The following is a 144,179-nucleotide window of genomic DNA, read 5'->3' as shown; positions in this document are numbered from 1 at the left end:
CCTGCTGGCCTGATTGCCTCCAACAGCCCTCCCCTGCCAACTTGATCGCCCCCAGCTGTCCTCCCCTGCTGGCCTGGTCGCCCCTAACTGCCATCCCCTGTTGGCCTGGTCGCATCCAACTAACCTCCCCTGCTTGTCTAATCTCACCCCCAACTGCCCTTCCCTGCAGGCCTGGTACACTGGATTCCCTTTTAAAGTCCCTACTAATGAGGAGTCTCTCCTAAAGAATTACAAAGCAATGAGGAAATAATCCACAATAAGTGAGAGTCAGCAGACATAAATAATAGGATAATTAGAGTTTGTTGATGTTAACAGAACTATAAGAGAAATATATCTAAAATGGTTAAAGAAATAAAGGAACAGAAACCATAATTAAATATTAGAATACAGTGAAATTAACTAAAAGATTTTGAACAAAATCTAATAAAACTTATTTTGTTGGAGGTACTGAACTTAAAAATTTAATGGCTGCATTAAGAGCAGATTAGCCACCTGTAAAGAAAGCATTAATAAATTAGGAGCCAGATTTGGGGAGATTAGAAAATAGCACAGACAGCTTAACAAAGAAATATAGAAATATGAAGTTAAGTTTAAGAAGCATGCAGGATAGAAAGCAAAAGTCCAGCGTACATAACAGTTCTAGTAATATGGAATAGAAAAAATGGGGTCATGGAACTAAATTATTATAAGCCCTGAATAATTTTAATAGAACATTTGTTAGATTTATAGTTCAAAATAGAGGGCACACGTTTCAGTAGCAGTTAATGAAGAACATCAGGAGACTGAGAAGACAGCTCCCATAAAACTTTCAAGAACGCAGAGTCCCAGGTTAGCCATTAGTCTTCATTTAGATAAATAAGATTATAAAACTAATTATCCTCACTCAGTTTCTAAGAAATGCAAAGAACTTTCCTGTGTTAAAGTTTCTTTTAGTATCTCCAAGGACTGATGATCTGTAACCTTGAAACACTGAATGTTTGTTTTAGGGAACTACATGTGTTGGATTGTTTATAGTAGGGAATTCTTTGTTTACTTTAAATTGCATCCTATGTCATAGGAGGTTCTGACTATAGCTTCAGCAGTTTTGATGTTTCCCATTTTCATGTTAAGTTAGGAGAAACACTCACGTTACCATTACTAGTTAACAGTTTGAATAACCTCTGAAAAAACAGAAATATCTACAAAGGTAGGAGAAAAAAAATCACCCAAAGATACAACAACCCTAAGACTAAAAACAAAGCATATGCACAGATAACCATACAGTCTCAAAATATATAAGACAAAAGAGACAGAACTGCAAGATGAAATTAATAAATGCACACTTCCAGTATGTGGGTTGTGTTTTTTATCCTCACCTGAGGATATCTTTCCCATTGATTTCTAGAGAGAGTGGAAGGGAGGAAGGAGATGGAGAGAAAGAGAGAGAGAGAGAGAGAGAGAGAGAGAGAGAGAGAGAGAGAGAGAGAGAGAGAGAGAGAGAGAGAGAGAAACACTGATGTGACAGAGACACATCGATTGGTTGCCTCCTATATGGGGATGGGGAACCTGCAACTAGGTACATGCTGAAATCAAACCCCCAACCATTCAATCAGCAGGCCGATGCTATAACCACTGAGCAACTGGCCAGGGCTCCAGTATGTGAATTTTAGCATACTTCTCTTAGAATCTGATAGACAAAGAAAGTAAAAAATTAGGAAGATATAGGATAGACCCATGGTTGGCAAACTGCGGCTTGTGAGCCACATGTGGCTCTTTGGCCCCTTGAGTGTGGTTCTTTCACAAAATACCATGGCCTGGATGAGTCTATTTTGAAGAAGTGGTGTTAGAAAAAATTTAAGTTAAAAAATTTGGCTCTCAAAAGAAATTTCAATCACTGTTCTGTTGATATTTGGCTCTGTTGACTAATGAGTTTGCTGACCACTGGGATAGACAAACAATTAGCAAGCTTGATCTAATGAGCATGTAGAGAGCCCTGTAACCACCAATACTCAGCATTCCTTTCAAGTACACCTTTTTTACGAAAATTGACCAAACACTAAGCCACAAAGCAAGTGTCCAAAATACCAAATGATCATGATCAGTGCCATCCAATAGAAAGAGAGCGTGAACCATGTAGGCAATTTGTGTTTCTAGCAGTCACATTTGAAAGTGTGAAAGAAGCAGTTGAAATTAATTTTAATGGTAGATCTTATTTTATCTAATGATCCAAATACTATTTCTTTTTCAAAGTAAGTCTTAGAAACACAGCACTTCTCAATTTGAACCAACCCTGTTTCAAGAGCTCATGAGCCTCACGCTACTAATGACAGAGGTAGTGGACAGAACAGCCCCATGTCCCAGACACCACTGTCAGACCTCTATGTAATACAGTGGGAAATCAAAGGGTGGCTTAAATGATAACAAATCCTGGTGTTTGGAAGTTTCAATAACAAATGTAAATGAACTGCAAATTCAGATGTTTGAAAAATTTCAGAAACACTAAATAACTCACAGCCAAAATCAAACAAAAATTATGAAATATTGAGAATGGAACAAAAATGAAAATATAAAATTTGGGGGATAAAATGGATAGCTTTCACTCTTCAGAGACAGGCATGTCACTTCCATGGGAACATGATGTCTGACACAAATGGCTTTTCACATTCGTGGGGAAGAACAGGCTGTTCGTTCAATGGCATTGAACAATTGGCTTTTTACCCGGGGAACACATACATAACTGGGATCTATTTCACACCCAACACAGAAAATTAATTTTTGTAAGACAGTCAGAAAAATCTTTCCACTTGGAAATGGGACAATCTCAACAAATGGCTTAAATTATGGATGAAAAATATTAAAGCAGGACAAAAGAAACTATCTCTAGCCAAAAAATACCTTCAATGACTACATCCTTATTTCTCCCATTATTATGTGTGATTAAGCAGGTAGATGAAAAGGGCTGTACGCTATAAGCTAGAAGGGATCTAGGACTTGTGAACAGTAACAGAGAGGGAAGGACTCAGTCCTGGGGTCACCTGGAACTGAGTGTGTGGTCTCAGGCAAGAAACAGCCAGTCACTTAGTCTAGGTTTCCTGGACAAGTGATAATAAGAATGCCTACTCTTCAAGGTGCTAGTAGAGATTTAAGTGGACCATGTACATTAAGGGACTAAAAAATGTTGATTCATTTTTCTATACAGCGCGAGATCCGGAGTGCACTGAGGGCACCTGTCCCAGTGCCCTGCATGACCTTGCAATACTGGGAGGCCTGAGGAGTCTCACAGGGGCACCGAGTACCCCAGGGCACTCTGTGACGGACTCAAGGTCAACACACTTTTTGCATCTTTTAGCTGATAGACCTTAGGGTAGTTAACATCTCTAATCTCAGTATCAATATCTGTAAGCAGGGTTAATGACAGGACCCATGTCTCAATAAGGTTCTGAGTTCCAGCAACAGACACCAACTCTGGCCAATGTGAGCAGAAAGGGATTGTGTTATAGGTGTTGAGGCATCATAGATGCCCCAGGCTGCAGAGCCAGGAGCCATATCCCAAGTCATGCGTGAAATTGGTCCAAGGAGATGCCACTGCTCACCCCAGAGCTCGCCAGCTGCTCGCACTAGAACAGCTTCTGCTGCTGCAACCTGGCTGTGGCTCTCCTGACAGGACACGGCCCATGCCTCCTGTCCCGAGTTCTCTGGTCCAGCTCCAGGACAGGTACCTGCGATGGATGGAGCCTGCACCACCTGTCCGCATCCTAGCTGCACAGGAGGCTGAGAAAGTACATTTTCAACATCTGTAGAGGGAGGAAACGGATCTCCGACACCACTCAGACCTCAGGCTGGGAAACGCTCCAAGCGAAAGGGAGTTCAGAGGTTTCTCGGTGAGGATAAAATGAGCTCACAAATATGAAGCAGCAGCCCAGTGCAGGGCTGGGCTGGGAGGCTTACTGACAGCAAACGGGGCATGAGAGCATTTTTGGAAGCACAAGAAAGCAGTTTCTGACCAGGAAATGGGGGAGATGTGTTAGAAAAGTTCTTGTGCTCCTACCGCCAAGTGAACCAATGTTCCCAGAGACTCTGAATAAAACATGAAGGACCTTGAATAATGCTGTATGGGGTAAGGTTAGGGAAGAAGTCACAGAAAGTCCTGTGCTTGGCTTTTCTTTGGGAGGGGACTCATCTGGGATGAGCCGTCAGAGAGAAATCCTGTTTCTACTGGCCCCAGACGGCCAGGCAGATAGGATGACATGGCCGTTCTGAGCACAAGAAGTTTTCTCTTTATTCCTGTGAGTGTTCTTTTCAAAACAGAACTTACAAGATTTTTATGGAGATCCTTTTAGCAGAAACATGGAAGCTTCTGTAATTGAGCTTTTTGTTTCCTTTTTGGTGAAAGAATTGAATCCACAAAAAATGATACTTCTGCCCTAACTGGTTTGGCTCAGTGGATAGAGCGTGGGCCTATGAACTGAAAGGTTCCAGGTTCGATTCTGGTCCAGGGCATGTATCTCGGTTGTGGGCACATCCCCAGTAGGAGGTGTGCAGGAGGCAGCTGATCGATGTTTCTCTCTCATCGATATTTCTAACTCTCTCTCCCCCTCCCTTCCTCTCTGTAAAAAAAAAAAAAAAAAAAAAAAAAAATCAATAAAATATATATATATTTTAAAATGATACTTCTTTCCAGATGCTGTTCTTTCTACAAATAAACTTAAAGTTACATTCACTAGTGACTTTTCACTGTCAGTTCTTCAAACACTCTCCTACATCACGAGGTAACAAAGATAGGGGCCCTGCAGGGTCACAGTGAAGGGTCATGTGGGTGTCTGTAATTTTTATTAAAATCCTTTCTGCCGATACATATTTCTTCAACTCTGGTCTGATTTTCTGCAAATTCTGGGATTGAGCTTACTATTAGTCCATAGTAGGTTTAAGGGAGTTCTACTTTTCTGTTAGTTTCCTCAAAATCTGATGTGGAATTGCACAACCCAAAGAAGAGTCCAGCAAATATTATGTGCTTGGGCCGTCTGTGTGCTGTGTCTGGGGTCACAGATTGCACTCTGCATCCTGGGGCCGGGCCCATATACTCGTGCTGTGAGAGTGATCATCATTAAACAATATTTATTAAGCAGCGCTATGCTGGGGGCACTGGGCTATGTAAGTAAGTGGAGCAGTCACAGTGCACAGCCTTTGGGAGCTTACAGTCAAACCGGAAATGTTTCACAGCCGGCGCACGCACTGGTGAGGCATAACCCTAAAAGCATCCATTCACACCGCAGGGCCCGGCTTTTTTCCCAGTCAGTGGTTCACTCGTCTGCTTCCCAGGCTCTAGGCTGCCATTTAGAGGCAGCTAAACCCAAGCTCACTTAAAAGAACCATTCTGGGGGGAAATTCATTAAAAATTCCTGTGCTAAGTCAGCCCTTACCCCAGAATCTCCACAAGCCCAGTCATTTCCCTTCCACAAGATCCAGTGAGCCCCACGCAGGTTACCAAAGGGATGTCACATTGCCTCTCTGGTCCGGAAGCTCACAGAGGCACGCCCAGGTTCCCTGGGTTGGAATAGAGGCCAATAGGGATAACACTGCAACACACGTCTTGGTACGTAACACAGGACATGTAAATGAGCACCTGGAAGACAACACCTCATTCTGGCTTGTGGGGTCCAAAGAAGGCCTCAAGGGGAAGCGGGCATCTGAATGAGGTCTAGAAGTTGAATCGGGTCTCTGATGGGCAAGGACCAGGGCAGGGAGGCACTGTACATTTTGGTGTGGGGGCTGGAATAGTTGAGGGGAATGATGGCTCCATGGGTCAGGATGTGGAGCGACTCTCTCCCACAGGGCCTATTTCATCCACTTTAAAAGCCTCAGCTCTGTGTGTTGGAGGCAGAATTGGGGTGTATTCCTTGCAGGGCCAGGAGTCAGCCCTGCTCGCCTTCATCCCGCTGCTCCTGCCTCTCCTTCTGTTTCATTTGGGAGACATTCCATCCCAGGAGCTCAGGAATGACAACTAGCATGGCCACAACCCAGCCTGCAGCAGAGCCAGACGAACAAAGACTTTGGGGATTGTTTAGAAATTCAAAACCATCCAGCCATCCCTGCCGCTCTCAGTCAGATGACCCAAAACAAGGTATGGCCGCACGCTATGAAACACGTGTGGTCATTTTCTCCCGTCCTGGGAGTCGACCGAGAGGCCTCTGGGGTTTGGCAGTGGCACTGACAGGAAGAGAAGCCTGTGTCAGCCTCAGGACGTTTGGAGGGACCTCAAGGGGAGAGACAGCCCAGCCCCTGCCTTTAGTTGGAGAGCACGCAGTCCCACATCAGAGACAGCTGCTTCACAGAGATTCTCGGAGAGATCCGGTTCACACACCGACATGTCTAGCCTGCTCCTGGAAGCTTCTCTCTAAGCTGCCCCCACCACAGGTTATGCCCCCTGTACTCTGCCCATTGATTTGGGGTCACACCTCCAGGAGGCACCTGACTGCCCTCCACTCCACACTGCCATCATATCAAGGAAAAGGATGACCTTAAGCAAGGGTCATCGTGGAGGGGAGGAACTATCCGCTCTGCACCAAATTCCTACTTAGTTATATCCTACAATTTCCTCTGCCCATGGTGATCTCAGAAGAAAGCACACGATCCTAGATACGTTTCCACCAAAAGGAAGCTATTATTATTTCCCTCTTTTTCTTAAGAACAAGGCAAAAGATGCCTTCGTCCAAAGGCTTTCACAACCTCACATACGAAATCAGCCAAGTTTGAAAGAAAACATTTCAGCTACATAAAGTGAGGCCTCTGCCACGTGAGCAGCCAAGTTCAGGAAGGACTCATTCTTGGGCGAGTTACTCGAGATTCTCCCTGATCTTGCCGTCAGTCTGCAGTCTGCAGCATAACTCACAGTTCCTTTTTTAATGTGGGCACTTATGCCAACCAAACATGCTCGGCTTCTATCATGTGGTAATAGCACGTTTGGATTACAGTTACGCATGTTATTTAGAAAAAACTGGGTAGTGCTATTATAAATGAAATTCCTCTGGAAGCCTGGTAAGTTGTATAGTGTGATTTCATCTGTCCGCCTAGGAAACTGAAACAGTTCTACAGCTTTTGTGACATTCAATGAGCTGAACCGAAACTGCTTGGAATTTAAAAAATATATATATATATTTTATTGATTTTTTTACAGGGAGTAAGGGAGAGAGATAGAGAGCTAGAAACATCGATGAGAGAGAAACATCGACCAGCTGCCTCTTGCACACCCCTTACCGGGGATGTGCCCGCAACCAATGTACATGTCCCTGACCGGAATCGAACCTGGGACCTTTCAGTCCACAGACCGACGCTCTACCCCTGAGCCAAACTGGTTTCGGCTGCTTGGAAATTATCTGGTTAAAAACAAGTAACAGTTGGGGATTTGTTGTTATCATTGTTATGATTTAAAAAAAATAATTATTCTGACTGGACTTGTTTCTTCAATCTCTAGATACATTAAAACCCACACAGGAAGTTCTCCACCAGTGAATGTGCAATTCAGATATGCTACCCAAGATTTTAACCATCAATAAGATTTTTCTTCCTTTGAGAAGTAAATGCATATGGATCATTTCATCTGGGACAGCAGGAACAGAAGTGGGTCTCTCATCATGTTTATAATATTAACTTTATACCCTTTAAGTAGTTAACTAAGTAAAAGTCTATGGCAGGTGAGTAGACAAAAATCAATCATTTAAAAAAAAATAAATAAATCATTTAATTACTTTAACAGTCAAGTGCCCAGCCACATTGGATGAGTGAAAGAAAAGATTAAATTAAGTTTTTCCTTCACTGTGAATATTGCATATTTACTATAGGAAATTACTATTTTAAAAAAAAATCCATAATTCACACTCCCAAAGAGCAAAAAGTTACAAGGTTAGTAAATTTGTGTCTGCTGTTCTCTACTCATGGTTATTGGGTTGTGGATGTTTGCAACCTGTATTCAAATTTTCACGTTATGACTTAACATTACATGACAAATTTCCAGGCCTTTATTAATTCTTTTATTTTAAAATACAAAATATTGCAAATAATTTACTTAAAGGCATTAGATTGTTTTCCTATTTTTTAAAAAATGGCATTGGACATGTTTGTGCATAAAGCTTCCTCCATCTTTAGGATTTTTATTGAATACATTTTTCAGAATTGAGAATACAATACTGATGTGTTTTTCATCTTATTATAAAACTGTTTAAAGTCCCTAATTATTTTATTTAAGTAGAATCACTCTCCCTGCTATAGAGAGCACTCCCTCCTGTGCCGTAAGAGAAAAAATGATGTCAAGGTTACAATGTATAGCTTCATGTATAATTTCAGAGGCTTCTCTCTCCAAACTATCCCTACTTTCACATACTAATATGACTGCACTGTTCTTTTTCAAGTTCAGGATTCCAATATTCTGTTTCAGAATTAGCTAGGTTTCAATTCAGTGTCTCGTGTAAAGAAGAGAATTCATAAAAGACTTGAGGGGAGGAGGGAAGAGAGAGACAACTTCTCTTGGTGGTATTAGAGTATTATTTATGTGGTGGGCGCTGAGTGATTTTATTTTGATTTTGCACCATTGGGCTGCACAGTTCCCTGAGAGGGTGTGACAGGGGTATGGGAATGTCTGCGTGCACACATCTCACATCCGCGGGGCCATGTGAACAGAGCGGCGCCAGGGCCCTGGGTGTCAGCTGGCTGCAGAAATCATGCTGCTGAGATTTACTTCCTGAGCGACTGTAACAGAGACTCCAGAGGGACAAATTCAAGAATGACTAGAAATTGTAGACCAGATCACACAACTGTCATAAAACTATCATCAGTTAATAAAACCAGGTTTAAAAAAAAGTTCACTTTTTTCCCCCCTTCAAAAAAAATATTGATGTTGGAGGTCTTTGGAACTTTATCTGATCCTCCTTCTGTCTGCTGACTTTTTCATTTCCTGTTTCTTTCCTTTCTTTTTTTCTTTTTTTTTTTTTTTTTTTTTTTTGCAGCTAGTGTAGATATTTAAAACAGGCTCCCAATGTGTTAAAAACAAATAGTCATTCCCTAAAAATAGTTGAGCGTCACTGTCCTCACTCCCAGGGCCTTGCTTCTGCGAACAAAAATGCAGTCGCCCTCCCCCTTCCCTCCTCCCCTCTGCTCCCACAGAAACCAGGCAGGAGAACATTTGTAGGAAGATGGCCAAGAATTAACATGAGACTATTCTGAATGGAAAGCAAATCTGTAGTAAGGATGAACACAACAGTGTCTGCAAAATGCTTCCTCCGTGAGCTTGGTTTAAAAGCAAATCCTTACTTATGGCTCCGTGGAGAAAAATGAGTACACAGATAAGCCAGGATAGAAAATCTGTCTCTCTCTTTCACCCTCCCCTCCCACACACAATCACTCCAGCCTGTCTGTGCACCCCATTACCTAACAGCAAGATGATACTCAGGGGCCTCTCTGAGGCACCGAGAAAGGGGTATCAGATAGTAGGCTTCACACCATCAGCACCATGAGCACCAGCAGCACCAGCAGCACCAGCAGCACCAGCAGCAGTGCCACCAGCACCATCGGCACCATCGGAACTCTTAAGGAACTCACAGACGTTGAACAAGCCTACAATGTAGTGCTTTCTGCATGACAGGTGAGGAAGGAGAGGTACAGGTGCTACTGTGAGATCCCAGAAGAGGATCACACCTTGTGGGGCCCCCAATGGAAGCCTATTTTAATCTAGACCTGAAACTTGCTAGCAGTGAGCTAGCTGGGGAGAGGGTAGGGAAAGAGCATTCCAGCCCCAAGACCAGTGCCTTTAAAGATCCCAGGCCTGGTTGTCTGCAAACTGTTCAGAATGTCTGAGACAGAAGGGAGAGAGTATGAGATGAGCTGTAGAGGTCAGCAGAGATGACATCATGCAAAGGTCCCCAAAATCATAAGAGACCTTTGAACTTGATCCCAAGGGCAACAGGAAGCAATCAAGTAGATACGGGATGCAAGCAGGTTTGCACTTGGGGCCCCAGAGTACTTTGAAATAGAGGTTAATTTCTTTTTCGTCCTCGCATTTTCTTTGTTACCTTTTTCCTTCCCAAACAGGTATCTGACTGTGCTTGTAATTATTTTAGGAGAGTTGTTTACTTGCAGGGCAGAAAGAAGATACACCCTGCAAGAATTCTGGCTTTTATTTACAAAGGTTTAAGCACTTAGGAGAATGTGAGATTTGCAAAGGAAGTAGAAAGGGGTTGTAGGGAGAAAGAAGATAGAAAATACATTGGTAGAAAAATATAGATACCTTTGGAAATGGGGAAGAGAAGAGAGTGTCAGTAGTGCATAGAATGGTGGGTACCTGGGGATAAAGTTGCAGCAGCAGCAGCAGCAGCAGCAGCAGCGAGACCTTAGAGAGCTCCTGGAAGAGAAACAGAGATGTGGGCAAGGGTCATCCCAGAGAAGCCCTGTTGGATTCCTCTACAACCTTGACCACACAAGACCCTGGAAGCTTGGCAATTCCAGTATGTTTTATCTGCCCAGAAAAAAAGACCTTCAAAAAGCAAGAGAAAGGTGCTCCATGAGAAGTAAAGTGCTACTGTATTCCTCACACTGCTGATGTTGTGGACCATGATGCACCAGGGGGACATATGGGAAGGCTTAGCCTGGCTCCTGTGTGGAAATGGACTGGAAAAAGGCAGATGAAAGATGACAGGGGTGGCCTGTATCAGACTGGTAGAAGTGAGAATGAAAAGAAGTAGATGGATCTGCAAAATATTTAGAAAATAGAAGAGCAACTACTTGGTGATGGGTTAGACGTGGCGGTGAGTAAGATGGAGGATTCAAGGATGACTCCCAGGTTTCAGGCCTGAGCCACTGGGTGGGTGGTGGTGTAACATATGAGTCCGTTTCCTATAGTGACTGATGGAACACTTGGAGATTTTTGCCACGAGGTTGTGCAGCAGTCATACAGGGGGTGGAATATTTTACCAATCGCGTATGAATAAAAAAGAAGTAAATGTTCCCAAAGGCAGAAACTGAAGCTATTAGTTAAGGAAAGAGAGTCTCAGATGTCAACACGTTGCTAGAGATACCACCAATCAAAGTCCTTTCCCTCCACTATCTCAGACACAGAAAATGAAATATCAGTGTTGAAAGAGGCCTCAGGAGTCCCATGGCTGGAAGGGTTCCCTCAAGCAGGAATCTTCTCTCAGCCTCTGCTTTTGCACTCCCAGCACCTCAGCATTTGAGATCTTTAAAATGATGCTACATATGGGATTCATTCCAAATTATAAGAAAGTTCACCTTCTCTTACCTGGAAAACTGCTCCATGCACTTGCTGCTCCCAGTTTTGCCCTCTGGAAAGGAGCTGCACAGAAGGCCAATTCCTCTGTCACATTACACTTGAATGTTGCTGCCATGTTTTCTCCGTCTTCCTTACTCCACGCTAAAACTATTCATCTCTTTCATCTATTCTTTTCACCGGTCAAGTAGTAACAGAAGTAGAAACGAAGATGAGCTGCATGTTGTGAGTGCTGTAAGAAGTAGGAGTGTCTTCCCTGCTGCAAGAGGGTGTCTTTGCCCTCTGTCTGCTGAATGAAGACGATTCTGAAGGAATTAAAAGGAGGCAAAAAGGACGCTTGGAGCCCACCCCCTGTACAGGGATAGCCACCCCACCGTGACTGTGATGTGAATAAGAAATACCTTTCTTGTGTGTTTAGTCATTCAGGATTTGAAGTTTATTTGTCTTAACTCTTACAGAAATTGGTAGGGAAAGTCACATGTGGCCAAAACAAAAACCTAAAATATATGCCAATGGCTTAGCAGCCAGTTCTAGGAGTTTGAGAAGTGGTAGGAAGGGTCAAAATAATGGTACTTGTTGGCTACTCACTGGCTTTAGTGAGGTATTACAAGAAAGAGATCATCGCTTTGGAAGAACTGGCCAATTTTCAAGCAAGGTTGGAAGGACTAGAGAAAGTCAAGGGATCAAGGAAAGAAATGTCAATTATTTTCAAACCCCAAAGTATAAGAGATGAAATTAAATGCTTTGGTGATAAAGGCCCCAATATGACTTCCCAGTTGAACAAAGAGACTCAGTCCTAGTGCAAAAACCAGATTAAAGGTATATTAACCAACATATTGTGGCCTGAACAAAACTGCCGAGAGAGAGAGAGAGAGAGAGAGAGAGAGAGAGAGAGAGAGAGAGAGAGAGAGAGAGAGAGAGAGAGAGAGAAGAAGAAGAAGAAGAAGAAGAAGAAGAAGAAGAAGAAGAAGAAGAAACAGATGACAAAGAAAAGAAATATGAAGTTTTGAGAATAATATCTAAGTAAAAATTCTGAGTGTGGATACTACCACAAGTACCTGACGAAAGCAAATAGATTGGACATCTCCTAAATTTCTAAGAACTTTCCATTGCTAATGAAATCTGAGTCTGGACCAAAAAACAAAACTCTTGATTATTTAACCTTTAAAACATCCTTCAGGTCCCTGAACTTACACTGTCAGGAAGCAAAACAGCCTGTAAGAGAGACTCCTCAAGGCCCAGTTTAGGTGAGCTCTTAGAGGTTAATGGACAAGGAACATTTTCTGAGGGTGGAGCCAGAGTGCTTAGGTGGAGAACAATGGACAAGGGTTTCTCATAGAAAGCGTGACCACGAGGAGCCCCGTCTAGACCTGGTAGAACGCATTATCCATCACCCAGAGATCCTGGGCTTTGAGCCAGATGCCATCACTGGATGGGACTCAAAGTTATCTCCTTGGGAAAGAGGTGAGTATAGAGGAAGAAGGAAGTGGCAGAGACTGCTGGGTGTTCACCAAAACTTGTTCCCTTTCTTCCTGGGTATATTTCCCAGAATCCCTTGCATTTAGGTATGGCCACAGGGTTGAGTTTTTGACAATGGCATGTGAGTGGAAATGATGTATGTCACTTCCCTACTAAAGAGGTTCAGAAGAAAGGAGTCTCTCTCCTTATCTACAGCCTATCTGTAGATAGAAGGCTGTTGGGTCCCTGAATAACTTCATGGAAGGCCATCTGATGGCAATATCTACCAGCAAGATACAAACTCTAATTGACTTGGATCTCTGAAAATCCAGAGTTTTTTCTGTTGGTAGGTCTTACCTTCAGTAGACTTACTTGAACAGCAAATAGGTTTTACTTTAACAAACACAATGCATCATCTCACTTACTATGCATCTAGTAGATAGAGAAATTCAAGAAACTAAATCACATGTTCAGGAAGACTCACTAAGTAAGGAGGGCATCTAGTGCTACAACTTATGTCTATCTGGCTTTTCATCACCTGCTATTCTGTTTCTCTTGGAGCAGGCTTCTCGGTGCTGCACCTCCTAGCTCTCCCTCCTCAGGATGTTCTTTGTTTGTCCACACTTTTTTTCAGAACCGAGCACAGTAATTTATGTCATAATTAGATTAGGGATGAGTTGACCTAAATTATGTCTCCCTTCTGGAACCATCATCTAGAAAGCAGTCCAGGAACTCTCCAGTTACCACAGTGGCCACGCCTCAGCCAGGAACACTGACTTGAGTCAACCAGCACTTCCAGCCCTTCTCACCTCTGCAAACCCCTTCCACCAACTGGCACTTGAAACATTATTTTTAACCTAAGGGCAAGTATTTTAACCAGCCCTGCTTAATTTCTTCTTGGTAATTTCAGCCCAGTGTTTTAGCCTGTCCACATTTTTCTTGAATCATCCAGATGATGGTCCAATCCGGGACCATCCCACACTTTTGAGAAAAGCAGTAACTTTGGATTCTTCCCATGACTTGTCACTGCGCTGAGGACTTTGTGTGCTCCCTTCAATTAAACCTTTCCTTGGGCCCACTTTGCAGATGCAGAATGGACGTTTTAGAGAGTGGAGCCCTTCCTCAGCCCTAATCACGAGTGGTCTGAATTGGTAGTTAGTTATATGGCCACCTTTTCCCCTTAAAGTGGGAGAGAACTAGTATTTACTAAGCACATACTTTTTGCAAGGTGCTTTAGTCACCCCATCTCACTTAACCTTCACATCTGTCTATTGGCAAAGTGAAACTTGGAGGGAATAATTTTAAGAGATTAGTATATTTCAGGAGGGTCTGAATGTAGTAAAAGAGTATTTCTAAATAAGTAGTGGAGGCAGGAAAAAGCTAGTGAGGTATCTTGAGCCCAAACTACCTAGGCTGGGAATCTATGAAACAAAGAGCTTTTCCCCTATGGACACTGAGTAAGTGCTCAATATTCTTTGTTAAATTGAGTAAATAGCCTTGGCCAGTGTGGGTCAGATGGTTGGGTGTCATCCGTGCATGGAAGGGTCGCTGGTTAATTCCCAGTCAGGGCACATGCCCGGGTGTCAGGCTCGATCCTCTGTCATACTACTCTTCATTAGTCTCTCTCCCGTCTAGAAGACAGTGGAATTTAGAGGCTCCAAGGAGCAGTTAAGTACCTCCTTGTCTTTGCTTTGGAGGCTGAGATTAAAGCTGGCAGGGAACAATTAGAATGCAATTTTAGGAGCAGCCATTCACAGCCTACATCATACTTCCTGCTCACAAATCTACCAGCTGAGCTATTCACATGCTGTCATTTCAGGCAAAATTGTTTATACATCACATAATGCTAGTCTATGTTGTGTCTGTCGGAGCCCTGGCGAGGACTCCGTCCTGGATTGGATGGTTGGACCCAGGCACATGGTCAACACAAAACACGAGAGATCCATATTTGGGCATGAGTATGCCTTCAACACTAATGGGGTTTGGCACTCCCGTGGCCCTGGAAATCCAGCCCACAGATCAAGTCACACATCAGGGAAAATCAAAACAGAATTAAGTTGGCAACTATTTCTTTGCATAGACACAGGAGGCATTCTGAGTTAAGTCTGTGAAACCCTGTTTTTCATGTTCACATCAGCATTTGGGCATGGCCAAATGTTATCAGCGCCCTATTTTATACAACTTTTTCCCATGCACAGATGGAGGCCCAGATACAGACCCAAAGCATGGGAGCACATGACCCAATGGTACATTTTTTTCCCTAAAGAACTTTGAGATCACTGGATAAACACCCATCTGCCTACGACAGTTTGCATATGTTCCCGCTCAGTGGAGGGGGAATAAACAGGGTGGGGCCCGTGATTCTCAGAAGTAGAAGAACAAAGCACCAACTCTCAGGCTAGAATGTGGATTATTGGCTCCTCGTTATCCTTGGCCTGGCCTTCCATGGACCCCGAAACTTGAACCTTCTCAGATGCAGCATCCATATTCCTTTTTGTGAACCCGAAATCTCAATCGTCATGATTAACTCTTCATTTGCCTGATTCTCTTTCCTTCTGGTCTTAGCTGGCGTGACCCTTTCTCTTTCATGCTCCATATTTTCAGACTCTAATCCCCCTCTGAGTTCCAGGTTACAGGTCACTTCCTAATGGAATCTCGTGCTCCTCTCTCTCTAACCTTGTAGTACGTCATGCCTCCATGAAGATGCGTGTCATTTTTACTCTGTGCCCAACTGTAACCTAAGAGGATTTCGGTGTCACTAGAGGGAGTGTTAGACAAAAGGAATGCAAAGTTCCAGGACCTGCTGGCGCCTCTGACTCCAGAGAGAAGAGTTTGTGCTTCTTGGTGCTCCAGCATCTACCCTGCACCACCTTTTTCTAAAACATACACTTTCCCCCTCTTAGGTTTTGGAAGGGGGTGTGGGGAGATACTGATCTGGACTGGAAAAGGAAAAATAAAATAGGAGCAGCTCTGGAATGAAGATGCAAGAGTTTTCTCCCTACCATCTGCTCGGTCTGAGGGCTTGCCCAGCGGCCAATTTAGAAAATGAAAGGATCAAGGCCACCCAGGGAGGAAGTGACTACAGATCTTAGATGAGACCAACACAGAGAGACTTTGGGCATTCCAGGCGAGCTAGAGAATCAGAGGCTGCTCAACTGCAGCTGCCTTAACTACATCAGAGGGCTTGAATGAGAACCCTAGATGGGAAGACCCCTTCCCTCCCCAGCGATGGGGAACAACGCCGATGGACACTTAAGTGGGAGATCCCTGGCTTCTCATATATTTCAAAGACTTGTTATCTACCTATACCCACACACATGTCCTGCCAGCTAAGCCCATTTCTTCATCCCATGCTAACAGTATACTTAGGAGGTGAGGGTCTGATGAAGGGAAGGACTGGTATTCAGGCAGGTCCAGGATAAAAGAAATTTGACTGGCCTTTGTCTCTCGTTCCTGTGAGGGAGCTTGATAGGAAGATCTGTTATTTGTGTGGGCTCCTCCACATACAAGTTTATGCCAATATGGTGGCTCAAGATGGGGCTGATGATACCAGAAAGACCAAGCGTAAGATTAAAGGGTTAGGGCTTTGAGCCATGTGATATCAGCCCCATCAGTGAGGATGGGGACCGGATGTTGAGCCAGGTGGATAATGGTTTGCTCAGTCATACGTAGTGAAATGCTGGTCAAAATTCTGGACATGGAAGCTGGGGCAAGCTTCCCAGGTGGTCACTCTTCCATGTACCCGAGTGTGATGCTCACTGAGAACACAAACACTCTGCCTTTGGGCACCTCCTGACTGACCTTATCCTGTCTGTCCTTTCTCTTGGCAGGTTCTGATTTTATCCCTATACTGTATAACACTGCAATCCTAAGAAAAGCACTTTGCCAAGTTCTGTGAGTCGTTCTAGAAAATTATCAAACCCGAGGAGGTAGTGGGAACCCTCTCATTTGTAGCCAGTTGATCAGAAGTGCAGGTGGCCAGGGGTCCCCTGAGTCTGCAGTATAGGGTAGTCTTGCGGAGGACTGTGCCCTGGACTGTGAAGTCTCACTTCAGGAAGAAATCATTGCTGTTAAGTCTCACTCCAGAGTAGATAGTCACAGGGCAAGATTGGGGACAGAATATTATTCCTAAATCTAGGGGCCTGAGTTTCTCATAAAAGAATCAGCACCCAAATAACAACTCCATGTTTCCATTTGTCAGAGGCCGGGCTGTGTCTGAAACACAGTGGGGTTCCCTGTTGTCACCAGTGCACAATCTTAGTCTGTGTTTGTTGAATGAAGTAAATAAGTCTATACTTTCTTTAATTTTAATGTAATCAAAGTTTTCTTAAAAGCCACATGGCTTCTATGCCTGTTAAAAATAGAGTGGCAATATATACATCAAAATATTAACAATAGTTATTTCTGAGTAGAAGAGTTGGAATTTTCCAAAATACATGTTATTTTTTTGCTTGTTGCTTTGTTTACATGGTGGTTTGCTTTAATAACCTATCAGATAAGGGGCCAGGTAGTGGCAAGTGTCTGGGAATAGAAGAATGTTTTCCAAAGGCTAACTAAGGCATTGGGCTCTTTCTAGCACTTCTTATGCATAACTTACGTAATGGCAATTTTCTCCTGTTGGTGTCATGCTGGCTCTGTGATCTTGGACAAGTCATTTCACCACATGTTAAATTGGGGCTTAAGCAAGATGACTGCTAATATTTCTTTCCACACTAAAATTCTAAGTGCATATCTAAAGACTTAAGCTTATGGGCTCAGATCTCCAAAACATCCACAGATGTTGGAGGTGAGGGAGAGGAGTTCTTGAATAGGTGAGCCCCTGTTGGGGACATTTGCATAAAGCTGATTTAGCAAGTGAAAAATGGGCTGTGACAGATTAATGCTGGGAGGCTTGATCTGCTCAGTATCTGGCCCACACAGCCTGGTCTGATCAGATCTTCAAAGTCATATGGTCCCTATTTGGTTTTACAATAAATAACTCAGACTTATGAGTTCGACATCAATTAATGAAATCATCTAGCTCAGAGGAGAGCAAGCCTTCGGGGCAGTCATCTTGGAAGCATAGACCATCCAGCAGTTTTGCTAACCCTGGGGCTTTTAGTCCTACCGGTGATAAAAATGGTAGGATTTCCCCCGATTCCGGATGACCTTTGCTCTGAAATATACCAAGAGCTGCCGTGGAGGTCAGGGGGGGATTGGCTCTCACAGACTTTACTGATGACAAAAGGCAATTCTAATTCTCCGCAGGGGTTGGACTCAGGAGTGGGAAGTATGGGGGGTCCGCAGGTAAAGGGCAAGAAACTGCTGATAAAACGAGGCTTATTTAATGTTTGTTTCCAGCCATCATGAGAGGCTAGAGGGAGGACTCCAGGTGGAATTGTTTTGGAAACAACTAAAGCAGCATCTTGAAGCATCATGTTTCTGGTTGAGAAAGAAAATATTGACGTGTTCAGATACATTGAGAACCAAACCCACCACGGGTCCTCAATAAATATCAAGCAATCAATCAATTCTCCAGCCACAGAGAAGCTTCCTGTTCCAAGCATGGAGTCATGGAAGGGAGCTTGGCCCGAGACCTAGCCCTTTTTTCCAAGTGATGTGGCTCCAAACTCCAGGAAAAGTTCTGGATGTTTTTTTTCCCTTCTTCTTCTTCTTTTTCCCACAATAACTGAAGGCACAATCCCTGGCAGCCCTGGCCACAGTGATTTCCGGATCAGGAAACTAAAGCCGTGACGTGCTACTGTGCCCTGGTCAAGCTTTTACAACCAATGCAAAGGGGATGGTTGATGACCACTAGGAGGCTGTTTGCAAGTAGCTGTACCTGTTTTCAGAAATGCTCTAAGTAAAAATGGATGTGATGTTGAAAATGAAAATCTATTGTACTGTACTCTCTAGCGATGGAAGCACTTGCTGGAAGACAGCCATAAGTTGCATTTATCTGAGTTAATTTCACATCGTTCAGTGTGCTTCAAAGACGCCGTCCTGCATTTTTTATTCAGTGTTACATAGATTATAACTTTCACTTCTAAGTGTTGGGAAAGAGACCATGAAAAATACACCGTAATGGTTGACAAGGTACTAACAATTTTTCAGCATGGGCTATTGCAAAGACGAATACCACTGGAGCTGGAACATTTGGAGTTACTCACTTTGCAACTTGTAATATTGAGGTTTCCCCAAATGTGAAATCACTTCTGAGGGTTCCCCTTTTTACGTGGCCCTTTAAAATGATGCATGTTTTAATGGTACCTTCTGCACATGATTTGAAAGACTGTTTCAGTTGTAACTTTATAGACCTTTGGATGGATCATTTGTCTTTGGCTTTGGAAAAGGGAACTAAAGTTATGTGATCGTGTATGGTTTGTATTTAATAGCCATGTATCAAATCTCTATATACTTCTTAGCATGGAGGGAGAGTGATGTGATATTAACTATGTGAGGGTTTTTTTCCTTTGCATTTTTTAGCCCTGTGATCCTGTGAGCATCTCCCATTAGGACCATTAGCCACATGGCCCTCACTGGAGGGCAATTTCAGAGGGGATGGTGAACAAAGGGGCAACTTATGAGTTTTTCAATTCAAAAGCTGCTTATGCTTGAGTGACAGAAGAATTGATTGTAATCAGACTGAACCAATCTCTCTGGGGCCCTATCCTTCACCTCCACCTAAAAAAGTGATCCCTAGAGTTGGAGGAAGAGAGAGAGAGAGAGAGAGAGAGAGAGAGAGAGAGAGAGAGAGAGAGAGAGAGAGAGAGAGAAGACTGAGAGGTTCAGAAGGTGGGATTGGATACTTTGCCAGGATGAAGGATGGATAACCAGGTATAGAGAATTGGGCTGGTTTTCCACTGGGGGTACCTAAAGGTGACTGACACCCCACAAAACTCCTTTCATCACCATGCCTCTGGAAAGCCAGCTAGATGGGATGCAGCCATTAGTGGGATTGAGAGAGGGAAGAGAAAGAAATTGTCTAGTGTCCTGAGACCAGGGCAAGCAGCCACTGCAGCAAGAGATATGTCCTGGGGTTTCCAGCCGAAGGTCTGATCATTCATTATAGCAGATGCCAACGTGAATGGTGCAGACAAGCTAACACCCAAAATACATAGCGCATCTTAGCAGAAGCCAGAAAATATAAATACAAAAAGGTTTAAGCGACTCCCACCTCCTCAATATTTCAACCCCTGAACCAGATACCATGTTGCTAGGAAAGACTCTCTCACACCAACTCACATGCTTTATTGCCTAAGGAACATTCACCCCAAACCTCCCCAGACACCTTGTTGCTAAGGTAGGCCCCTGGACTCGGAAGTCCTGTCAGGAGAAGGGGTTGTGGGAATCCTTCAATCTGTAGCCAGTTGGTCAGAAGTGCAGGTGGCCTGGGGCCCCGAGTTTGCAGCTGGTCTAACCTTAAAATCACGGATCAAGTATTAGGATGGACTAGATTGTGTTTTGGCTGTCAGATGAAGAGAGATATAAAATCTAAGAACACAAGTCCATAGCCTGATTAAATTCCTCCTCCACCAGTGCAGTGTGAAATAAATATTTTCCTTATTGTCTTGCACAAATATAAACAGGGCAGGAAACAGAGACATCGTAAAACTTGGCTTAGTTAAGGTCAAACACTAAAGGTTTGTCTGGGGAGCAGAAAATCTCAGAAGGCTGGCCTGCAGTCTCAGCCCCACTACGCACTAGCCATTAATTAGGTGAGTCGTCCTGGGCTTTTGAGACTCTATTTTCTCATCTGTAAAGTGGGACTAATGCTACTCTACTTCACAGTGACTTGCACAGGGTCATGGTGAAGGTCAAATAAGAAAAAGCATGTGAATGGTCCTCTTAGGTATTTGAACTTTTTTTTTTTTTTTCAACAGAAACATGGAGAGGTCAGTTCCAAGAGCCAACAAGAATACTGGGTGGCATGCACTTAAGTTATTCAAATGGTCTGTCCTCAAGATCTGGCATGCAAAAGCTCACTTGAGATTTCAAATAATTTCTTAACTGGCATACAAGGAGAACGGTTGGTAGTTTGACCATTTTCGGTGTAAGATCTAAACCAGTAAGTGCAGAAAGCATAATGTCTCCTTTCCCCAAAATACCAGGGAAAACCCCTTGAAATTGGTATTAGCCTACTTGTATTTCATTGGTGTTAACCTATTCGTGTTTGTTTTTATTTTACAAGGCTGATTTCTGAGTCCTTTTCTCCCTTTTCCTAACTAGTCCTACCTATCAGAAGAATGTATTAAAAAGATGATGTCTAACCTAAATAAAAGATGTCAATCCTCTTACATTTCATCTCATGGAAAGTAAGTTAGAGGCCAACAACCTACAAGATGCTGCAAAGAAACGGAACCATAAAAACGAGGACCTGGTGATGCATAAATACACTATGGGAGGGCATATGTGAATATGGAATTATTCAGGACTGGCCCCATGGCCTATGGGGCCCACACAGATGCATGCCTGGGAGAAACCAGTATTTTCCTACAATTAGAAATATTACAAAACTGCTTCTTGCATGTGTAATCTTTATAATACATTTCATTTCATTTTACTATATAATGAAACTTTGGTACATACTAGTACATATTACTGTACTAGTAATTATAATAATCGCATTACAAGGGGTTTTCAAGGATGATTGGACTACACACATTTCTTGTCTTAAATACTGACTTTGGAATCAGTATATCTCCATATAATATGGATCTCATTACATATTTTAATTGTCAATTCTTGCTAAGTTAAAGAAAAATTAAACATGAAAGAATCATGTGACCCTCTAAGGCAGCATCATCTTATCTATATTTATCTATCTTTGGCGAAGGCTATGATTCCAAATGCTTTTGGAAGTGAATATCCACACTAGGTTACAGACCTTTTGATGAGATTTGTACCTCCACTGCTAACCTGCTATTTCATGTTCGGCTAAGCCAGTTCCAGGGCTCACACTGTATTTTCAAAATCCACAGGCACTTGGCTTCCAGAGGTGCTGGCTCCATGCATGGAACAGAAGGTAAGGTGAGTAAGACATCAGACACACAAGTGAGGCCTGACATGGGCAGAAGTGTCTGATGTGAAAACCAATTCATTTTAATCACACCCCAAATTAGAAAGACCAACACGCCCTCCTTGGGAAAGGATGATGCTCACAGGAAGTCCAAAGATAATCGTAAACGGCCTCTTTGCTTTTGCTAACAGTCTCTGCAGACACACATGCATCTTTGGTGAGAACAGTTTTTGCAAGTGCAATGAAGAAATTATTATTGACATTTTCAACATGCAAAGTTGTGATAAAAATCCATTTTTCTGAGACCTTTCAGACTGTTTGCTCCTCCACGCCAATTCCGGAATTAGAGAGTGGCTGTGACAGGTCTTCCCAGCCCGGGGGACACTTGAAGGAATGGAACTCCCACGGGTTTCCTACGTTGGCTGCTGGTGCAGAGGAGCTTCCCTATTAGAAGGTGGCAAGTGGACAACGATGGCAGCTGGTGGTGTTAACTTGGTTCCTGAAGTCATCACTCATGGCAAAAGCCCAGAAGTTTCTTCTCCAGAAATGCAGAGGCTAGAATCCACCCGCGGTGTCCCCTTGGGAACAGGTGTGCGGAGGATACCTGGTCCTGTGCTTCCTCACTGATGACGTTTTACAAATAACTACTTAGAACGCAAGTTTCCACACACTCTTCTGTGGAGCCCTGAGGGGCACGAAGGAGGCCGGTGGGTCCCCTTTCCCCAAAACATTTCCACTGTCACCTGTTATGTATATTGTGATATTTAAAAATATGTATTTTTTAAATTGATTTCAGAGGGGAAGGGAGAGGGAGAGAGAGAGAAGTATCAATGATGAGAGAGAATCATTGCTTGGCTGCCTCCTTCACGACCCCCACCAGGGATTGAGCCCACAACCCAGCCATGGGCCCTGACTAGGAATCAAACAGTGGCCTCCTGGTTCACAGGTTGACGCTCAACCACTGGGCCATGTTGGCCAGGCTATATTGTGACTTTGTTTAAGATTTTCATGTTTCACAGGTTCCACTGTTTCAGGAAGTTTAAAATTTACTAATCTAAACTGCAGTCCTAACTATTAATTTTTTTCTTTTTCACTTGGACTTATATAATTACCCCTTCCCCTCCCCCCAGTTTCAGAGGTTGGTGATGCATAGACGTAGAGAAAGTCCTTGAATCCATTTTCAATGGAGCCTTTCCACTTAATACTGTCTGGGCCGTGAATTATGTGCGAACAAACCAGAAACACCTGTGTGACCAGGCATTCCTTAAATGTCTGTCATTTCTCCCCTGACACGTCTCACTCTCGCCAAATACTACAAACCAATGACATCCAATGGGTCTTCTGCATAGTTTTCATATCTCTGTCCTTGAGTTTCCTTCAAATAAGGTAAGTCTTGATAATGTGCAGTTAGCCTCCTTCGAATTTTCAATCCAAGAACTTCCTAGCCTTCCCTCCTGGCTGGTTAGAAACTTCCTTGTTAGCCCATTTTGGGTGGGAATTAGAGATATGAGAGCAATTGTCACAATTTTTCTAGGCTTGCATTTTTCTAGTCGTGGCTTTGCATTTTCCCTGCAGCAGGAATGATAAAGGTCTCTGCGCATATACTCATGGCTCTGAGGGTTGGAGAGGGGGCCCAGCCATTGCTGGCCAGTTTTACGCCACTTTTGTCCTTCCGCTTCTAACACATAGCTCTGGGCGCATGAGGAGTCCTGTTCAATGTTATTATTCTACCGAGGGACCCCCGGAGAGGCAGAAAACTCCCTATGTACTTACAGGGGTGGGGAATGTCCGGCCAGGCCTCAGGCTGTATTAGGATTGCAAAATCATTTGGTCTGGCCCTGCTGAAGCATTAGGGGTGAGGTAATTAAGTGTTTGACCAAAGAGAGAAAGCTAATTTTTTAAGGTGATAATTTCGTATGGCCCTCGAATGATGTTATAAATATCCAAATGGCCTCTGGCAGCAAAAAGGTTCCCCATCCCTGTGTGGGGAGCGCTTCCCCCAGAGGAGACCCGTTCTCATGAAGGAAACGCACTCTGGCTTTAGTGAGGGACATCGGGCACTGCCCCTGAGCTCAGTCACCTACAGGATCCCCCACCATTCCATTCCAAGAACATCCCATTCCAAACTGCAGAGCGGAGCCCCTAGGAACAGAGGCATGTTGATGTGACTGCCACAGCTCCTGAAGAGGAAAGTGTGGCCGGGCGGAGAAGGAGGGGTGCCGTCTTATCATCAAGGCTCCTTTGATGGAATCAAGCACACTTGACTGGCCGATGAACCTCCCAGGGCCACCCTCAGCACCAACAGGCACCCACTCCTGCTCTGTCTGAGAGCCTCCCAGAGCTGGAACTCACAGCACCCGGCATTGCTCAGGGCCCCCAGCTCAGCAAGGGCCCCCGAAGACAGGCCTCTACTCTAGCAAAGCCCGCAAGGCCCACGCTCCCGACCCTCACAGGGACGGAGCTGACCCAGCTGTTCCCACCCACCGCGCCAAGCCCAGGGAACGCGTTCGGCTGGACGAGGTATTGGGTGTTTCTGTCGGCTTCTCAGGTTGACCCACTGACCAAACACGCTTCCCCGCCCCTGCTTGGGATCTTGCAAGTTTATAATCCATACAGAAGAAACGTTGTTATATAAACCTTGCCAAGACTATAGGCCTTTTAAATTCTCCACTAAGAAGCCAGAGAAATTTATGGCAGTGTTGCTGGATGGGGAGGGAGGCCAAGTAAAAGCACGATGTTGATCTTAGGTCTGTTTAAACTTCTCGTGCCTCCTGGCACTTTAAGCAGTAGTGGAGAGAAATCATTTACTCATAGGTGCATTAAGCGTTTGGAAACGCAAGGGGACCGGGGAGCAACGTAATTGATGTGACATGTGTGGTCCGGGTCTGTGGAGGGCGGGATTTCCCGCCAGCCCTGCGGCCACGCCTGTCACGAGTGGCACAAAGGCCCAACAGCACCTTCGCGGGATAAATAGAGGGAATTACTCAAAGGCTCGGTTTTCCTACCAGTGAAGTCTTGGTGCTTAACCAGGCCTCCCCCGGAGCCCCCACAAAAGGTCACACGTTTGGAAATATAGGAGCGAATCATCCTGTAAGGAAGATCCGATTGGCCCCAATATATAAGCATGTGGATTGTTTTTAAAAATATATATTTTATTGATTTTTTTTTTTTTTACAGAGAGGAGGACAGAGGGATAGAGAGCTAGAAAAGTCCATGAGAGAGAAACATTGACCAGCTGCCTCTTGCACACTCACAACCAATGTACATGCCCTTGACCGGAATCGAACCTGGGACCTTTCAGTCTGCTCTACCACTGAGACAAACCGGTTTCGGCGAGCATGTGGCTTTTTAATGCAGGTTTTCTCTGCTCCTTTGTCATTAGTTCTGGGTCCCCTCCTGCTTTCTGAGTCGGCAGTGACTGTAGGATTAGCCGCAGGCGGTACCCAAGTTCAGATCCTTTTAGGACAGGAATGGGAAGAGAAGGATTTGAACCCTAAGGAGGAAAATCAGTCCTTAGCCCATGACTCGGCCTTCGTTTGCTCACTGCATGTCTTTGTGGGAGAATCTGAGAGTCAGTCCACACAGCACGCTTTCTGCCGGAGGCTGCACATCTCCGCGCTTCCCCAGGCGATGCTGCGGGGAGCTCCTCTCCTGCCCAGAGCTGGAGTGCAATGAAGGAGCCTGTTTTCACACGCCGAGTTACCTTGATTTAATACTCGACGAAGCACAATCTGATATGAGAACTGGTAACAGACGAACACACGACTCCAGTAAACAGTCATGTTAATGGAAGGTCCGGGCCGTGAGGCACAGCCTCCCTGGGAAGCCTGCTGACCGCGCCCCTGAGGCTCCCGGCTGCGGGACCTTTCTGGATGGGACGCCTATCCCTTCTCTCCCCTCCCCCTGCCGTCTCCGCTTCAGTGCTCACTTGTGTGTAATCCGAGTATTTTATAGAAGGAACACTTGCTGGAGCTGAAACTGGAGGAAAATATGCCTCCATAGAATTTATAATGTAAGCATCCCACATGTCAGACTAGGATTTATTGGAATAACATCTCCTAAGGGTCTTCCGTATCCTGACAACCACGATCAGTGACGGAGATCTTTACAAGAAAAGAAAAAGATGCCTTAGAAATGTTTCCAAGCTGAACTTATTTAAAGGCGATAGGATTATTTATAGATACGGGGGGGGGGGGGGGGGGGAAGGCACCTCGGCTTCTAATTCCCTGCAGCAGGAATTACTTTCTTCTGCTCCCCATCCCCTCAGTCCCCACCCTCCTCCCATTAAGTCTCTTGGGTTTGTGTATCTTTAGATGCAGACACTTTCTTCCCTCAGGAAGTTATTCTCCTCACGCCTTGTGAGGTCTTGGAACAAAAATTAGTTGGGAAAGAAACAACTGCTCTTTCTCTGTCCAGAAAAAAAACATCACATTGAATCATGTAGCTCAAAAAACATTTGTTTGGGGCAGGAAGGGGGTGGGGGGTCGGGCGGGGAGAGAGAGCACTGGCGGAGGGGGGCGGGGATGTAGGGGGGAGAGGGGGAGGGGGAGACTCTCATTTCCTACATGTGTAATTGTTCTCTGTGGGGCATGCATGAGCCCGCGGTCACTGCCCGCAGACGTGGTGTGCAGAGGAACACAAGCAGCTGACTGGACCCAGCCTCTAAGTCAGGACGGTGCTTATGCCGGGGAGGGGGGTGGAGTCCCACTTTTTTGTCTAATTTCTTCACGTTATCCCTCATTCTCACTCCCACAGCCCCCTCCCCACCACAAACGTTCAGGCTTTTCTCAACAGCAGCACACAAAATAATGGGTGAAAAGTCCCTTTTACGCTCAGAAAGTTCAGGGCTCGCCCGGTGGAAGGCGGGGAAGCAGGGCTGGGGAAGGCCCTGTTTATTGGTCCATAAATCATGGGGGCCACATCTGACCCAGCAGCCGCGGTGCCTGGGGTCAAGGGAGCCTTTCGGGGCTCAGAAGCTCTGAGGCTCCTCTCTTTGCCGGGCTCTTAATCAGCCCTCCGAAGGCAGAAACAACATCAAACAACCACGATTTCGGAGAAGGATTGGCGGCGTGAATGACAGCCTCTGCTTGAGAGAAAGAATGTCCTAGAGACTCCGTCCTGCAGTAAGCGATTTTCCTATTTGGAGGCAGATGGGGGTCTGACAAGGGAGAGAGAAGAGATCGTTCCAAATGATACAAATGATTGAAAAGCAAGAACAACGACGTAAATATCCACCCTCTGAGTGCTCTCCTCTTTGGTAATGGCTGTTTCTCGCCTCCCAGCCGCCTGCCCAGGTCAGATCCCAGATCTCTGTGCTTCAATATTTCTGATCTGTAAAATGATGGTAATTACAGAGAAAAGACATGCACTGTTTGGAATAGCCACGTATGTACTAAGTGCTCAGTACAAGTGAGCTATGATCATAACATCCGTCAAATGGTTAGTCTGAGATCTAGGCACTCGATGGAAACTGGCTTCCCTGCACACAGTTTTGAATTATCCAGGACAAACCAGTATAAATAATTACAAGAACATGACTTTTGATGTCAATCAGATTTTGGGTTCCTATTCTAGCTTCTCCACTCACTAGTGATTTTAGACAAATTATTTTCAATGTGCCATGGTTTTCTTATCTTTAAACTAGATAACAATGCCTGTATCACAAGGTGGCTACGAGGCAATACTCAGCAGCTCCACAGGGAAAGGTTTCATCCGATGGTGATGTCTGGGTTAGAAGCTGTCAGAAGCTAAAGCTACAGGCTCAGTGTTCCTTGGTCTGAGAAAACAAGCATGGACTGAACTCCCACTACTGGCAGGTGCTGGGTACTGAGCATTCAAAGGTGATTATTACACAGTCCTGCCTCAAGGAGCTTCATGTCTACGGAAGGAGGCATGTAAGAAACATCAGTGTAATTCTCTGTGGCTCAGTATTGTCAAAGCATGCTCAGAAGACCAGATAAGACTCAAAAACATCCTGTTTCCTGATTCACCTTTCTCCAAGTCTTCATTAAAGCTACGCCTGGACTTCACTTGGGCAAAGCAGGTTCCCTGAATGCCAAGCTATTACACACTATGAAGGCACCCCGTGTTTCTCAGTTTCTAGCATTCACCAATATTCAATGGCCTGCTCATTACACTCCCTCTGACCTCAGCCCACTATTATTTCAGGGATGTATTAATCCATTCACTTAGAAAATACAGTATAAATCTTTTATACAGAAATATTTTATGCCCCACTCCCCCAAGTTGCTCAAGGGTAAATGAAATGATTATGATGGTGACTTAAGTATTCTAGGACATCCTGGGGGCCAGTGTCTAGCCTCTGATGTGAAAAACTTCTGTTTTTCAGATCATCTCTATTGAGTAAAGAATTTGAAAGCCCCCATATAAACCCTCACATATAAGGTCAAGTGATTTTCAGTAAAGGAACCAAGATCATTGAATGGAAAAAGGGCAGTCTTTTCAACAAACAGTGCTGGGAAAACTGGATATCCGCATGCAAGAGAGTAAACTTGAACCCTTATAACCATATATAAACATTAGATCAAAGACCTAAACATAAGAACGAAAGCTATAAAACTCTTAGAAGAAAACATAAAGAAAGCTTCCTGACACTGGATTTGGCGATGATTTCTTAGACATGACACAGGCAACAAAAGGAAAGAAATAGATAAAGTGGACTTCATTAAAATTTTCAAATTTTGTGTGTCAAAGGACACTATCAATAGAGTGAAAGGCAACCCAGAGAATGGGAGAAAATATTTGCAAGTCATATATCTGATAAAGGGTTAATATATAGAATATATCAAACTCTTATATCTCAACAACAAGAAAACTAACCTGACTTAAATATGAGCACAGGGCCCTGGCTGGTGTTGATTATGGTTTTACAAAAATCCAACTCTGTCCTTAGTAACTTTTATAGTCATAAAAGTGACACATTCACTGTTAAAATTACACATAAGGTTGTCATGGCTAACTTTCAGCTAACAGGATACAATTATTCTTTATATTTCCATGTTGATATTTATAATAAATTTGCATTTTTCATCTTTGTTATATGTACCTTTTTATTTGTTAGGTGGCATGCAAGCACTTGTATGCCAGATACTGTTCCAAGTGAATACATTTAATCTTCAGACTGATCCCAGGAGGCAGGTACTATTACTTCTCTCTTTGTTTTATAACTGAGAAAACTGAGTTACAGAGAGATTAAGTGTCTAGCTCATGGTCACATAATTCTTAAGTGTTGGATTTGAAATTTGAGCCCAGGTAACCTGGCTTGAGTCCATGAATAATTTGACCCCTGCTGCATTTTATTTCAAAGTCTCTCTCTCTCTCTCTCTCTCTCTCTCTCTCTCTCTCTCTCTCTCTCTCTCTCTCTCCTCCCTCCCTCCCTCCCTCCCTCCCTCCCTCCCTCCCTCCCTTCCTCCCTCTCCCTCTCTCTCACTTTCTCTCTTTTTCACACATACACATACACACACACACACACTCCAATGTGGTACACTGAAGTACTAGAAAAAGTAATAATATATATTTTGTGTCCAGCCAGTGTACCTCAGTGTTGAGTATCAAACTATGAATCAGGAGGTCACAGTTTGATTCCTGGTCATGGCACATGTCCAGGTTGTGGGCTTGATCCCCACTAGGGGGTGTGCAGGAGGCAGCCAATCAATGGTTCTCTATCTTATCATTGCTGTTTCTCTCCCTCTCCCTCTCCCTTCCTCTTTGAAATCAATAAAAATATATTTTTAAAAAGTTGTTCTTCAAAATATAGTACCTTTAATATATATATATATATATGTATATGTGTGTATATGAATACATACACATATACATACATATTTTGGAATAATGTCATATATTTAAATGATCACCAGACTCAAGTGAAAATATAAAGTATGTATTATATGGGCTGGGGTGTGTAACAATGCAAGTATATGATGCCTGAAAATTATATTTTATAATATCATCTACCCATTTGTCCCTTATCTCTAGTTATGAAACACTAGGAGCCCAGTGTGCTATTTGAAATCGCCGGCTCCACCCACCCTCGAGTTGTCCATCTGGCCCTGCCTTGCTCCCCGGCCCCACAGCAGCTATGGCCCAGTCCAGCCCTGCCTCCCTCTCCAGCCCTTGAAGCAGCACAGCCACTGCTGATCAGACCCTCCCCCAGCGCAGGCGCACGGAGGTTCCTGCTACCCGCACCTCTACAACCTCCTGTCTGGTTGACCTGTTATAGAGTTCCAGTTAATTAGCATATTTATCTATTTTATATATAAATATATTATTATTATATTATTAAACTTTATCACGTAGGGTTAGAAAACAACTCAAAGCCTTTCCCTTATTTTTAAAGGAAGCATAATAAACAGCCTTCCTGGAAAACCAACGAAGCACTTGTTAATACTCTCCAGTAAGAAATGTCCAATCTCCTGCTAAGGGACGAGAGAGACAGAAAGTACAGAGGCCTCAGTTAACACATCACACTGCAGCCAATACACTTGTAAAGCCAGCTATGGATTTACTGGTTGACAGCATGCTTGGCAAGAGAGCAGAACAAGCTATGGGAGAAGCTCCCCCTTCCAGTGGCACCGTGGGTGTTACGTCATAACGACGACAAAGTGTGGAGGAACAAGGACTTTCACGTCAGCGGGTGAAGAGCATGGATTCCAGAGCCAGAACGCTTCAACCCACACCCCAGCTTTGCTACCTGCTAGCAGTGTGGCAGCAGGAATGGGACTGCCCCTCCCCATGCCTCAGTCTCCTCGTGTATAAAAGTAACAGTAGCGCCTCAGAGCTGCTAAGAGGGTTCAGTAAATCAATAATGCCAAGTACGTAGGCCAGTGCCTGGCAGAGGGCACCTGCCATATACATGCTTGTCAAATCAGTAACTAAAGCGTGTGCTATGGATAATTCACCCTGCAGTTGGCTAAAACTGCTGCTGTCCAAGGCAGTGCATACATGCCCACATATGAGGGAGAACTGTAGGATGCCTGTTGTTCTCATGAACACTGCAAGCGAATATCGTACAGAACAGACTTTTTTGGTTAATCATTACTTGGTGAGCTTTGACAGAAAAGGAAAGTTAGTTTGAGTATTAATTTAAGTCAATACTTAAACTACATGTGCACCAAAAATACAAGAGTAAAATTATCGTCCACTAGTAAATAAGTGTTGATCCATACCCAGCTTTATTCACCAAGAACAGCCTCCAAATCTTAATCACATGTTGAAGGAAATAATGAAATTGTAACTACAATCAACTCACAACCACTGAACGTCGTTTCGGTGCACTGTGTAAAAAAGCAGTGAAATACAGGCCTGCCGGTTCTCCACACAGAGCCATCTACAACACAGCTACCCCATGGAACAAAGAATCACAAAGTCTTCATGGCACACAACACACAATGCTGTTCATGTAGGGGGACCACTGGGGATTGGCTTGGCAGCACAGGGGAAGCTGGCGGGGCTCACACAGGGTCTGGGGGTTGGCTGGGTATCAGCTAAGTGTCTCTTCTCCTCCCAAGGCCCGTTCTCATGGCAATGAAAGAGGTACGAGAGAGCAAGCAGGAACACACAAGACCTCCCGAGGGCCGGGTTCGGAACTGGCACAGTCACTTCACACACTCCATTGACCAACAAGCTAAATGCCAGCTCCTAGCGGAGGTGTGGAGAAACACTCCGCTCGTGTGGTCCAAATGCAAGCTCCCAGGGCAAAGAGTGAAAACAAGAGAGGCAACGGAAAGGGCCATTTCATCACTTAAAAACACTCTCCTCTTCCCGCAATATTTATTCTCTGAGAAATGCAAAATGTACCTAAAATTGGTGGGCTGTATTTTTATGAAGGGCTCATAATGCATTCTGATTCTATGATACGTCCTACAGTATCGTGAATTTTAAGTTTAAAACCATCATTTCTCAGTAAGACAAAACTGGAACGCACATGTCTAACTGCCAAGAGCTTTTCTGACACTTGATCATTTTTGTCATTTTTTTGGAGAAAAAAAAATCAATGATGTAATATTGGATACATTTTAAAACCATAAACAAATGCTGCAGCAGAACAGGAAAAAATACCTTTCACAGCCACAGCACCCAGAGTGAGGGATTAGGAAACCAGCCTTCAACTCTCACATTAAAATTTCAAATTTCTAACTTTGAAACAGTGTAGGCCCATCAGTTATAATAGATTTCTGACATAATGCCCAATGAAACTTTCAGTGAAAAGATCCGTAATTCCTGGCTTTGTGTCTAACCTGAATGTCAAGGACTCTCTGACGAAGCCATCAGCTACCTGCTGCCCTTGCCAATATCTTAGAATTGGAAACTAAGCGTTTCTAAATTAAAACAAAGAAAGAGGAAAGGAACAGATGAGATGTGGAAACTGATCTATGACTCTAGCTATTCATCTTGGAGCCACATGACGAGATTACCTTTCAGGAAAATAATTTGGGGAAAGATTACAAATACCATCATCCCTATAGTTTATGTGGAAAAAAAATATGGTGACTTTTTAAATGTTTTATTTGTTGTTTAAAGCTTATAAGAACTCTTTTAAAATACTATACCTAAAATTGGCAGGATACACATATGCCCTTTGCCATTATGTTGTCTACACACAATAAAAGTTTAAGAAAGAGGTAATCACTAGCAAATGTCTGAAAAGCAGCTTGCCAACCCTGAGAGTCAGCAGAATACAGATTCTGTATAGATCCAAGCACTTAATTGACTCAAGAACAGTTATTAGGAAGGTAGTCATTTTGCACGTCAAAAGCCAAATGGAGAGCCTTGCTGACCAGTGAGAGTAAGAGCAAATGCAATGACCTCAGTGGAGAGAATTCTCCAAAGTACACTTCATTGCCAACTCACTGTTTGCAAAATGCTGGGTCATAGGCTTCATGGTGTGTCAGTTTCCTACAGCTGCCCCAACAAGTTACCACGAACTTGGTGGCTAAATGCAATAGAAATTTATTATCTCACAGATCTGGAGGCTCTAGCAGTTTGAAATCAAGGTGTCGGCAGGGCCAGGTTCCCTCCAAAGGCTCTAGAGGAGGATCTTTCTCTGCCTTTCTTCGTTTCTGGGGGCTCCGGGCATTCCTTGGCTTGTGGCTACAGCACTCCAGTCTCTGCCCCTGTCTTCACATGGCCACCTCCTCGTGAGTCTTTCTTCTGCGTCTTATAAGGATACATCACTGGATTCAGGAGCTAATTGGGCAACCCAGGATGACCTCGAGATCCTTAATTATATCCACACAGTCGCTTTTCCAAAATAAGGTCACACTCATGGGTTCTGGGTGAACACTCAACGCACCACCGAGGGGAAGGAGTACGGTAAAACCCAGATGAGAATATAAACAGAAGCTTGAATTTTTTAAATTAAGGATATCAGAGATAAAGTAGATTATTTCATACAAAATGTGCCTGTGCAGGTGTACGTGAGTGTGTGTGTGTGTGTGTGTACACTGACTACCTAAACTCAGGTAAAATTGAAGAAAAGATCTTGTAAGAACAGTTCCCTCTCTATACAATATGGTGAGTTTGTGACTAAAAGTTCTGTTTTACTTGCTCTGATAGGTATTAAATAATTTATGACTGGGATTCCAAATAATTAGTATTCCCTTACATTTGTATGCATGCAATGCATAAATTCTATTACACACAGATCTGGTTTTAATTTGGGGATGGAAAAAAAGAAACAATCTGGAATAACAGGTGGAAAAAAAAATCTCTGCCTGGTTGTGTCACCCTTTTCAATGATAATGGAATGACCTCTCTAACTTATTGATTTGGCCTGGCTTTCTGTCTAGGTCTCCATGACCTCAGACCCAGTCATAAACAGGAAAAGAAGCATCTATTCCTACCATGTCCCATTCATTTTTTATAGAAGCATCTCAGCACAAAGACTTTATGAAAAGTATTTGTTTAGTGAGTGTGTCAATGAGTGATGAACAATAAATATAAGATGTCTTGAGAACATTAAAGCTGTTTAGAACTGTCCCAACCACAAGGCTGAAAACCAGAACCACCCCCCCCGTCAGGCCCTGCCCTCCCCCCACCAAGTGGCACTGAACCGAATCTATATTCTGACCAGAGAACTGGAGACACAGGAGAATGGCCCCATGTGCACTCCCAGAGCACCCTTCCTTAAAGAGCCTCCAGAATGAGCCCGTGTCCCATGGCTGCAGAATCCTTCTCATTTCTAAAGGAGAGCCTCCCTTCTGATGTCATCGTTTTCTCGAGAAACGGTTGCATGTCATTCCTGGTCAATGGACTGCCAGGCGGTGCCACAGAGGAAGCAGGATCAAATTCAACTCTCTGTTTGCTCTGATAGGTATTAAATAATTTATGACCAGGATAAAACAGGTTGGCTGCTGACTCTGGCCATGCAGGGGAATACACATCCTTATCAGAGCACTGCCCATTGTGCATGATCATGTTCCTGTGTCTTCCCCTGGAATGACCTGATGCTTAAGGAAAGGAGGAGCAATCCAAAAGTGGAGTATAAATCCCCAGACCAAAAAAGTTTATCTTCCAGTTGCCCAAAAGCCTTGGAGTCATCTTTACTTCTCTCCTTATATAATATCCCACACCCAACTCGTCAGTAAGTCCTATCCATCTTCAAAATACACCCAGAATTTAAGCACTTCCTGAGACTGTCCCACCATCAGCCTTGCAGAAGACATTGCCCTCTCCCACCTGTATCAGAAGCCCTCCTAACACCTCCCATCTGCAGCCCACATTTCCCTGGTCTATTCTCAGCACAGCAGATGGAAGGATGGTTTTCAATCATTATCAGGCCCACCTCTGCTCAAAGCCAGTTCCCCCACCTCCCTCAGAGGAAACAGCCACGTTCTCATTGCAGCCTTCAAGGTTCTAATGGCCCAGCCACTCTACCACCTACAGTTTCCCCGGCTCTCAATCTATAGTTTCCCTGGCTCTGAGTTCTCCCTGCTGTTCCTTGAAGCTCAAACACGTTTTCTCAGAGTAGAGTAGAATGTTATGTTCTAACAGAACAAAAGGTAAACCAAACAGCTGACTCTGGCTTTCTCGTTGAGAGAATCATGGCTGTGGAATAGTCTTAGAGCAGGAGCTTTCTGCTCTTCTCTGGGTCTTATGAGGGCCAGAGGTCAAATGTCAAGTCCACCCTGCAGCAGAACTGTGGCTGGGCCTCTGCATGGAAGTTTCCTTCAGAACAGACCAGACTCAGCCAAGCAAACAAGCATGCAAGCACAGGAGCAAGGCAAAAAGCAATTTAAACATACCTGAAGAAACCATGGGGCTAAATTTCAACAGTCACTCTGATAGCTAGCGCTCTACGCATTCTATTTTCCAATGTATGCTTTCCCAGGAAGAGCTTGTTGACTTCCTATTACCTAACCTGCACGCTAGAATAAAACAGTTGGATACGCAACCAACGTGGGACTGGAGAGAGATACCATCGGCAGATTAAGTCAGCATAGGAATGTTTTATTAATCAAATATATTTACATGTCTTGGTCAATTATCTCTAAAAGTGTGCCTGTTTTTCATTTAAGCATAATGTAATCCCATAGATTCGATCATAAGAGTCCAGCTGCATGCATGATCTCATGGGTCCTTTGTAGTTCTTTTTTAAAAGATGTGTGTTTAATAAAGCTAAACAACATAAGCACATTGTTTCCCATTCTAACTGCAGGATAATCATTCTTGTCATACTGGTGACCCGTAGAGCCAGTGCCCTCCCACCCACCGTGAGCTTCTCCTCATTCTCTTGACTTATTGGAACTTTCCAAACCTCAGAAAACTAAAATAGAGCACTAACCATTTTATGCGGTGGGAAGATGAAGAGAGACATATTTCTATTCCAGTGGGGGACTACTTACAGCAGTTTAAATGAGTATATTAAGGTAATGGACACAATGCCTTGATAGCATCTAAATGTCACACTTCTATTAGCATACTATTCAGCTAGATTTGCCTTCCCCTAAATATAACAAAATAAATGGACTTGGGTACATCAGGTTTCCAAAATTACTTTGCTCTTCTGAGCCCAAGTTTTCCTTCGGGTGAGTCACCACCTTGGCCTCTGCATGTGTACCAGGAGGAACCCTCTTCCTCAGAGTATAACTTCCCAGGAAAAGAATATGCCTCCATTTCTGCTATTTCATCTCTCCACGTTGGAAGAAACCTGAGTATGTGTCCCAGCTTGTTCACTGAAAGTGAAGTCTAAGAGGGTTGTTTTTCTCGTTAGAGAGTGCTTGCAAGGGAACCAGCAGGGACTGTGAGTTGGTGGACATTTGGTCTGAAATGGCTGTTCTCATGGACATGTGGTGATCACCTGCTGTGACAGGATTTTTTCTTTTTTTTTAATTTCTATTTAGCTCCAAAGAGTTCTGCTGTAGAAATATATCTCCGGCTTGCTGAAGTTTATATCGAGATTGTTTTCAGTTGGAAGTGCTGTGCCAAGCATTGGGGGAGAAAGACAGCAGCAGGGATACTTCTCAAGGCAGGAAACAGGAAATACCAACCAGAGCCCATCCTGTTTGACTGACAGGAAAAACATGTTCATCCTTTTCACAAACAAATGTGCCCTTAGAATCCGAATTCGGACAAAAGTAGCATACCATGTGGTGTCCATGACATGGTGAAGAGCTTCCTTCTAGTAAAGTCAAGTCTTAAAGAAATTTTGTGAACTAACTTTTTGAATGCATCTTACAAATAGTCTCATCTAGACTGCGCCTAAGACCTGGAACGGGCTCCTGGAGTGCCTCATTCATGGAACTGCATGACCTGTGCCTTGGTCAAACCAAACCTGACCCCAGGCTTTCTATCTCACCGCTTTAAACCAGCAGGCAAATAGCATAAGCTCATGGTCTTAATGAACACAACTACATAATTACTCCATCGATGCCCAAAAAGGCCCTCAGTTAGCCTTCAGTCAGAACAAAGACAGACAACTGGATTCCACTTAGTCTTGTTCAGGATGCATCTTCACTTGTCAATAGTGTTCAAACCTCGTTCTTCATTTTTGGCCATTGCCCAGCCTCACCTGCCTTCTCACCTGGTGCCATTTGTCCTAATGTGTGATCACATACTCGAGAGGATTTGCTTTCTTTTAATGTGGAATTTTAGCTATATAGTTAGAAAAATAAAAACAATTCCTGCCAGCAATGGGGTGTTTGACACTCTGCTGTCCAGCCGCACAGATTTGGAGATTACAAAATTGGCATCTATAAGGATGTATTTTAGCGTTAAGGATAGCATGGTTTCCCCAAACACATTTTGTAAGTAAATTACACTTGTGTTTATTTTTAAAAGCTCTCGTTCTCAGAAAATAAACTTTGAATAAGGAAGTATTTTCCCTTTGAAAAGTTACTACCATGTGGTTTTGGAGGGGGGGGAAATAAAGAAGCAGCTAAGAGCAGATTAAGTATATATGTGAAAGGGGTAATGATAGTATCTTTGTCACAGTAATTGAGGGTTAAGTGAAATAATCCCTGTGAAGCACTTAGAACAGTGCCTGACAGTAATTGCACTGTATACGCTGCCACTGTTATCATCATCCCCCATCCACTCTGAGGGAATCCACTCAGACTTCATTTTTCCATTAAAACGTATCCAACAGATACTTTCACAATTCTACATACAGTGGTGGCTTCTCAATATATAGGGACGATGATTGGATAGTTTTATGTCTTTGCTCTGTTTTCTGATTGACATTTTTATCATTGTTCATATTGATCTGATGCAACATCTGACATTCATTAGTTAAAAGAGGAACCGAAATACATACTTTAAATGTTAATCACCACCATGGGTTACAGGCTAAACATCTGTAGCAAGGCTTCCACAGATAGAGCAATATTCTTTTCAGTTTGGCTCTCTGCTCAGTGATACCTCACAGCTGGTCTGGGCTCATAGAATTTAATCTTGAGAAGGCCTAAAATGTATGGCTCTTCCCGGGGCTCTGTTTGCTGTTTTGTGGTTCGGAGACGTGCCAGTGACGGGAGAGCCTCAGACCCTTGGGGAGATAACTACCCAAACATCAAGTCATTTCATCAAATGTCTCCAAACCTCTTCACTTTGAAAGGATCCTGACAAACAAATGACATTTCTGGGACTTGCTGTTACCACTTAGAGAAGCACAGCTCTCAGGATCTTTCAAGATTTGGTGTCAGAAATTCACAAAGGCTGTGGGAAATAAAATTAAATGCACAAGAAGAAAAGAAACAGAAGCTAACTTTTTAGAAAGTGTGCTTATTTCATTTATTTGTTGTTCCTGGCCTGGTCTATTGCAGGCACATGTAGCCTTAATATGAGAATGACCGGTTTGCTCCAAGCTACCCACCAACCCCAGGCTGTCCTGAAAATGCCCTCCTTTGTGCCCTGTTCCCCATTTTAAACAACTCAACAAATACTGCATTTCACTTTTTAAATTCATGCAAAACAAATATATAAGGTGTGCCCCCAAAATGCATACACTCTAATAGCTGATAGCTCTCTTAATTTTCACTCCTTTTGAAGTTTAACTGATCTGAAATAGTGGGTAAAGCCAGACTAAGCTTTGGACAAAGAAAATTTGTAATAAAGTGCCATAGACTCTTTTATGGGGATACATGAAAGATAAAGTTTAGGGTTCAAAACTGGCAGCAGTCCACATATTGAGGGCACACAAAATATTGAACAAAATGACTCGATGTTTTCGATTCCATTGCTTCACGTTACCAGTCAACAGTGCCTGGGCCAGAACGGTCATCAGTTTGAAAACAGGCCTTGACCAAAAAAAAAAAAAACAAACACGAAAACTGTACATCTTTTTACATTTTGAAGGTGAACTGTATGTTAATAAACACTGACTTTATAATAATTCAAAGTGTGCACACATTTTTGGGGGGGACACCTTGTAGTAATAGCACGACTAGCAATTAAATACTAGTTGTTTGTTTGTTTTTACAAGAACAACTCCTTGTAACCAATGACGAGGAATGAGCTTTGCAACGATGCACCAGAGACCTGGGGTCTCAGAAAGCCATGCTGCTGAAGAGGAAGATCCTCCAGTTTTAGCGCATAAAGAGCTTAAAAAGCCAAAACTTGACCAAACCTGCTATTTTTATTTTTTTAAACATATTTTATTGATGTTTTACAGAGAGGAAGAGAGAGGGATAGTTAGAAACATCGATGAGAATCATTGATCAGCTGCCTCTTGCATGCCCCTACTGGGGATCTGCCCGCAATCAAGGTACATGCCCTTGACCGGAATCAAACCTGGGACCTTTCAGTCCACAGGCAGACGCTCTATCCACTGAGCCAAACCTGCTGTTTTTAAATCAAGGGCGAATACTCACTCTATGCTCGCTGAAGCACCTGAGGGCAAGGTGGGCAACCCCACCTCTGGGAGCACCATGGGCACGCACTGGGGACAGGGCGCATTGCCCAGAGCAGGCCCGGGGGGGCTGCTCAGACCCAGGCATGTCTGCAGCTCCTTCCCAGCTGTCCCCATTTCTTACCTTATCGCTGGAATAGGGTCATAAAACCCCTACAACCCTGGCCTTTATCCTAGCATCCTGATATTGTTGCTAAGAACCCATAGCCCAGGAAGTCAACCCAAACCAATTAAATTGTGCATCTTAATTTGTTTTGAAATGTGCTCCCTTCTGATCTCGCAGGAATCCCTGTCACTTCACCGAGACAATGGTCCTAGGACTAAGATACCCGTGCTACCAGCCTACCACTGCTGGGGAGAATGTGATTTCCTCACCAATAGTCACTTGAGTAATGCTGCTTCATAGTAAGCACCTAGAGTGGGATCTTATACAAATCAAGAGTTCAGTCCATGTTACTTGAGTAAATTAATTAGACAATGAACCGACTGACTGATGGAAAAAACTGGAGGAGTGGGTACATGTTTGTAATTCTTTGCGAAGCTGGACTAGAATGAAGTTTTCCTAACATGCAATCCAATAAATTGTAAGCCCTGTGAAGACAGAAGTGGTATCATAATCTTTTTCTATTATGAAAAGAAACACACAGATTCCCCCTTAAGGCTAACCCTTGCCTGAACATTCAGTAACTATCTACTAATTGAATCAAACTATTTAAATTGCACAAGACTTAGTTCTATAGTTTTCATTACCCACACAGTAACTTTACAAATGCATAGATACTGGGGGAGGTGGGGGAGAGGGGGCGAAGAGAAAATGTCATTTTTAGCAATAAAAACAACCAAAATGAAATCACATGCATGTCCTGGGGGAGATCTTCAGCTTTGCTAAGATTATTGAGCTATTTTTAGAAATGTGATGTCTACAGCCCCACCCCTCATCCTCTACATCTCCACTTTTATGTGACATTACCCTCTGGTTTAGACTCAGAGCTAGACCAACGAGCATGTGCTATGATGGTAGGTCTTATTCTGGGGAGAAGAGGGAATCTGTCTCCATTGACCGAAAAGAGTGAAGAGTTTGCTTCAAACTCTGACTGTCTCAATTTCTCGTCTTGGCTATCCTCCCCTTTCCTCAGTGACTCAGAGCATTTGTTCTCTTTATGTCATGATTCATTAGAAAGTCGTTAAAAAGGGGGACTGGCAAACCTTTAGAAGTGCATTTTCTACCACCTTTTACAGTGTTCCAAGGGAATATCTGTCCATTTTACATAGAAAATGCTGAAGCAATTGTTGGGTGGTTTTAAGAAAAAAAACCCTCCTCACAACATGCTTCAACTAAAAGCATCTGGGACTCCATGATCTCAGTACCTGCCTCAAGGCCCCGAGTCAGTGTTCAGTGAAGGCCTGTCTCATAGACAGACGGCCTAGGCCAGTGGTCAGCAAACCACAGCTCGAGTTTTATTTGGCTCTGTTCACTAATGAGCTTGTCTAGGCCAGTGGTCGGCAAACTCATTAGTCAACAGAGACAAATATCAACAGTACAACGATTGAAATTTCTTTTGAGAGCCAAATTTTTAAACTTAAACTTCTCCTAACGCCACTTCTTCAAAATAGACTCACTTAGGCCGTAGTATTTTGTGGAAGAGCCACACTCAAGGGGCCAAAGAGCTGCACATGGCTTGTGAGCTGCAGTTTGCCGACCACCGGCCTAGACTGTCTGCTACCCCCTGGCAATGGCTCAGTAATGGGAAAGCTATGAATGTACCCTATTTTCTAAAATATTTTTATAACCAAATTTGGTAGATGATACATGCCAAAACTTTCTCTTAGTAATAAAGGAGAGAAACAAGCTAACTGGACCCAAAGGCTAGGAGAATCACTTGGCATAGAGGTTACTGCCACAGTAAGTGAAACTTGGGGATCGGATGGGAAAGCCGTTGGAGTGGAAGAGACAATTGCTATGAAATCCCTCCCCGGGCCAGATGTCAAGAGCAAAGTGAAGGCTTCCCGTGCCTGCAGCGGGAGGAGCTCAGTGGGGTGCATCGTGTTCAATTACGAAAGGGGGCGAATGACTGAACTAATTTTTCTCGCAGGAAAAACAATATTAGAAACACACAGGTGAACCCCTATTATTTAAAAAAGGTACAACCAAGTGTTTTAACCTTAATAAATGGAACAGCTTGCTCATCTGTGCAGGCAGCCCATCTGTCACTGTCTCTCAGGTGTGGGTTGATATGGCTACATACTCCTTCCACCGTTCCCTTTGCTACACATTGCTGGCAAATGCCTCCATCACTTCAGGCAAAAAGCAGCAAAGTCAGAACACACCCCTATTGAGCAGAGAGAAACCTTTCCATCAGCCACAGTCACAAGGCTTACTATTTGCATGATAAGAAGCCAAGGAGAACCGAGAGGAAGTTGTAGGTAAACGACTTGAGAATGGACATAGGAAGTCAGAATTCGTCAAGGTCCTTTTGGGGGCCTATCATCACATACATGTAAATGACAAACACAACTAGGGGAGCCCTGTTTTACGCCATTTTGAATTTGGCAGTGGTGCCAAGGGAAGCAAAATTAAAAGGGGAGGAGGATTTTCTGAGAGCCAAATATTGTACATGATGATCCATCAAACTGGACCAGGCAGTCTCCTTCCTTTCAGTGGTCATTTCAGTGACGTGTCTCACATTCTTGTTGAGAGAAGACAACGGGAGGCCTAAAAAGACAAGGAGATCCCCCAAAGGGCAATGTGTGTTATCAGGCGACCAAGAAATCTACACAGAGGTTGCTACTGTTAACGAAGCATTCTAGAGGGAGCAGTTTTATCTGCATTGGCCATCAAGGTAGACTCAGCCTCTGAGAAGCTACTGTGAACTAACAGACAGAGGACAGAAGCCGCTGTTTCTTCCAGAAGTTGAATCATTTCATGGAAGATGATCCAATTTACGGAACATCACTGTTGAATTACCAAAAGCCTACTTTCCTAGCACTTAATCCAGAAGTCGTGAAACTGTGTACCTCTTTCTCCCTTTCAGTGGCTCAGTGCTGAGAGAAGAGTATTACCCAGGGCCACAGGAGAATAAAAGGTTAATTTCCATTGATAAATCTAGCTTTTCCCCAGGCAGTCTGTTCGAACCACAGTCCTCTCTGTGGCTCCTTCTCCTCTCAGCGTTTCCTGGTCCAGGTTCCTTGTACCTGTTTCTGCAGGAAAGCTCCCTGCACACCAGGAGGGTCTGTGAGGAAGGAAGATGACACTGCCTAACAGGGCCCTGACAGTGGGGCCCGGCACTATTTTTCACGTATTTAACACTTCCACAGAAACAACGACAGCAACAAAAAAATTACATGAAGCCTAGTACCTTATTTTCAGCCTCATACCGAAGAACTTTTATTTTTTTGTGGGTTTTTTTTTAAGCTAAAATGTTATTGAAAACAAAATTTTCTCCACTAGCTGCTTCAGAACAATATACTGTATTATGAAGCTCCACACATCTTATAGGTTTTTGAAACAGGACAAAGGAAGTCCCTCATTTTTTTTTTTTTTTTCCTTGAACGTTGACGCTTAAACCGTATTTTCTTCCACTTCCAGGCTCTTCTGCATCAGGACAAGGGCTTTGGATGGAAGGAGCCACGTGACAAGTGCGCGAAGAGTGAGCGCGGAAAACACGGAATGGGATGCCTGTGGGGCTGAAGGTGGCACTGGCCGGGCGGATGCTCTTGCTTCTGCTTCCGCGGGCCCCACCGGGCCAGGCCAATCGGAAACAGCAGGAAGAAGGACTGTACAGTGGGTCCCCTTGGGTCATGCTACTAAAAAAAGGTGCAACGAGAAACAAGTCCCTGTGCATTCTTAGTCACAACTGTGGGCAGAAGAACCCATTCGATTCCTCCCTTTGGTATTAAATAACAGTTTAGAAAAGCTTTTTAGAAACAAAGCAAATACATGGCAGGACTGGGCACGCGGGCCATCCCAGGTTAGCTGACCACTGAAATGAGTCTCATCCCTAGTCATAAATAAATAATCTCTTCCCCCGGTCTGACTTCCACGCCGGATCGATATCTCTTAACATCTTACTTATTTTATTACTGCTTTTGGTTTTCTGGGACTGATTGAAAGTTGCTCCGAGGAAATCTTTGGTTTTGCTTAAGTGTCCGTGACATTTAATCATGACTTTCCTAGCAGTTTAATTCCAACCAGTCAATCAGTTAATCCACTTCGATTGATTCGGGGCTCTCGGTGATTGGCTTGCACTCGTTGGGCATCCGCTGGTGCCGGCTCAGCTGGGTGGCCTGCGTGAAGCTCCTCTCACACCTCTCGCACCTGGTGGAGGCAAGAGAGAAAATTGAGACCAGGGAGCGGGGCCCGCAGGGCGATGGGCGTCCTCTCATCCTGCCTAATCGGAACAGACACTCCAAAGTGGCTTCAGATTTCCCCGGCTCAAGAGGTTTAATTGGTGGCTCCTTCCAAGTCCCGGACGCCTGTGATGGGACAAAGCCCGTCTGATGCAGAGCAGAAGGGTCTGTCAATAGGCGGGGGAGGTGATTTCTCCAGAGGGCCCTGTCCTGCTGCAGCTCTGATCACTGTCAGTTCAGATAGATAAAGAACAAAAAGAGATTTTTTAGGAATGAGCCATCAAAGCAGCAGCTTGTCTCCAGTTTTCTGCTCCGTAACCCGAAAGAGAAATTGATGACAAATAAAATTTCACCTGCTGCTCATTTTAAAATTGGGAATTCGACTCCCCTCGAAACAGCAGCCAAGGGGCGAGCCTCTTGGCGTGTGGAAACCAGAGGAAGGAACCATTAGTCTGCGGTGGGAAGGCAGGTGGTGAGGCGGGTGGTTGCTTTTGTGCAGAAGTTTGTTCTAGTATCACAGGCCAACCGAACTCAGGATTAGCACAGTGTCTGTGGTTGGGTCGGGGCTCAAAAAGCCTGAAACGGACCTATGATTGTGTGGGTCAAGAAGTTCACCTCTCCCCAAAGTACAGTCACAGAATATCCTTGCGGGCCATAATGAAGGGGTGGTGTGTCTGATGAGAAACCTGGTTTCACACTTCAAGACTATTTCCTCTCCTTAACAACAACAACAAAAAAGATTATAATCAAGGATCTGTGGGCCTGACCTATCTCCCAGGCATCACACATTATTAACTTGATGGCTATTCAGTCACACACACACACACACACACACACAACCCTAATGGTGGCTTCTGGTTTTTCTGTGATGGTTGGTGTTGCTGGCTGGTTGTCTATGATTGTACACACACACACACACACACACACACACACACACACACACTATGGCAGCAAGCTGGACCCAGTGACTTCCTGTCACTCCCCTGCTTGCCTGGGCAGCTTGGAGCATTGGCTGGGCACTCTTTAGGGCATAATAGCTGCCTCAGCCATCCCCTTCATGCTCTCTCTTCAAACCTTTGAAGGAAAGATATTCAGGAGAGCTGCAGACAACTGTCCCTCTTTTCAACAACACTACCTTCGGCCCTAGGGTCCCTGCATAATTGGGAATGTGTCAGAAATCACCATGAGAAAAGTCTGCATCGCCCTATCCTGCACCCGAGTCTTGTTATCTGGCGAGCAGTCCCCTCTTTTTCCTTCCTTTTGAGTAAAGTATGCAAATTCCCCTGCCATTGGAATGATCACCTATAGAAATAGAACACGCCCATTCACCCTGGAGATTCTTGCACTTTTATGGGTGGTGGGAGGCTGGCACTCGACTCTCAGGTGTGGCTTTTTCAAGGCCCCCTCTGCCAGCTGTGTGTGAGTGGCAGGGTGAAGAAGTTGTGTTTCTTTCAGGGAATATTCTTAACAGCCTGTTCCACTGTTAAAAACTGCACTGTGATCTTGACAAATGTATAATGTCAGCTTTAATGTATCAGACCTATCAACTCAATGAAAATAACTCAGAAGTATTGACCAGCTAATGATTTTCGGTGTATTCATTAACGTCCACAGGCAGCTCATCCCCTCTCCGGAGCTCCTGAAGTGCTGATGACATGTTAGTGAATTGCTGATTGTTTATTAGAAAACTGATTAGTTCCTGGATTAGTGTGTCAAAATATACTACCTTTCACTGCTTGACAAACTTTCAAATTATTATACTCGCTTTTTTTTATTTTATTTCAAAGCTCCAGAATCAATTTCGATGAGAGCAGAACAATTGGAACAATTACGAGGCATGACAATTTACCTGGCTCATACTTTTGCACTTCTAACCTTGTGTATTAGAATATAAAGGAGGAAGTCTCATATTTTATAGAAGGCAAAAGTGTATGTGGATATGTAATATGTAAACATACAGGTTGGACAAAGACATTAAAAGGAGAATTAGGCATTTCTCACATGTTTGCCTAAATGTCTCACAGATCTTTACTCGCGGAACAGTTTGTGGAAACAGTCAGGAAATTTACAAAGTCAGATCTAGCCATCCCATGAGGCCATTACTGAAACTTCATCTTTAGTGCCATCTCCCCACAAAAATCACACTCAGAACCAGGCTACTAGCAATATCTAGATGGTTTGGGAATTAGAAAAATACAATTTGTATTACTGAGGAAGAGAGCTAGATATAAAAAATATTTTTAAATAATGGAAGGACTTCAGTTTTACGTAGATCATCTTTAATCTTAGAAAATTTTCCTTCACAGGTTATTTTCATAGCTTAATAAAACTCATCCGAAGGACAGATTCAATGCAAATCCCTAGGTTCTAGCAGGTCAGAGCTGGACGTCGGCTGGGCTGGCCCTTAACCCTGAACTACAATCCCAGACGCATGACGATGCATGGGTGCCTTAAAGCCTGGGCTTCATGCAGGGGAGCAGAATGAGGAGGAGAAAGAGAGATGCAGGCAATGAGCTGGGAGCAAAGAAATGTTCTTGCACACGGGGTCCTCTTCCTTGTGGTTACGTCATAGCCTTGAAGGGGAACATCGCAGGAACAGTGAAGTGGAAAGGCGTCCAAATAGTTCAGCAAAGAGAAAGTCCCCAGCTCTCTACCAGTATGGGTCTCTTAACTGGACTTGATTTCCTCTCATATTTGAGGTCATTCTTTACTTACTGTGATGGTTGACTGGATTATAGGTACAGGGAGTTTAACAATTACCATCTGAAATTGACAGAGATGTAAAATAATGTCAAGTTCTGTTCCTTTCTGTGCCTCTACAACCTGTCAAAAAATACTTTACGAGCCAAACCGAACTGCACAGGGTTTCCTACATAGGATGTGCTCAATTAATTTTTACTGATGTGCGTTTTCAATTTGCTTTGATCTTGCCTTTTTCTTATTAGAGTATTGGCTGCTCTCTGGAATATCCTTTGATTTTCTAAAACACTGAGCCAAACTGTCTTTCCTTAAGGCAAAATGTAGCGATGAGGATTGCCCCTGCTCCTAACAGATGAAGAGAAGAGCCTCTCCTAGGACACATCCCGGGCTCCCAGGCCCAGAGCCAGGCGGGAAGCAGCTCGTGGGGATCCTTCCAGGCAGAGCAACCTCCCTGGACATCCCCGACATCCTGCAGGAGAAAGGATCTGTCATTGCAAAGAACACGTTTTAAGACTGCCAGTGTCCTTCTTTATTTTCTTCCTTTTCTCAATAAAGTGCTTGGCAATTGCTGTTAAATGAAATGATGTCTTGCTTTTGTTCCTCGCTCTCCGTAAACTTCCAGTCTCACAATACAAACCGAGAGCCAAGACCCTTAATGTCATCCTTGATATGCATTTTCCCCTACATGCTCCTTTATCTTTAAAATTCTCAGTCCCTAGTAGGTCAGCTACCTGGCAGACCTTGTGGAGCGGAGGCTTTCAGCGGGAATTCAGCCAGTCAGACTGAGGCAAAGCCTAGCATGTGACCGGTCCCTTAGTGCCAAATGTTCTCCAGCCTTCTTTCTCTGGGTGGCAATCATCTTGATCTGCCTTCGAATACCAAGTCGCAGCAGCAGATGTTAGAGGTTGGGAAGATGTGGGAGGTTCCATCTGGCCCGGCCCCTGGGAGTTCTGGGAAGGCCTCCTGGGCCCTGGGCGGGTGGGACAAGCGGGAGACTGAGCCATTTGGGGCATCTATTTGGAAGCCACCCAACATGGAGAGTTTAGGGTTGTGTATCTTTTACAAGATTCTTTTCCTTCTTTGCAACATTGTTTAAGCCAATACCCATTAGGTGAAGTAGTAAAATTAACTGTTGTGGTGAAACCCATTTTATTGACTAATCTGCAAGGAAAGTTTTTTTGAATGTTTGTTTTATAAGCTTGTAAAAGGACATCTTCATAATATTTACAAATGTCCATGAGACGGAAATCCATGAGCTATGTTGGAAGATCCCCAAAACTCCCTTGGGATAGTTCAATCCTGACCAATCCGTTTGTATATACTTTAGGACTTGGCTCTCCACTTCCCAGAAGATGTTAAAACCTTGCACTTATAAAATAAGCGTACACTCAGTTCTCCCTCCAGGAATATATAGGATAAGTTTTTAAAAATGCCTGCAGCATGTAGCTAATCTTAATAAGAGTACTCATAGGAACAGAAGGAACTAAACGCACACATAGAATCTAATCCACCCAACTCTGGCTATCCGCCCCCTTCCCCACATGAAAGGAGGTTATGGTCACAAAAGCATACGTGTGGAAAGGAAGAAGACAAAATTGCTAAAGCCCTTCAAGAGAGTACCCTGATGGATTAAAAGTAAGTTAAAATGGCATCTCTATTGGAAACATGACAAAAACAGGATGTTAAAGAAAAAAAATTGAGTGGAGTCAACGAGGTTACACATAAGTAACACCTTAACATTAATAGAAAAAATCTATTTCCCATTTTGACCCTGAAACCCCTTCAATTAATTACTAAAATCTATTTACACAGCAACAAGATAAAAATCAATCCGATCCTGGCACTGTGTCCGTCTGGCTGCCCTCTGCACTACGAGGGCCAGAAAGACTGTCAGTCCCGCGTCTCTTCTGAGAAGCTCTCTGGCTCAAAGGCTCTCAGGGAGAGGAGCCACGGTCACCTTCACACCCAGAGCAGTGGGGAGGCCAGAGCCTGTGACCCCGAGGGTCAGGCCTGAGGGCCGTGCAGAGCCCACCTTGCAGGACACACAACAGGGAACTCTAGGGCTGTGCTAACCCATCTGGTCCTTAAAGAGACTTAAAAGACCTTTGGGCTAGCTCAGACCCAGGAGCCACTGTGTGGCTGGCGTTAGTGCCGGCTCGATTTGAAAACCCATTCAGTCCCCTTGATCAGATGTCTTTACGCAGTGATCAAGCAGCACCCACATGCAAAGATGAAAATTAAAACTATTTTATTATCCATGTCATAAATTAAACCACAGTGGAAAACAGTGAAGGATACTGAGTGAAGGTGACTGATGCGTGGGGTGGTGAGTGAAGATGACAGCGTTTTAGGAGCTCCTCCCTCGTTGGCAGAACAGAGGTGGCAGGATCCCGGCCAGCAGGGCTCTGCCACCCTAAGCCGAGCCCAGACACAGACTGAGCGCCGGGGCAACCACCACGCCTGGAGGTCCCGAGGAGAAAGCCTGGGTAATGAGAGCCTGGAGAGGCTCCTTGGCTGATACTGAGCCGGGGGATTAGTCCCACTGCCTGAATCATTTCCTTTCGTGCCTGGCCTTGTCCTACCGAAGGTAAATAGGCTATCCATCTATGCCCTTTTTGTCTTCCTTCTTCACCAGAGGAAGCCACTATGGTAAATAAGTAAAGAGAGGTGTGAGAGGGTTGAACAGAAAAGAGTCCATTACACAGAGTAGGAAAGGCTTTGAGAGACAGACCAGTCATCCACACTACTCCACGGTCCCAAGCCATCCACATGAAGGCTGGGCTACCAGAAACGTCTCTTTCCTTTGAATGCCTGGAAAACTCCTCCGTGTCCTTCAAAAACACTTCTTAGAAATAAAACAAAACAGAAGCAGACTCCAAGATGCACAGAACAAACTGATTGCTGCCGGGAGGAGGAGGTTTAGGGGGCTGGGTGTAAAGGTGAAGGGATTAAGAAGTACAAATAGGTGGTTTTGTAATAGTCACTGGGATGTGAAGTACAGCATCGGGAATGGAGTCAATAATATTGTCATAACTATGTATGGTGCCAGGTGAGCACTTGAAATATGAGAGGATGGGAAGAACTTTGTAGAGTACATGACTGCCTAACCACTCTGCTGCACATCTGAAACTAAAGCAAAATGACACTGAAAAGAAACTATAATAGAAAAATAAAATTTGGGGAAAAATACATTGATATCATCTCCCACAAACAAAATTGATTGCTCTACCTCTGCACTACCCTGAGACACTGTACATACACGTCTAATTGCATTTCACATTTGCATTTTTCACTCTATGTGGTAATACTTGTTCATCAATTGGGATTCCCCATAAACTATGAGGTTTTTAAAGGCTGGAGGGCTGAGCCTCATTCACCTTTGTATCTTTTGTGCCTTGAAGGGCGCCCAGTACAAAAGAAGGTACTCAGTAAGTATCTGCCAAATGAATGAGCATGGACATGAATGAATGAATGAATGAATGAGTGATGGGCCATCTTGCACGATTCAGATGTCCACTGCTTTCATGATTGTGCTATATCAAGAAACAAACTCTCTTTCTCTCAGCCAAAGCCCTTGGAATTTAGTCCCACTTCTTTCTACACTCCCTGAATCTTCAAGAACTCAGACATGCCCTATGTTTGGATTTTTATTTTTATTTTTTTACCCACATGGTAATGCTGATCCAAAAGGCACACTGAAAATTGCAAGTTGGCTGCCATAATAGAGTCAAACCAAGAGAAGGGAAATAGTTCACCAGAATTTTATTGGGTTCAAGGTCCTCAAGAGATGCCCTAAATTGAGGCCACCTTGCTGATGGACATGGGGCTTGTGGATGGCCATAGGGTGGCACTCTGAAACTGAGCTCTCAGCTCCACTTCCAGAAGCATAGATCCTCAGGAACTAGTAGAAAGAATCTTAACATGACTTACTCCTACTTCCTTATTTTACTGATTAGAAAACAGTCCCAGAAAGTTGGTCTTGTGTCTAAGGTTGAACAGCTTGAGTGAGGATCAATGTATAGGTTTCCTGACCTCATTTTGCAAACATCAGCCACTAAACAAGTAGTTCCTTTTACAGCCTGGACGTTGACCTTCCAAATAGCCTTTTCCACCCACTGGCTGAGCCGGGCAGCACCGATCCACCTTGTCTGCCGGCTCTCGGAAAAGGCTAGGAGAAAGATGGGGTGAAAGGTCAGCCACCACTTACTTGAAGGGCTTTTCTCCAGTGTGGGTCCGGATGTGGTTGTTGAGGGTGGTGGCACCGGCAAAGGCACGGCCACAGTAGCCGCACTTGAAAGGCCGGTCGCTGGAGTGAGTGACCACGTGGTTCCTCAGTTCTGAAGGCTGGGAGAAGGACTGGGAGCAGTGGCCGCACTGGTAAGGTCTGAAACAAGCAAACAACAAACAAACAGACTGCCTGGTCATTATTTTCCATGTGGGTCAGTGGACATCAGTAACGTGAAACAAAGGCCACCACTTTCTGGTGACATTTTCTGTTTTGCATAGAACTTTAGCCACAAGTTCCCATGGCTTGTTGCCACTGGAACAAAATTCACAGAACTGCTGAGACATTAATTCCCAAATGGGTTTTTTTTCTTGTTTTTTTTTTTTTTTTCTGGTGTTAACTTTACCATTTCAAGCACCCCAACTTTCTTGTTTCTCTATCCCTTCCCCCAGGCCAATGTTAATGTACTTTTGGGGAGCATAGAGACTACAGTCCTGATCAGCCAGCATCTTACAAAAGAAAATACATAATTGTCTCTGATAATTCCATGGCACTTTTAACTTTTCAAGGGGGTTTAAAACCACTTACTTAGTTTAATCTTCACAATAATCACCTGGAACAGGGAAAGCCTCCTTCTTATCTCTGTCAGTTCAGAAAACCGAGGATAAACTGTCCTCACAGGAAATAAGCTCTTGATGCCAAAGTCACTCTGGGGCAGTTGGACCTTATTCTAAGCACAGGAGCTTGTCTCCCCGCCCCACCCCCCCAAATAATATTTCTCCGTTTGAGCCTTGTTCCTGAACTCCACTTCCCCCGGTTCATGTGGGAGATGTAAGTCATCACAGTTCAGAAACCACGGGATGCCACTGTGACTACAATGCAAAAGCAAACGGACGGAAGTTCTGGCAAATACCTGATAATTACCGTATTTTTCGGACCATAAGACGCACTTTTTCCCCCCCAGAAGTGGGGGGGAAAAGTCCCTGCGTCTTATGGTCCAAATATAGCCTACACATATACTTTAAAAAAAAAGTTTTTTTACTTGCCCGGCTCTGTGTGGTCTCTGTGTGCTTGCCCGGCTCTAAAATGGTTCTAAATGCTGCTGTTTACTTTACAGGGTTGATTACATGTGTTTATGACTGTGATGTTGGGTTTTAATGCACATAAAATATTTTAGGACACTATTTGTTTCAGAATCTTTTTTTCTTCATTTCCCTTCTCTAAAAACTGGTGCGTCTTATGGTCCAGAGCGTCTTATGGTCCGAAAAATACGGTAGCAAGCCTGCCGGAGAACATGCTTTCCAGCTCCTGAGAATCAGATCAATTTTGGGTTTTCATAAAATAGATTAAAATTCTATCTTCTCTACAGAAGTTCTTCTGCTTACTTCAGCAAAAGCTGCCGAGTGATAGAAAACCTGGGCAGCTGTCACTGTCTGAGCTATATTTCGTGTCATTCTTCGACAGGACTCCCATTTGTTTATCCACGTTTTTGTTAGGAAGATGAAGAATCTGTCATGAGGGATATTAACAGCACTCATGAGCCCTGGTGTGTGGCCTGGACTTTCTGGCTACACGTAGAAAGCCCATGGTGCAAGTGGACTTAATTGTTCTACCTTTAACAAACACAAGCTCCCACGACCAGAAACCAAACTGTGAGACTGGGAGACAATGGTGACCGAGCATGTACAACAATTCAATTAAGTGCAAAATAAAGTGGACCCTCTCATTTGTCAAGCGAAGTGCTTAATTGTGGCTACTTGCCTCACTGAACACAAATACCATTATTTTACCAGACTTCAGCACGCTGAGCACTGATTGTAGAATTTTTTAGCTTGATTAATAGTCCAGGATTGATCAATAACTCAATACTATACAATTTTAATTACTTACACTTAGAAATCTATTTAACTGCTCTCAAACAGGTTTCTAAGAAATATGTAAGAGTCCTTGATAAGGAGTTTATCAATCTTGACAAACTGCGCACACATTTTATTATAATTATAAACTAATGCTTTGAAAGCCATTAAAGTTATATGTAGATGAAATGTCCTCCTGCCAAATCTCTTCTTTGTTATAACCATTAACTTTAAAGAGTTTTTTTTTTTTAAAGAAATCACTCTCTCAGGGGTGAATTTTTTAAATGTTATTGAAGATTATAAATAAAATAATACATTATTATATGCTATATCCACTGACAATTGATTTTTCTAATAGTAAAGGGACCATTAACATTTATTAGCCTCTGGTTATCTATTTTTAATAGCTATCACAATAAACAATAAGCCACTAAACAAAACCAATTAATCTTTTCTTTTTCTAACTCTGCTGTCAGAAGTTGGGGTAATTTATTTTCTATCGTCAGAAGTCAATCCATTCTTTTTATGTCAACAGTCCCAAAGATTTACAAAAATGACCACAGAGAGGCTTGGGTTGAATTCTTATATCAAGGTAATACATCCCAATGAAAGGCAAATGGGACCCCAACACATCACCTCTACCCAGCATCAGCCTGAGAGGAGTTTGTTACGCATCTAGTGACCAATGTAGGGCACAGCTTTTATTTACTTTTTTAATTTGTTATTGTTTAAAGTATTACATATAGTATTACATATATATCTCCTTTATTTTTCCCCATTGACCTTCCCCCAGCTCCCCCAGCCCCTATCACATGCCCTCATCCCTCCCCGCAGTGTCTTGTGTCCATTGGCCGTGCTTATATGCATGCATACAAGTCCTTTGGTTGACCTCTTTCCCCTTACTCCCCAACACTCCCTGGCCTTCCCGCTGTAATGTGACAGTCTGATCAGTGCTTTACTGCCTCTGTATCTGGCACAGCTTTTAAAACGTTGCAGAATTTAGCTTAGCTGAATGAAAAGGTCTAGAACAGGAAAAATAGGAGAGGTAAGTGCTACTTTGGCCTCTGGCCTCAATCAGCTGTGGGACTTGGACAAGTCACTCAGCTCCCCTGACTGTATTTTTTCACCTCTCACCTCTGGTAAGGGGGGTGGGGGGGTGGACTGACCTAGACTCTCTCCTGCATCCTCTCTCAGAGGTGTGCCGCCTGCGATCTGTCCACGACACAGCTCACAGGAGACGGCATCAACAACATGATCTCCACCTACCATCATGTGCACTAGCCAGTTCCCTGAACATAGAGCTTCCGTGTGTGTGTGTGTGTGTGTGTGTGTGTGTGTGTAAACAGCTGCAAATCAGAGCAACAAAGAAACCTAGTGCCAGAAATGTAGGACCAAACCTTATTGCAGTTGATCTCAAAAAATCAAGCGACAACCTTTCTTCTTAGGTACCTTAAGAAATAAGATTTTAGACCGTAAGGTCACATGCACCTGTACAGAAGTTGACTTTATGTAGAATTTAGAACTAAAATGTCTGCTCCAATTGCCAGTATAAAAACAGATTGTCTCTCTCAGCCTAGAAATCTACAGAAATTAGCCCTAAGAAAGCACAGAAGTTACATAGTGAATCAACAAGATCCCTTCTTTACCTGGATTGGCAATATTAAAAAAAAGAAAAAGAGAAAATGACTCAAAAAGCAATTTTAACACTGACTTCTCCTAGGCTTTCATCTAAGGATGCAGGAAAACTTTCAAGACAGAATGAAACCCTCAAGCCCAAACGCAGGGCCTAGAAAACATCACTGCTGTGGAATCTCAAACCTCACAACTTCTTTGGGGACAGCTGGCCACAGGAGCTGAGACCCTGCATGCAAGTTCCCATGAGCATATCCTGATACCTCAGCTCTCAACTTACTGCTGGGGGATGCAAGGGACACAGGATCAATTGCCACTACTCAGCTTCTTACTCTGATGACTAACACTCCACCAACTTTTCAAAGATCTAGCCAAAAGATAGGACTAAATATATTAAACTTTTGGACACAATCAAGTTCACCTCCAAAGTTCTGTCTCCCTTCAGTGAGTTGCACCAGAAGCAGCAAGGGAGAACAGATGTCGTCAAATGCTGCGTTCAGCTTCACTCCTTCCAGAACCTTATGTCATTGAACAACTAAATGGGACTCTCCTTTCTAAGGCACTTTGATTCTTCCCAAGCCCTCATACACAGTTAGCACTTTATTATTCCCAAAACAAGCGCAAAGGGACAACATCTTACAACCACGATGAGCTTATGGCTCTCAGACTACTTGAGGGCTGAGAGTTGGAATTTTACCAGCAGTGTTGTCCAGTGATGGAAATATTCCGTATCTACACTGTCCAATATGGGGGCCACTTGCCACTTGAAATGTGTTAGGGCGACTGAGAAACCAAAGTATCGTTCTACTTACTTTGATTAATTTCAATTCAAACAACCTCCTGTGGCTAGTTTCCACAGAGATAGCAAGCTTCATGAAAAACTAGAAAGTGTTCCATACTCAAGAATAAAATAACTAAAAGACAGACAAAGCCTGGGTCCATTTCTTTATTGTCTAAGATGGCTGGCCAGATCTTAAGCAGAAAGAAGGCATCGAGACAATTCTGTACGTCCCCTGGCATTCTCCATAACTGGCAGCTCCTCTGCCAAAGACTCCTCCCCTAAAATGTGCCATTCATTTACTTTGAGTCTGTAATTGGTTCGGTGTACACATAGGAAAAGAATGAAACATATAACAACGTTAAGTGTGGTTTGGTTTACAATATTAATAATTCTTCTTTGATTTTTTTTTTCATGGCCTGAAAGCCTCCAGGACAAAAGTTGTTCAGTTGAGGCCACATCCTCTCCTTGCCCCGCTAGTCAGTCAGACCAAGTGCAAATCCCCAGAGACTTCAAAGGGAGCCTGCTGCTGGCTGTGCGGGGTGAGAAATGACCTGAGCTCTCTCTCCATGAGGAGGAAAAGGTTGCAGGGGAGCAGCAAAAGCGCAGAGCCAGAGGACCTGGAAAACATGGAATGCCAGAAAGAAGATAACCTTCACACTTGGGGGGAGGGGAGAGGGGGACACAAGAACACTGGCACATTCCAAAGAAACCATTATGGTGATGGATTGGCTCCAGGCTCCTCCCACCAACAGCAACCTCTAGAGTCATCTTCCCTTCTGGTACCAACGCAGCCATAGACAAACAATGATACTCAAAACAAACACAAGTGTGGGCAGCGGATGATGCATCCAGGAGGTTAAAGGCAAACTCTCCCCACGTGACATAAACAACCAAAAAAAGAGAAAAGGAAAAGGATGCAAAATGAAGATGAGCATTAAAAAGACACTTTCTGCGGGGGGGGGGGGGGGGGGGAGAGAACATATTTATCAGCAAATAATCCACAGTGATTGAAGGCTCTGCTTACCCCTTTCTGGAGCCCCCCCAATGGGACTGTTGAGAGTTTCTGCAGCAGAAAAACAGAAGAGAAAAGGGATTGCTAACTCCTGGTTCGAGCAAAAGTGAGTCCAGCTGCCCTGGTCTAGGTCAGAAGCTTATGTAAAACCCCACATGTTTATGAAGTTCCTGATTTAAATCCTAGTTGGTCTAGAGTCCAACAGCTTCTTCCCTTTGAATTTACTTGGTGGGGGAGGGGGGGAGAGTCAGTTGACTGAGAGAAAGGAAGAAGGGATTTGGGGGCTTGTTTAATATTAACAGGGAGGAAAATCAAGAAATAACAATTCAGTGGCTCTTTAGACCCTCATGAATGTGAATCGTTTTTCTGTGTTCAATGTAAATAACACGGTAGTAAAAATAAAAGCCGGTGATGCTGGCAGCCCTAGGTTTCCTTGAGTCTCTTTTCTTTATATCAAGGCACAGATTTTTTTATACCCCCTCACAAATATAGACACACAAAGTCTCTTTGATGAAGGTTGAAATGTCTTAGGTTTCAGGGCTAAATACTTAGTCTGTTGAGTGAAAAATCTTTTGGACCTAAGATTCAGCGGCCTGTTTCAAATTTGGACCCGTTTGAAACTCTAACCTGTTTACCTTCTGGCTTTGTCTTCTGCGTCTTCCTCTCTTGCCTGTGGTTCTAGCCAGATTTTCCTATCAAAATAAAAGTGTTTGCGTTTTCCAAATCAATGGAAGTGGGTTCTGACTGGTAAGTTCTAAGCTTTTTCATTGTCTCTGTCTGAACTGGCACAAATGGCCAAAGATGGAAAGCCACTTGATTTATGGTCACTCCCTCAAGAAAACACGGACATTCAGCACTTGTCATTCTTCACGTGGAAAGGTTCCAAATTTTGCAACCATCAGACATGAATCTCATGTTCCATTTCAGTTTTGTATATTTCTCTTATTTAGCACCTGTGGGGTTAAGAATTATGGAGAGAATCTTTTACTTCCAAATTTGCTGGTACAAAGACAACATTCTAGGTTCTGGACCTGAAAGAAGCTATTCCAGTCCTACTGCTAAAGGCAAAACCACGTCTCCAGAATGAGACCAGTGGGTCAAAGTGACTGGGCATCTCCTATGTTCCCTTTATTCTCAATAACCAACCCAGATGTAATGGAGTAATTCCAGCATATCATCATCATCATCATTTTGCCTATAAAGGGACTACATTCTTTGAATACTTAATTTTAACTTACTTATGAGTGACGGTGACCATCTCTCGTGCCACCAATAAAGCACAGGAACGTGAGCAGCAGAACACACTGTGTGAATAATCAGGTCCCCCTCTGGCTAACTACAAGGACACTGAGCACCTTTTCCCTCACCGCACCTGGGGTGGGAAGGCCTGGCCATAGCACACTTGGCATCTGAGCCAGAGACGCCCATCAGCGTCTGGCACAGGCCCAGAGGCTCATGCCACTTGGACTTTTGCCAAGAACTCTAAATTAGCTTGGAATGAGCACTGACCCAACAGTCTTTCAAGGAAGTGTGTTTTGTCCACGTAAGTTTCCTGATTTATCAGGTACTCCTCTGACAGTTTACATAAACGTGTTACAAGTTATGACACCGTCATCTGCCAGGACAGACACCATAATGATTACACCTTACTATATACATGGTTTTCTAAGTGCGCCAGAGGCCAGTCCAAACAATCTGTTTTGATATCTTCCTATTCACCGAGACATATTTTTATTGCTTTATGTGGCATTCAGCGCGGGATGATATTATACTCAAAGCTAAGCTTGCCACCCAGAAACTTTCAACTATCATTTCATTTTCACCTTGCACATTCAGTGATGATAACAATGAATTTGTGCAAATAACAAATCTATCCATTCAGACTCACTCAATTAAAAAAAATAAGTTTATAATAACAAGATGCCCCTAAACTACTGAAATGCTTTGCAAACTTTGAATGCATATATCTTGAGGCTATATGGATACTCGCAAGGAAGGCAAACTGTTTTAAAAATCCTTTCTGAGCAAATGAAACATTTTCAAAACTTTTGTGCCCTCTCTAACGCCAAAAGTACTAATTCGCACCAGGTGAAGGTTAAGGCTCTCCTACTGAAGGTAAAGATTGTAAAGACACAGCTGCCTTACCAGGCTGAAAGTTAATGTTTCGTCATTAATTAGCTACAGCAATGATCAATGCTAAGTAAGTGGTTTCCAGAATGGTGCAAATAAAAACATGTACACATGTAAGTGTGTCTATGGACCCTAAAATGATATTTTAGGAAAAGACCTACCCCCTGTGCACCATGCCCACACCCTCCCTGCTGGATTTCCTAGCATGTGTATATCCTACTGAGCTGGGAGGGAAGAGACTGGTGTACATTGTAAGGCAAGTAGGGCCATGTGGCTTACGGTTAATCCCATGGCCCAATGAAGTAAATAACTCAGGAGTCCTGCTTCCTAGTCTCTTTTCCTACTTCCAAAAATTATTCCCTGCTTTTATACTGAAAGTGATTTTTGATGCTATTCTTAGCTATGTGAGGGTTAATCAAATTTCCACAGGCTGTGAAGAAGAGATAAAACACACTTTTTTTTCTCTTTGAATTAATTTGATTTTTGTCTTTTGCACTCCCAGCGATCAAGGCTGTCGAATAAACCAGTTTTGATTCATAAATAATAGTTCCATTATATCTACTATGCCACTCGTCAGAGTACCTGAAATTTTAATTCACTTGTTCAGCTAAATTTCATCCTCAGTTCATGGCCATAAAATTCTTTATTGACAAACTTTCAAACCAACTTTGACTCTGAGGTATCTAGTCCACATTTTTCTTCGGTGTGGATATTAGTTTATTGAATAAGTGGCATCTGTTTTCCTCCACTTCACTAGCAGAGGAGGTATTTCCTTTTGACAGCTTTGCAGGATTTATGGGTTTGCATGCTCCGAAGAAAAATAGTACTAAGCAAAAAATTCCAATTCATTACCTCTTAGTACTTAATTAAGTTCCTACCCACGGCACACTGGAGGTGAACCCTGAAACGGCTGTGGCAGCAGCAGGGCGGCCGGGTGTATTATCTTTGGAAGACGGAGGGGATTCTAATTATCCCGACCTCATTTTTCCACCCGTGATATTCATAACCGTTCCTCCTATCTTGCTCCCTTTCAGACTCAAGCTGTTTGGAAAGCAAGCGCAGACTCCTCTTGAGACCACGGTTTGTGTGGCCCTTCTACGCAACCCAGGGTGGCCTACCACGCCTCTGACCTGCTGGATCACAGATGCCTCTGATCCCAGGGTTCCCCCACGGGGTGGCTGGAGGAGGTGATTGGCACCTGTCAGGGAAGCAAGGGGTTTTCCTAAGGAAACATACCACGAGCAGAGGAGTCAGGGTTACCTGTCGGGGTTCTGCGTGCACACGTGCATCTGCAGCAGGATCCTCTGCGTGAAGGTCTTGAAGCACTGCCCGCACTTCCAGAGGTGCCAGTCACTGAACTCTGAGTGCAGCTGGCTCGTGGACGTCGGGCTCGCCAGGACGCGCTGGTTTTTCACGTTGATTTGGTTAAACCCGGATTCGATGGACCCCGATTTATCCAGGAGAGAGAAGTTCCTGCTGCAGGGCGTCTGCGGGAACACCACAGAGCGCTGCTGGGGAGGGAGTTTGCTGCTCTTGCCGAAGGGCTGCAGGGCGTCTTGCCGGCACATGGCTTCCATGACCGTGGAGGGGACGTTTACTGGGAGAACAACAGAGTTTTACAGGATCAGTTTCAGTAGCCCTTACAATAAGCACAGTCACATGCACTTAAAAAACTCTTCTCAATCGACATTTTAAAACTTCACTTTTCTGGATTCAGAATGAACACAGTAGCAAAATTAATAACTCATTCGCTGCTTGTTTATCATGCAACTATTACAGGCTCAGGATTGTTCGTAGGTGGTCTTTGTCCTCACAGGGTTCACGTACAACTTTACACATAAGGACTCCTTCATGAGGCTCCACACTGCACCCCGAGTTTGGAGGGAGCTCAGATGTGAGGCACAGCAAGAGAGGGGAAGAGAACAACAGGGACTGCACAGAGAAGGTGGCCTTGAGCTGTTGCAGGGAAGGTAGATTCAGGCCTTCCAAGCAGACCCTGCCAGCAAAGGACAGGTCTTCAAGAAAAACTGGCTGAAGAGATGAAGGGAATAATACAAAACGAAAGACATCTGGAGACCAAAGTCTAGCATGCTGGTAAGAGGGTGAGAGAGACACAGTGACCAAGCAGGGCCATGAGCTCTCGACACTGTGGGAATAAGGCAGGGGGCGAGGAGGGCTAGACCTCAAACAACCTTTAAAGTCCAAAAAAATAAACAAATGACTTCAGGCCTAGAAAATAGATGCAAACTGTTTCTGAGCAGAAATAGCTAGGAAAAAACCAGTGTTCCTGGAGGGCTTGAGTGAGGCATGATTTACAGTCAGGGTGCCAAGGATAAAGTCAGAATGGAGGCAAGAGTATGGGCGCTTGCAACTTGGGCTTTGGAACTACAAAGACCCGGTTTCAAATCCTGTCTCTGCCTTTTATAGCTTGGTGATCTTAGGCAAAGTTAATAAATTTCTCTGTGCCTTAATTTCCCCATCTGCAAAACAAAGATAGTGGTAGTAATAAAAGCAATAGCACCATGGTTTACATTCCTGGGTGAGGTGGTCTAGATTTTAACTCCAGTATTTACTAGCCTTGTGACCGAGGGCCAGTATGAAACACTGAAGTCCACATTTAGTCCTTGGTCAAATGGAAAATGGTCACCCAAAAGGGTGAGTGAGATAATGCACAAAGAGCCTTTGCTAAATGCCGGGGTTAGGACTCAACAGATGCTGGGCTCCACGAGCCCTGGTTTCCTCCTCTTTACCCCCTTTTGTGAGGTTTAAGTGAGATCATAAAAATACTCATCACAGGGCCTACCATCAACAATAGTCAATTCTTATTATTTATAGAAGGAAAAGAGGCTAGAAGGAAGGAACCTGGCCTTAAACTGGGTTAGTGGCAGTGGGGGTGAGGAAAGAACTAGAAGAAATGTTTTTTTGGGAAGGGAAACCTAATATACTTGAAATTTGTTTTTCTTCTTGTAAGTTGTTATTGTGTTAAAAATATATATCATGTATTCACTGGTCAACCCACAGGTTCAGAAGTGATTAGAACCCCATATGCTTAAAAACTATTATTCTTTTTCTAAGTACCTACTGTGTCAATAAATGCATTTATTAGTTGTTTCAGGAGTCACAAAGATTAAAAACTGAAGGAGATCAAGAGAAGGAAATTAGAGATAAAAAATTTTGAAAAGGTTGTGTGGCAAAAAGATTGGTGATGAGAAGTAAACCGAGGCTGTTGGCCATAGTTCAAGGCCATGTGGAAGGAGACACATGAACGGGGGAGAGGGGAGGGGCTCTTATCCTTTCCAGCCACAGAGCACTGCTGAGGTCGCTACAGAGCATGAAGACATGAGCACGCTCAACCATGCAGAGGAGCATGCCTGCAAGGAGCTCCGTGCTAGAGTGAACAGGCAGGTAGACACCAAGTGAGGGGACACTAAGCACTCTTTAACTTAGAGCATTCTGTGTAATCCCATGTAAATTAGACAAATCCAACAAAAGGAACTGCTCTGCTCACTTGATCCATCCTCTCCTGAGAAGGAAAAGGAAAGCAAGAGACTCGAAAGCCTGGAGACAGCCGAGAGTTTTCCTAGGTGGCCGTTCTTGACCCTGACTGCACCTGAGACTCACAGGGAGATTTTTAACAAATTAGATCAGAATCACTTGGTAGATTCTGGGCACCTGCATTTCTAATGTACAATTGGGGCCGAGAACCAGTGATCGAATTCTACTTTCTCTTATTACAATTAAAAATAGCTCAAGTCCAAGAAGAGCCAATAACTTGCCCAGGGTCACACATTCAGTGATGGGCACAGCAGCGCCAGAAGCTTTAGCTTTTTGACTTCCAGGTAATTTTTTGCTGACCACACTCCTACACTGTCTCTGCTCACAAGCTGCTTCAAAAATAAAAAGGACATTTTATAGCCAATACATCTCACATGAACATATATCACATATACATATAAAAATATATATACCTATATGCACATACAAGTTTATGTACATGTGTTTTTTTAATATTTATGTACAATTTCAACTTCTGGGATAAAAGTGTATGATCAATATAAAATTTATCCATACATTTTAGACTTTCAAAAAGTCTTTGCAAATTTTTGATTGCACACAGGATTTTATTTTATTTTTTTAAGGTATTGAACAATGAGGAGCAATGTTTTTTCCTATTTTGGCACTTTTTAAATAAAAAAATAAATAAAAGCAGCAGCATTGTCAGAGATGGGGGTAGAACTCATCCTGTGTAGCCCATTTATAACGAATCTGGGAGAGACACAGCACAGAGAAACCCACAAGCTTTCAGACAACACTGAGCTCCTGAGGGCTGGGAAATGCCCCACTAACAGGAAGGAAGGCACGGTGGGAAGACGGTGGGATGAACATGTCATCAACATGCATGCGAGCAGGAAATCGGCCAGAGCTTCACTGTTGGGAGGAAGGATATGATGCCTTCAGGGGGAAATAATTCAAATAACCCTTTAAGTATAGGTTATAAATCCTGACTTCTCACTTACTCTCCTGAAAAGCAACCTACTAAATTAATTTTCAAAAACTGTTACAGTCACACAACCTTTATATTAAACTAATGAATTTTTGTTAAGTTTAATGATCAATGTCAAAATGATAGTAAAGAAAAACTTCAACCAGTTTTTATAATAATCTCAGATTTATAAGATCTGGGTTAATGATACGGTAGTAATAGAAGTATTTAAGCAGTAAGAGTAGAAATGGGTGTAATGAAATTCTTATCTTATTTTTTCCTTTCTGGGACACCTCAAAACAAATGCAATATTTTTTTGAGATATAGGTAGCAATGCTTGCACCTTAGATACTGACAAAGTATATTTTCTTCAGGACCTAAAGGACACAGAGATTACTCTTTCCTAATACCAGTCTGACTAGCTATAGCAATCAAAACCATTAACAAAAGGCAGGAAATTACCAGGGGGAAAAAAAAGGAATGAATTCAGAAAACACTCATCCCCACACAAGACAGTGCAGACAACTGCAAAAGGCCCAGAGATGACTGGCTGAAGGGACCGAGAGGATGAAGTGCTTTCTTGTTGAAGACACACCACCAGTAACATCTCCAGTCTACAAAACAAAGATGAATGGGAAGACGGCAAGCTCTTAGAGCCCTGAAGGACACAGTAAGAATATAGAACATAAACTCATCAAATCCTGGAAAATTAAAACGTTGAGAGGCAAATTTAGGATCTGTAAAATAAAGTCCTGCTTTGCTCCCTTGTTTATTCACTCAATCTAGTTACTGAGCATCTATCCCATGTCTGACTGCACATACGGGGGAATGAGAGAGCCATGGCCCCTGGCCTCCTGCCACTCAAACTAGAGAGAGGGGGGGGGGGGGGAGAACAGATGCTGTTACAAATAAATATTTACAGTTTCATCAAATCTAAAATTCCACTAATGGCAAGTTGCAAGTCATTCTCTGTAAGTCACCGTTCATTGTAAGACATCTTCCAGGTTCATAAAAAGTAAAATGTGACAAATACATCAATTTCAGAATTAATAATATAACAGCTGATACAAGTTTGATAAGCGCTATGAGAGAGAAGGGACGGACGAATCCATGTGGGTGTGAGGGGTGGCTTCTCTAAGGCATTGATCTTGAAGGTGAGTCCTGAAGAGTAACAGATCAGACAGGTGTGAAAAGAGGAAAAGGCAATTCGAGAAGATGAAACACTGGCAGCTTTGCCACAGAGTCTGTGTGACACTGAGGTGAGAAGGTGCTCAGGAGCACAGAAGAAACCAAAAGAAGGCTAATATGGCCAGAGAAAGCGGGGAGAGGAGCGGCAGCTGGGACTGGAGAGGAAGGCAGTGCAATCGCCAGTGCCTGTGGGGGCTGGGCAGGTGACAGAAGGAAGTGATGGGAGGCAAGTCGATACAAGAGAATGCGGGGTTCTGCAGCAAACTCAATAGGGCAGAGCCAGTCTAATGATGCTTGACTCTAATTTTGTAAAACATTGTGAACCATGCAAAACATTTCTGAAGACTATGTGTGGCCCAAAGGCTATCATCCTAAAAATCTTGAGATTTATTATAAGAGTAATGGCAAGCCAAAAAAAAGAATGTAAAGCTGGAGTGACCGTGTGAGGTGGTCAGATTAATATATTAAATGAATCATCACTCTGTATTGTTAAATGAAAAAGTGAGGTGCAAAACAACGTATATAGTATGTTACTATTTGTATAAATAGGGGCAGGAGGCACAGTGAGAGCCAGAGAAAGAATGGGAGAATATGATTGATGCTTATATGGAAAAAAATACGTTTGGAAAGACGCCTAAAAATCTGTCAATTGATGACCTCTTGGAAGGAGAATTATATAAGGCCATGGTCCTTCTGGATTTTGATCTATGTAACCAAACTGCCTATTAGCAAAGCAAGTAAGCTGAGACAATAAAATAAGCAAATCAACAAAAAACTTCACTTTGGCTGCTGTAATACTAAAAGAAGGACATTGTGACACACAAGAGGCGACTGCAGCAGTCCAGACCAGAGCTGGTGGTGACGCTGACTAGGGCGGGGGCAGCAGAAATCAAAAGAAATGCATTTAAGAATATACAACTACCCAGCCGGCATGGCTCAGTGGTTGAGCATGGACCTATGAACCAGGAGGTCACTGTTCGATTCCCAGTCAGAGCACATGCCCAGATTGCAGGCACAATCCCCAGAGCAGGAGGTAGCTGATCAATGATTCTCTCTCAGTACTGATGTTTCTACCTCTCTCCCCCTCTCCCTTTCTCTTGGAAATAAATAAAAATATCTTTTTTTTTTTTTTAAATAAAGAATATACAACCAACAGAACGTGATGACTGACTGGATAGAAGGGTGAAGAATGGCAACTGGATGAGTGAGATTTACTGAGTTGGGGGAAAGGCAGCTGGTGGGAGTGAGTGAAACTGGGTTCAAATTCATGTTTTGTTGGAAACATCTGTAAGGCATGCCAGTGAAGATGTGGAGTAGACCGTTGGACTCGAGTCTGGGCTCAGTGGAGAAGTCTGGATGGGAAATACAAGCCTGGGAGTGTCTATCTTAAGTCAGTTCCCTGGGAAACGGACTCTGGATTGGACATTTGGAGCTTTGTGTGCAGTTTCCTGGGGAATGCTCCTGAATCAACACCTCCCGGGGGTGAGGCAGAGGAGAATCTATTGAGAATGGAGATGGGCAGGTCTGGGGCCGGGAAGGTCCTTCAGTTGTCCTGCCTTGGGACAAGGGAACCATCCTGAGTACGCCGTTCAGTGCCTGTCAGTAGATATGGGCTCTGGGAAGAGAGCATGACCAAGGTAAAGTGGCCCTCAGGCTAACGGTGATTCCTGGAGTCACACTCCCCTGAAGGCTGTCAGCCCTCCACTCCTGGGAATGGGGCCGTGCATGCCTCACCCTGTGCTAAGGGTGGGGTGTGGGAGGCCACGCCTCCCCGGACAGTGGATTCCCTTGTCATTTCTCTGTATGGGTATGTGTTCTGTGAGTGGCCTACTGGAGTCCTACGCAGACTCAGAAACATCCCAACGGGGTGACCCCTCCTCGCTTCTTCTGTAGGTTTCTCCATGTCTGGGCCAACTTTTATACCCATTTCCTGGCCCAGAATGTCTGCACCTGGCAGGTGGAACCAAACCAAGCCACTCCATTCCTTAGCGAGGGCTGCTTTATCAAGGGTGGTATTCTCTTCTCACCCAAAGGCTCTAGAAGGGCAGGTCCCTGGTCTGTTGGCTTGAGGTTAACATTTTTCTAGTCCTCACTCAGGGACAAAATGTAACTTCGGGTTCTGGATTTATGGAAGGAGTCCAACTCCAGCTTCCCAAGGGATCAGGGGAACGGCACTCTCCTGAGCTCATAGGGCGGCCGCATGATGCTCTGTGTTGTAGTTGTGGGCTTATGTGCCTTCCCCTAGACCAGTGATCTGCAAACTGTGGCTCTCGAGCCACATGCAACTCTTTGGCCCCTTGAGTGTGGCTCTTCCACAAAATACCACGTGCAGGCATGCACGTGCAAAGCGACTGAAACTTCGTGGTCCTAGCACAGAAGTCGGTTTTCGGCTCTCAAAAGAAATTTCAATCATTTTCCTGTTGATAGTTGGCTCTGTTGACTCATGAGTTTGCTGACCACTGTCCCAGACTGAGTCCTAAAGGAGAGGGTCTGCGTGTGTGCACCCCATCACCCTACTTCCCATAGGCCCTTGCACACAGATGTTCTTGTTGGATGGAACTACACTGCAATCTCCTCCATGTTCATGGACATAAAGCTTAAGTACAGCCTTCTTTATGCCGGGGCCAAGGTTTTTCATTATCAGAGGGACAGTGAGTGTGGGGTGCACTATGCAGGGGTGCCCCATTCTACTCGGTGCACTACATAGGGGTGCCCCTTTTTACTCTCTGCTCTTTAGAATCAAAAGAGAAAGGCCGGCCTCCCGGAGGCAGAGTTCACTCCGGTGCCGGCAACTCCCGCGTTGCCCTCCAGTCTCACATTCTGCTACCTCAGCTCCGTGGGCCGAGGCAGGAAAAGCAGCAGGAAGACGTGTTTGACATTTATTCCCAGGCTTTTTTTTTTTTTTTTTAATTTCCTCTGAAATGAATATGAACACGCCGTGGTCTTTACACTCTGCAGGAGCTAATCCCCCCTGGAAGCTGGGGCACCTCGCTCCTTCTCGCGGATGCAATCTGTCGACATGGGCGCTCCTGCAGGCTCTTCCGCGGGCCACGCGGGGGGGGGGCTCTCTCGCTGGAGCCCCGTTACATCTGAAACAATGGCTTTTTCAAAAGAAAACAGCACAGGGATTGCTTCCAGAACCCAAACGCCTGTGTGAAACGCCGCCTTCTCTTTGAGGCGAGGCGGCTTTCAGTGGCTTGTCCGGGCAGAGCGTGTGCCCCACGGCTCCACGGCCACGGCTGGGGGGGGCGGTTACTGGAGCCTGAGCCCGCCGCACACGCTCCATAGGAAATGTGTACTTTCCATGTTGAAAGAACCATGGGAAGAAAATGATATTTTTATAAATGAAAGTGCTTAACAAGTACTATTCACTAAGCAGAATCAGATTTTTTCCTTTAATGTCTTGGGCCAAGTATCAGTTTCATTAACAAAAGAAAAATCTGGCTGAAATATTTAATCCCCCAGTATTTAATGGCAATAAGATTCTCCATTTCTAATCCAGGGGGCATGTATTAATTGTGTGCCGTGTGCACAGCACTTTGAGGCGGCTTTGTGGAGGTATTCTGCAAAGGAAATTTTTGGTTGCAAGAAGTTTTTTAAAAAAATAAAAGTTTTTTAAATTGACTTGAGAGAGAGGAAGGGAGGAAGAGAGACACAGAGAGAAACATCCATATGTTGTTCCACTTATTTATGCATTCATTGGTTGATTCTTGGATGTGCCCTGACTGGGGGTTGCACCCACAACGTTGGCATATAGGGACAATGCCTTCACCGAGTTATCCCGCCAGGGCGAGAAGCCTTTTATAAGGCCCTTCATTTATTTGGTGGCTAGCTCAAAATAAAAATTGTCTTAGATATGCTAATCCAGTTGAGATTAAATTTCTCAGGGCTGAGGAAGCTTATCTGTCACATTTACCTGCCTGGGCCCTTTCTCACGTTTGTGTTTTTAACAGAGTGTTTTCTCGGTGCAGAATGAAGAGTCCTCAGTATAAGCATTCCCAGGTCCCTCACTGAGTCACATGGAATGAGAATCCATCTTCAGGTTAGAGTCCAAGTCATATATCTTATCTCCCTCACACTCTCTGATGCAGTTTTCTGCTGGTTTCTTGGGTGGCCCGTTACATGACAGATGTATGACTTTGAGACAGGAACTGAAATAAAATTCCTATAATAACCTTAGGGGGAAAGGGGATTGTCACTGTTGAGCATTTTAGTCAGTGACTTAATTCCTTTTAAACTTCCCTCCGCCCTCCGTTAGAGCTTAAACTCGACCCAGAAGAGCTGCTTAGTTTACCTACTGAATCCACAATACTTCAAGCTGCTGTGGTTTTGTGAGTTCTCTTCCGAGGATTTCAGGTGCTAAATGATATGACATATGCCCTGGTAGAGTTTATTCAATACTCTAGGCAGCAAAGCTCCATCCGGGTTGGACTCTAGGAGAAGGAAGAACTGAAAAGCAAAGCAAATGGTGTTTCCAGAAAGCACATTTTTTGAGTGGTATTGAATCTGAAGACCACAAGGTATGCTCTCAGACACCGATTTCCAGGTGGCTGTGAACAGTACACAGGAACCCTCCAGCCCATCCCCTAAGTCCCTCTCATCATGTGACAATGCCATCAGGCAGAAGCAATGTGTGACTTCCGCCCAAAGATCCATGTCAACGGTAAGAAATGCATCCCCCTAAGTCATCGCTCCACGGCAGTTTTCCTTTCTAGCTAAATCACTCAGTAAATGGCCACTCCATCCTTCCCGTGGCTCAGACCATAGCCTTGGGATTGTCTTGACTCCTTTCTTTCTTACTCAGCATCCAAGGTTATTGGCCCAAGGAACAAAGGTTTCAGGTTCAATTCCTGGGTTGCAGGTTCGATCCCCAGCCCTGGTCGGGGCACGAGAGAAAAGCACCTAGGCCATGGGTCTCTCTCACATCTGTGTTTTACTTTCTCTCCCTCCCCCTCCCACTCTCTCTAAAAAAATAAAAAAAGACAATGGAAAAATATCCCCAAGTGAGGTTTAACAAATAAAAATATATCCAGAATCCAACCACTTCTTGCCACCTCCACCACGTCTACACTGCTCCACACCACATCATCTCTCCCCTGAATTCCTGCTCCACCCTCACCTCTCACTGTCTCCACGCAGTAGCCAGAGTCATCCTGTTACAACTTCACTCTTCCGCTCAAAACTCTGCAATGGCCTACATTAGGAGTGTCGAACTCAATCAGAGAAGGGGCCAAAATCTAAAATCCAGCCTAAATCGCGGGCCGAATGGTTTACTGAACAGTCATAAACTGTCATTGTGATGGAAACGCAGCGGAGTGCAGTGATGACAGCGCAGTGCGGGCCACATTGCAAGGCCTGGCGGGACGGATTTGGCCTGCGGGCCTTGTGTTTGACACATGTGGCCTACATGGTAAAATACAGGGTCCAGACAGTGGCCTCCTGGGCTCTATAAGCCCCACCTCTCCCCAGTATCTACATTAACTTCCCTCCATCTCTCTTACTCCCGAACACCTACGCCAACCTCTGTGATGCTCTCCCAACAAGCCAGGAACAGCCCTATCTCAGGGCCTTGCCCTCCTAGACAGCCTGCCTTGAACACTCTTCTCCCCAGTAACATGTGGCTTGTTCTTTCACCTCCTTATGTCTCATCCTAAAGGTCACATTTCTAGGAGGACCCACCCCGATCACTCTCTAAAACTGTGATTCCCAACTCCTGGCACGCCCTGCCCCTTCTCTGTCTTGTTATCGCACAACACTTACCACCACCTGACAAACTATTCATTAGCTCATTTGTTTGTTCATAATCCGTCTCCTTCCACAGGAAGGTAAGTTCCATGAAGGCAGGAATTCTTGTCTATTTTGTCCACTTCTGTATTTGCAGCAACAAGAAAGACAGTGGCCTATATTAGGGGTTCAGTAAATATCTGAACAATGAATAAATGAATGAATGAGCAAACAAATGGCTAGTCGGACTATGGACTATGTACTTTAGAATGCTAGGCTTTGCTGTTTATTCCTCGATAATCTTCAACACACATATTATAATAACATCTTCAGAGTTTGTAGCAGGTTTTATTAGAGGACTTCTGGAATCCTTTTGGATCAAATGCCAAACTTCAGAAAGTGAGGTTATGTCAAGGCTCTACGTACAGACAGGACCACGCCAGCAGGTCGGGTTGGGGTGGGGGGCTGGGGGTCTGATACTGGTGCTATTTCTGTCCAGGGACCTAGCGCTAGTGCTAGGGAAGCTGGGGCGATTCTGGGATGAAAGCACATACTGGCCTCCATGTCCCTCTCTGCCTCTAACACCAAACACACACTCCTGTCCAACATTGAGATTTTCTTTTATGCAAACACACACTCCCTCAAAAAGAGGTATCGCTGCAGGAAAGAAACTTTCCAGTGGAAATCTGGGAAGACAGAGGAATGTATTAATACTATATGTCCAAAGATTTGTGTTTTGATTTGAGATTGGTTTTGGGTTCAAGTAGAAAAGGAATGTTGATAGTAATACGTCTTCTGAGGATTCTATTTTTCACAAAGAAAATAAAGGCAATGTGGAAAAGAAATACCTGATCATCAGCATTTTGTTCATTAGTAATGTGAACACTTTTTTTTTTTTTTTTTTTTTTGGAGTGTGTGGGTGAGAGAGAAAGTTAAGTAGAGAAGGATGAAGCAACATCAAACTTGTTTTCAAAATAATGTCTCTTGAATAAATTTATCCTCTCGGCTTCTTTTTTCTGTTGCATATCTCAAAGGATCAGTTCACAGATTAGTCAGTTTTGGGACAAGAAAGAAAATAGCATCACCGAAACCAGTGTTTCTCACTGAAGGTCATCAGAATTACCCAATTCTGTTTCAAATACTGAAAATCACCTTAAAGTATTTTCCAAAGAGTGATAAAGCACAGCTATAGAGTTTAAGTGAAGATTGCTGCAAGTTTGCATTTGCTTAGATATTAGATTATTTTTAAGAAGATAATGGCTGCCATGGCAAGAAGGATAGAAGAACATCACATGCTTCACTTAGGCTAAGATGTGCAGAGGGACACAGGTTCCTTAGCCACAAGTCTACAATGTGTAGCATCATTTCTCTCTGCAGTGGCCTCTTAGGAGGAAGCACACCCCATGGACGGGTGGGGGGCTCCTCCTGCTGAGTGGGCCCTGCTTTCTCACCCTCCCGTTTCTGCAGGGAGAGTGACGCAGCAGGACTGCACGTCCCTTGGGAGCAGAAGTTGTACCTTCCGAGGCTCTCTGTAACCCCGCCAGGTGGCAAGCACAGAACCAGACACACAGTAGGTGCTCAGTAAGCCCCAGCTGCCTGAACACTGCTGCCGGCGATGATGTAAAACTCTGGCATACGTTTGGACACGGTGCACAGGCACAGAAGGATTGCCCTGTACAAGGTAAGACGCCCTGTGAAGAAGCCAAGGGCACCCGGGGAAAAGGAAGTCCTGGAACAGATCGTGCACGTGTGTGTCATATTAGCAGAGCGAACCGCACATTTCAGAGGAGTTTCAATCAACACTCTTAAAACGTCAGCTTTACAACAGGGATTTTGAGGCATAAATTTAGAGCTAAAATAAATTCTTACAGTTTTCATCCTGGGCAATGCATTGTAAGGGGATCCCAAAGAAAGACGTATAGCTGTCATTGTACCACACCAGAAGCTCGGTGCCCCTGGGGATATCTATACAGGCTCGGTAGAATATATTCGACCTATTCAAAACAAAAGAAAACCCAGCTTAGTAACACGTAGCACTCATGTGCCCCCATCCACATTCTCATTGCCCCCCAAAAAGTCCTGCCCATCTCCACCTACATAGTTCATGCTCCTAATAAAACCAGCACCCACCTGATCATTCCCAGCAGCCAATGAAAGCTTGTAACCCAGTATGATAAACAGCTCACAGTTTATTTCCACAGGGTCCCTTCCTACAGCGTCTTGGCTGAGGAGACTGATATTTGGCCCAGGAGACAGCAAAAAGGAAGAGTTCATTAAAAAAAAAAAAAAAAAAAAAAAAGAATTCCATCTCACACTGATGAGAAAATTCTCTCTCTTGGCAAACTGCAGACACTGGTGCCTCAGTCTTGTATATAAATTAACACTATTGATTTCTTATTTGAAGGAAAAGCATTACGCGTATTTGTGTGACTTGGCATCGGGAGTTCTCGAATTTGTAATAAAATTAAACAGCTCTGCGATGTAAGGATTGAGAGAAATAAAAGTGTCCCCCCCCTCCCCCTACAACTGCCTTCCTTCTGAAGTTAGATGCAGCGGAAAAGAAACCCCCTCTTCTGTGAAATGGATGGCAATTCAATAAGTACAAGAGGAGCCCTTGACTCCAGTGGAAAGATTACACTCTGAAATGACAGAGTGAAGGTACCAAAAAAGAAACATTATTTTACGCAGCTCTGGTACTGTAAAGAAAAATCTGCAGATTTTTTAAAAAAATGAGACCGCAACTGGTTTTCTCATTGAAGAATTGCTGCAAATATTGGCCTCCGGTTCCAGATAAAAGTGCTGTGGGTTGGTGGGCTCTAGATGTAGCCTTTCTGTAAGGAATGGGCTGCAGCAGGCAATTTGTCCCCGGTACAGCACTGCAGACAGAAGGCGAGTCCTCCGCCACATTTTTCATAGCAGTGAGATATGCACTTGTCAACATATTTTGTCACCACAAAGTGGCTCTTGGCAATAGGATCATAAAGATCAATAAAAAAGTGCAGATTCTCAATATTTTACTTGCAGCTGCAAAAGTTTCATTTATCTTGTTATTTTCCTCACTTGCTGCCATTCTGTCTCATGAGGGCACTGCTAGCTAAGCAGAATGTTTTTCCCCAGCATTCTATGAATATCTGACAAAAACTCCAGCCGGTTGTCCGGCCCTCACGACTACCCTTCCTCCCTCTGCATCCCCGAGCGCTGTGCATTTTATTAATTCTTTCCACTGCTACATAAAAAAAATTTAAAAAAAATAAAAATAAAAATTGGAGCCGAGCTATAAATCACTGGCATCTCCTAACTTGAGAAAAATTGAGTCTACTTTGTACTTCACCCTTGTAACATTTCATCTCTCGGTTTGGCTTCCCTTAATATAAACACAGCGCCCGGCAAATGAATGTGCTAAAACCAAATGACACACTTTGCTGCTGAAAGAGCAGAACTGTTTTCGAGCGATGGGTGGTCCTCGGAGGCACGGAGTCGGCCGAGAGGGGAGGGAGGGGAAAAAGTGTAAGCGTACACCGTTCCTTACAAGCGGGCAGAGCTTCCAAAACTCGCAGAAATCTCTGCATGCTGAAGCACATCAAAGGGATTTTTCCCTTTTCAGATAATATTTCCTTTGCTGACATGTATTTAGTATTGTGGTTGGATGACTCATAAAGATAGCTCCGTGGCGTCCCCACACAGTTGAAGCAGAGCATATGCCAACAAACATTATTGTCAGCCTCAAAATAAAAACAAAACGTTCAGCTCAGGGTCAATCAATCAAGGCGCTTTGAAGAAAATTCCATTTAGATATTACAAATCATAACAGAACGAATCTAAACCAGCTGACTCTCTGTGAAGAGGACATTCATGTACAATAAAAATTAGGCTGGCTCTTCGGGGTCCAACTTTTCTATTTTCTTACTCTTGGACGTGGTCACCGGTGATGGATGCCAGTGTTTCTTTCTTTCTCTTTTTTTTTTTAATTGTGTTTTTGTAGCTCGTTTTATAAAGATCTGAAGTAATCGAAAACAGATCGGCATGGCAGAGAGAACTTGGGAGTTGAAGCGCCCTCAAGAAAGGGGAGCTATAAAATCCACTTACTATTGACAGCGGGGTAATGACTTACTCAGGCCCACCTTCCTGTCCGGGCTTTCTCGTTTGCCTGGATCCCGACTCTGCCTGGAGAGCTCCCGGAGTGCTCGTTACAGGGCCAGCCAAGCTACCTCCTGCTGAATGGACTCGTGCACTCTTTACGAATTCTCTGGCTGCGAGTTTCAGAAAACCTTCGTACAGAAATGCAGCCTCCATAAAGATGGGCAAGACCTGGACACAGCAGGGTACGGGACTACTGCCGTGCGCTGTTCCATGTGACCCTTATATTGGGGGGCTGAGGACAAATATGTGATACCTTAATCAATAAAGAAATTTAAAAAAAAAAAAAAAAGGAAGAACTAACTGCACAGGAAACCAAGGCAGGGCCAAGTCACACGCTGCCCAAACATGCTCCTTTTGGGCCGGAGGCCTTGAGAGAGCGAGCCAGAGTTGTGCAGCCTTTAAACTCTATGGGGCATAAAGCCCTCTCTCTCTCTCTCTCTCTCTCTCTCTCTCTCTCTCTCTCTCTCTCTCTCTCTCTCTTTTAAAGGCTTTGTTAAAGAAAAAAAAAAAGGAAAGGAAAGGAAAATAAAGAGCCACAGGCAGGACTCCAAGTTGCCACGCTCAGGGCCTCCTGCTTTGATGTGTCAATGGTGCCTAATAAAGTTAAACAGTTGCTTCTGATTCTAAAGGGAGCATGGCTGTTTATAGCTGAGGTCATGTATTTATATGGCACATGTTTTCGAGGGAACTTTGAGAAGAGAAGTCTGAGGAGTGGTAGGGCTTTTTTCCTATGTGATTGCTTGTCTTCAAGCCAGCCTTCTTTAGCACTACACGGGAAGCTTGGCCAACAGGTGCACTGAGCAGATGTGGTTCAGCATCTGCTTCTCAGCAACACCTCTACCCCCCCTCCCCCCGCCCCCTGCAGAGGCTCCCCTGTGAGACTCAGAAATGGGGGTGGCTCCACCTTGTCTTTGGGCAAACAGCTCGGAAACCAGGGGCCTCTCTGTGCTCTGGATCCACCTCACCTCCTGAGACACACTCTGAATCGTCCAAGGACCAAAGTCCAATGGGCTGGCACCTGTCCAGGGATCAGGAGAGGTCACGCTGTCTCTGGTGCTGTTGCTGAGTGCAATGGGTTTGGAAAAGCTGCCTTGGGAAGGCTGAGGGACCTTGGCTTCCCAGGCCTTGGTGCAAATAAAACTGTTCCTCTGGGGAGGCGGCCTGAAGGTGACTGAAAGCGAGGGGTCTGGGGCTCGATCTGCACATGTGTGTGTGCGTACCCACACTTCCGCTCAGGGACTCCGTCCGTCCGTGGGTGTGCTGGGCTTGAAGTTCAGGCAAGGATGAGGAAATGACTATACCACGTGCACTGAGTGAAAGAGGCCTGCTACTACTCTGTTTCCCCGAAAATAAGACAGTGTCTTATATTAATTTTTTCTCCCAAAGTTGCGCTAGGTCTTATTTTCAGGGGATATCTTATCTTTCCATGCGCTAGGTCTTATTTTCGGAGGACGTCTTATTTTCGGGGAAACACGGGTAGGATCTTTACTCCTGAATTCTCACGCAATTACTGTTGCAAGAACTAAGATTTCAGAAACCTAGCAAAAAATAAAAATTTCTGCCAGTCCCTGCAGAGGTCCTGCAAAAATCCCTGCAGAATTGTTTCAAAGCCAGCAGCAAAGCCTGAATGCATATATGCTTCTGCTCTGTAAGTGGGAAATCGAGGTATACTTTACCTGTACTGAACTACTGTTAGATTCTGTTCTCCGCAGTGCCTTGCACATCGGATATACCTCATCCAGCTCGACTTACTAGGTTCCCCACCATCAATAAAGTGCTGTAGTGTCCCATCTTGGTCATATATCTAGAGAAGAGGTCAGAAGGTCAAGTAGTTAGAATGAATCATCAGCAATCATTTTTCCCTGCTTCCCTCGGTGTCTTTATGTGTCGGCTGCAGAAATTTATCGTCCTCCGCTTTGCTAGCGCTTATTGACGCTCATGGAAACTCAACCAGAATAACAGGGACATATTTTTCAGTGATGCAAGTCAATCACACTCTCCTTATCAAGCCAATCTCCCCTGTGTTAAACATAATTGTGGTATCTCAAGGATGTGAGGGACCATGTTTCCCAAAGAATATTTAACCTATTTTGACAGGCTACGCTTAAGTAATGAGCTGCCGGGAAAACAGAGCCAGCTGAGAGGAGCGGCCACACGAACACGGCTGGAACATCCACCCTGCAGGCCCCCGGGCTCCAGCACACAACTGCCCGAAGGCATTCAGAGGCAGTGACTGTCTGCCCTGCAGGCTGGGTGACACCCCACGGGAGGCAGATGGAGAGCTACGGAGCTGTACCAGCACTGGTCAGATAGATTCTGATGTGGATGAAATAAGTGGACTCTCACCTCGAGGAAGATGTAGGACTGCAACTGCCTGGGCCTGAAACTATTTGGAGAGGAGTCATCAAAAAAGAGAGACCCTCGAAAAGGAAAAGGAAAAAAATGCTGTTTTCTATGGATTCAATCGTCTCAGTTGAGGGTGGTTTAAGTAACAATTGCCTTGGGTCGTCATCTCAGAGAGATTTTTCTTTCAACACCGCATTCAAAGAAATGGAATCTGCTTCAAGCCAGGAAATACGCATGGGACAAAAAGTCTTATGCAAAACCAGTAGCCAGCCGGGCACAGGTGGAGTCAGTTCTGACAGCAGAGGCGGGCGCTTCCAGAAGCCAGGTCAGCCCTGGGAACCTGGGAGGATGAGGTCTCTATAGGAGCGGGCGGTCAGGGGTTACATATGGACAGCAATTCTAGGTCATTCTCTGTCCGAGGGGAATCCAGGAAGCAAGTGGCACAGCGCTCAGAAGGACCATTGTGAAACTGGACCTTTTTAAATACAATCAGTGGTGGGATCTGACAGAGCATCCCCAGAGCATCCCAAGAAATCATGTCTCTTACTCTTGCCAATCAGCTTTTCCACTTCTTCCAAGTAGTCATAGAGAACAAGTCTTACAGAGAGCCTCACTGGTTACATTAGGTCTTAAAATTATTATGGTTATTCACATTAATTTAGCTCAGTATTTCTATTCTGGGAATCAAAGGGCTTAGTGATGACAGGCCCCCCCCCCCCCCCGCCCCCGTTTGTTTTTTTTAATCACCATTTTAAAACAGCTGGTTTTTTGGTTGGGTTTGTTTTTTGTTTGGTTTGGGGTTTTGTTTTGTTTTGTTTTGTTTTGGTTTTGGTTTTGCTTTTCTTGAACTCAGTTTTTCACCCCAATCTTTCCACTAATTTATCCCACAAATAAAAGAGAGAGAGAGAGCAATCTAATAAAGACAATTGTTTAAGAAGTTATGACGGCATAGGATGCCAAAGTGGTCGCAGCTGCTAATCATTATAGCCAAGGGGAATGAATAAATCCCTAGATTACATAATATTTCAAATGAATAACTTTTTCAAATTCCTGGTTTGGGATGGCGGGAGAGAATGGAATCATTTCCGGGGGTGGGGGTGGGGGATACATCTGCTACACGAGCAATCTGACAACAGACTTGGTATTGAGGTTAGATGGCACTGTAGTTATTTCATGTTTTGTTTTTGTTTTTGTTTTAAGAAGCTGGTTCAAAGATTGAAGGTCTCAACCCTGAGCCTGCTGCTGACAGCCCATGAACACAGAGCAAGGCCATCGGCTCCTTAAACACCACTGTTTATCCATCACGGAGCCAAAAATGCTGATGGCCCAGCCCTCTGCCCTGTCCTTTCCCCAGGAACAAACAAGCCTTCCAAGAGAACTGCTAGGGAACATAATTATGAAGCATTTTGAGAAATTCAATTCTCCTCTGTACTTCTAGCCAACATCACCGACAGCAAGGGGAGTTATCAACATTTACATGTAGTGGATGCTACCTTCTGTGTAAGCTCATCTGAACACCAGACACTGGCCAGTCGGTCTTGCAAATAAGTACAGCATAAAAGGTGTTTCCTCCTACACTCTTGTTTCAACATTTATTTCCTTAAATGTTGTTGACTGCAGGAGTCCTACAACTTTTGTCTGTCCAATGAAACGGCTGCTTGCCTTGGAGAAAAGTAGAGAGCTATTGGTCAGACATTTTTAAAAAATCGCACAATGTAGAACATGGCATGAGGTTGAGCCTCCCTATCTTCAGCTAATACTGATGTCAAACTGTTTCACAGGAAGCTGTGATGAAGATCCCGCACACCTACTTAGAGCCCATAATCGTGCAGCCAATCAGAGTTGAGGAAACTCATTTGATCTTGATTGATCCTCTTCCTGCCCTCAGCGGCCCCCCTTCCCCGGGTCCAGCCATCACTCAAGCCAGTTGGATTTGCCTCTTAAACTTTTCACGTACTTCCATCTCTCCCTCCCCAGTTAACTTCCTTGCTCACAGAAGTATTGCAATAGTCTCTTAACTGATCTCTCTACAGCTTCCCCAGGCTTCCTCCAACCTCTTCTCTAAATGTAGCCAGAGTGATCTTTCGGGACATAAATCTGATGGCCTCCATATCACCCAACTCTCCCCCAAATAAAAAGCTCCATAAATGTCATAAAACGTCAAGTCATAACCAAGTTTATTCACAGTATGTGAGGAGCTCCTCATGCTCCTGTGGCCAGCACCTCCTATTAGTTACCCAGAGAGGCCAAACATGTGTGCTTCTGCATTTGGCTCAAGATAATCTTGGGTCATATCTGTTAAGAGTTAACATTTAAACTCCGTGTTTCTTAAAAGAGAAACAATGGACCAGAAGGCACTGATGCCTATTTCTGTTCATTCCTCTAGTTAAAGGAGAATAACATTGGGAAAACATCTAAATGGGAGTGCTAAATGGGAATTAAGGACGACTTCTCAAAAAGGCTCTAGGTACTAATTTAGGCCCTATCATTATTCTCCATCACCAGCTCAATTTTGTTTCCTTTGAAGAGCTCAGTTAAAAAAAAAAGAGAGAGAGAGAGAGAGAGAGAGAGAGAGAAATTCTGCATGTAACTAAATCATACAAGGACACTGTGCCTTACCCATCGACTGTACCAGAAAGGGGCTGATGTTCTGCCTCCCAGGTGAAAGAGGAAATGTTCCAACAAGTTTCAGTCTAGAGTAGCAGCAACAATTTCAAGTTCAGGAAGCCCTTGGAGGTTGCATTAACATCTACATTTGTTTGACACTAAAGGGAAATTTGAAGTTCAATACTGAATAGGTCTAAAAATGTAAAGATTTAAGGAGACAAATTAATGCCAAAACCAAGAGTTATTTTGTATTTATTGCCTTTCAGAAGATTTTAAATAAGCAGAAAAATATTAGAAGCCATATACAAAGTATGTAGACAATCCCCTTAGGACCTACAAATGCATGAAAGCTAAGAAATGTTATTCATTCAAATAGTGAGAATGAAGGCAAAGTGTTAGTGTAGATTAGGGAAAGATCTGTTCTGAAAAAATGCTTGAATTCAGCACATTTTTTTATGAAAACTGGATTTTATCCTGAATGGACATAACCAAAATTTTGAGTTGACAATGACTCAACAATTTCACATCTAGAAAATTACTCCAAAGAAATTCTGATACATGTGCCTGAGGAGACAAGTTCAAGGGCATTCTCTGTTGCACTGTTCATTACAGTGAATGATGGGTATCATCACAAGAATAAATAGTGGCTTACTTATTCAGTGCAATAGTATAAAGAACTTAAAATGGCTGAACTAGATCTGTATTATATTAATATCCAGTTCATATAAATATCAAAAAATATACATTGACTGAGAAAATCAGGTTGCATATAATACCATTTGTTAACATTCCAAAATGTACAAAATAACACTATTAATAGCCTACCTTCTAATAGTGTATACTGTGATATACATATAGCCATGGTTAGATGGCACTGTAGTTATTTCATGTTTTTATTTCTATCTACATACATACATACTGTAAAGTTCTGAAAAGGCACCCTGGAAGGATTCCTGATAACGTCCTCATAGTACTGGCTTATTGGAAAGAAGAGAGTGGAGTAAAGGGAAGTAACACTTGATCTGAAATGCTTCATTTTTCCTAAAAAATAAAAATAAGAAATTCCTGAGCAAATCTGGAAAAATGTTAACACTTACTTTTCTGGTGGCCTGTATATTGGCTTTGTATATTATACTTCCTGCTTTTGTGCGTGTGTTTTTCCCAAAAAGAAAAAAAAAGAAAACCTAGCCATTTCTTTCTTTGTAGGTTAGTTTTTGCATGTGTTGTTAAAATAAAGAAGCTGACTATATTACTCAATATTAAGAACTATACCTTTCTTGTGCTCCGGGGAAAATAGTTGTGATACATATCACTACATTATCAACCACTGGTTTCTTTTGTGATTGCTGCTGTTGATACTTTAAAGCCACTGTTTTGGGTCTGTACTTTCCCTTTTATCTTGTATCAATGGGAGCAGAAACATAAGTACCAGGAAAGAGATAAATTTTACCATGTTAAGGGGATTTTTAAAGTTTTCAATTCAATCATACTTATTGGGATGTGACATATATGGTTGAAATAACAATCACAAATTCTCCCTCATTACAAACCATATGTGGCATTAACTGGACACCACCAGGCAAAAGACATATTTTATTGCAATCCTGGATATTAAGAAGCACCACTCTTTCCCACGATCTTATTTTCCTAGAACAAGAATCTACTTTAAATGAGAACAGCATGAGCAAAAAAAATGCACCAACGTTGTATCTTATAAACCCTGGTCATGAGTGGCCTGTCCATGGCTCTGTCATTTATGAATGCTGCCTACTTACATTAACAATAATAATAATCATGGAGACAGTGTGAGCCAGAGACCGACTTGGGCCTATTTTAACATAATAGCAAGAAAACCATCTTTGAATGATAAGAATTCATGTATGTTGGTGTCTCTGAGCAATCTGTTTCTCTAAAGTCAGATCTGCAGACAAGTGGCTCCCAGGCTGAATTTGGGCAATTGATCAACATTGCTTTTCCTCCACTTATATGCATAGCCAATGGACACTGGCAATAGAGTGGTGAAGACTGGGGGTGGGGAGTGGGAGGAGGGGCTGGGCAGAGGAGATTAAAGGAGGGGAAAATGTATTGCTATATCTGTAATACTGTCAATCAAAATACATATATATTGATATTTAAAATTTTTGAAAATTTTACCTATTTTCTCATTTTTCTTAAGAAAAAAAAAAATCAAAATATGGGCACCTGCCTCTTGTCTGGCAATCATCCACTGAAGCTGAGAAAAAGTGGACTCTATTTTGTTGTTGTTAATCCTTACCCAAGGATATTTTTTTCCAGTTATTTTCAGACAGAGTGGAAAGGAGGAAGAGAGGGAGGGAGAGGAAGGGAGGGAAGGAGATATATAGATCAAGGTGAAAGCAGCACATTGATTAGTTGCCTCCCAACCAAAGCAGGGGATGGAACCTGCAACCCAGATACATATCCTTGACCAGGAATCAAGCCTGAGACCCTTTGGTAGGTGGGCTGAGGCTCTAACCACTGAGACACCAGCTGGGGCAAAATGGTCCCTTTAGATTGGCTGTGTGCTTTTCTAGTTTTCTGTACTCCCTACCACTCCCTACAGTCTTACACGCTTCTCAGTAATTCACTTACCTGCTTGGCCTCTTTCAGCATCTAAGAGTGTGATCCCAGCGTAAAGGAATTACTGCTCCCCTGAATGAGTCTGGTACAGCGGGACCCCTTTCCAGAAAAACTGTTTGAACTGATAGCTTGGAAACACTGCGAACATTCATCGCTCCTGTGCTGACTGAGAGCAAGCTTTCTGTGCTTGTTTTCAGGGAGCGGAGGGCAGAGAAAAGCATGCGTTTCTTTTCATTTTTACCAGCATGGGCTTTCAATGATCTTTTTAAGCAAGGGATCCCTTTTAATGCAAAGAAGTCTAAAATGCAATTCCACTCTAACAACATAAGACGTTGCCCTGGTCTGCTATAAAAACAGAAAGAAAGTTTCCTGGTCCACTATAAAAATGGATAAAAAGCAAGTCCACGGGGAACACGCCGCCAGACTGGCGAACCTCACCCTTGCTCTGTGAGGCGGCTCCTGGGGCCTCGGCAGGGGCCTGCAGTGAACTGAGGGACCCTGTTTGAAAACCACAGGCAGCGCACTTCCTCCAGCAGGTAGACCTCCGTGAAGAGGTCAGTCACCAGTTCTTCCGCCAGAACGCTGAGTGCCTTGGCCACAATTAGAGCCTCAGAAAATCAGATTTGGAAAGGACCTCACAGACCATCTGTTCCAACCTCACTGGCTTACACTTAAGGAAATGGGGTCTCCAAAAGTTGGTGACTGAGACAAAGCAAGAGTACTGGGGCTGGCTGAGGCCTAGTCTCCAGGCATCCTCACACCCCTCCATCCCTCTGCCTTCCCATCAGAAGTGTGCCGAGGCTGCTCTCAGCTCAGGCAATCCTGCAAACACCAGAAGAGAGTCAGTGGTCTTAATGAAAGGGATTTGAATTGTAACTAAAATAGTCATCTGTTCCTTCCAGAACCTAGGTCCCTGAATTTTGGCATGAAGATGATTAGTCAGTTTTTGGGGAGCAGGAAGGCATCCCAGGCTCCCTCTCTGATGGTTCCACGTGTTGGGTGCCCCTGTGCCGAGGCCCCAGGCATCAGCACTGGGTCTTGTGCTTAAATGCCAGCCTTCTTCAGCTTTGCTGAGCAGCTAATACGAGGGAGCACATTTTATGGCCAAACATCTAACACAGGGCCCAGCATATAAGAGGAACTCAAAATATGCTGAAGTGAACTGAACTGAATCTCCACAATACTCCTTCAGCTTCTTAGAGAGCTCAGATTTTATTCCAAGCTTGCGAAGAAATCACCACTGAAGGCGATTAAAACTTAATTCTACTAGTAAGAGCTCACAACCAGGGCTTTTTTAGGAGAATCTGACACCCTCCTTATAAGAATTTAGGAGAATATGACATCCTCCTTGTAAGAATCTAACTTCTTATAATTCTATGAAATGCAAGGGTGAATTTCGTAAGAGGATTAAAATGTTATTATTAAATAATTACCACAGACACCGGCTGAGGAGAGGGCTTTGGGGGTTTTCCGGTTTAGACCTGAGGACCCGGTGCTGATGGGGCCTCTCACTGCACATGGAGGATCTGGGGAGGAACAGATGCAAAGATGGTTTCTCAGACTTCTTCCCCGTTCTCCACCCCAGTGCCTTCATAGGGCCCGCCTCTCTGTAAAATTCAGAATATTAGGGTTTCAATAACCGAGTGCATTAGTAACCTGAGAACCTCAGGGGGGATGGATAATTGAGTTCCTGTGAGCTTCCTGTCGGGAGGTACAATACGCTGTGGCCTGTGAATAGCAGTGAGCCACCACCTTGTTTTGACCGTGAAAGGTTAAAACCAGAATGTCTCTGTTGCTAAATAAAAAGGTTTTACTTTTACTAGTGTGACTGTTAGTGACAGCTTAAGTGTCACCCGTGAAAACATGTGAAGGAAGTGAACAGAGAGGACAGAGCGCAGAGGGGAAGGGCATACGTGTGGGTGTCAGTCCCATACCTGTGAGTTACAATCGTGGCTCCCCCTCAGGCAGCCATCTGAGTTGGGGCAGGTACGTAATTTCTTGAGGAAGCTAGACAGTCTTTGAAAAGGAATGGGGCTGAGGACGGTCAAAGGACTGGTAGGAAAATCAGATGAGCTAGTACCTATAGAGGACTAGAGGGCACTGGGCACACAGTAAGCGTCCAAAGAGCACCAGCCGTCCCGTGGGCCATCACTGTATCTACACGGGAAATGCCAGCCCAGCACCATCTACTAGCCTGCACGGGGACACTGACCACAGGGCAATAAGTGCAGCGTATGCAAACTCCCTGCTGCTACAGTTACCAGATTGTAAGCTCACCGAAAACAGAAATGCCTTTCAAATATTTTTTAAAACTTATCCATAGCTACCTTACATAAGGATGTGTATATACCAGGAAATCAACTTCTGTTGAGAAGGAGAGAAGAAAAGAAAAAAAAATGGGGGATGACATCAGGGAGGTGTAGGAGTAAACCAGTCATTCTAATTTACATTTTTATTTCTCAGATGAGTCTATCAAAAAATAAGACAAAACATTTAAGATACTGGGTGAATGCGAATACGATCTAGAAAATAGTAAAGAAGCATTTCTTCAGTCCTGCATTTTCCATTACCTAAATTTCAATCAGTCTTCTGTGACCACAGTGTTACTAAACATCATGCAAGAGACACAGGCTCCCACCACGCCTTTAAGAGCATTCCGGGAGCATGCCCGTAACTAATGGGTGCTTATTACAAGTGTTCTAAGGACTTATGGCTTGAGAACACCAAAGCCCTCTCCCTGAATGCCACCGATTATGCAGGGTTGCCTGACCTCTGAGACCACTGGCATTTCTGGCCAGAGGAGGTCCAACTTACAGTGCCTCATTCCTACATGAGCAAGGGTCATGTCACGATAGGCAAGCTGTGTGTGATCCGGTGTACCTGGATGAGGAGTGGGGCACACTTGTGGGCGGCAGCAGGAGCATCAGGTCCACAGAGATCCCTGTGAGGGGTTTCCAGGAGCTGCTTCCCAAGCTAGAGAGGGAGACAGCAAGAACACTACCGTGGTCTCCTAACCAGGGGTTGGCAAACTGCAGCTCGTGAGCCACATGTGGCTCTTTGGCCCCATGAGTGTGGCTCTTCCACAAAATACCACGGCCTGGGTGAGCCTGTTTTGAAGAAGTGGCATTAGAAGAAGTTTAAGTTGAAAAAATTTGGCTCTCAAAAGAAATTTCAATTGTTGTACTGTTGATATTTGGCTCTGTTGACTAATGAGTTTGCTGACCACAGTCCTAACTGCTTTACTTCAAACCTTTCCAATCAAGCAAATCAAGGCTTGAGAAGACAGACCCAAAACAACGCTTTAAAAATGACTGAAACCATTTGTCCCCACCTTAACACAAAGAAAGCAAGCCCTGGCCGGGGGACTCACTTGTAGCATCCTCCTCTACATCAAAAGGTGGAAGGTTTGGTTCCTGGACAAGGCACATGCCTAGCTTACAGGTTCCATCCCTGGCTGGGGTGCATACTGAAGGCAACCGAACAATGTTTCTCTCTCACATCAATGTTTCTTTCTCTCTCTAAAATAAATTCTTTAAAAATATCCTTGGGTGAGGAGGAAGGAAGAGAGGAAGGAAAGGAGAGAGAGAGGGAGGGAGGGAAGGAGGGAGGGAAAATATCAGGTCATACACAATTTTGTAGGATTTTAGTTTATAAAATACTTCCATAGGCTTGTTTGAGCCTTCTACTGACCTCAAAACAAGCTGGGACATTATCTGTCTTACAGGTGAGAAACCTTGGCTACAAGGTTGCCCACAGTCAGACAGTCCATGAGTGTGACAAGGAAGAAGCCCTCCAGAATCACAGGCTGTCGTATTATTGCTATTTTCATCACATCCCAGTTGTCCTATCAGAGAGAAATAGTACAGCTTTTTCTCTAAAAGCATCTCCAATTCTCCAAAGGAGGGCCATAAAAATGTTCATAATGATTAATAATGGCATTTATAAAGCAAGCCTATTTTCAGAGTAAATGTCAATTTAGTGAGAATTACTTAATCTGTCAGTAAAAGTTACACGAAGCAACCATGCCCATGGATCAGGATACAAGTCCCCAGCGCTGTATTAAACCACTCTCCTTCCACTGGCAATGGGCCGGAATGGCCGGGAACATCAAAAGCCAGGTGAGGCAAAAGTCTGTAGAAGATGATGCATATTTCACAAGAAAAGCTTCTTCCTTAAAGCAAATTCCAGCTACGGAGGCCCTATATACTTGTGTTCAGTTTTCCAACTTCTTTCTCCGGCATATAATACTATAGGTATTTTTCTTCATTTCAATCATTTCTTTTTCCATTAGAATTAATCTATTTTTGTTATTTCTTGTAAGGAAACTCTTCCCTCTTCCTTTGGTTTGGACTGTTTGGGAATGCTTGGAATGGTAAGATTTTGAAACGAGGCTTCAAAGGGCAAGTAATAAACGCCCCATAAAATAAATGAGTAATGGTTATGTACACCGTCGCGGTACTTTCAGTAACGCTGATAGAAAGCTATATACTGTACTTTGTCGATTCACATTCATCAAGTCCCAGAAATATTAGAAAATCATTAGAGGTTTATGTTGAGCTTGCAGATAATATGAACATATAAGTCAAGACTGAATTATGGTCATCAGAAAAACAGTTGAAAAGTGTCAATAAACTGTAAAACACTCCTGGTGGGGATCGCGAGGCCTGCAGGGGAGTGCCAGCCTTGTGAAGACATGGAAACGGTTATTTCGGTCACCCTGTGGGTCGGAGACTGCTATGTGTCGGGCTAGCAGGAGAAACGGGGCGACTAGGATTCCGGCCCAGAGATCTGGGAGCTGCGGAGCAACTGGTGAGTCCCACTTATCTCCGGGGACGCCAGCAGCCATCAATGCGAAGCCTGCCATCCATCAACCTGGGGTCCTCTTCAGACATCCTCTGCCTGTGGATCAGAGGAAGACTTGGGGGGAATTAGGCTTCCACTATCAGGATTTTGTCTGCGATCTGAACGAGCCACTGAACCTTTAACTTCTCACTTGGCAGAAGCCCCGATGCTGGAAAAGTTCTGACAGTCCATTCATTTTGCTCCATCCCGGAGCCAGCTGATGTCTGACTGGTGAGACCCGCCCTCTTTGATGTTGTACTCTTTTGAGAGCGCCCTGCTGGGGGAAAAATTTTGTCCGTCCAAATGAAAGAGAAATATTTCTGCATCCAGCTGCTAGCTGTGACATGTTTGCCATTTTTCAGGGCACTGGCGAGGTGCCATCCACAGGCGCGGCGGCGGCAGACCTCTTCCCCTCTCCTCCGCGGCAGCAGTGATACCCGCAGTGCACGACCATCTCCATGTCCACACAACAGCAACATGGAGAAGGAAAATGCTGCTAACCCTGCCCTGCGAAGAACAGCCCCAGAAAGAATTTCACGTGGCCATGCCTTTTTTTAGCATCCTCATCCATGTCTTTCCCAGACTCCAAAATTCTTCGACAGAACTCACCTATTTAAATGTTGCTTCTATTCGGTTTACTAAAAATCCAGTTTTTAAAGTAACCAACAGGAAGTCCCGACTTCTAGTAAATACATTTACAAATGAAATGAATTTGGAGCCTGTGCAGACTTATTTCATATGTTCCGAGTCCACACTTAAAAATGGACATTTGGCCAAAACCGATTTGGCTCAGTGCACAAAGTGTCGGACTGTGGACTGAGGGGTCCCAGGTTCAATTCTGGTCAAGGGCACATACATTGGTTGTGGGAACACCCCCAGTGGGGGGTGTGCAGGAGGCAGCTGATCTAACTCTCTATTCCTCTCCCTTCCTCTCTGTAAAAAAATCAATAAAAAAATATTTTTTTAAAAAATGGACATTTGTTCAGGGGAGAGAAGTCTGTGTAAATGAAGAAAAAACTGGAAGCTTGAATAAATATAAGATCTAAGTAATGAATAAAGCCTTATCTTCTTGTATTTATTAAGTCCAGGGTGGGGGGAAGAGGCTTATAAAGATTGCTGCCATGAACTGTGTGTGTGACAAAGATAGCTCATGTTGTTACCACGTTTTTCTGCATACACTGAGATGAATGAGTAAACGCAAGTAAAACATCCCAGTTCCCAATGAGCCTCCCTCCCCCTCCCCCTTCTGGTCTCTTTTCTCTCATTTTCATTCTTTCTGGGCTGGAAAGGGATCAGGGGCACTAGACCTCAGCATACCACGTCAGAGCATCCTGCACCGACTGACTAGCAGAAATGCACCATCTCTTTTCACATGGGTAAAGGTGAGTTGTGAAAAAAAGTAAACAACAAAACATGCTGTATGAGAGAAAGTATCAATCTTGGGAAATAAACCACAGGGAAATCTGAGTGAACAGGCTCCTCCATTTGGAAAAACAAAATCTTCACTTTCCACCAAACAGGAAAGGGGAACACTTTGTTAAAAACTAGAAACATTACCAGTGTGAGCTGATGGGATGTGCACGTTATTTATAATAGTATACCAAATAATTCTGCACTGGAGAACTATAAAATAACACACTAAAGTTAGTTCACACTCTGTGGCACACACTCGAATTCTCAATGGTTCATGCAATGCATCTGTTTAACCCTCACTGTAGCGGAAACTTCCAGTTTATAAATTCTAGGTAAGACCATAAAGACCTTGGTGAAAACTGTTACTGGTTTTACACTTCAACGTGTGAGCTAAGGAAGAACACGGTGTCCAAGAAGCAGCTTGGACCAGAGCCTAGGTGCAAACTGCTATGTAGACAGCAATCGTATTAAATACTTACATGGTAGTTAGAAGGAATATCCCTGAAAAACCAGACAGAGGCAGCTTCCATGTATGTGCAGACACACACACCATGCCCTAGAACTCACCCGTGTTTTTTCAGTTAGAACTTTCTGAAGACACAAAATATTTGTCCCAATGAAGTAATGGTTTCCTATGGTTTTACTCTCTTTTCAGAGCAGTCTACCACTTTATTTCTTCACTGAAATGTGTTACTCTTTAAATTATTATGTTTTCCTAAGCCTACGACATTCTTTTCCTAACCACACCAATAAAGTGTGATTGTCAGACACACTTTATTAGAGGGAAAGTGACCATCTGTCCAGGGCACAAAACATATTTTCACATCTTAAATTTAGGAGACATTCCTTACGTCAAGTCGAGTCGCTCATTTCCCGATTTATACCTTCCTGCCCAGGATCCCAGGACAATGATGGAGACACAACGAACCCTCAGATTCCACAGGGCAGAGTGTGAGCGTCTGAGGGTGACAACTGGCCCAGACCAGGCATGGTCCCGAGGGAGAGCCCCGAAGTTGCTCTCCTCCCAACACAACTGCTTACAGAAAAAAAAACGAAAAAAAAAAAAAACAACCAATGAAATGCAGTTTGTCCTGGAACAAGAGACATGGGACAGAAATGGATTTGGGCTTCTCTGAACCATTTTTCTTGAAGGAAGGGTTGCACAGTTGTACAGAGGACTGAACAAACACACTTGCTTGCCATAGGTCTCCTCCCTATCAAAATACAGAAGGTGAAGTACCGAGGATAGAAAGTGACAGCAGCAATGGTGAGCCTGGAAGGTAGACTCCTGCCCTCCCAGACAGCACTCTTTCAACAAACATTTCATAAGCAGCTCCTATGTGCCAGCCACTCTGCTAAATGCAGGGCATTAAAAACTTAAGACCCAGTCCCTACCCTCCAATAATTTATAGCTCAGTAGGAGAGATACACACATAAATCAGAAGACATTTATTCTAGCACCACAATCTGTAGATTTTTCCCACTCATAATTTTTATATTTGATGTCTAGAATTGGATTACTAGATATGGGAAGGGTAATCCATTATAATTTTATAAAAAGAACAACAGAACATAACAAGTTAAGACTAGTTACTTAAACAAATTCTGGACTGTGAAGGCAGCATTAAACAAACACTTGATTAAAATCTGCCAGACTATAACCTCAATGAGGGCAAAGATAAAATCTGTCTTATTTGTCACAGCATCCCTAGCAATTAGCACAGAGCTTAGCTCACTAGAGGTACCTTTAAAAATGAAAGGATGGATAAGTAGATAGAAGGACGGAAAGTCACAAGGATACAGATGAAAGGATTTAATAACTTCTAGGTACCCAAGCCTTAAGGGCTGGACCATGTCTATCTACTCTCTGGGCAGGTCAACACAGCCGGGCAGAGTTGGAAATCTAATTGGGAGAATTTTAAGGGATGCAACAGTACTTGAAGAAGTATGCTTTGGCTTACTGGCTAAAATTAATACTTATTTTTTCCAGTTCCTTGGTTTACTTCTCCTCAGGTTTATTAAGGTATAATTAACAAATAAAATTGAAAAATATTTGAAGTGTACATCATGGTGATTTGCTATGTAAAAGGATCACTCCTACATATTATTAACACATCCCTCACCTTCACATATTTATCTTTTAGAACACTTCAGTTTCTTTAAAAATGTCTCTGAAGAGTTGAGTCCACTGCAAAGCAGTTGGATGGAGACTTCAGGTAATGGCAAGGCCAGAGGCTACTCAGAGACTGGCACACACCTGCCTCTTTGCCAATGTTGGTCCCTCCTCCCATCCCAACTCTCCAAATTGCCCCTTGCGAAGGGTTACTGTTGCTCCTCCTGGTCTTCCCTGTGGATGACTCTCTTTCTCCCCTCCATCCTGCTTCAGTCCTTCTCCAGGAGCCCAGTGCTCACTTGCACCAGGATCCCAGGAGCTGAGATTTACTTTCAGCTGGGAACCTAGGTCAAGATGCTACTCCCAGAAAGAGCATTTACATTTTGAACTTTTCCTTCAAGTGAGGCTTGAATCGGGGCATCATGCCCTTTGAAAGAAATTCAAAGAACCATGACAAGTGCTGAGGTCATCCTGGGAGGACGAATGATCATCCTGGGACTTCCTATGGCACACATGGTCCATTTGGGTCCTCGGACAGCTTCAGGCTGAGGCTCTGACTGCGTCCCTGCTGTTCAGGACAAGAGGACAAGCCTCCTCAGCAGGTGGGCTCAGGGGAGAAGGTGGGGGATTCTGGTGACAGGGCAACCCCAGCGCCTCCTGCAGAAGAGCTTTCTGCAAATCCTCTCCAGGGGATGCCAGCCGGACCAATCCACGAAGAGCCTCAAATGTGGGCCTTTGAAGTGATTTTCAAATGCAGTTATACATACGATCACAGACAGGATTAAAAGGAGGCCTTCTTTGCACACTCCCATTGTGGGCCCTTTGACTGGACCACACTGCCTGACGTGAGCCATAAATTAACATTCTTATAAATCCTGTAATTAACTTATGAATAGCACAATTATATGTTTCTGATATTAAAAGCATTAAGTTGTTAAAGGTAAACATTTAAAGTATACCCCTGTTTTTATAACCCTGTTTGGGTATTTCCCCCCCCCATTTTCCCATATATCAAGGGCCTCGAGAAGCGGAAGTGGCCCAGGCACCTCCTCAGCCCTGGTTTGGGCTTGTTGATAAAGCTTCCTTCACATGGCTGGGCCAGAGGGCTGGCAAGTGTGCAGCCGGCACTGGCACACGGCACTTCCTCACAGAGAGACGGTCCTGTGTTCCTGGACAGGCAGTCAAGTCCACAAGGCATGATTCCCCGGAAATCCAAGCAGGAGACCCAGCAAACCATGAATGTCTGGGGCGTGAGCTTTGCAAATCCTCTGGTTAGCAGAGGAAAGACTAATGTCAACACCAACGAAAGGCAACCACCTAATTACCACACTGTTATAACCTGTACACTTCCTCGTTTTTAGACAAGACTTCGAATTCACTTCTTTCCCCAGGAAGCACCTATTGGCAGAAAGAGACCTCGTACACTGGCATCCACAGAGAGGTTTCCGACAGGGCCATGAACACCCTGAAATTCAAGAAAATGATGTATGTACATCTATTAGGTATAGTAATAATTAATGTTGTTTTCTAATACTTTTTTAAATCGAATTTATTTAAACAATACAACAAAATTTAATCTACAATATAGTTGCCGTTGTTTTCTACTACTTGTGCCCAACGCTCAGGAAGCATTTTAATCCCTCTGTTGTAAAATTCTTGTGATTTTGATGCAAAAAATTAGGTCAATGCATTTTTGAGGCATTCTTTATTATTAAATTTTTTTCCAAGAAGAAAGTTTTGCAAAGAACAAAACAAATGGTAATCGGAAGGGGCAATATCAGGAGAATATGCAGGTTGAGGGAGAACTTCCCATTCCAACTGGCGCAGTTTTTCAGCAGTGATTCTTGCAGTATGCGGTCGTGCGTTATCGTGGTGAAGAATCACGCCCTTCCGATTAATCAGCGTGGGTTCTTTTTCTCTTAAAGCTTGGGCTAACCTTTCCAATTGGGCACTATACACTGCACTTGTAATGGTTTGGTTAGATGGTAAAAGTTCATAATGAAGAATTCCTTTAAAATTCCACCAAACACACAACATCACTTTTTCCGCATGCAAGTCAGGTTTTGGCGTGGGCTGCGGAGCCTCATTTTTGTCCAACCATTGAGGCCGCCTTTTCAAATTAACATACAGCACCCATTGGTCATCTCTGGTAACAATTTGCTCTAAAAACGGCAAACGGTTTTGACAAGAGAGGAGCGAACTGCAAATTGTGACTCTTTGATTACGGTTGTTGTCGGTCAACTCATGAGGAACCCATTTTCCAAACTTTTGGACTTTGCCAAGTGCACGCAATTGATTGGAAATTGTTTTTTGTGAACAATTTAAAGTTGTCGCAAGCTCTTGTTGGGTAATTTGAGGATTTTGCACCAAAAGAGCTTGAAGAGCTTCTTGATCAAAATTGGACACACGGCCTCGACCACTCTTGTCATCTAACGAAAAATTTCCCTCGCGAAATTTCTCAAACCAACGCTGGCATTTTCTGGCGCTAACTGCATCTTGACCAAGAGCACTACAGATGTTTTTTGCAGCCTCACTTGCTTTTCTTCCTAATTGGAACTCGTAAAGCATGCAGTGCCAAATATGCTCTTCATCTGCCATCTTCTTAGCCCTAGTTTTGCAACAAAAACCAAACCAAACACAAACTTTTTCAAGCAAAACTTGTTAATTGCACTTCACACGTTCTGTAGATACCACATGTTTGAAGGTTATGTCAATACAAGTCAACGCCAAGCAAGATTTTAAATGAATGTTTAAAAACGACATTAATTATTACTAGACCCGATAAGTCCATAGATTTCAGTAGGTTCTCGAAGGGAGTGTGTTCGCACATGCATGCATGCGTGCGTGCGTGCACACACACACACACACACACACACACACGTACACATGCAAAATTCCACACATTCACAGAGAAGGACAGTGCTGGATGAAAAAAAAAGGAGATAAGGGCATCTGGTGAAGGGCTAGAATTCTTGGTGTATTTTATATACTCTTACTTTAGGTGCTCTTCAAAAACTGGTAAGTTTGTTTGGCCTCTGAATTGGTCTCATTTTCACGTCCTCCTCTTTGGAGCCAGAAACCCTGAGCTTCCTATGCTCCTTTTACCATGTTTTCACTTTGTATTTGATTGCAACTGTTTTGATGTGTTGGTTATGACTACATCTCTGACCATATTTCCAGGACCACTGGAATGGAGTTTTTTTGGTGATTTATTTCATAATGCTGTTATTTTTAGGTTAGACATCCTGTGAGTGGGCCAGATCATGTCGGGCAGCTCACTGTTTCAGTGTTGTGGACATTAACTACTGCCTATTCTGGATTTAGTGAGTCAATAGTTATTAATACTCCAAAGCGTTCCCATTCAGCTTTGATCAAACCCTTGATGGCACCATTTTTTCCTACTTAAAAAAAAAATAGTATTTAATCAGTCCTTCCAAAAGAATCATTTGCTTTGTAAGCTATAAAGGTTTTATAAATGAAAGCATTGTTTACCTTTCTCTGGTTCATTCCTTTATATTAGTCATTGGTAGATGAGCTACAAATAAGGAATCTGGGTTCTAATTCTGGCTTGGGCAGTGCTAACTTTGTGATGTAGGTAAGCCACTTTATCCGACTCTGCATGTCCTAGGATGTAAAGTATGGATATCCTATCTAATAAAGAGGGAATATGCTAATTGACCCTCATACCTTCACAAAAATGGTGGTGCCCACAGCCAATAAGGAGGAGATATGCTAATTGACTGTCCTGCCCTTAAAGATGGTGGCACCCACAGCCACAAGATGGCGGTTCTCAGTCCCCTCAGCCCCGCTCGGGTGGCAGGCATGCAAGGCCGGTCCCACCTCCAGGTGGGCTAGGCCACTCTGCATGCCTGCCTCTGGAGTCCTCCCCTCCCCCCATCTCCTCAGCCCCCCAGCCTCCCAGGGCTTGCCCCAGGCACAGGAAAGCCTCAGAGGGCGGCTGCCAGTACTTGGAGCTCTGGCTGGTATGTTCAATGGTTAGGGTGCCATCCAGAGCACTAAAGGGTAGAGGGTTCAATTCCCAGTCAAGGGCATGTAAATAAATAATAATACTGCAATGCCCAATAAGGAGGGGCAGAATAACATAACTGTAAGTCACATACTTTTTCATTAGAACTGTGCAAATTTAATTATAATTTATGTCTTCCAACCTACAGTGTATAACTCTATACTCTATAATAAACTCAAGAATAAACTCTTGCCCTGGCCAGTGTGACTTAGTTGGTTGAGCACTATCCTACACACCAAAAGGTCACCAATTCGGTTCCTGGTCAGGGCACATGCCTGGGCTGCAGGTTTGAGCCCAGTAGGGGGTGTGCAAGAGACAGCTGGCAGATGTTTCTTTTTCACAGCAATGTTTCCCTCTCCTTCTCTCTTTCTCTCTCAAATCAATAGAAACATACTTTAAAAAAAAACAAAACTCTTAAGCTAACTATATTTTTAAAATCCCATGTAATTGTAAGTGAACACAATTGTACAAATGTGGAATGTATACACTTGGATTTCAGAGAAATGGAGACATGGTATTGGAGCAGAATCAGGCAGCCTGGGTCTGAATCTTGGATTCAGCCATTAGGAGCCGTGTCATCCTGGGCAAAACACTTATCTCATTTGTAAGATGAGAAAGATGTTAATGCATCTTCAAAGGGCTTTTGTGAGATGAAATGAAATAATGCATGTGTCTGACACATAAAAAGTGCTCAATAAATAACACCTTTATTATTGCTTTTTATTGGTGGGTTTCAATATTTCTGAAAAACAAAGTACAAAAGAAAATGGCAAGAGCATTTTCATTCCTGGGCTGTGTGTGTCAAGTGGGATTGGCCAGAGCAGGAATCAAATCTCAGATACGTGGCCTTAAGCATGTTACTTAATATCTCCAGTTCGTTTTCTGATGCGTAAAAAGAGAATAATCATCCCAGAGGCTGTGCAAGGATTTACAGAAATAAGGCATGTAAAGAGTGAAGGACAGTGACTAAGACACAGCTACAAAAGAGAATTCCTAGGAAATAAGAATTTTTTTTCTCTAGTTCAGTGATCCTGTATTGTAAATACTAAAAGTGTCAAATAATAACAAATTCTAAAAAACTCTATACAATTGTTTTGAAATAAAAATATAAATGCCAAGGTATTTGATAATGTTTGAAATATGAGTTGAGGTACATTGAAATTTGAAAATAAATTTCTTAGTCATCTCAGTTTTATCTCATTGGCTCACATTGGATTTTGTTTTAAGTTAAAATAATAGTTTAAAGAGAAAAATAATATTAGTCCTATATCCTCAAAACAATCAGAATTTTATAAATGTATATGTGTGTGTATGTGTGTATGTATATATGTGTGTATGTGTGTATATACATACACACATACACACATATATATATATGGTGTCCCCAAAAATGTATATACACTTTGAATAATAATTCTAATGTTTCTTTCTTTTCAGGTATTTAACTCATTGAAATTAGTCATTATTCAAAGTGTGTATACATTCTTATTTTTGGGACACACTGTATATATGTGTATGTGTATGTATATGGATTTTTAAAAATTTTTTTACAAAACAATTCTAAGTTTGGCATATAATTACTCAAAATTGGGTCATAAAAAAAAAGTAAAATATGAGAAGTTTTACAGAATTTATACTTTTCTCTCTCAATAGGGTAACTTGCAGAAGTAGCCCTAAAAAATAATTGACTTTATTTTTATAAAAACGTTTAAGTTAGAATCTGAGGTTCAATTTGAAAGAAGGGGCATGTCTGATGAGATATTAAGCCAATAAATAACTTCAGAAACAATCATACCTATAACTATAATTTATTTCAGAACTAACACCTTGCCTTCCCTAGATTAGTAAACCATTTACAAAGTCCCAGCAAGAGTAAATGCAATAACATTTCCATGCGCCAAAGGGAGTATTGCATACAAAGATTGTCTCATTCATAAAACCCATTTTTCAGAACTTTGCTCTCATTAGAAAGCAAAATGATGTATGTAGCCTAATGAAGATATCTGCCACTTTTTTAGTGGGTAAGAGTATTTTTATTCTATAAACCACTTTTGAATTTCTTTTTCCATAAAATAAATACATGTCAAATTCTAAAGGGCATAATTAAAACCCAATATCTTTTTCTTAAATAATTTTGTCTCACTTAGACATTGCATAAATCTTGGCTAGTTTGTACATTTTTGCTTTCAAGGATGTAATGCAACCATTGGAGCTGTTACATCATGTAAATAGATTTCAAAGATGGTATTAATATAAAAACTATATCACATAACCCTAAAAATTTAAGATAGCTGCCAGAGTAATAACCAGATCATTTTTCCAAACAAATATATATTTCATCATGTCGTTTTGAACTTTTTCTGAACTTTTTTTTTTTTTTAAGAAAGAAAACTACAATTGAGACCAAATGTTTTGTGAAAGAAAATACAGGCAAGCCGATTTGGCTAAGCATAGACAATTTCAAGTTACAGATGTTATTGTATCTTAGAACTTAACTATTTTTTTTCACAAGCCACAGTGATTATTAAATAATTATTATCTGAAGTTATGTCACTTAGGAGGTCTATGAGCTTGTAACAGTGCTTAGAATGTTTTTTGAATGGTTTGACCACCAATTGCACAGTTCCTTTAAAAAAAAAAAAGTATATGCAGAGTTTACTGCAGTTTGCAATAAGAGCTATAATTATGTCAGCATCTTTTTAGAAACAAATTATAAAAATGAAGTCAATTATTTTTTAGGGCTAATTCTGGTTGTTGTTACAAGGGTAATTATAAAAACTAATATTGTTATTGAGTTAGAGAAAAGTACAAATTCTATGGTGCTTCTCATGGTTTTACTCCCTTGGTTTTATAACCCAGTTTTGAGTACTTTATCTCAAATGCAAACTATTCCTGCAGCATCCTTTTTTTCCTAACCCTAACCCTAACCCTTCCTCCTTCCAGATCATTCTCCCCATCACCCCACCCAACCATCAGGCTCCTTTCTCTCCTATTCAATTCAACTCATGTTGGTTCAAAATCTCTGTCATCTTTCAAGTCTACTCTATGCCTTGAACAACCCAAAGTCCTGAAGTCCCCATGTTTTAAGGACCAGTTGCACCAATCATTACATTCAAAACAGGAGATGCAGTGATTTGATAAAGTTAAGTCACCAGGGTTCGCACAGCCTGCACACACTGAGTGATGCCTATTTCACCAAAGATAGGTTCAGCCGGTGTCAATCAAGAAACAATTCTCCAAAGACCCATTCAAGAATGGCAAAGGCCCTAGGACCCACACTCTCCTCTCTCTCAAGCTCACCACGCAGAAAAACACAAAAATTATGGAGGGGGAGAGGGAATGGATGCGAATCGAAAAACACCATGGCAAGATCTAGCTTTCAGTCAGTATTATCTGTAAATTCAAGCAATATTCCTCCTGGATTGTCCCTAGGAGGAGATCAGTTTATAGATGACCAAAAAAAAAAAAAAAAAAGTGGCTTTCAGAACCTACCCAGCGATTCCATACTTTAAAGCTGATTTGGGCCAGGTTGGGTCTCTAGTTGGAGAGAATAATAACAAGCCGTCCTTTTAATTATTTGTCAAAGAAGTGCACATTTATTATTAGCATTTTTATTCACTTAAAAAGTGGCCCAGTATATTTTAAAAAGCAGGAGGAGGGGTAAACCAAACACGTGTCTGATACGCCCAAATCCTGAACATTCTGACGATGTTGGCTTTGCTCTAAGAAAACCGTTCACAGTTCTCCTTAAAGCAGCCAGCTTCCCCAGAACCCTAAAGCACGGCTCGAATGGAACAGACTCAGAGTATCTATAACATTTCAAACGCGCGCTACTGTGTGCTGCCGGGCTTACCTGTGTGTACACACAGATAAGGAGAGGAGACGATACCGGCGCTTAACCATCTGGGCTGAAAGTGAATGAGTAAATGTTCATGGGCGTGTGATAAGATAACCCGCCCACTATCAGAGCCATTCCTGACATTTGGGTTTTCATATCTGCCTTTTCCTTCTAAAGTGCATTTCACACTTCCCTCAACTTGGTGCAATCGCCAACAACTACTGCTTCTTTTTTGCACTTAGGATTCCAGAGCATGTCAGATGCTGAACCAATATTCACTGTGCTCTGATTTTTTTAAAAAGTTACTAGACTAGGAAAAACTGGGGCCTACAAACACTGTTTTGTGTTTTGTTTTGTTTTTAATCTTTGGCCATATAATCATGTACGGAAAAAAAATATTTAATTATAGAAAACCATGTGGGCCACCATCCAGTTCCCTATCCATATTTGAAACCTGGAGTAGGCAGGATTTCCCTGACCTCAGCATTCACATAAATTATTTTAGCTTTCTCTTTACACTATCTGTACCATTATGCATTGAATATTCTTCTTTAAATTAATTTTTCAGGTTAGCCTCAGCATGAGCAATAATACTTACAAAATTGTGGGTTTGATGGACTACATACAAGTAATTTCAAGCTCTGTGGATCTCCTGGTTTGTACATTCGTAAGTAAAATGTCAGAGTCATGTTAAAAGTCTTCTAAATTAAAAAAATTTGATCATCGCAGGATTCCTAGAGTGATTTGCACAGTCACTTCATGCAGTACATCAGAGCAGAACCAGGTGCAGACCTTGGGGTTCTGGACTCTTAATTTAGGTCCCTTCATCCTCATTCTACCCGCACACAAACGTTCCAGGGACAGGGAAATGAGCATCCTGGGAAATGACAGCACATGCGTTTCTTGTGATTACGTTTGCCAGGGATAGTTCCAAAGATGCACCATATATCACAGCCATCCATTCATCTATGTCACAGATGGGAAACTGAAGCACGAAGAGAAGTAACTTGCACAAGATTATGGGGTTATGTAGAAAGTGGTGGAGCTCAAATTGGAGCCACAGAAGCCTGGCTGCAGCTCGTGGACTTTTATCACAGCAACATGCTATGAATTTGGGGTGCCCCTCAGCTTTGCTGGCAGAACTATGAGCATGTGAGGAGAGCAGAGGGGACAGAGAGAGAGAACACCAAAAAATAGTATCAAAGAGAATGGCGGCTAGAAAATTATAAGGAAACAAAACAAATATAGATTCTCTTGCTTAAGTTTAGCATAAGTAAAATCAGCAATATCCAGTGCTATTTTTAATAGTACTACAAGCAACTGGGGGGGGAAATCCAAATAACATTACATACCCACCCTCTTCCCCACACACAAAAAAATAATAAAAATAACCAAAATGTCCCCAAATAGAGTCACCTGTACTAAAATATATTTGTAATCTATTATGTTTACTAGTTAATTAAATAGTTTCTAGCTAGGTGGTTTTTGTTTTTTACATTTTCATTCTTTGTACAAAACAGAAAATAATTTACAAACACATTGACTAGCCTCCTAGGTATCTACACTATAAAACAGTCCAGTGGACTGGGTGAATAATTTTGTATTTCTACTGCCATTCTTAGCCAATGTGAATCCTATGCCCACATTAAAACAGGGCAGAAATAAAATAGAAGTGGTGTGATTCACTTTAGGCCTCCGTAGTTCACGTTATAACATGCCAAAAAGTACATTCAATGTTGTATTAGTCTTATGATCATAGTCTTAAAATTTGTAAATGCAATGATTTCCAAAAGGAGATAAAAGTCTGAATTCCGAGTAGGATGAGGCTGGAAATACAGCTTTATAGTGAAGTCTTCCCTGAAAGTCTCACTGGAAACCTAGTCAAGGCCACTTCAGGGACCTCTGCAAACCCCATGCATGTCTAGCAGAACAGTGAGACTTGGTCAAACAAAAAAGTTTCATTTTTATTTTAAGACCTTAGGCCATCTGAAATATAATTTTAATACTTGAATTTCCTTTACTTACGGAGAATGAAAATAAAAATTAAAAAAAAAAAAAAACACCATTCCACGGCAGTGTGACAGTTAACAAAACAAACAAATGAACCCCTAAAATAATTATGTTGACCTCGGCTGTCCAAATAGATTGGTCTGGTTATTTTAATATTTGTGTAACACAGATAAATATGTATGGTTGGGGGGGGGGGTGTGAATGTTCATGAATAGAGTCCTAGGAATTTAAAATTCTGTCCAAAATTCAGCAGTTTGCCATGACTTAATAAGTTTGATAATGAGACACAGAGACTTTAATTCTTAAAGCATTTGTTTTATTTCAAAGCCGTCAGGGGTGATTAATCAGCATTAGTAATAGTTTAGTGGCTTAGAAATGGTTCCTGGGGCTCTAGACTAGGGAGTTAAAGGTAGCTGCATTTCCAACATCTCATCTATAGCAACCATTCATGGACACACCCTGAAGTGTTCTTAAATGCACAGGCCTTAAGTATAAAGCTGAGCTGCAACCCTGGCCATGTGCACCGAGTGGAGCCACCTCAGGGAGAAACCTCAGCACTCACTCTGACAGCCAGGGGTGCCTGCTGTGTTTTGGTTTTGTTTGGGGGAACAGCCTTAGCTGTTTCAGGATGGTGAGTTTCACAACCCAATCTGCCTTGAAGACTTTCCACTAACACTGGTATCTGAGTTAATGATTTCTAAGCCTTCATCAGACAGGATGAGAAAAACGGTTTACATGCACCTAGGCCAATGTGGCTTCATTAGTGTTCATATAAATATAACACTTTGCATTTGTATAGGACTTCAATGTTTTCAAAATACTTTCATGTATTTTACTCCAGTATGGTTTCCAGTCTATGTAAACCATTCAACAACGGCTAATTCTAGGATGACCACGATCTTTACATCAAGATAAAATTTATTTTCAGAAAAAACTTAATTACTTATGGAGAACAGGGATTTGGGTGTTTTTTTGTTTGTTTGTTTGTTTGTTTTCTTAAAGAATATTTTTTTGCCCCCTTTAGGCCTTTACGTTGAAAGATCTGGCTGTCCTTATTGCCTATGGAAGCTGAATGTGTCAATCACTGCAGGTTAAATGTGCCTGCAATGTGATCATCTTCTTAAAACCCTGTCTTTGCCCTAGCCAGTGTTGCAAAAATGGTTAGAGCATCAGCCCTGTGTATCCAGGGGTCATGGTTCGATTCTCCATCAAGGTCAAAAGCATGTGAAGGCAACCAATCAATGTATCTCTTTCACATTCAATGTTTCTCTCCCTCCCTTCCACTCTCTCTAAAAATCAATTAAAAAAATTTCCTAGGGTTAGGATTAACAAAAGAAAAAAAATAACAACACTTTTATAACACATTCTATCATACAACTGTGCATGCTGAATAGTACTGCAGATGAACCAATGAATTGCAATATATTCAAAGAATTAATTCCTGGGATCTAAACCTCATACCATTTAGCAGAAGTCTTACACTAGAAATGATTGGTGGAGATATGAAATTAATAATTTTTATGTGATCACAGTTATTCAGACTTAATTTCATTTAATTAATCTATTTTATGACAAACACATGAAAAATTTCAGTGCCTTTCAAAAATAAATCCAAACATGCCCATAAATTAGCTTTCTGTGTTTCCAACTGTAATTTCAAATATATATAAATTAAAATGTTTTCTAAACAGATTGCAGGGATATAACATCTAAATCCATCTACTTACACCAATGCATATTTTGTTCACTGACTGTAACAACCCCCTTCATTAAAGTAAGCTTAATCTATTCTCTTGAAATTAACATGTACAATTTTTATTCCATTTCTTCTAGATACTAATTTGAAGTACTAGAATAAAGATCTCAACTGAAAAACTTAAATGACTTTGAATGCATCCACATTCTTTTAGAGTTAAAATCTCCAATAATTAAAGCCAGTACAATTGTTTAAAAAAAAAAAAAAAAAAAAAAAGAGAGAGAGAGAGAGAACAAGGAATCAAAATTCAGTGGTAAATTCAAGCTAGAAAAAAATATTATATGAACCTCACATTAATTTTTCAGATACATTTTGAGTTTTTACAAGGGGAAAGAGATAACAGCTTGGCTGACAATATGAGAAAGGTATCTTATAATAGGACAAAGTGACTTTGAGTTGTTGGAACTATTTATACAGAAGTGACCCAAAAGTTTGTAAAATGATCCTTAACTGGTTTGATTAAAAGAGGGTAATTAATAAGTGGCAAGACAGAATGAAAAGTTCATTGTGGCATTTGATCAACCACCCAAGAAGTTAAATCAATAGTTTTTTGTTTAATTTCACTATTTGTTTTTCCATTTGAGCTGCCAATTTTTTGTTTTTTTGTTTTTTTGCATGCTATGGGGGGGAAAAAGAAACTTTCCCTCTTTTTTTTCTTTTGATTGATAAACATCACAGATTTTTGTTTCAGTCCAATTGAACTTTTTCAAGATGATCCTCTCACTCGCTGTCACACTTGTGGTGAAGCCATTATTCCATCAAAACTCTTTAAACAGCCACCCCTCCCATTTTTTAACTGCTCTGACAAGAACACCATAAACAGTTCACATCACCCCTGACCTTCAGGGTGTAGATCATCTTGTCAACATGTAAACAAACACACTATTTGGCTGTATTTTAATAGATTTTGTAAATATCAAGATCCAATTTATCAAAAGGTTTGCCCTCAGTGACAGCTCTGAAATTTGGATTGTATTTGCAATGCTAATTCTGACTTTTAATGAAAAAGAATATTTTGGTTGTGTTTGTCCTTTTGTCTCCTCCCCCCACCCTCTCAAGGATGTGAGTAAACTACCAGAACTATTTTTTCCTCTTTCCTATGGCAGAAGCTTTGACTCTGATTCTATCTCAAAAGAGGAGAAAACTTGTACTAGCAAATGTGGTTATTTTTCTCAGAGGAGAAACACACAAGTGTGTATAGAAAAGATTTATATGAGATTCCTAGTACTCTCTCCTAAGTTTGGCAAAATTCATAACCTAGAATAATAAGGGTACCTTGTTTTAAATGGAAAAGGAGGTGACGACAAAGGAGAACACCATTTCTGCAATCAAGTAATTTTCGTTTTGATTCCACATTCACAGCCGTCTCACTGGCTTTGAATCTTCCTTTCAAAACATAAAGTGTGTCATCAATATTAATGTGCCCTCTTTCCTCACAAGGCCCTTTACTAGGGAGATAAGTATAGGTAACCCGTACACTTCATGGGCAAGGAGAATTGGATGGACAAAAGGTTCTGTTCATCAGAAAATGGTCTTCTAGATAATGTTTGTGAAAGGTAACATGTAAGGTTTATCAAACTTCAACAACGTAAAGATATAACATCTATAGCTTAGCAAAACAGAAAAAAAAATAACAAAAAGTGAATACTACATCTGGGAACAAAATGTTTTAATAAACAATGAAAACCTCTATGATAATAAGACAATGGCAAGGGTCTGTAATAGATACTGACCTGCACAGACACGTGTGTACGTGTGTGCATGTGTGTGTGTGTACATAGACAGCCACAGTTTTATCATTAGAAATCATCCTTGGAAACTGTCTTGATTAGCACATTTCTCTGAGTCTGGGCCAACCACTCAGCCCAAAACTCTGATGCATTTAGAAACATTCAAAGCTTCCTGAAATGTCAACACACTTTGAGAGTGCTCAACCAGAGATATGGGATGATATACCTACTCTTGTGAAAAACTAAACAAGGAAACCCATTAGAAGGTACTTACAGAACATCCAACATTTAGAAACTTCTCTTTGATACAAGTTAGAAAGAGGAAACAAACAAAACAAAAAAAAAAAAAACACATAACTCATTGTTGCTTGGACAGAGGAATTTGTTTAGCCTTATGTGAAGGCTGAGCCAGCAATAATTCTAATTCTGAGGGCCTGAGGTGTTTCTCCACATTTATGCACTCCATGTGTTAATGAATGGCATTTTCAGCGCTGAAAAGACCACAATGTAGGAAGTTAGCTCGGGTAATAAACAAAGGAAATTTGGATCTCTCTACATGAACTTTTTCAAGGTGATCTAGAGACATGGAAGCATGGAACAGACTGACGAATCTCAAAGGGAATGGGAGAGGGGAGGACAGGAAGAAGTAAACCAAAGAATTTATGTGCATATATGCATAACCCATGAACACAGACAATAGTGCAGCAGGCCTAGGGGAGGGTTGGAGAGGGTCAAAGGGGAGAAAGAGGGAGATATATATACCGTAATAGTTTGAACAATAAAGAAAAATATTTTTTAAAAGAGAACACTTAGAAAATAATTTGCATCCATTAAATAGCTTATGCATAAGCTCTCTATTTCTCTAATGGTAATTAAAGGGGAAGGAGGACACAATTATTATGCCTTTCCTACACAAATGATATTTCAAAGTATCCAACTGATGTCAGACCCCTTCCAGCTGATAAGTGAGCACAGAAGAAATGACAGAATCAAAAAACATCTATTTTGCAATCCCTAATGAAATAATTGAGACCAGCCATGGTCATCAACTGATGCTAAGACTCGAGAAGAAAGGTGCGTGAGAACTAGGCTCTTCAGGGTGCCAAGGACAGATTACTTGTTGGTTATAAGGAGAAAAGAAAGACTTTATGCTGGAACAACCAGGCTGTCACCTGGACCACACAGATACACCTTGCTGATGCGAACAGTGGGACAGCTAGCTATGATGAAGCCCACCAGGTAATACAATATGATGAACATGGTCCCTTCCGTGAAGTATTCTTGCCAAAAAAAGTTGATCGTGAATCTAATTGAAGGACATTTTTTACAATTGTAAAAAGGGAAACTGAAAATGGACTGAATATCCGATGGATGGATTATTGCTAATTTTGTTAAGTACAATTAAGTACAATGGACTTTTGTGTGTGTGGAGCTGTATACTGAAGTACTTAGCTGTATACATGATGTATAAATACTTCAGCAAAGCATAAATAGATTTTTTAAAAGTAAAGTAGGACATCAAGAAAGCTAATGTGCACACATTATGACTATACTTTTACAGTGTTGAACACTGACATATGCTAGTAAATTTCAGGTCTGCTCACTGCATACCAAAAAATGGTAACTGTGAGGAGAAGGTATGCAATTTAGTTTGGCTATAGTAATAATTTCACTTACATAATTACACAATATGTTGCACATATTGAATATACAATTTTTATTTTTAAATATGCAAATATATTCTTAAAAAGAAAGGGATACTATAAGAAGAGCACATATTGTACTTTGGGATGAGACATGCCCAAGTTGGAAATAATAATGATAGCTAATATTTATTTATAGACTGCTTGTTCTGTACTAGGCACTGTCCTGAGTGTTTTAACTCATTTGATCCTCAAAAAATATAGTATTGTTATGTCCATTTTGCCTTTCAGGCATCTGAGACACAGAAAGGCTAAGCAACTCACTCAACACCCTTATATTAGGGAACAAGGCTGAAATGCAAACCTAAATCATCCTCTATGCAAAACATTTAACATTGTACAAGGCACTAAAACAATCTTTCAATATCGAAAAATAATTCCTCTCATCATTGTTCATTCAGCAAATATTTATCAAAAGTTGAGGATATACATTTGAGTCAGACATGACCTTTGATCCCACGTTGCTTTTATTCAGTCTACTGAGAAAGACAGATATTAAAATTTATGACTACAATACATCATGATGTTTAGTAGATTTAGCCCCTCAGAGCCTCAGTTTTTGATGTATAAAATGGAACTAATTAAACTACCCTCAAAGGGATGATTCGAGGATTTAGATGGATAATGTGTGCAAAGAATACAGAACAATGCCTGGCACACAGCAAATGCTGTTAATATTAAGAATGAGGCTTGTTTAACAAAATAAACAGAGTATAGTAGCAGCAAATACTGTATGTTCCTAAGAATGAAAAAAATACACGTGCAACTTTACAGCCGCAAAGCTTCCCAGACGATCTCTTGGGAGAATTACTAACTGCTTATTGACTATCATTTGGCTCAAATGCAATTTTTAATCTCTTAATACTATAAACACTTTAATGGAACACATAGACTTTATCCTTTAAACAATATCCTTAAATAAATGAGAGCATGTAAGTAAAGCCATTACAAAAAAAAAAGGACCCCCCTGCGCCTGATTGTAATCCAAAAACATTTGTGCACTGCCGTGTATTAAGAAATTACTTATTCCCCATGCTTGTGGGTTTCCTGATTCTTCAAGATGTGTTTCAGGGCTAAGTGCTGGTGAGAAAGAGATAAAGAGAGGAGGAGACGGAAAAGGAGGGCAGGAGGGAGGGTGAGCGGGTAGGCTGCAACCAGTTCAGATGCTATTTTTATAAACTAGAATTGCTTAAATTTGAAATGCTGGGTTTTCTGATTCTTTCTGGCTTAGATCCTAAGTGAAAAAGAACTTCATACTCTAAAATTTTTTATGCAACATAGGGAAGAATACATTTACAGAGAACCTACGAAGTGACAACCAACATCCTATGAAATTTAGCTAACTAATCAAAGTTAGGTAAGATCTGTATTCCTCACTTTACAAATGAGAAAATGGACGCTAAGGAAAATGAAAAGTGACTTTTCCAAAGTCACACAAAGCACAGTGAGGCTCTGAAGCGACCTGCATGGTTGCTAAGGCCTTATTCATGATGTTATCCTCACACAGGTCCTTCCTTAGCGCATGATGGCTCATTCTTAGCACAGCCCTAAGAGAAAGAAAGATGCTTGGGAAGGTCACACAATCAGCTTTATTTAATGTCTTCAAACGCTGTTGTGCTTGCTTGGAATACAAGGTGTTTTCCAGACACCTAGAGTCAGTGGCTTTGGAGTAGACCTACAGCTCTAAGGCCCACCCCACCTCAGGAGGTTCTTATTCCGCTTTATCAATGATAATCTGTATGCCATGTCCTGGGTTTGATCTGATCCTACATTGCTCTATAGTAACGTATTTCCTGAGGAAGCTCTTAGAATATCATTTCTCTAAAAGTTCTCCTTTAATATCAAAGTCCTTTCATCCATCAATCTTTCCAGGCATAGATTTAAAAGTTAACAAACCTTGAAAAGATTAAGTCTCAGAACTAACAATATTTTTATTTTTGTAACCCCAAATAAGTCGTCGCTTCTCCATTTTCTGGATCTTTTACCCTCAAACTTACAGTTCTAAGAATTGGACATGAGAATTTTTTCTCAACCTCTTGATTTTTTTTCCTTCCACCTCAACTGTCAGATTTTTCCAGTGTGTCCAGTGAAAAGCAGTAAAAGAAAGTGAGTTTTGAAAGTAGGGCGAGGTCTTTGTATACATTTTTCACTTAAATTTGCTAAGTTTTTTTTTTCTAAAACAACAGAAATAGTGAACATTTGCCAACTTTCCTTACACCAATCGAAGAAACTATTTTGTGTCTGTCACATTATAAAACACAAAAATTTTATTAATGATTATGATCAATACAATAACTCTTGGGAGACTAGGATCAGGTGAGTAGCTAAAAGGTTTCTTTCTTGGTAACCAAGCTAGGGACAGGTGGAAACCTTTGGAAATTCTTGTTATGGGCTAGAAATAGTCTCCTTAAAATTGATCTTATTCCTACATCCTAAGAAAAATGTAGAAATATGTATCATCTGTTGTCCAGGAGGTATATCTTGCTTAAACAGACAAAATTTGGTTAAAATGAAATTCAAGAACTGGTAATGTCTTAAAAGAACTGGGCTGGTTTTGAGAGTGTGTTCAAACCCAGGGATGGTGGTGGCTGACAGCCCGGAGAAAATGTTCATCCAAACAGTAGTGGTCCACTGGTCACTGCCAGGCTTCTTGGCTCTTCGTTACTACAGAGATTCTGCATTGACACTTCACCAGAAAAATCACAGTCGACAAGCGGGTCAACAATTCCCTCCTTTCAGACTTTTCAGCAGTCACCCACCTCTTTTGACATTACACGCCAAGCAAGCCATACAGTGATTGCCACAAATGCGATCTAACTAAAGGAATACTGGTCTCTCCTTCTGCCTTTATTGGTACTCCCTACCCCCTCTCAGATGAATGAAGACAACTGGGCCTCGTTATGCAGAAATAAGAGTGAAAAGCTGAAATGAATGTGTAAGATTTCTTTGCATGTTGGTTCCTTATTCCCAGAACCTGTCTGCTATCCCACTTAGTCCCTACTTCCTATTACTGAGATGTAAGAATTTAGGATCTTAAGATAATATCTGGTCAGCTGTAAATGAACTATTGCATCCTTTTCCCCCTCCCCCAATACACACATAAGAACAACAGAATAAACATACAGAGATAGGATGCTATATGCTGACATCGTCCTGAAAATGAGCTGTTCTCCAAGACTTCTGAGAAAGGACATTCACAATTTCTCTCTGGCCCCTGCACCTTCAGAGCAGGAAACCCCTCTCTCTTCTGTGAGACCATATTTGGGAAACTATCTCTTTTTCAGATGTCTGAAACCAAAAATACCTTTCTTCTAACTTTCAAATCTTTCCTACTGGAAATCATTTTAAAAAAGGCCCAAGAAGTGGAGGAGGAAGTGAATATTCTGAATATCAGGTACCTTATTTCCTAAGCCAAAATGCAATTTCTCCCAACCAAGAGTATCCAACTATTATAGCTTACGTTCTGCTTTAAATCTATTAAGCACATCCATAGAGTAAGATTGGAGGAGGGACCATGTCAAATAGGCTTTGAATTTCTGGCAAATGGCTCACTGTATATTTCATTTCAAAGGCCTAATTATGTCTGCATAAATAAACTGTGCTACGCAGCTTGATGCATGGCCATTTGTCATATTAAAACAATGGCATCCAAAATAAATCCCCATTAACATTGTTTAACTTTAATGCTTTGGGGTGTTTGCTACTCAAATGATTAAAAAATGGAGTGATTTATGATACCACAATTTAAATGAGGCACCAAAACAAATAGACTGTGACTCACTAAGACCTAAAATACACTACAAGCCCAGCTGGATTAGCAGTGCAAAAGACACCCACAGCCGAAGAGTCCCTGTGTGTGTGTGTGTGTGTGTAAGGATTGAGTAAGGTACTGGGAGAGTTTTCAGAAGAAAAAAAATGTAATGCCAAGTTTTAAAGAAATGTTTTATAAGTTGCTCACACTCAGTCTCCAGGGAAATACTTGTAAATGATGAGGTTCTGGCATCAAACCGTTGGGGTACACAAAATAGGAACGAAAAAAAAATAAAAATTTTCACAGATCTGGATGGAAAAGCATTGATCCTTCCCTCCCGCCCCCCCCCCCCCCCATTTTATTTTTCTCTTTTAGAAAACCGCAGGTAGAATATCTCTTTTTATATGAAGAAAAAATACAGAGCTTAAAGACACATCCTTTCAGAGGTCATGGCTCAGTCTTCAAAAGTAAAACACGCTGCATAGGCCAGGAAATTAATAAATGGCAGAGTTGTCTAACTCTCCAGACTTCCCTGGTCTTAACCATAAATTTTCCGGATGCAGCAATGTCTTGGTTTTTACTGCTGTCAGCCCTGTCCACTTTCCTCCTGAGTAGAGCCGTTTCAATCCCTGATCTCTGTCCCACCTAAATCAAGGCAGTGCGACTGCCAAAATCAGCAAAGTCTCTGAATTAGACACTGTATCTGTGAAAGACCCAAATCATTGCATTGAATGCCAGCTCTAAGTTGGGCTTTTGTCTTCAAAGACAGATTAGGATAAATGCATCTACCAAGGGAGTAATAACATTTTTTTGCCTTAGCCCCTGAGAAACAAACTTCCTGTAAATACTTCCATAAAAATACTTTGAGGTCTTTTAAAACAAAGCACCATATGAAGTGTGTCTAAACAGCACAAAAGTAAACTGAAATTTGGCAACATTCACATTCTAATAACGTGAATGGCTAACGTGGACAATTTAAGATAAAATCATTTCTTTCCATTTGGGTCGGAATTATCCTGCTGACCATCTATGCTGAAATAACAAAGATCAACCCTTCATGTTGTGCTGCGTAAACAGTCACAAACGCAAAGAATGTTGGTGTGTTTGTACAGGATAACTGCAGCGAGATGCGCCACCCAACAGGCCTTCAACATAAAGAAGCGGCTGCCTAACCAGGCGGGCCCATCTCCAAGGTGGGCCCGCCCAGGCCAGGTCACTCTGTGCCAGGGATCCCTTCTTCCCTGACCGTGCTCATTCCACTCTGGTGAGTTTTGCTTAATGGCTGTAATCCACTCCAAACCACGATTTCTCCAGTTTTTCCAAAATATTAAAATATCCTAGCTCTTTCTTTCCACACCCAAACTTCAGCTATCTCTCCCTTTCTTCTCCATGTTATTCATTTTTCAGTTACCCTGTAACAAGAACTCATCTGAGACAAGAAACTAGACTAAAGGCAGCCAGAAAGCCAGATCAGAAATCAGGTAGCATGTTTTAGGGTGTATATCAAATGGGCCTAAAGTCTCAAGCTTTATTAGAGTGGTAATCAAGCTTGCATGGAGGAGAAAGCGAACACATGCCCACTGCAGCATCCATATAAATATGGGAAGAGAATGAAGCACAATAAAAATGAAAATAATACACCCAATTGTAAAATATTTTCCCTGCAAACTTGGACCCCAAGGATCTTAAAAATAATTGGCCAAGTGTATTTATTTTGGATTCATTTTGCTTACCCGTGAAATACAACCACCTACAGAACCTGGCCATTTCATTATCTCTGCTAAAAACACAATATCCAAAATGCTCAAACCAGATGAAAAAATTCAGTAGCCAGCTACCTGGTTCCCATCATCCTTGTTCCCTGTAATGGGGGCTGAGAGTCACACAGGTGACTTCCCAGACCTCCAAAGCATGTTTTCTTAAAATTGAGTCAAAAGACCCAAATCGTGAATCATCGGGCATCATGTGCCCCAGAAAGCATAACTGAGGTTCTGTATTAAAAGCCACTAATACAAAAAAGGGAGGGACACATAAATGGTTTATAATAGAAAAGACCACAGCGTAGATAAGGGATCAGGGAAACACTCATCCACTCAGAGGAATGTAAATTGATACAACCCTTCTAAAGGCAAATTAGGCAAAATAAAAGCCGTATAAACATTCAACTCAGAAATACAAAAATTAAACCAGGAAAACAATAATAGATGAACAAACAAAAAAAAGCTATAGGGATTCTAATAGAGTATTGTCCATGCTAGGGAACAATTATTTTGTTTGTTTGTTTTGCTTTGTTTTTATTGAATGGTTTTAAAAAGAGAAAAAGGGAAAGAAAGAGAAACACTGACTTGCTTTTCCACTTATTTATGCATTCATTGGTTAATTCTTATATGTGCCCTAACCGGGGAATCAAACCAACAGCCTTGGGATATCAGGATGATGCTCTAACCAACTGAGCTACCCACCGAGGGCATCAGGGAAATGATATATGACTTTTCCTACAATCACTCACTTTCATCCCAGTGATTATTACAAACAAGATAAATACCAAAATTAGAGCATACCCATATGCTGAAATACTAGGCAGCCACTAAACTTATAGTAAAGAATATTTAGTCATATAAAAATGTTCACAGGATTTTAGAATTTGTCTATTAAAAAGTTCACTGCCATATGAAAAGACTAGAATGAAGTACAATGAAAGTACTAACCGTCAATACTTCTAAGCAGAGAGATCATAGATGATTTCTTCCTATTTCCTTACATATTCTGTTTTAGTGGATTTTTAAATATATATTTTTTATTGCTTTTAAAGAGGAAGGGAGAGGGAGAGAGATAGAAACATCAATCATTGATTGGCTGCCTCCTGCACATCCCCTACTGGGGACTGAGCCCACAACCCAGGCATCGGCTCTTGACCAGAATGGGATCTGGGGCCCTTCAGTCCACAGGATGACGCTCTATCCACTGAGCCAAACCAGTTCAGGCCATGCTCTCAGTTTAAACACTTTTTTTTTTTTTTTTTTTTTTTTTTGCCAAGAAACAATAACTACAGATATGATACAAATAGACGGAGTAGTTTTAATATAAAGTTCTCAATAGAAAGCAGTGAAAACATCCCTAACAAGGAATAATTACTGGGATGAAAGTGAGTGATTGTAGGAAAAGTCATATATCATCTCAATCCTCATCCATACAAGAAGTCCCATTTTGATGAAATCCAATAAATAAAGGATTCACATTTGTAAAATAAATAAACGAAGGCAGTGGTCAGCAAATTCATTAGTTAGTCAACAGAGCCAAATATCAACAGTATCATTGAAATTTCTTTTGAGAGCCAAATTTTTTAACTTAAACTTCTTCTAATGCCTCTTCTTCAAAACAGACTTACACAGGCAGTGGTATTTTATGAAACAGCCACTCTCAAGGGGCCAAAGAGTCAAATGTGGCTCGTGAGCCACAGTTTGTCGACCACAGAACTAAGGAATAGCTTACTCCTCTACTAAAAACTTCATTCCAAAGATGTCTTAGGTATCTCCTTTGTACGGGGTTCTCAAAGCTGTTTGTCCATCCGAATCAGCAATGGCGCTTCTATTAAATGCAGACCATGAGACTACATCCTGATGATACTGATTCGGTAGGTTGGAGGGGAGACTCAAGAGTTCTCATTTCTAAAAAAATCCTCCCTATTGAACTCTTATAGAATAATAAAGACCTAAGATGTAATTCAACAAAATGCAATGTAAAAATCTTGTTTCAACTGTTACTCAAACAAATCAATTCCTAAAAGATGGAGGAGGGGAGGGGAGGGGAGGGGCTATGAAAGGAGATGATACTACCATTGTTAACATTACTGGATATGATGATGGTATTGTGGTTATGTGCTATTTTTTATCTGTATGTTTTTTTAAAGTTTTGTTGATTTTTGAAAGGAGAGAGATGGAAATATTGATAAGAGAGAAACATCTGTTGGCTGCCTACTGCATGCCCCCTACTGGGGATCAAGCCTGCAACTGGGGCATGTGCCCTGACTGGGAATCCACCCAGTGATCTCTTGGTTCTTGAGTCCATGCTCAATCACTGAGCCATACCGACCTGACTTACCTGTATCTTTTAATCTAAAGTTTCTGCAGATAAAATATTATAGTATCAGGGAATTACTTAAAATAGTCCAACAACAATAACAATAAAGATGAAATAAAAGCGAACCAACCAAACAAAAAAAAAAAGAACAGAAGAAAGAGAATGAAAAGAAAAATTATTTGAGATACATGCTGGATACAAGAGGATTTATTATACTATATCTCTCTACTTATTTTACTCTACTGCTTATATTTTAAATTCTATAAAATGTTAGAGGAGTGGGGGAAGGTGTTCTAGTGGTTTGGAAACCCGTGCTCTAGTGGTTTAAAGATATTTGGTTTATAAAACTGGACCAAAAAGTAAGTTTTCAGAGTCCTCTCTCCTATATAAAGTAAGGAATTTTTCATTTTTAGAATTATCATTTTCAAAACATTGGTGAGTTACTGTTTATAAGCAGCAATTCACAGATCCTTAAAACAGCCCTGGTAAGCCCAAAAGTTTTAAAAAAGAAAGGGGGAGCCCATATTCAATAAATACCTACTATTTTATCATATATTACCTTACCCATTACCATAACCACATAGGAGAGAAATAATTTCCAATATTCAGAAGTCAAAATTATAATGGAAAACTATAAATAACATAAATGCTAAATGTCTAACAGTAAGGAAACAAAAAGTTAAGCAAATTATGACTCATTCATTTGGTGGACAATATGTTGAATAGTGTGATTACAAAATGTTAATGATACTAGGATACTTTTAGGTAGCAATTTAAGTTTTAAAAAATTTCAGCATAATACACAAATATATATATATATATATTTTTTAGAAAAAATACATTTAAAATTTTAGAGTTTGTCACCAGGTAGTAGACTATGCAATTTTTAAATTTCGTTCTGTATTTTCTGAATTTTTGGTAATAAACACCAATTACCTATTTACTAAGAAAAACAAAACAAAACACAGTTTAATAGAGAAGCCCAGCATTACACAACTAATCAGCTACTCTCCACAGACTGAGACTGTGGCCTCCTGACTATCATGTATGACACTGCCTCCAGATCATGGAACAGTATCACATCGGGGTAACATCACATCCATTCTGCAAACAAGCACAGAACATCGGGCGACCATGTCAAGACAACACTACTCAGACATAACACATCCCAGCACCAAAACAGTACCTAGAATAGTTTTAAATACTGCACATTTATTTCTGTTTAGAATTTTCCATTTTCATCTTCTCAAAACATCCACCTCGAAGACTTTCTAAGAGCCACTTTAAATCTCTCTTTTTTTTGGAGCAAGGTGATCTGAAAATAAATAAACCAACCCTTTTTTAAAATGAAAGATACTCAAAACTCACCAGTGACTCTTTTCAAGATATCTAATGTGTACTAGTATTGTAGGAGAAGTAGTGAGAGCTTTTTTGCCTTTAAAAATTTTAACTCAACTTAAAATTTTCAAATGAAATAAATTTTAATATATAAAATGTTTAAACCTTGTACAAAGCTCTGGAATAAAACTGAGCTGACTTAACTTGGTAGTGTAACCTTATAGATATACATTGATTTAAATGTCTTAACTTGCTCCCTGGAATTCCTTTCTGTTGCTTAATTTCCAAACAAGAGATAGTAATGCTAGTCTTAAAGGGATGAATCATCAGGGAAGGGGCTGACACCGCTGACAATGTAGTTCTAAAAACAGAAACTATAGATGGTCAGAGAAGGAAGTTTGGAAACATCAGCTGAGGGCCTGAAGCATGTCTTGGGAGGCCACCCAAGGACTCCAGCTTTCCTTGGAGTCCCCCGGCCTGAAGCTCTAAGCTGCAGCCCAGGAAAAGATGCATTCCTCCAATTCCGAGAGGGGGCAGGGCCAGGCATCGCCCCAGAAGCTGTGGCCACTGCAGCGGGAGTGATGCTGCAGCGGAGGAAGCAGCCGGGGGCCCTGAAGGTGGAACCCGCATGTGTGGGGTGCCCCAGAGCTCCGGCTGCCCCAGCTGCTCTCTGAGCCTCTCCCCCTCATAGCTCTCTCTCTCCACCTTCTCACATACACACTCATCCTTTTGCCCAGGTCTTCTCTACTTCCAACCTTTATCATCCATTTTGTTCTCACTTCTTTTTTAAAAAAATCTCTCACCTTGTTCTTCCCTATGCTAATCTGGACTCACTTTAAAATTTGCATTCCTTCATATTCTTGTCAGCTGAAAGGTTAGGTCAGGTTTTAGGTTATTTTCTCTATCCCGTGTCTTGATGTGTAGGAGACAGTAGCAGCTCATGCTACCCACCACATGTTAGCCACTCAGTATGCTATACAAATGTTTCTGGAAGTGACATATAAATACCCTCCCTCCCATCTTTCAATTCTGTGCTCCTATATAACTGGGATTTCTAGATTTCTGTTTGGGTTTTTTTCTGTTGTATTTGCACATCTCTGTATGATCTGTTGAAAGACTACATACAGGCAGAGACAATAAGGTTCCCCAATATATTTTATTGATTTTTTATAGAGAGGAGGGGAGAGAGATAGAGAGCCAGAAATGTCTATGAGAAATATCGACCAGTCGCCGCCTGCACACCCCCCACCAGGGATGTGCCCACAACCAACGTACATGCCCTTGACTGGAATCGAACCTGGGACCCTTCAGTCCACAGACCGACACTCTACCACTGAGCCAAACTGGTTTCGGCTAGGTCCCCAATTCTTAACATGACACAATCATCCGTCACAAAGCATAAGATACTCCTCTTTGTTCCAACAGAAGATTATACAACTGTGTGTGGCCCTACCACTGTCACCATCAGAAAAAAAAAGTTTCTAACACAGAGGACTGTTATCTACCTGAGAGGGGTTCCCATTCCCCTTTCGAGCATTATTCTGTTCCCACTATCCTCTCCTCCTCCTTTAACCATCTAATTAGATGATATGTGGAGTTACAGACCAAATCTAAGACCTTACAACATTGGGGTGCTGTGTTCCCCCAATGACAGCTCATGTGTAAGACAAGCCGTGCTTTAGTCACTGACATTCTCTGGGGAGCCGCGATGCCTCCAGCTTTCTCAGAATCGTTACAGTCTGAACGAAGGCCGGATCTCAGCCGGCAGTGAACCTCCCATTACCTCTGGCTATACCAGCTGAAATACCATCTGCTGAATCAAACCCGTGTCCTCTTCACCTGCCACCAGCCCTCCCCAAGTCACCCTTCTAGCAATTATGTTGTAGGTTCCTCTTTGCACTTCAGCTCTCAACTCTCCCATCAGTTTTCAAGAAGCTGATCAAGGTGCCTTCCTGGTTCTTCAGCCTCCTTTCTTACTGTCACCCCCTGAGGGGGACCCACAAACCAAGCCGGCCTTTTAAACAAAAAGGACTTCCTTGCTCCTCCTCTGGGCCTCTGCATGGCTATTCTTCCCACCTTAAATTCCAGCTCTCCTCCTGGTTACTGCCCCACGTACTCTCATCCCTGAAAAACGTGTGTGCAAACCGGCCTGGAGTGGCCTCAGGTGACGGTCCTCCCTGCGGCTCCTCCCTTCACTCTTCAGTTATCCCTCTGGGTTTTCCCAGTCAGGTGTCTAACATTCATTCCCTTCCTGCCTTATGTGCTTCATCTCAAAATCTTCCTCAGGTAGTTGATGTCTTCCTTATAGACTGTAAGCTTCTCTCAGGCACAGACTGTGTCTTTCTAACCCAACACTATATCCTTCAGCGACCCTGTATGTAGCGTCTGGCACGTAAGAGGAACTTATCAAATCTACGTGGAACGAGCGGGTGAACAGCTCTCCTTAGTCCCACGGCAAACACCTCCAGAACGAACCGGGACTGCCTCCATCCATACCTGACACACCTCCACAGCTTCGGGCCCCGAGCTCAGCTGGACAGTCACCACGCATGCAGAGCAGTGCTGCTGGGACTTCACGTTCATCCCCCCTGCGACACACTCCACAGTTACTTTTAATAAAACTCCTCGCTCTGGCAACTTCAGCAAGATTTTAAATAGAGCTTCTATCATTAGAGATCGTATGTCAGCAGGGGGACGCGGAGAGAAATCCACCCGACTCCAGCCGAGAGGAAAGGTGGCAGCACACCAAAAGGCAACCCACCTCATTTCCTGCCGGTTCTCTATGCCTTCCTAACGGGCCCCTACAGCGTCCGTTTTAAACTTTCCAGACTCACACGTGCTGCCATCCACAGTCAAGAGCATGAAGTTTTCCACTGTGCCAGGCCCCTGAGCAGAGTTTTCAGAAGTAAAAAGTCACCACCACTCTTCTCCCTTAGCCAGGGGGAAAAAATGACAAAGAACAACAACACAAAAGACAAAGATACCTCAAATGACCCACTGCCTTCTACCTTGGCCTTGTGATGTTAGCCATAGCGCCTTAGCAGAGACTGCCTGGGTGTGTTTACTGCTCTCTTCCAGTCCCCACCCACCTTACCAGGAGCCCTAAGTCTGTTAAAGGTTGCATAACTTTAGAGTGGCTTTGGACATGGCTCCCAAGTTAAATGGACTGTTGCAATATTGGACATCCCGGGAGCCCTGAGGGGAGAGGGGAAGGCATCAGAAAGAAGGCACCTTTGTTCATGAAAGCCAGGAGCAAACCCAGCTGGCGTGGTGGGCCTATGAACCAGGAGGTCACCGATCGATTCTCAGTCAGGGCACATGCCCGGGTTGTGGGCTCAATCCCTAAGGTGAGTCGTTCAGGAGGCAGCCAATCAATGATTGTCTTTAATCATTGATGTTTCTATCTCTCTCTCCCTCTCCCTTCCTCTCTGAAATGAATAAAAAAAAAATTAAAAAAAAAAAAAAAAGCGAGGGGCAAGACAAGAGTCTCACAACAGAACGTGGTAGCGGGGAAACCAGTTTGTTTGAGGTACGGAACACAGGAATTTGCCAGCTCCACAGAAGTGAAATAAATTAGGGAGAACAAGGAAATTACTGGCTGGGAGACAGAGTTATTATGAAAAGCTGATTTCACTGTCCAAAAATGTTAGCCTGCATTTATTCTCAAAATTATCCAAATATTTCAGCAATTATCTATTTATATGCTTGTTTTCTGGACATTTCCTTACTGTTTCTCTCCAGCCTTTTATAAAGTGTGAAAGTGATTTGCTTTTGAAACCATTTCCTCCCTTTCATCACAGTTGCAAGGCCTAGTTTATCGCCCTTCTGGATCCACAAAGATCTGCACTTGGAAAAGGGTTTCAGCTGGCCTGAAGCAAAATGTCCTGGAATGGGGGGGGGGGGGGGGGGGGGAATGTTTCCTTCACTTTGCTACATAATTAAGTTTGATTTGCATACTTATGCCCTCCAATAGCCACTGTAGACAGTGGTCCAAAAGTGCTTTTAAAAGATGTTTCCACCCAGCTGGTGGGCTCAGTGGTTAGCGTCAACCCATGAGCCAGGAGATCATTGATTTGATTCTCAGTCAAGGCACATGCCTGAGTTGCAGGCTCAATACCCAATGAGGGGCATGCAAGAGGCATCTGATCTATGCTTCTCTTCCATTGACATTTCTCTCTATCCCTCTCCCTCCCTCTCTAACAATCAATAAAAACACACATACATTTTTTAAAATATGTTTTCATTTCCTAAATTCCAGAACTCGAATACAAGATGTGCAAAGATACGAAGCAACTCTCTCCGTTGGAACCCAGCTCGATATTACCTTGGCTACGCATTGCTTGCAGACAAACTCCTCTCTGTTTTGTACATTTCAGCAAACAAAGCTCATAATGAGCGCATGAATCATGCGCATGGAGGTGACTTGTAATTCAAATTGAATTAACTGTAAATGCAAGCAACTGGGGAAAAATTAAGGCCTTATGTTCAGCGCTGTCGCTACATTTGTTAGGGATTTCATCACTGTGTGGAGGCGGTCGGTTCCAGGCAAATGTCTGGACAGATGGAAAGCTCCCCCAGAGCACACGGGTCAGAAGAGGCAGTCCCCAGCCTTCCTTCTGAGGAAGGGCAGGCCGCCTCCTGGCCCCAGCTGCCCGACTCACTCACACCAGCCGACAGAGCTTCCTGCATGTCAGAGGCAGCAGCTACAGAATCAGTGCTCGGGTTGTGAAACCTCTTATAGACTGGAAAGTGATGGACAAATGTTTGCTGTTGCTTTTCGTATTATGGTCGTTTGTATAAAGTGAGTTTCTCTGTACTATTTCTTCCTGCAGGTATTTGGCAAGCATGGCCCAATACGCTCAGGATATCAAATGATTAGTAATATGTCCCAAGTAAGGAGAGAGGGAGAGAGAGAGGGTCAACATGAATGTTCAAAAATGGAATCCACCCATATTAAGCATATATAGCTAATACATTGTTATAGCATATAGCTAATCATTTTATTGGTTATACAATCCAAGAATTTTCTGTATGGGGACAGTGTTTATAATTTTATGAGACAAATAGCATGTTTTCATCTGTATATTAAAAGAAAACACTAGCAGCAATAAGAATGACACCAAATTAATTACATAGCTCATTTTGCTTTTCCTTTTAAAATATTTTTCTATTTTCCAAGTTCCTTTTTATAATTATCTTTAAGCCTTGTCATCATTAAAAAATAAATAAAGAATGCAAGAGAATAAGGGAGATGCCCCAGTCGGGGAAGAGGAGGTGAGTGAGGTTTTTGACAGATTTAGGTGAGTCAGACCAAGCAGCCCTCTCTTTGGGGAAGGATTCCAGGATGGGCCACAACTGGAACAGAATGACCTCATGATTAACAGATTCCAACACATTTAGGAGTGGTGACATCATTCCAAAGCCACTCTCCTACAGCCTCACTGCCACATTCACCGTGTGGACAGCAGTGGGGACTGTGCCGCTTACTAGCAGAGGAGGGAAATGAGATGAGCCACCCAAACCATTCCCAACTGCAGGTGGGGCAAAAATAGGCCTACAGTTATGAATACACAAGGCACAGGGTTTATTCCTATATAATTATTTATTAACTACTGTATTATTGAGGTATTTTCATATGAACAACTGTAAACCCACTTTTGCCACACCCTGTACATGACTCTTAATCCCCGTTCAACCTGCAGATCCAATCCATGGAAATTCATGGAACTGGAGACGTATTAGCCCTTCTCTAGTCCAAGCTATGGTTACCCACACTCCCCAGCTGGCCTCAAATAGTCCCATAGATTTAAATAACAGCTACAGGCTCACAACTCCTGATTTCTCCAGCCACCTCCTGTCTTTTGAGTTCCTCCTAAGAGCGTCCATCCTTTCCCCCCTCCCCACAACAGACTGTCCTCCACACAGCACCCAGAGTGAACAATTAGATCTACATTACTCAGAATAAATGCTGAATCTCTCGAACGGTCTAACTTACCTGAGTTTATCTCCCCCCACACTCCTCTGAACCCTGGCTTCTGGCATGCTGGCCTCCCTGCCAGTCACAAGGCTCGTTCCTTTTCCCATCAGGTCTCTCCTCAGTTATCACCTCAATAAAATTGTCAAATTTGGCCAATAAAAATATAGGAAGCCCACTCAAGGTTGAATGATATATAAATAATAAAGTGTTTTTAAGTCTAAGTATGTCCCAAGTATGAGCTTACCAACTGAGGCACAATGTCAAGTGATAAAGCAGAAGCTTCACAGCTGTCAGGGAGTAGATTAAAGGAAATGTGGAAAGCGTAGTGAAAACTGGGATTAGTCCAAAATGAATTATTGGCTGATGTGACTCTAAAAAGGCAAAAGATAAAGGGTGACCACAATAAGAAGGGCGAGCCTTCCTGGTCACGAGCAGGTCACACACACACACACACACACACACACACCCAAAAAAAAAGAAGCAGGGCAGGCTAGATCACAGCAGTGGACAGTAGTGAGACATTGGAAAACTTACAGACTACAAATCACAACCAACATGAAAGAGTATCCAGGGCCTCTCTATACGCTACAAGACTGAACAGAGTGCTGGAGGAGGGCAGATATGAATGCAGCATACAAGTTTGTGGGTCAGGGTATAATCTGCTTTGTAAAATATTTTGAATATGATGCCTTCTTAGGTTACCATTTAAGTGAAAACTCCAGATACCATAACAGAAATGATTACAATATGAAGTAAGTATATGTTAGGGAAAATATTCATTTTAGTCTATGTTTTTCTTCTTTATGACACGTTTTGGTATTTGTGTTTATTTTTTTATCAAAAATTTTCTAAATGCAGACTATCACTAGGAATTCTTGATTTTCATGGTGTCAACATTGACACACAGTCAGGATTTCTATGATGTTCTATTACATCAGCATTCACTGGTACACACCCAGCTGCGCACCCCTTTTTATGGACAGTGGCAACTGTTGATTTGTTGTCATTTAACATTTATTCACAAGCCAAGATATGCTAGGCATGTTCTATTCAGAATTCAGCATCTAGTGCCATACCTACCTGATGAACTGCTCCTGATCTGAGGTCTATGATCAAAAGACCTTATGGCTCAGGGCTTCCTCCATGGTTTTTTCAGGTGTGACTAAGTCCTTCCCCTTACATTTCAGTTTGAAAGTCAGTTCTCTGTAGTGAGGATTAAGAGTGAGTTTAACCAAACCCGGTTTGGCTCAATGGATAGAGCGTCAGCCTGTGGACTGAAAGGCCCCAGGTTCAATTCCGGTCAAGGGCGTGTACCTTGGTTGCAGGCACATCTCCAGAAGGGGGTGTGCAAGAGGCAGCTGGTCGATGATTCTCTCTCATCGATGTTTCTAACTCTCTATCCCTCTCTCTTTCTCTCTGTAAAAAAATCAATAAAATATATATTTTTAAAAAAGTGAGTTCACTTTCTGAAATCTTGCACCTCTAGGAAATGTTCCATGTGCCCAGTATGTGTACTTGCCCTTGTTGGCCCCCATTAGAAATGTAGTTTTAGAAATTAAAGCCAGAGTTTAAACAATAAAGAATTTAAATTTAAAAAGAAAAGAAATTAAAGCCATCCAATGACTCTTTTTACATCCATGTTGCATGGTATCCCTTTAATACATAATTTGTCTTACTGATAAGCAGCACTAAAAGAAAATGTGCATTTAAGTATTAGCTAAGCCTGATTTTGTGGTAATTAAGTCCAAAATGGGTTTCATGGCCTCCTGAGTATAATCTTTGGTTTTAACTGACAAGAAATGCAATTATTTATGACTATCTGCACAGTGCTCTAGAGACTTAAAAATTACTGTTAAAATTCCAATTGAAAAAGTAAAATCTCTCTGGTTGCACAGAAGTCATAAATAGTGTTTATGACTATTTGCCTAATAGTTCAGTACAACTCCTCTTTACACATGGGGAAATAGAGGCACAAAGAAAAGACGGCTCACTGAAGCCTCACAACCAAATAAATTAATGTCTTCCTACCTAGGAAAGCACTTCAAAAAGCTCTGATCCTCTTTTTGCTAACAACTTCACGTGCAAAAAAAGAAAACAAGCATTTCCTCCTTCCTCTCTGCGGGCCATTAAAATCTCCCTGAAGACTGCAGAAAGGCTCTGGTCTTATTAAAGACACGCTATAAAACTTACAAACAATATCGGTACAAGTGTTTCTATAATATCAGTGGGCTCTGCAGACTCTTAATGAAATTTCCCACCAGGAAAAATACAGAGAGGGGAGCAGGACTAGACACAAAATTAAAATATATTCATGGGCGAGCCAAATTCAAACATTTGCAGGAGATCCTATGAAGACTGTCCCATTGGTTGCTGCTTTAAAAATGTGTTTTGCAGTATCAAGGAAATAGTGTGGATACCTTTTACCAAAACTGTGACTCAATGAAATAATATGTATTATATTACTTAGTCATCTCTTTAAGGGCCATTATATTAGGTCTAGTAATAATTAATGTCGTTTTCTAATACTTTTTTAAATCGAATTTATTTAAACAATACAACAAAATTTAATCTACAATATAGTTGCCATTGTTTTCTACTACTTGTGCACAACGCTCAGGAAGCATTTTAATCCCTCTGTTGTAAAATTCTTGTGATTTTGATGCAAAAAATTCGGTCAATGCATTTTTGAGGCATTCTTCATTATTAAATTTTTTTCCAAGAAGAAAGTTTTGCAAAGAACGAAACAAATGGTAATCGGAAGGGGCAATATCAGGAGAATATGCAGGTTGAGGGAGAACTTCCCATTCCAACTGGCGCAGTTTTTCAGCAGTGATTCTTGCAGTATGCGGTCGTGCGTTATCGTGGTGAAGAATTACGCCCTTCCGATTAATCAGCGCGGGTTCTTTTTCTCTTAAAGCTTGGGCTAACCTTTCCAATTGGGCACTATACACTGCACTTGTAATGGTTTGGTTAGATGGTAAAAGTTCATAATGAAGAATTCCTTTAAAATTCCACCAAACACACAACATCACTTTTTTCCGCATGCAAGTCAGGTTTTGGCATGGGCTGCGGAGCCTCATTTTTGTCCAACCATTGAGGCCGCCTTTTCAAATTAACAGACAGCACCCATTCTTCATCTCTGGTAACAATTTGCTCTAAAAACGGCAAACGGTTTTGACAAGAGAGGAGCGAACTGCAAATTGTGACTCTTTGATTATGGTTGTTGTCGGTCAACTCATGAGGAACCCATTTTCCAAACTTTTGGACTTTGCCAAGTGCACGCAATTGATTGGAAATTGTTTTTTGTGAACAATTTAAAGTTGTCGCAAGCTCTTGTTGGGTAATTTGAGGATTTTGCACCAAAAGAGCTTGAAGAGCTTCTTGATCAAAATTGGACACACGGCCTTGACCACTCTTGTCATCTAACGAAAAATTTCCCTCGCGAAATTTCTCAAACCAACGCTGGCATTTTCTGGCGCTAACTGCATCTTGACCAAGAGCACTACAGATGTTTTTTGCAGCCTCACTTGCTTTTCTTCCTAATTGGAACTCGTAAAGCATGCAGTGCCGAATATGCTCTTCATCCGCCATCTTCTTAGCCCTAGTTTTGCAACGAAAACCAAACCAAACACAAACTTTTTCAAGCAAAACTTGTTATAATAATTGCACTTCACACGTTCTGTAGATACCACGTGTTTGAAGGTTATGTCAATACAAGTCAACGCCAAGCAAGATTTTAAACGAATGTTTAAAAACGACATTAATTATTACTAGACCCGATAAAAACCATCAACAATGGTTATCACTGGTTTATATTTTCATATAGTTTGAATTCTTATGATGAGCATTCTTTTTTATTGCTTTTAGATAGAGAGGATGGAGGGGAGGGAGAAGGGAGGGAGAGAGGGAGGAAAACATTGATTTGCTGTTCTACTTATTTATGCATTCATTGGTTGATTCTTATATGTACCCTGTCTATGTACTGTACCCACAACCTTGGTGTATCAGGACAATGCTCTAACCAACTGAGCCACCAGGCCAGGGCCAATAAGCTTTAATTATTTTTAATATAAAAGTTCATTTCTACCATTTTAAATCTTAATAATTAGTTTCCCACCTCATAGATTATGCAGGTCAAGTTTTAAATTGCAATAAATTGAAATTAATTGCTTTCCTCAATAGCAAAATATTTTCTGAAACTCTTTTCCCCAGGTAATATTTGTGCATTTTTTAATCACAAATGAAGTTTAATATTAGTTTGGGACAAACACAACAGATTCTGAAAGCAATGTACTCGAACCTAGGGTTATCTATCATACCAGAGTTTACATGAATATCTGAGAATTTAATTCTGTTACTTTTGTGGTAAACCCTATTATTCCCAAGTGTGCTAACAACACTTAGGTCTTGGTGCTTTACAAGACACTGAAAACATGACTTGATTACATTTCATTTGATTCTAATTAGAAAGCACTTAAGAAGTTTCTACTGAATTAGATTACACTGAATGTTTCTATAGAAAACACTTCATTATCTGAGGCAGCTTTAATTGAAAATGATCACAGAGAGTGAAAAACACTGTTCATTTTAATAAAAATGGGTTAAACCCCTTATCATTTCACAGTTGCCTGCAGCAGATTTTGGTTTATTAAATAAATGTACAAGCATACTGGCAAAAACATCTCTAAAACAGAGTGCTTCATTCAGTCCACACAAGACAAATCTAGTCACATGGCTTTTAACAGAAACCAGAAATACTGGCCCCCCCCCAAAAAAATTTAATAATAATGAGGAGACAATATCACAAGTGGAAATAATGCCTTTCCATTGAATGTTTAAGCAGTGAATTTTACAATTAATTAAAAATGAAAACAAACTTCAGAGCAACCATAGTCAAATAAAAATGCAGGGTCCCACCAAACACAGCATTTCTCTTTTTAACCAAAGGAATACCTTGAAATCAAATTATTATATAAAAATCAGTACAAACTAAAATTTTTGGCCTTCCCAACAGTGTTAGGCAATTTTTTTTTAAATGTTATTATTTTCAAGTCCTAGTCTAAGATCCAAGAATGGAAAATTATGATTAAAAAGAAAACGATGATTAAAAGTAAATGCCTAAAGTCGGTTATTTTGTACTAAGCATAAACTGCTAGCTCTCACTGGGCAGAAATCTGTATAATACACATGTGGCATGCCCATCTCTGATACTGCAGGAATAAAGACAACTCTGTGGTTTGTGGTTAGTGATTAAGTACCAAGTGAACTCGTGAGTGTTCTTGTATAGGAAAAACTGCAACATTTTGAACGTTTCACACTTGTAACAATGTCTTTATTATGCCTTCCAGAATTAATTGACCTAAAACCCAGCAACTCCAAGATATATCTGCTGGATAATTAGAACTCTAAGGACCAACAAATAAAATGCATTATTGACTTCTAGATCTTCAATCAAACAAATATTTACAGCTGCAATTTGCGAAAATAATTTCCTTTTAGGTTGGCATCATCTCAAAAATCTGTGCTACTGATCTAAAGCATATCAGGATCATCAGCACCCTCCTCCAAAATTAAGACTGAGATATAAAAACAACACTGCATCCTTTAGCACAACTTGCACCTACCCTCCCGGCCTGGCTGGGTCTCCCATGAAAACTCATTATTGTTAAGCTTCTTTGAAAGTCTGTCTGACCTTGACACCAAGAACAGCAGGGAGATAGGGGATAGTGACCTGCTTTAGTGACCAGTAGCTATAGATATCAGAGAATGTGTTTGTTGTCAATGATTGTTGCTGAGATCTGTCTATACCACACGGGAACAATCAATTTTGTAAATGATTGCAATAATCAAGGAAATTGCCTAATTTATAAATCCTTGCATACAGCATCTTAATGGATTCCTCCATTTTAATGCTGATGCCTTCAGAGCTAAATGAATTGTTGTCCAGGCTGTCATTACACGAAATGATAAAAACATTCCGTCTGGTGGGGAAACCACATCTCATGGATATTCAGACTCTCGGCCCATAATCACTCATTAGTGACTTCCATGAAAGTTTCATACCGCTGAGCCTCAGCAAGAGCCTTAAGAGCCGGCTCGAGTCTGTGCTCTCGAGTGGGAAATCCCTGCTTTCGTTTCAGAATCTGAACAAATTACCTCCCCCTGAACTGAAATGCACTGGTTGTGCCCCCAGTTCTGACAGCCCCATGTTGTCCAAGTTGATCCTTTTTTTCCTGGGCTGCTTTTTTGTTTTGTTTTGTTTTACTTTTTCACACCACCCACCTCAGCGTCAGCAGGTTCGGCCACTCTCAACCTCCAAATCCCGAAGTACATCCACACGGAAGATTCCGGATGCACCCAAGCAAATGGGTGACGCCCCACCCTCGCGCTCCTGCTCACAGGTAAACCTGCAGATGGCCCGTGGAAACCGAGGCTGCACACTTAGCTCTCGCCCTGAGCCCGCCGCACCACGTAGATTGCTCTCTTCAGTTAAACCCTGGCCAATTGATTCCAGCCAATAGTGTGCTGTCAGTACTTTACTTACTGCTCAATCTCACTAACCTGACATTTATGGTGCACTGATTGGCCTCTGTCAGTGGTGCTGGTTGTAAATTCACTTTGAAAAGCTTTGTGTTAACAGCCTTCAACCAGGCTCCAAGAAGAGTACGAACAGGCAGCCTGACAATTGCTCGACCTCCTGCCCTTATTACAGTGAGTAAATCAGGGTTTGAGCCATTAGGCTGGAGCCTGGGGCCTACACAAAAAGGATTGACATGACGAAAGGTCAACCTCTGTCACACATGTGTAACAATTTGGATAATGGAATTCTGTAACTTATCTGAGTGAGGTGGCAAATGCTTACAAGGAAAAGTATATTCAGCTCTGGCTTCTCTGGCTTTTATGCTAAGTAGTTATACCGGAGTCTGTATTTCTTGTGTAAATACACAAGGAATGCCTGAACGCACGAAATCTTGGGAGTACATACGATTCTTACAAAGAAAGGAAGAAAAGGACAGAGCAAGGCAGTCTAAAAGCGGTTCTGTGCACGGACTTTAAAACGGCAAAACATTCCCCCCGCACCATCAACGCAGAGTGGCACTCTCTGAGAAAAGAGAATTTTGATAACTGTGGACGTGATTCCTCAGCTAGCTGCTAGGCAGTTTTCGTATTCATTTTTTTAAAACCCATAGTATTATACTCCAACTGCAAGTGATTTCTAGATAACAATAAATTTACTCCAATAATTAAAACTGCCTTAATTGGCACTGAACTATAAAGACTCCCCTGCAGGCTTCTCAGACCCACTGTTGCCATAATCACATTTTCACCAGATCGCTTGCTGCCATGCAGTCACGGAGGCGGGGGGCGGGTTAACTCATCTATCTGGGAACATCTGAGATTCTAATTGAATTTCTCTACCCTACTTTTAAGTCAGTCTAAAAAAATTTTTTTAATTACATGCTGTAAGAAAATATACAGTCAAGAAATACTTTGAATTATTTTCTTTATGTGGATAAATGCTATCAATAAAAGAAGAAATCTGTAAACAAGAGATAAACTGAACTGACTAATGAGATACAGAACATATCACTCTTTATAAAGCATTTGCAAATAATGCACTGTAGCGTCACGTGCATATCTGGATGAAACCTCACTAGCATGAGAATTTCCAAATAACTATTATAATTCCTTTTTTTTTTTTTTTTTAAAGCAGAGTCGTTTCGGGACTTAGAAAACCAAGGTGGCACTGTCCTGGGGGATGCATAAGTTAAAAGGACATGGTTCTTCTCAAAGCCAAATTTAAGTACCAAGTTTTGATTTTTAACACAATGCTGGAAACCATTCCAACAGGCAGCAGATGGTTTTACAGTTTATGTAAAACTACAAAATGCTCACACTCTATCAAATGGGCACCACTATAAAAGGCATCTTCAAATCAAATGAGGCAAAACCAAAGAGATATACCAGCTGTCACCCTGCATAATTTAAAACTTAATAGTAGCATTACTATGGTTTATTTTTAAGGAGAAATTATTTGGATTTCATAAAACTGACACATTCAAAACCAAGCTGACAAGCAGTCTAGTGTATTAAGTGATAAATTACTGAGAAACACAATTTTTACTTCACTATAACGGTGACAGCCACATAATTCTATCCCCCTGGTGTTTTGATGAGTCAAGCCAAATTGAGCCAAATCTATAAAGCAAAATATGGAGTATACAGTTACAGTACTATCAATGGAACAATTTTTTAAATGATTTTAATTTGATTTTAAAATTATTTTAATTTAAAATAATTAGTTTATTTCAACATCTAAATCCATACAAATGGGTACAGTACTATAAATGGAATTGGGTCATTTATAGAAACATAAAATATGTTTAAAATATAAAATCAATTCATTTCCTTCTAGTACCAATTACCTATGATGGTTTTGAAATATAAACATGCAGCAATGTGTAATATATTTTTAATATTGGTTTTCATTAAAGTCTTTTGACCTAACTTAAATGTTAATGATGAAAAATAGACCATTTGCTTAAAAGCAAAACTCTTATTAAATCTAAAATATTATGGCACAACATCAAACCACAAAGAGAACCATATTATGTTATCCCTTTTGATTTTCTGAAGAAAAATAATGGAAGTGTCCACATAGTACAAGTGAAAATGAGACACTCAAATTTACTCAGGCAAAGGGAAAACAGGTTCTATAAAATTAAATCCCTTTCTAGTACCTTGACTGTAATCCTAACTAGTCATTACATTAGTTCAATTAGCAGAATAATTTTTTTAGGGTGAAAATAGGTACAATTTATTTTGTCATCATTGCTAAAATTTCTTGTCAAATCAGACTTTGAATTGAAAGGCCCGAGTAATTCTGGCCTATCTTAAACTGTAACTATTTTAAACTTCCGTATTTTATTCCAGTAGAATTTTAAGTATACAGTGTACATTCCTCAGGTCCAGCCATATTAAATTCTGATGTTAAACAGAGAGGGAAAACCATGTGCAACTAGATTAATTTATCTCAAAGGGAAAAGAGCACATTAATAATTGAGATAATGTTTTCATAAATGTTGGAATCAAATGTGCCTTTTCACCTCTTTATTAGAAAACACATTAGGATAAAATTATCTCACTCTCATCAATAAGACCTAATTGCTGAGAAAGACTATGTTTTCTTTGCAAAACATTCAGAAAGATTTTTCCCATTACGTCCAAAGAGCTAGAAATATGTCATGCATTCAAGTCTTGTTGGAATAAATGTTCGTAAGCAAGGCAAGTGATTATTTAATCCATCCTGTAATGTTTTTGTTTTAAACTATCTGAATTTATTATTTCTTATAGAACATATTAAAATTCTGATTTTTTTTTTAAAAACTAGCCAAAAATAGATTAATAATTTGGCTTTTAGCTTATTAATCTCCTTAAATTACAAAAAAAAAAAAAATACTGTCACTTATTGCTAAAAAAAAAAAGAAAAACTCTTAGAACTTTTTTTAAGGAGAAATTATTTGGATTTCATCGAGTACAAGTAAAGGATGCATATCTGGATGAAACCTCACTAGCATGAGAATTTCCAAATAACTATTATAATTCCTTTTTTATGTGGATAAATGCTATCAATAAAAGACAAAACGTATTGAAGGTAACAGAATGATATTGAACTTTCTTTAAATCGCTATATTCTTAAAAACCAGGATTATACACAAAGACGTTAACACACTTACAAACCAATCAAACAAGTTCTCCATAGCTGATGTATGTTAAATATTAAAAAGTCATTTTTCTACAAAGAAAATATAGCTTTTAATTATTAAACAAAAGAAGTAACTAAGGTGAATCTGATGTTTTCTCTAATAAGCCTTCATGTGTATAATAAAGTACAACCATACTAAAAACAATGAACTGTAAACCGAAACAAAAATCCATCATCTACTTGGAAACAGTGACGGGAAAAGATTAGCAATCCATTTATTGTACTGAAATAAAGATAAGTAACCCTGGTAAGATCCATCAGGACCTGAGTATTGAACTCTAAATATAAAGACATTTCTTCATCAGCAAGTGACTTGAAAAAAATGTGAGAAAGAAAAACGATTCCAGTTGACTTTTTAAATAAAATAGTCATGATTCAACTGCTTTTAATTTTTTTAAAGATCTGCTTTATGTCAATGTGATATTCTGGAAGATATCTAAAAGAGTGTGTTTTTTAAATGGATAATTTTTACATGAGTCACACAATAAATAATTATTGCCAAAATTTCCTATAGACCTTCAGTGTATTCCAATTACTGATTCTTTCTAAATATAAATAATAAAATGATTAGAATTTTTCACAATTGAATTAGGTTTGAAAGGAAATAATAAAATTTAAGGAACAATCCAACATTTAGAATCTTCTGTTATAAATATAACTTAATTCAAATAGTCACATTTCATAAAAATAATAAATCACAATGCTTAAAAATAAATGATACTAATAAAAATCTGAAACCTATTAAAGAGCTTTTTCTTACCAACAGACATCGACTCTAAGTTCCCTGGCCCCAGTCAGTTACATTTTACATGATCTCTCAGGAGACTGATACATTTCATGGCTGCATTTAATATCCCTTCAATCTCCTAAACGTGTGTTATTCTAACTGTTTCTACAGATGATAAAAACAAATAGACTGCCCTGACTTGGGAGAAGGGACCTGTAGATCATTAATGCATACACCAAGCAACTCATTTTTAGAACACAGAACCACTTCTATGCATCACCACCCCCAACACACTCAGCTCACACAAACAATGGGTAAAACTCACTTTATGTCTATTGAAGTATCAACAACAACAAAACCTAATTAAATTTCCCAGTCTCTTTACTAAAACAGAATTTAAACTTCATCAAGTACAAGTAAAGGTAATAAAAGAAAGGCTCCATGTTTTTAGTTTATTATATATCAACTATGTTCCACATGCATAGTGGTCTCCTGACAACATCCCAATCATCCACAGCCATTTAGGGGGGAAAACACACACACACACACACACACACACACAAAAAAAAAAAAAAAAAAAAAAAAAAAAAAAAACCTTAAAACTATAGGATTTTTTTTTTTTCTTCATGTTTATGGATTTGTCCCCTGGCACTCTAACCCCAAGTCATCAAAGGGCAATAATGTTCACTTTTTAACAGTCTCAGATAGAGCAAATCTGTACCACTGAACAACTGCTTCATAATTTCCTCAGAAAAGTATTGGCAGATCTTTAACTGTATGGTATTAGAGTACCAAATAACACCACTGGAATATGAAAACTGACCAGAAGTGTTTTTATAATCTTTAAACCACATTGGAGGTTACAATTAATTAGAAACAAAAAACAACTGGGGAATATTTTGAAACCAGATGCTTTATTTTCCACTTGTCATTTTTTTTTTCTGTCCAAAAGTTCTAACTTCTAACGTGCCTCTAATGTACCATACCAACCCATTTTCTCCTGCCTTCTTTTCCTATAAAAATTTCTGTTAAAAAGAGAAAAGGCACTATTTGGTAAAATAAATATGCCCAACTATTTTTTCCCCCTCATTTAAGAATCTTATTCAGAAGGACTAAATTTCACTTTAGAAGTGAAATAAAACCTGGGAGCCAGGCACAGGGCACCAGTAGATAACTGCAGGAAACTTAGCTCATACCTTATGCAAGTATGACAAACTCATGGCTCTTGGGCTGCAGACCTCATTTAAATAAATGAGGCCTGTGAGTCTTTAGTTTGACATGCTTGCCCTATGGCATATGTAGCTCATATCCCCTATTCAGTCATCTTGGGGTGTTGGGCTGTGAGCTCATACTCTGAGCTCCTCCCCATCCATGGAAGCTTTGGGGCACAGGCCTCAATATCCCACTGCCAACAGTCATGTAAGGGTTCTGGAGGCTGGGTCCCTAATATTTGTTATACCCTGCTTTTCACAATACAGTATCTCCAGGGCTAACATAGTGCTGGGCAGAATGAGGGCTCAGCAAAAAATATGACTGGGTTATTGAGTCCCATGAGTTTTAGTTAGTGAATAGGAGGCAGCTCACAGTGAAAATAATCATCTTGACTGGCCACTGAGCCAAGTGTGAGGGGCAAGCTGCTGTAGAAATGACCCATTAATGGAGCCCTAAGGTCCATGCCAGCTTGGCCACTGACATCTCAGAAACTTCCTTTTCTGGCTATTCCCACTCCATTATATTGCCTGGCCTCGGTCAGGCAACATGCTAGAAGTCTTAACCTGAAGAGTAAGCATCTTGTATTTCATAAGTAACTGCAGGGGTGGGAGGTGGCTAACTAGTGGGGGCATGGCCTACAGGCTAAGGGTCTATCTCTGCAGGAGTGGACCTCAATAACCAACCAGGACGCTTTGGGAGAAAGCTTTGGTTAACCTTTTTCAAAGAGGTGGTTTATTTTTAAATAATAGTGTCAGGTAAGATTGTGCTATTGAAGCATTGTCTTCAACTGGGTTATTGTCACAAAGTGTCCCTGTGTTTTAATTTTTTATTTTCTTCAAGATTGCATCACTGTACCGCAAAGGAGAACAGAGAAGAACCGGAACTTGCGATTTCTGATTCTGAGACTACAATTTCCTCACTGTGGGAACTTTGAAAAAGTTATGAATGAAACATGTTGCAGTCTCTCAGATTCGGTGTTTACAAAATTGTTTTTATCTCACAAAAAATGAGCTTGACTCTTTTCCCCCTATTTATGCTTATGTTCCTTTTTGCCCAGTCCTCAACAATACTCTGCAAGAGCTTAGAATGGGACAAAAAGTTCACCCAGCTCACATCCCCAAGGGCCAAGCCCTCTGCTCCACCTCCTCAGCTGGTTTCTCTTTCTCTCAAGAAGAAAGGATATCAAAGACCAAATCCATCTCAGCTGCAACAGAAGCTCCTTAAGGGATTCCACCCTGGGAAACCTGCAGGCCCTGTGTCCCTGGCTTGGTTGCCTTTGTGTCAGGTGGAGCACCTCGCATCATTACAGCAGAGGGTGCAAACACCAGGCATTTACGTGACCAGAGACGTCTATTCTCCACTATCCTAGAAAACAAGGGACGTTCTCCCCGAAGTTGCCACCCTCCAAGGGCCAGACTCTCGGAGGCCCCAACTCTCCGGCTCCGTTAGGTTGCGGGCGGGCAGACTTACCTCCCAGAGATGCTGCGTGTTTCTCACCGCGCCGGCCTGCACCTTCTCCGGGGGCAGGAGGACGCCCTGGAAGGGCCCGATCCAGGTGCCCTGCTGGATCCTCTGCGCCGCGCAGATGCCGTAGGCCAGGCCGGGCACGGTGCTGGTGCACAGGCACACCTCGCGCGGCAGGTCCCGCAGCCACTCGGGCACCTCGGGCGGGGGCGCGGCGGCCGCGGCGCTGCCCGTGCTCACCAGCCGGCGCAGCGAGTGCAGCGGCCCGTGCATGGGGCACTCTCCGTGGCGGTTGTCCGCGCACATGTCGCAACCTGCCGGGGACACGCGGGAGGGAGGGAGGGAAAAGGGAGGAAAGGAGAAGTTAACTCGGCAGCTCTAGCGGCCCACCCTGGGGTACATTCCCGACACCAAAGCATCCCCGCCCCAGCAGCCACCAGCAGGGGAGGGAGGTGAAGGCGCGAGGGCGCGGAGGCTCCTGGGAGCAGGGGAAGAGGGGAACCCACATCGCCCCCTTGGAATTCGCTTTACCCAAAGCCGCCTGGTATCGGGTCAGAAACCCCTTCCCCCCCCCCCCCCCCCCCCGGGGATTCCTAAATGCCTTCCAAGCCCGGTGTGGGCGGCGGCGGCGGCGGCGCTGTGGTCTCCGCTGGACCGTGGGTTCGCGCCTTCTTCTCCGTCCCGGCTTCCAGCTCTCCCCCCTCTCCCCTCCGCCTCCAGGTCCCTCAGAGCCTCCCGGCTCCCGCGAGCGAGTTCTCTCCATCAGGTGTTTCCAATGGTGTGGATTGTACCAGGAAGAAAAAGCCCGAGGCAGAAAGCCTGTCTCCGGCCGGTTTGCTATATCTAGGGGAGATTCTTACAGGGGTCGCCTGGAGACATGTGGCTCGCCACTTTTGACGGGGATAGGAGACACTTTAAAAGTCCCCAGTGCAGGGGGGTTGGGGATTGGTAAGGTATGTACACATATAATATCTTAATAAAAAATTTAAAAGAAGAGTTACTAGTGCAGGTGGGCACTGCCATTCCCACTCCTCTGGCCCACGCCCCCACTCCAGCGACCCAGGGGCAGAGCCTGCGCCCCAGACACAGCCCCCACCCCCACCCCGGGGGGCGCGGGGTCCCCTAGCGCCCGGCAGCGCCCACTCTCCGCGCTGCAGCCGGGGGGAGGGGGCCGAAGGGGGGAGGAAGGATGTTCCCGGCAGGTTAGGGGAGCCCATGCTCGCGTGCCGGCTCTTCCCAGAAGCCAAAAAGAAACAAAATAGCAAATGTAACGATCGATCGGGTAATTAATGGGTCTTTAACGATCAGTACGCAGGTTCCATGGAGAGGGCCCCCACGCCTGCCCAGACGGTGGACGTCCTGGCCAAATGCTACCATTCTTCCTGCCTCAGACACTGCGAGTTGTTGTGAAGCTGTTTCTCTCCGATGTCCCCCAGCTCGCAGGGACCCTCCCACCCCAGGGACCCCCCCACCCCGGGCCGGGGCTGTAGACACCCAGGGTGCTTCCACTCAAAACTGGAGGTAAGAGACCGGGCGGCCACGGGGAGCAGGGCCTGCGGCGACGACCGTGCTGTCGGAGCGCAGCGCCCTCCGGGTTATTAATGGGCCTGGCGGAGCCGCCGTGTCTGCGCCCCAGCCCAGCAGACCTGCCTGGGGAGACAGCCTCCTAGGCGCCCGCTGGCCAGGCCAGACCAGCCCTCCCGGGCCCAGCCTCCTTGGGGAGCAGAGGCGCCCCCAGCCATGGAGCCCTGTGGCCCTGGGCCTGATAGTGAGCCAGTACCCACAGGGGAAACGGTGCTGGGTGGGAGGTGGCCCTGGGGGTTTCTCTGGGCTGGGCTTTGGTTGTAGCCAGTCCTGATGGATCACACAGGGTGTGCCATCTTCATGCTGAAACAGACAAAAACAAAACAAAACAAAATGCTCAAGGAACTAGTGGCAAAGGGAGTCATTGAAGAACTTTCAAGGAAGAAACGCTTCCTCAAACCCAGCATTGTAAGGGAACCCTGGTTTTGCCATTGGCTTCACAGCTTGCTGAGGGTAGACTATGCCAGCATCCTATCTCAGGGAAAGGAAGGACCCAGTCAGCTCTGCTTCTCCTGGTTCAGCTACTCCACTTCTCCCCAGAGAGCCCAGGGGATAAAAGGACCTCGGAGTGCAGCTTCTTGGAGGTGTCCCGGGCCCCTCAAGTGAAAAACAACCACCTGTTTCTGCAGGGAGTGATGTGTCCATGCCACTGGGCCAACATCACACAAAGCCCCCCTCATCCAGCAACATAAACTAATGTAAAAAGACAGTGTCCGGCTCTGCTTTTGACCTTAGGGCCTGGATAGAAGGCATACTCATTCTCCACACATCAACCCTTCCAGAACACATGCACTTCACACACCCTCTCAAGATTCTGACCGTGAAAATAAAAACTTCTAAATAAAGGGGGAATGAAAAGAAAAACAAAAGTGCCAACTATGTTCCAGGCATCTACCTATCTTAACCCAAACAATAGCCCTATTGTCCAGATGTCATGATTCCCATTTTGCAGATGAAGCAATTGAGCAGTGTAACTTGATCATGGATCAGAAACTAGAAACTGGTAGAGAAAGATTCACTATCAGGTCTGCCTGACTCCAAAGCCTCCAAAACTACAGAGATTTAGGAAGACTAATGAGAGCTGGAAGAATTTTATGTCCAAACTCAATCAATAGGATTATTTCACTGAAATCACTCTTTGGGGGCCACAAAATCGCTGATTGAATTACAGACATTTCTCTCCCTCTTTCCCACACTCTTCAGTTTTGGGATAAAGTAAGAGAATAAATTGGAAAGTAAATAGATAATGCCCATAATTTTCAGTTTTGGTATCTAACTTCAGAGATGGCCTTTCATCACCTTAGCAAAAATAGCTTAAAACAAATGACTAAACAAATGCAATATGTCCATAAATAAATCACCCCCAGTTTTTTATTAACTGACTATCCCTTTCTGATTGACTCAATGAGAAGCAAAAGTGTTTAGTACTCATTCCCCTAACAGTACATAGTGGGGATTCTGTCAAGTTCCAATAGCTCCACAACATGGAACGTCTCACCAACTATATCAGAAATAATGTAAGGAGCAAAAGTACTAACTTCAGCCACAACCCCTCCCCCCCAAACAAGCACAATCTTAATATTTGTTATACATGATACACGAGTCCTTTCTTTAAGAAGTCCTCTAAGGCTCTCTCTTCAACTTAAGTTTCATTGTCTACGGGGGAGGTTGAAAAAAACTTAGTAGCATTTGCAGAGGGAAAAGCTGAGGCTCCCAGTACTTAGAAGATGAGAATATTTAGGTCCACAGGAGAGTAGGCAAGGCCAGTCCACTGTAACTAGTCCACCCAGCATGAGTCTTCTGAATTTATAAACCACTTTGTGCCTTAGCAAAATATTCTGTCAGAAAAGTTGACCAATTGCAGCAAAATACTTTATATTCTAAGGTTACTGGGTTGTTGTTGTTGTTGTTTTAATATACCGGCTCTGTCATTGAAAACATTTGGTTTCTGACTTATGCCTTGGAGTCCCAAAGAAGCTTAAGGATGTTTAAAACAAGTAACTTATTACCAGGGGTTGACAAACGTGGCACAAGTAGACAAACATTCTAGCAGTGTTTTCTAGACAGCAAGCCATGAACACCTACACGAAAAGGTTTGAAGGAGAAGTGAGCTAAATGCCCAAATCAATCAATCTATCTATCTATCTATCTATCTATCTATCTATCATCTATCACCTATCTCTTTCTCTCTCTTCCTCTCTCTCACACACACACTACATATATTACACACACTACATATATTACACACAGCATTCCATGCCAAGCAATCCATAATACAAGCCTATTTGAATTCGTAAAGAGGGGGCAAATAAAGGTTCTTACTTTCTCTTAAAATCAGGGTAAGCTTTCTACAAGTTCGTAGTTATTAATCATAAAGGGTTTTCTATAACTGTGAGAAATATTATAATATCCTCTGAAATGCCATTTTAGTATCAGAAATATAAGCAATCTTTTCTTATATTTATAATATAAGCTCGCTTTTCTATCTTGAATAGGTCTGTAAAGGCCCTTGCTACGGGTTTCTGAATAAGGGAATGAGGTGTTACTAAGTTACAGACTCCCTCACCTCCTGGCTTCAGGAGGCCAGGCCAAGGGGAGTGAGGAGCAGACTTTCACTCTTCATTTCATAGCCTTTGTACGGTTTGGATGTTTTACTTTTGTAATTGAAAATAAATCTATATTAAGGGGGGGGGGGGGCAAAATAGGCCATAGGGTGTTTGTTTAGGTATTTTCATTTTTTGTTGTTTTAGGAAAGGTAAAATATAAAACCTTTTGGACTTCATTTTAGTGTCTGGAGAGGCCAAAGACCTGTGTGGTAACAAAGGGAGCTTGGACATCCCCCACCCCCAACCCCCAAGCCCAGGCACAGGCAGCCTCCATTGATCCTCTGGAAAGGGAACCAAGGAGCAGGTGAAAATCTGTCCCCACTGCCTCCCCCACAAAGGCAGAGGTAACTGCAGGACGGTGAATTCTCCCCAACCACCACGGAGGGCCGCTGCCTCAGTCTTGCAGGCCCAGTGCAGTGGGGGCAGCACCCATTGATCCCTGCTTGATGGCTCTTCCCCAGGATTGCCGCCTGCTGGCAAGCCTCTAGTGTGCTCTGGGCGTGGCAACGGAGGGAATAGTTGCTGCATTTTGGGGAGGCTGGCCGCAGGGACATAGAGCAGTCCCAGCTGGGTAGCTGGTAACCTCCTGCACCAGAGTTCACATCCAGACAGCACTCTCTCTGGCCCTCCAGCAGCAACTGGTTAAGGGCAGCAACTGGTTATGGGCGAAGTATGCAGGGAACAGTGGGGCTGCGACCTGGAGCCCCCCAACCCAGTGTGCATTTTGAAGGCCTCACTCCCTTCCTACCAGCGCAGGGCTTTTTTGCAAGGCCACAGAAGTCTGGAGACCCTTCCTAGGCCTTGTTCTCCTCCCACCCGGCAGGGGTCTTCCAGGCTCCTCAGCAGATCCAGAGGCCAGTGAGTTAGCCCAGCCACCAGAAAGGGATCCGTTGTGGCTGGGCCCTAGGGGAAGCCCAGCTGCCATTGAACCTCCTGGAGGACTCTCCGGAGGCGAGTTTAAAGCTCCTGGCCAACTTCAGATGGAGGCTTGGGTTTTCCAAGCTCAGCCTGGCTGAGGCTGGGCCGGCCAGCTGGACCCTGGGGCCAAGGGAGAGAGAGACAAAATGGGAAGGGAAAGAAAGAGGGAAAGAGGAAATGTGGATTTTACTAGTCTCCCCACACCTGTATTTATAAATTAAGTGGGAGCGCCCATGTGTGCGGTGAGAGAATATTGCATGGAGATAAACCGCGCAGCCCTGCCCCTGCGAAGCCGCCATATACCAGGCGGAGATGATGAATAGGAGGCGCGAGAAGAGATCGAAGCGGGTCTGGGCTGGCTCCACTCGCTCCTACAAAACTATAGGGCAATTAATTGTGGCTTGTCCCCTCATCCTTCATCTCCTGGTGGCACATATCGATGGAGATTACTGCTGATGGACCATTTTATCACCTTAAATAAACAGTCGCCACCTCTTCTAACCTCAATCTAATATATGGCTCTATGTTCAGTTTCAGGGCGCGAGATAAGGAATGATGTAAAATAACTAAATCATGCGTGTTATGGGGTGGGATTGGGCCTGCACACAGAAAAGACGGGAAAGAGAAAAGGGAACTATGAAACATACAAACCCACACACTGATGCCCATCCTCCCTCCCACCAGGGACCAGGTCTGGAGTCTAAGCCACTAGCTGGCCATGGGCAGCTGGGACTCAGGGGTGCAGAGGGTGCCTCGTGGCAGGACAGCTTGCTGGTGGGTAACTCGGCCCAGACGCTTTCTAAACGGGACCCATTTTTCCCCCCAACTGGGTGGGAAGAGATTAGGGAATGTCAGAAAATACTCACTCTCCTCTACCTCTTACCCTGACTCCCAAACAGACAAAACAGTGTTGGGTGCAGATTTCTCTCTCTCCCCCCTGGACACTCTCCCCAAACTCTTGGAAAGGGTGGCACTACCAACCGGAAAGCCTTGGGCCCTTGCTGTTCCTGGTGCTGTTCCCTGGGTAGCAGGACTCCGCTGACCCAGGAGGGGACAGTGACCTTCTGCTGGGAAAGCTGCAGAATGTCCTGGTGCAAGAAACTGGGTGGGGTCCTTAGTGCTAGTCTGGTACAGGAGAGAGCAGCTCCCAAAAAAGGTATGCCAAGTTAACCGGCCCAGACCTGGCCATACAAACACAGATTCCAGGCACAGCCCCAGGGCTCTTTCCACCTTCCAAGAAGTAGTGACAGGGTTTCAAGCAAGGCACCGGCACCGGAACCTGAGAAGAGGCCACTGACACAGCCTGAGGGAACCAGTGGCTTCAGGCAACCCAGCAGCAATGAGGGTAGTAAGACAAGAAGAGGAAGGAAGGGTCCCACCCCCCAATTATACCACACATTGCCCCACCGGACTTTACAGAGATGAAAGAAGAGGCAGCCAAGCATTCAGAGCTTCCGTGGAAAGTGTGCGTCAACCCTAGAATAAATGGGATACATGGAGTTGGATATCAGAAATATAATGGAACAGCTCACTCACCTAGCTTGCATGGTTTCTGCTGCTTTTAAATCTTTTTGGGGGGAGAGGGAGAAAGAGAGCTAGAAGACCTTGCGCTATGGCCTTTGCCATAGACGCCAATAAAGTTTCATGGTGAGATTACTGTTACTGATTCACACGCCTTAGTGGATTGCTGATCCCAGGCAAACTGTTACTCTTCTGTGGGGATTAGAGAAGTGAGGAGGTCCCTTTCCCAGCCTTGTAAGAAAAAGAGAAAAACTATACTCCAAGCAAAGTAATAAAACGAAGCACTGCTGAGTCGTCTCCTCGCTGCGTTCTTTTAGAAAATGGCAAAAGATGGAATGGAAAACTGGGGACCTCTCTCGGTCATAAATGAATGGGTGTTTCCCTTTGCCCTGCCTCTCACCTCCCCCACTCCCATACCCACCCAAATACACCTGGGAAGGGGGAGAGCGCTGGTTTTCACTTTCTTTCAAGTAACAAATATACCAACTTCCCCAGCCTAGGGAAACAGTCCCCCATCTTTGCATTTCTGATCCTTGAGCCCCTAGTTAGATTAAACTCAATTACTTTCCACTTCATCTTTGTAAAACACATCCTCTGCTTTAAAACGAATGCCTCTGCTTGCGCAGAAAGGAGACTTGGTCTCCCAGCATTACACAGAGCTATGACCCCCTGCTATTTTCTTTCTCAACTGCCCTTTAATTAGGGAGCAACGTGAAGTGTGACTCTAGTAGGACGGTCTGACTTCCTTTTCCCCTCCATCTTTTCTTATGCACTTTGCATATTAAAGCGATCCATTAGACTCCAAAGGATATACCAAAAGACTAACACAATAGAATTTAAATAAATCATACTTCCTTTCCTCCGGCCATAGGGGGAAAAAAGTTAGCTAGGCAATAAAGTGATTCAAAGAACCATATATTAATTAGGGACCTAACCCAATTCTTCCTCTGGTGAGAATACAGTGAATCTCAAGACCGCATTGTAAACAGTATAGGAAGCTCCACACACAGCCAGGGCTTCGGAGCAGGCTGCTGGTGTCTTTCCCGGCACTGTTTTCATTCAGAAGAGAAACTGTGAGCTCCGAGAAGCACTGTCAGCCCACAGTGGCTACACTTACACTTAGCGGTAAGAAATGCCTTTTCCAAAGAAAAATCTTTTTATCTCACATTAAAAAAAATGCTTTGTAAGCTACACAAATTCAGTAGGACAGAAATATTTTTAAAAACCCATTAAGACAATATAATTTTTAAATATTTTCTGCAACTCTGAAATGCAAGCATCTGTGGAAGCCCTCCTTCTAAGCCAGTACTTTGCCTTCAGCTTCTATGAAGGAAAAAAGTAAAGGCAACCGCTCTTTTTGTTAGTAATAATGATCTCCATTAGACCAATTACCTCCCTCCATTATGAAAAGATTAATACAACTTTAACCACCAGGCTCATGCCTCGTGCTTTTTCATCAAAGTAATGACTTTGGGAGCCCTTCTAATAATTATAACCAGGAGGGATTTTGCTTGTACAACGAATTAAAAAGTTCACGGAATGGTAGCCATTCTGCAAGAAGGGACTTATTAAAAATACAATAATAACAAATGGTTGTGATCCTCACACAGACGCTAGATGAAGGAATGAAAGGAAAAAAAATGGTAAGTGCTGATCTTTCAAATCCTGTATTGCTTTTCGTCTGTCTCTCTAAACCTGATGCAATGTTCTCTCCCGAGGTCTCTGGATGTATATTTTAGTACTGAACGCGTTGGGTGTAAACAGAACACATCTTCTGAAGTTACCAAAAAGAATCGGATATAAAGCAATACACCATGCTTGGTCTTCATGGAGAGCCTTGCTTCAAAACCTCAAAATGGAACCATACTTGGGACGCGTTTGAAATTATGAATACAGGAACCGAAGCTGGACGAGACCTGAAGTTTAATTCGGTATTTGCTATTTAGTTGGGGGACAAGGAGAGCGAGCTTCTTAAACTAGATTACTGTCACCCCATTTTTACAAGTAGCCAAGCCATCAAACGCGGCTACGGATTGCGAACGTCTGAAGGGGTCAAGGATACAAGGAGAATGTGGGGTCCGCATGGAACAACTCTGTCCTGAAGGCGGAGAATTCCTCACTAAGCAGCTGGCATTTTGCTTTTTTAAATAAATGACAGACCTAAGAATAATGCCTGCCTGCTGGAGAAACTGACCCAGAATTATCCAAAACTCCTAATCCCGGGAGGCCAGGCCAGCCAGCAGCGCCCGGCCGCTCCCGAGTCCTAGACAATGCTGCAGCCCGAAAACGAACTGACAGTTAACCCCAAGAAGCAGGACAGAGAGGAGAAGCAAGCCCTGGAACCCACGCTCCCCACAAAACTCCGTGTCCTATCTTGTCCCCCTCCCCACCCCACACCATCCCCAGGGCCAGGCCAGCTGGTTCTTGGGACTCCCCGTCGCGCGCTGCCTCGAGCCGGCCGTCCCCAGGCGCCGTCAGGCGGGGAGGACGGAGATCGGAAAGCCCGGGCCGGCGGGCGACTCCAGTCCTCCGGACTTGGGGCTTCGGAGCAGAGGATGAGCGGAAAGGGAAGAGGTAACCCCGAGGTGCCAGCCGGGAATCCCCATCCCTTCTCCCTCCTCCTCTAAGGGCGGCAGGAAACCTTTGCTACTGAGCCCCGGGAGGCGCGGGCCCGCCGCCTGGACCGGTCCGCCACCCGGGGTCCCTCTCGTCCGTCCGACCCGCCTCCCCGACGGGCGCCCGCCCCGGACGGCGCCGGCGCCCCGGGAGCGCTGGCTGCGGCTACTACGTACGGTTGTTGGGGTCGCTGGTGTGCTGGTGGAGCGGGATGATCTCCATGCGCTGCTGGCCGTACAGGTAATAGTCCAGCTCCTCCGCGCTGCAGCGGAAGCGCGGGGCGCCCCGGCCGTCCCCGCCGCCGCCGCCGCCGCACTGGGAGGGCCCCGGGCCCGCGGCGGCGCCCAGGCACAGGTCCTTGTGGGGCAGCGACTCCGCGGCCACGGCGGCGGCCAGGGGCGCGAACACCGGCAGCTGCGCCACGGGCAGCGCCGACAGACCCGCCAGCGCGGCGGCGGCGGCGGCGGCGGCGGCGGCGGCGCAGGAGGAGGCAGAGGAGGCCGAGGTGGAGGAGGAGGAGGCCGGGGTGGAGGCGGCGGAGGAGAGCGAGGCGGGCCGCGGGCGCAGACTGTCCGGCGGGGGCTCCGCGCGCTCCGGGGGCGGCGGCGGCGGCGGCGGCTGGAGAGGCTGCGGCGCGCCCAGGGGCCCCGCGGCCCCGCCGCCCTTGAGCGGGCCGCCGCCGCCGCCGTGCGGGAAGAGGTGCTGCCAGTGCTGCAGATAGGCGGGGTCCACTTTGAGGAAGGCCGAGCCGCCGGGCTCTCCGGGCTTCAGCATGTCCGATGCCTCACGCTGGGAGGGGGCAGAGGGGCAGAGAGGAGGGTGCGTGTGAGCCGGGCCCCGGGCCTGCGGTGGGAGAGGGGCGGGCGGGACAGCCGCCGAGACCCCGGAGCGGGAGCCGCACGTAGCCCTTGGCGTTGCCGGCAGCAGCCCGCCCGGTTCCGCGGCTCCTTCCTCCCAACTCCGCCGGGGCGCAAAGTTTACTCGGAGGCCGCCGCGCCGCGCGCCGGGCGCAGGATCCAAGCCGCCCGGCCTCGCAGCCGGAGGCGCCCGCCCGGCTCCCACCCCGCACCGCCCGAGCCCGGAGCCCGGAGCCGAGGCGCGTCCCGGCAGAGCTCTGCTGGGAGACGCGGCCCCCGACCCCGGCCGGCGCCCGGAGCCCGGAGCCAACCCCGGCCGGAGTGGCGCGGCGCCCGAGCCGCTCCGGCCCCGGCGCTAGGAGGCGGGTCAGCCTCGCCCCCCGCCCCCGCCCCAGCCCGGGACCTCCGGCCTTCCATCCCGGCGGCCCCCCGGACACTCAGCCCCGCGGGACCCTCGTCTTACCTGGAAACTCGGAGCCGCCGGCGGCCGGTGCGCGGGTGCGTGTGTCTCGGGAACCCCGAGCGGGAGCGCATGCACCCCGGGGCGCTACATGCCCCTGGCGGCGCGGGAGGGGAGACCCGAGGGCCGGCCGCGAGCGCGGCTACGGAGGCCGCGGGGGGCGCGGGGCGCGAGCGGAGCCGCGCGTGGGACGGAGCAGCGGGCTGTTGCGCTCGGCCGGCCGCTGCGCCCGGGCTGCTTGGCTCCGCGCTCTGGCAGCCTCCCGGCTGGACACGTGGGTTTTACGACAGCACCAAACACAAGGGTGTGTGTGTGCGTGTGTGTGTGTGTGTGTGTGTGTGTGTGCGCGCGCGCGAGAGAGAGAGAGAGAGAGAGAGAGAGAGAGAGAGAGAGAGAGAGAGAGAGAGAGAGAGAGAGAGAGAGAGAGAGAGAGATGGGGTGGCGGGGGAGGGGTGGGGGGAGAAGGGAAGGGGCGGGAGGTAGGCCAGGAGAACGAAGGGGAGGGAAGAAGGAAGTTCTAACTCGGCTGGGTCCACAGACTGCCCGTGCGCCTTTCGTGCACGGATGCCTCCTCCGCTGCTGTCCCACCCCCGACTTCATTTTTTTTTGGGGGGGGGGGAGGGAGGCGTGACGTCTCCGCGCGCCTGTTGTCTCTTTCTGCCCCTGATGTGTGTTTTCTAGGTACCGCGCTCCGCCCCGATGGGAACGCGGAGGCCGGAATGCATCTCCGCACGCGCGCGGGGGTCCGCGTCCGGGAGGCGGCTTTGGCCGGGCCGGTGAGCCCATTCCCGGGACGGGGTCTGAGCTGTGGCCGGGCTCCGTGTTCCGAGGGGGTGCTGCTGGGTGCCAGCGTCCACGAACCCGCAGAGCAACTTCCCACACAAATCGGGAGGTGGGGGCGGGGCGGGTTGCACGGGGGAATGAGCCCGGGTCCCCAGCGGAGGAGGCCGGCTGTGAGGAGCTGGGATACCAGAGATGGCGGGTCTCCAAGGGGCGGCGGGTCCTGCGGGGCTGGAGCCCGGCCGCCGG

At 43.2% G+C, this 144,179-nt stretch overlaps 1 protein-coding gene across 3 annotated transcripts; it reads right to left on the bottom strand.

Annotated features, from left to right (window-relative positions):
- Positions 1-42,524: 42,524 nt before the first annotated feature.
- Positions 42,525-143,503, bottom strand: PRDM6 (PR/SET domain 6). 3 transcript variants are annotated; one of them, XR_006739816.1, is made up of 9 exons: positions 143,154-143,503; positions 142,010-142,622; positions 132,595-132,902; positions 74,967-75,094; positions 71,020-71,144; positions 59,016-59,352; positions 50,327-50,503; positions 42,638-43,387; positions 42,525-42,595 (listed from the first exon to the last, which is right to left on the bottom strand). XR_006739816.1 is itself a non-coding variant. In XM_045571883.1 (8 exons), exons 2-8 carry the CDS (start codon positions 142,605-142,607, stop codon positions 43,273-43,275), a joined length of 1,788 nt encoding a protein of 595 aa, XP_045427839.1. In that variant the 5' UTR covers positions 142,608-142,622; positions 143,154-143,503; the 3' UTR covers positions 42,525-43,272. The 3 variants fall into 3 exon arrangements, 2 of the variants coding, with proteins under 2 accessions (XP_045427839.1, XP_045427840.1); XM_045571883.1 differs by having other exon boundaries at positions 42,525-43,387; XM_045571884.1 differs by lacking the exons at positions 42,525-42,595; positions 42,638-43,387 and adding an exon at positions 45,719-46,182.
- Between the last annotated feature and the right edge of the window lie 676 nt (positions 143,504-144,179).

Source organism: Pipistrellus kuhlii, unplaced genomic scaffold (assembly GCF_014108245.1).
Source record: "Pipistrellus kuhlii isolate mPipKuh1 unplaced genomic scaffold, mPipKuh1.p scaffold_m20_p_4, whole genome shotgun sequence".
Lineage (NCBI taxonomy): Eukaryota > Metazoa > Chordata > Mammalia > Chiroptera > Vespertilionidae > Pipistrellus > Pipistrellus kuhlii.
Note: the sequence above shows the minus strand (reverse complement) of the source record. Positions and strands in the feature narration are given on the sequence as shown.

Excerpts from the sequence above, each read along its gene's own strand:
- PRDM6 (XM_045571883.1), bottom strand. The coding sequence starts at position 142,607 with ATGCTGAAGCCCGGAGAGCCCGGCGGCTCGGCCTTCCTCAAAGTGGAC. Across the intron at positions 75,095-132,594 it reads ACACGCAGCATCTCTGGGAG|ATATATGACCAAGATGGGAC; the intron begins GTAAGTCTGCCC and ends CCTCTTCTCTAG. Across the intron at positions 43,388-50,326 it reads ACTGGAGAAAAGCCCTTCAA|GTGCGAGAGGTGTGAGAGGA; the intron begins GTAAGTGGTGGC and ends TGCCTCCACCAG.